A 110,303-nucleotide genomic window follows, 5' to 3' on the forward strand; every position below is an offset into this window, starting at 1 on the left:
ATATATTTGGATAAATCTTTAACACAGTAATGAGTTGGTGACGTTGTTTAGAAAAATTTTCTTCTTTGTCGCAAAGGCAGAGAAAATAAGGTACATCTCTCAGAAAATTTTTCTTGTAAGGGTAGGGGATGTACAGGACTTATATTATCATTCCAAAATAAAAGCAACTCATATTCATTTAATTTTTAAATATCTTAAAACAAACATTGCCTGTTGTTGTAAATAACTAGGTGACACAAATTTCCCAATATAATGCACTTGTTTCAAGATCACCTTAGTCAGCTATTTTGATATAATTATTTCATTAGGTCGAATCGTGTCAACAATCATAATAAACAATTGGGATTGATTATAGATACGTAACAAGTAAAGAAAGAGATCATTCATTATTCAGCATTCATTATTTAACCATCAAGGTAGTTATAATATAGACTTTCGTCCACCAACTTGTAACTGATAATAATTAGTAGTGTTCAATAAATAAATTATGAACAAATAGCGTATTCCTAACAACCAACCCTCTTCTCAGAGTAACTACCCCATTACGAAACGTATTCTATTATAAAGCGATCATCAACTCCTGGTATTGAACGTTCGACTTCGTTTTAAAGTCCCCAAAAGAAGACCCCAGAGAAAAGTCATGACTCTAAATTCATCAGAAATCAATGACTTCCAACAAAACCTAGAAGAAGCTCTTTCTTTAGACCAAGTAGATAGTGACCCTGAGAGCACTTGGATCTATCTCAAAGATAAGGTAATCAAGGCTGCAGAAGACTGTGAGGCAGCGGTTTCCACTGGCCGTAAGCCATGGATATCCGATAATATGTGGACTGTGATTCAACGCAGAAAAGAACATAAAACTAGAAACGGAACAAACGATGAATACAGAGCGTTATCGAAAGAAATCAGAAAACAGTGCCGCAAAGATAAAGCTGATTACATATCTCAAATATGCAGAGAGATAGAGGAACATGGCTGTCGAAATGAACCGAGGGACTTATTCCAGAAGATAAAACTCCTTACCAGAGAATTTAAACTTCAAACGTGGTCTGTAATAGATAAGGAAGGTAATTTAAAGACCGATACTGATGAAATATTGGAAACATGGCGAAACTACTGTGGCGAGCTATATAAAAATAACGAGGTATCAGCAGAAAATCAGTGGCCTTCTGACTACCCTAGAGAACCTACTGTCTTACTAGCTGAAGTCAAAGATGCAATTAAATCACTAAAGAGAAATAAATCTCCAGGCATTGATTCAATACCATGTGAAATACTACAGTTACTAGGTGACAAAGGATTACATATCATCCATTCCATCTGCGTCGCTGTTTGGAATTCAGGAAAATGGCCATCTGATTGGTGTACCTCAATTTATATCCCACTACACAAAAAAGGAACTACTACCAGATGTGAAAACTACCGCACACTGTCACTAATAACACATGCTAGTAAAATATTGTTGCATATCATCAAAAACAGATTAAAAACCTATCTACATTACCAAATACCTCAGGAACAAGCGGGGTTTGTAAAGGGTAAAGGTACAAGGGAACAAATCCTGAACCTGAGACAACTCATTGAAAAGTCTAGAGAATTTCAAGTACCTATGATTATATGCTTCGTTGACTACCAAAAGGCACTTGATTGTGTAAGCTGGGTAAATCTGTGGTCAATTTTAATAGAAATGGGCGCACCAATGCACCTGGTGACACTTATTAAAAATCTGTACCAGTCTAATATAGCGACAGTACGACTAGATCAGAAGTTCTCAAACCAATTCAAGACCGATGAGAGAGGTGTTAGACAAGGATGCGTGTTGTCACCTGATATTTAACATTTATGGTGAACATGTCATGAGGATGGTTTTAGAAGGATGGGCCGGTGGAGTAACAGTAGCTGGTAGGAAAATCTCCAATTTAAGATTTGCTGATGACACTACACTTATAGCAGCAAATGAGCAAGAAATGTTTGATCTTCTGCGAAGAGTTGAGTACGAAAGCAATAAAGTTGGTCTGAAAATCAATAAAGCTAAGACAAAAATAATGGTGGTCGACAGATTCGACACTATTCAACTGACTAACATGTTACAGGAATACCAGATAGTAAACACCTTTGTCTATCTCGGGTTTACTATAACTAACGATGGTAACTGTGAAGCAGAAGTTCGAAGACGTATTGGGATGGCCAAAAAATGCGATGAGTCGCCTAACTAAAGTTTGGAAAGACAGATCTATCTCTCAAAATATCAAGATGAGACTGGTGAATGCCCTTGTATTCTCAATATTTCTATACGTAGCAGAGACTTGGACTCTTCGCGCATGCGAGCGCCAAAAAATTGATGCTTTTGAGATGTGGTGCTGGAGAAGAATGCTGCGCATACCTTGGACAGCTCATAGGACAAACGTTTCCATTCTAAACCAAATCAATATTAAAAAAAGGCTGTCCACAATATGTCTGCAACGAATTCTGCAATTCTTTGGTCACGTGGTTCGCAGAGGCGACGACAGTTTGGAGAGATTAATTGTTTCTGGAAACGTTCCGGGGAGAAGATCAAGAGGACGATCACCAACTAGATGTTCTGACCAAATAAAGCATTCAGCTGGAAACTCATTCTGCGAAGCTCTTAGAGCAGCTGAAGATAGAGACCAATGGAGAAACATTGTTAGGAATATTGGAAGAAATCACGATCCTCAGTAATGGGGAAACGACAAGAGAGAGACAGATGGCCTTAGGGCAACATACGACTCCCACACGTGGTACGTGGGTTGCTAGGTAATAAATAATTAGGTCATTATGTTAAAAGAGGTGACAGACAACTAGGTTAGTTGGTTTGGACAACAATCCATCTTTTGGATTTAATTATGTATACACTTTTATAAGACATTTAGTCTATTTGTAAAAGGTTTTAACCTTAGTATTTTTGGGTGGCTCACCATGTTCTTGTAACACTGATGATGCTCTTGTTTCAAAGCGAGAACGTTTTGTTTTTTTATTTGTAGCCCTTTAAGGGGCTTTTTAAATTAATATACCTTTTACCAAGACGAATTTTTCATTAAATTTATTTTTTGTTAGCGTCCATGTTTCGCTAGTCGTATTATGGTCTTATACAGTGCTAGTCAAAAGTCCGTATCCCCCTCGTATCTTTTGAACGGTTATACCTATAATAGTGAAATTTGGAGGGAGGCAATAAACGGACGTAAGCTTCTTAACTAGTCATGACAGGTGACGTAATAGTGACAGATGACGTTACAGAGCCACTGTGACCGATAATTTTAAATGGGAACTTATGGCAAGTGATACCTCGTTTGAAAGGTATTCAAAATACCTATTCAGTCATTTCAGTCACTAATTTTTTTTGGGTTTAAGTTCATTTTGATTTTGGTGAATAAATGAAAAAAATATAATATTGTAGTTTCTCATTTAATTAATAAAAATTCAAATGTCCGCCTATGGCTTTTTTGTCAAAAAAGTTGACATTTATCAATTCTCTAGTAGTTTTTACGTCAACGTCAACCTTTTTGACAAGTAATCATAGGCGGAATTTTGAATTTTCATTAATTAAATGCGAAACTACAATTTTATATTTACTTCATTTATTCATCAAAATTAGCTTAAACTCAAACAAAATTAGTATGACTGAATAGTTATTTTCAATACTTTTCAAACGAGGTATCACTTGCCATAAGGTCCCATTTAAAATTATCTGTCACAGTGGCGCTGTAAAGTCATCTGTCACTATTACCTGTCATGACTAGTTAAGAAGCTTACGTCCGTTTATTTCCTCCCTCCAAATTTCACTATTATAGGTATAATCGTTCAAAAGATACGAGGGGGTACGGACTTTTGACTAGCACTGTATATCTGGATTTTTGTACCTCATGAAAGACGTTTTGACTTCATTAGATGTTGCATTGCAAAGAAAGATCTGTTTCCTGCCATTATTCATGTTTCAACTTCTCGCTCTATTTTGTTGTGATTTGTGATTGTTGCTCCTAGATATTTAAATTCTTTAACCACTTCGAAGTTATGATCGTTTATAGTAACGTTTTGCCTTATTCGTCGTAGTTCTTGTTTTGAGACGACCATGTATTTTGTTTTGTCTTCATTTATTTTTAGACCGATATCTAATGCAGCTTCTTCAAAGCTCGAAAAAATATCCTTAACTTCTAATGTTAATTGTGCCACTGCATCTACGTCAGCGGCAAAAGCGAGTATGATTTTTGCTCCCCGAGCAGTTATGTCTGGTTTGGATAGATTTTTCGCATGACATATTCTAAGGCCAGGTTAAACAACAATGGGGACAACGGATAACTTTTTTTAATTCGTCGTGATAATACTTTTTATCGACTATTTTTCATTGAAAAAAACGTTCTGCGCTTATTAATTATAGTATTTTTTTGCCACACAGATACTGTGTCATATCAATTTACTATTTTAGTTGGGAATAAGCCACAAAATTGGCTTATTTTGCACACTATAATAGATAGGGATAGGTAGACCGCATATAACCTCACATAACAATATACATTATGATTATACTCATTATAGAGATTATCTACCGATGTGTGCCGTGGCTGAACTAGTTTTTTTAAGTTAGTGTGCTAATGCTGTGCAAGCTAAAAAAGGTTGGGAACCGCTGCTCTAGAGAGTATACAAAAATAACATGTGTCTTTACTTAATAACATGCGGTAGCTGGTTTGTCATTAATTTCATGCGTGGAAGACAATGATGCTAGATAAAAAGTATGTGTTTTATCTCGTCAGGTATTAATGACGCACGGGTAAAGAACCCTGGACCCAACTGTACAACATACATATTTCACACTTATGAAGATTTTTCTCATGAGTGAACTTTGTGCGAAGTGTGAACTTTGGTATGAACATCTAAGGATTTTTTACAACGAAACTGCTTAGAACAAATTTCACACTTGTACGGTTTTTCTCCAGTGTGTATTTTTCTATGTATTTTGAAATGACCTGACTGAGAAAATTGCTTTAAACAAATTTCACACTGGTAAGGTTTTTCTCCTGTGTGTAATCTCAAATGAGACTTTAAGTTACTTGCTGTAATATACTGTTTCATACACATTTTGCACTTGTATGGTTTTTCTGCAGTGTGCAATCTCAAATGTGTTTTTAAACTGCTTGATTGACTAAACTTCTTAAAACAAATATCGCACTTGTGAGGTTTTTGTCCAGTATGAATTCCCGTATGTGCATCCAAAAAACTTTTCCGTGAAAAATTATTAAAACAAATTTCACACTTGTAAGGTTTTTCCCCAGTGTGCACTCTTTTTTTGACCTTTACCTAGACCTTTTACCTTTAAATGAATTTGTTGCAATACATATAGCTCCCTGGTTATCTATATATAATATACTACCAGTTATTTTCTCGTTCAATAATTCTTCTGCTAAGTTTTTTGTGAACAATAACTCACAACATGTAACAGTTGATGAAATATATTCGGCCTCAGTACTGCTCAATGAAACAGTGCTCTGTTTCCTTGAATACCATGAAACTGGATTGTCTAGAAAATATACTATACCTCCTGACATGCTTTTTCTATCATTTACATTTGCTGCCCAATCTGAGTCTGAATATGCAAATATTAAAGGTTTTCTTTTTATATTTTTACTGTATATAAGACAGAAATTAATTGTATTTTTTAAATATCTAATAATACGTTTAGCAGCTTTCCATAATATATCATCAGGACAATCGAGAAATTGACTCAAATAAGAGATTGAAAACATTATGTCAGGGCGACTACCCAATGCAATATACATTAAGCTTCCAATTAATTGCCTATAAGGCACATTGACAGAGATTTGATTATTAGCATTAGTTTTGTCAACCTGAAAACCTGTTTCCATTGGTGTTTTGCTAACATTGCAATTCGTCATATTAAATTTCTCAATTATCTTATTGATTAAGGGTTTTTGAGAAATATACATTTTTACATCATTTTTATTTACAGAATATTCAAAATCAATACCCAAAAAGTTGTTTACACAACCAAGATTTTTTGCGTTAAACTCACTTTTTAAACTTTCAATAATTTTTTGAATCGAATCGCTATCTTCACCGCACAATAGGATATCATCGACCCATATACACATACACACATTTTTCTTTGTATAAACGCAACAGTCACTTTCCGCACTTTTAAAACCAATTTTGATTGCCCATTTGTTGAATCGTTGGTTCCAGCATTTGGGTGATTCTTTTAGTCCATATAAAGCCTTTTGTAGTTTGAGAACTTTGCTTTGTCGTTTATAACCCTTAGGACAATGAATATAAACATCATGTTGTAGCACTCCGTTGATGAACGCTGAAGGAATGTCTAATTGGTATACCTTCCAGTTGTTATTGAGAGCCAGTGATAATAAAATTCTTACACTTGCCATCTTAGCTACCGGTGAATATATATCTAAAAACACTTCTTCTTCATAACCCTTGGCGACTAAGCGAGCTTTTTTCGTGCCATCACTTTTTGTTTTAAATACCCATTTTGTATTTATGATTTGTTGATCATGAGGTATTTTTGTGGCTTCACTCCACGTGTTCATTTTTTCAAGACATTCTAGTTCTGTTTCTATTGCCTGCTTCCATTCATCCTCCTCTACTGCTTCTTCATAAGTTACTGGTGTTGATGTAACTAAGCAATATGCATAATAAAGTTCATAGTCTTTGAACTTCGAAGGTTGTTTTATTTCTCTATTGGAGGAAGTAATTTTGGTATTTTGTAAATTTACTGGTTCTTCATCTTGTGAATTAATTTCAGTAGTGTTTCTTAATGTTTGGACTGTACTTTCTTCATAATTTGTTTCAAATGTTTCCAATTCATTTTGGCTTGGTAAAATTTCCTCAACATTTTGATTATTCGACGATATTTCTGGAGAATATTTATACTGTGTTTCATCGAAAACAACATCTCTTGAAATTTTGATTTGCTTGGTCAGTGGATTCCAAATTCTATAACCAGCACCACTGTATCCAACCATTACACCTTTACTTGCTCTTGGTTCTAATTTACTTTGCTTTGGTAGGTTGTAGTACCATACTTTTGAACCAAAAATTCTAAGTTTAGACAAGTCAAGTCTGCCTAAGTATATTTCTGCTGGTACTTGTAATTCAATTGCTCGTGATGGAGTTCGATTAAGCTGATAAACAGCTGTTCTAACTGCTTCTCCCCACAAACTCTTTGGAAGATTTGTTTCTACAAACATTGCTCTTACTTTGTCTAAAATAGTACGATTAAGTCGTTCGGCTATACTATTCTGCTGAGGTGTGTACCCTGCAGTAAATTCTTGTACTATACCATGTTGTATACAATAGTTTTTAAAATATTTAGAAGACATCTCTCCACCTTTATCCATTCTTATTCTAGATACTCTCCTGCCTTCTGCAGCTAATTTTTCAATATGATTAATAAGATGTGATTCACTTTCGCTTTTTCTTGTCATTAAATATACAACACTAAAATGTGAGAAATCATCAATAATTGATAAGTAATACTTTTCACCAGAAAATGTGGGATCTTTGGATGGTCCCCAAGTATCAACATGTAAAAGTTCCCCAACTCTAGAGGATTTTTTGTATATAACTTCTTTAAAAGGTTGCCTTGTGGCTTTTCCTTGTTGACACGAGTCACATAGTTTATCTGAATAGGGAAGTCCCAACAATTGTAGTCCCCTTCTATTTACGTGTCCTAAACGTAAATGCCATAAGTCTTTATCGCTATGCTTTGCTACTAAACTAGATTGAAAATTATTTAATTGAAAATTTGCAGCAAATAAGTTACTCTTATGTTTATAGCAAATAAGTTTAAAGTTCTTTTTTCTTATTTCAGCCTTATTTTCTTTAAATACTACTGTGAAACCTAAACTGTTTAGTTTACTGACTGATAATAAATTATATTCTAGTTCATTTAAAATGAGAACATCAATGTTAATAGGAGTTTCATTGTAATAAACTTTTAATTTACCTTTTGTACGAGCCGTCATCACTCTTCCATCTGCTATTTTAATGCCAACAGGCTCAATTTCAATAATATTACTTATAAATTGTTTATATTTATTGCTGCACATATTCTGTGATGCTCCAGAATCTATTATAAACGAAATTTGGCTGTCATCATTCTTGAGATTTTCAGCTGGTAGGGCTGTGCTAAAACTTACTTCGTCTTCGGCTACATGTATATTCTGTTTACCTTGTGTATCATTATTGGCTCTTCTGCCACGGGAATAGTTATTTCCTCGAAAAAATCTACCTCGATTATTGTTTTTTCTGAAACAATTGGACACTAGATGGCCTTCAAGTCCACAAAATGAGCATCGGGGTTTTTTATTGTATTGCTTCGTATAAAAAGAGGATTCTTCACTTTCTTGTACATTATTTTTCAGCTTCAATTCTGCATCTAATAATTTTGCTTTAACGAAATCAACAGATAGTTTATCATTTGAAGTTTCTAGGACAGTAATAACGGTGTCAAACGTATCTGTCATTGTCAACAAAAGGTGACATACCTTGTCATCTTCTTCGATTGTAGTTCCAGTCGATTCAAGCTCTCGGATTAAAGAATCGAATTCAACGAAAAATTTTTGTAAATCGATACCTTGTTTATATTTCAACGTTAACAACTTTTTCCGCACATATAAACGAGAAAGAATACTTTTTCTTTCAAACACTTTTTCTAAACTTTTTATCATTTCGAATGCTGAGTCACAGTCACGAATATATTCTAAATGTTCATCTGTAATGCATGTGACAATGATCGATCTTGCTGTTGCATCATGCTTTTTATGTTGATTTTGCTCGTCTCTTGATAATTGTGTGAATTGCGTTGCAGTTACTTCAGTGGTAATAAAATCTTTAACACCTTTGGCATCTAGAAGATTGCCTAATCTAAATTTCCATGACGAAAAGTTCGTAGATGTTAATTGCGGATACAAACTCACGGTTGAATTCGCGCCATTTAAACCTTGGACTGCCATTTTTTTGCGGTCACTCACAACACTGCCGGTCGGTATAAACAGCAACACTAAAAAACTTTACTTCTTATTGAATGTACTCTTGGCATGTAAAACTGGGCCCATAACCTCTTGGAGAAGGAAGCTTGCCGAGTACTTATTAATTAGGTATATTTACTGGGAGACATAATTCATATGCAACGCTTCGTGACGACCATTTTATTAGACTACTTCAACTGTCAATATTGCCAACCTGATTTACATATACTTGGGGATCAGGATAGCTAACATTTCAATAATGTGTATTCAAATTACTTGTTTGGCTAAACTGCTTAGCACAAATTTCGCACTTATGAGGTTTTTGTCCAGTATGAATTCCCGTATGTTTATCCAAACAACTTTTCCGAGAAAACTTCTTAAAACAAATTTCACACTTGTAAGGTTTTTCCCCAGTGTGCGCACTCTCATATGTGTTCTCAAAGAACTTGTTTGGGTAAATTGCTTAAAACAAATTTCGCACTTGAGAGGTGTTTCTCGAGTGTGAACTTTCATATGTATATCCAAAGAATTTTTATAATTAAACTGTTTAAAACATTATTCACATTTTAATGTTTTTTCTTCAACAGGCCGGCTTAAGGAACATAGAACTGTTCTTTTCATAGGTTCCGATATGCTCTCCTCTTCATTGCAATCTAAAATAAAAAGTAGAATACATATTCTTTAATAATTTAGGAAAAAGATTAATGAAACAGAAACAGAACAAATCATTTTAAAAACTCAGAAGTAGTATACTAAATTTTGTACAATCAAAATTTCGTAATTTCCAAAATATCGATTGTAATGAAATTAATGTTAGTAAAAATTAGTAGATATTTATTGTAACGAAAAAGGTAATTTCGGACGTACCCCGTATTGGCTCCGTGCGTCTCCCCTCTACTTACAGTCACGTGACACGCTGTCAGATTTTGTAAGGACGTTTTAACATTGAGTCTCACGGGGTTATTTTGTTAAACTTGAATATTTTATTTTGTAGTGATAATAACCAAATACAATTGTTAGAATTCATTAGTTATTAATTTATACTGTAATTTATAGTGCAACAAAAATATTTTCTTTTTCGTTAATAAAGATTTATTAACATAAACTGCGATAGTGAGGTTATGTATACAAAATCAAACTGATAATCAATATTAGAAAGTGAAGAATTTATATCAGATTAAGTGCGTTTTTATTTTCTGTTTATATTAATATATTAATATCACTAGCGTGACATGGCATTTTTTTTAAATGTCTCATTTAAACATACACAAAGCGTCCTTATAAAATTTCAAAAAACCGTCACCATGTGCAGGTCGGTCGATTTTGCTTTGACACTTTGTTAACGCTCGGAGCAAATAACGGTTCGAACTCGACAAAATGAAGATGCACTGGAGTATTGTCGATAGTTAAGGGGTTCTCGAATACCAATAATCGATGAGTATTCGATTCCTGCCAGTTCTCGAGAAGCCTCGATAATTTAAACAGAAGATTCATATACTACGAGACGAAGCGGTCACTATTTTATTAACGTTCTTGGTCTCGGTGCTTGTATTTCAGCAGCTATTTTTATAAGCGCGGTTGCCGCGTCTTAATATAAGCGGGCAAGTTAGTTTTATAAACAAATATTTTTAGAGGTCAAACATAATAAACTAACGTAATGAAAATTTCGGATACAAAAAACGTCAATCCGACTGCACAACCGATGTAACATAGTTCCTTCACCCTTAACATTGAACAGAAATCTTACGAAATAAATAATTATATAGTTTATACTTGACATTAGATGTGTACGTATGATTGACATTGAACTCGCGTTGCCAGTTAAGTATGTATGTATATAGATAAAGAAGCAACAAACAAACGGGGTTCATTATATTAGAATGACCATAAGTTGATAGTATTGTTATTAGACGTGAATATGTTGAAATAGTGTGATAGATCAGTACTCATTGTTAATTGTTAATAGTTGTTGCTCTCCCCGTATTTAGTATAAGCATATGTTGTTAAACTGCAGATGGATTATTATGTATTTAATTGACTAATGATCAAAAGTCAGATTAAATACCATCCCTTCTGCCCCATCGACTCATGGCAATTCTGCTAAAAAGAAAAGAAGAACAAGAAGAAAAATAGTCATTATAAACTAGAAATGGGAATCAACATATCCAGTGGTGTAAAAGAGAGCCAAACCAAAGCCGACACTGATGAAAAACTTTAAGAGGGACATCAAAAGGAACATGGTCAGCGAAATAGGACAACCCAAGGTAGCTTTCCAGGTGTAACACGACAAAGTAAGAGTTTATCCTATTTTTATACTTCCTTTATCGAGACTGCCTACCGATTTTAACCACTTTGATTTAGGTCAAATGTTGGGAAAGATGCATCAGCTTACGGAGGCTAGTGGAATTAAAAGAATAAAAAAATATACTTCGAATGACATTATTTTCAAAAAGTGCACAATCAAAGAATTTATAGATAGAGGAAGGAAATAAAGTATTAAAAAATATAAAAATATGCATTTCCGAAGTACCTAAAACAATAACAGAGAAAGAAGAAAAGCAGCAACTAACAGAAACATATCATAACCACCCGATGTTCGGGGATTACGTAGGGAATAATAGACTAATAAAGAAATTAAAAGAAAATTTTAAATGGAAAACGAGGTAAGACTGTATATCAAGAATTGCCACAAATGCCAAGTAAACAAGCCAAGGAAAGGTCATAACAGAGGAATTCGAGAAACCATGGGGCATAGTGTATATTGACACGATAGGCCCATTCCCACGGAGCAAAGAAGGGAATCGGTACTGCAGTAACAATGCTTTGATCATTATGCAATGATCAAAGTATGGAGTAAGTATCCCGGTGCAGGACAAGGAGGCACATACAATAGCCCGGGGGATCTTCGAAAACGTCATACCTACTTACGACCTAATGAAACAAATAAGGACAGACCAGAATACAAAAACGAAATAATGTTTAACGAAAACCATGTATATAGATTTTTCTAAAGTTAAATCTACAGGTTCTATATATTTTTTATTTATAACGCACGAGTCACCCAGTTGACTAAATTTAACTTAACTTTTTAATATGTTGATCAAATTAAATTTTACAAATTGGAAGTGAAAGAAGAATATTAAAGCTATTTTATAGTTATATTATAAAGAAAAAATAATATGTGCAAAGTACAGAGTGGGCAGAAAGTGGGACTTCTATGAATTTTTTAAAATTATTTAAATATTTTTTTTACTAATACACCTTACTACTACTGTTACTTATTTTTTACCTATAAAAATCTTAACACAAATTACATGGTAAACATCGTACTAAACGATGTTTCTTTCAAAATAAATCTCAAAAGATTATTCAGATGATACGACGTCTCAAAAAAGGGCTATATTTAAGCTTAAGATGTAATATTTAAAATGCACTATTTTTTTAATCGAAATGCTACTTTAAAATTAAATAAACAAGTATATATGTACTTTTTGAAAGAATTAAGCAATTAAAAAAATGTAATGCAAAAACTAAAATATCGATTTAAAAAAATGTTTATAAACCGTCCTATTTTTTTTTTCGAACAACTTACCTAAAATACCAATAACAAACTTAAAAAATAATAAATGTTAAAGAAAAATAATTTTTTTCGGCCCTTATACAGTATGTCTGCGTAACTGAGAACCTTATGGGAAACCTTTTTGTTACCAATTTTATAAAAAAAAAGTTATCCTTCATAAAATGTTCTGCATAGTCTAAAATCTAAGATGCAACCATCAGATATCAAATCTTATAAATTTTATACGGGTTATGTAAAAAATATTAATTTCGCTGGATACATCGTTTTTATGTAATTATTCTAAACAAGTTTTCAAAATAAGAACTTTCAGTATTGTGCAAAAAATAAAGGTACTTTATTCTTGAGAGGAAATTCATGTTTTTTGACATACCTTGTAAAAAATTGAAAAAATTTGATATTTGATGGTTACATCCTAAGTTTAAGGGCCGGTTGTTCGAACGCTAATCAACAATGATCATTATCAAATATTTAATTACTGTCACCAACTGTCAATGTCAACTTTGTTTGGGTTGCTGAAAACATAATTGATTACAATTATGAAATTACTTAATCAATTATGTTAATAATTGTTATGTTAATTGATTAACTAATCTCATAATTATAATCAATTATGTTTTCAGCAACCCAATAAAAGTTTTGTTTGACATTGACAGTTTTGGTGACAGTAATTAAATATTTGATAGTGATCATTGTTGATTAGCGTTCGAACAACCGGCCCTAAGGGTCGGTTGTTCGAACGCTAATCAAAAATAATTATTATCAAATATTTAATTACTGTCACCAACTGTCAATGTCAACTTTGATTGGGTTGCTGAAAACATAATTCATTACAATTATGAAATTAGTTAATCAATTATGTTAATAATTGTTACGTAAATTGATTAACTAATCTCATAATTTTAATTAATTATGTTTTCAGCAACCCAATCAAAGTTGACATTGACAGTTGGTGACAGTAATTAAATATTTGATAATGATCATTTTTGATTAGCGTTCGAACAACTGGCCCTAGACTATGCAGAGATTTTTATGAAGAATACCTTTTTTTGTAAAATTAATAATAAAAGAATAATCATAATTTTTTTCGGTATCAATATTATCGTTTAAACAATTAGCGGCTAAATCTGCGGTAGTACTTTTTGCGTTCACTGAAGAAAGTTTAAAAAAATATAAGCTTGTTTGATTTTTTCTGAAACAATGATTATTTTCGATCTACATTGACTCCACTAATATTATCAACTATTTTCAATGGTAAATAAACCACAAGTTTACCAAAAAATGATTTTATTAACGTTTCGAAGCCCAAATCGGGTTTCGTTGTCAAAATACAAAATACTACTAAAATAAACAAAAATGTTGTTGCTAAGTAAAAAAAATTCTTCTAATAATTTATTTAATCTGACTTATTTATATTGGCAATTTAGACGTATATTATACATTTTAAAGTAGAAGACTTTATAATGATATCGCCAATATTTATGAGTTGCGTTCCTGGGAGGACTTTACTAAAAGATAGTTCATTCGATTACATGAAATCAATCCCAACTCAAGAATATCCGTCACAAAAAAATCATAGCATGTGATCTGTCTTTAAAAAGACAACCAAATGCAACGATGACAGTAAAATTCTCGCGTTAGAGATTCCATATTAAATCACGAGGGAAAACCAGGAAAAAACCTCGTGATACTATCTCGACATCGTAAGTATTTGGTGTTACATTTAATTTACTTTCAAAAAACTAATACCAAATTCTGACTTTATTATGTTTAAATTATAAATAATATTAATAATACATGGGTATACAATAAGTAATACTAAAATATAAAATTTGTACTAACTCGATATGTTATTGACTTACTAATCGTGGTATTTTCTTTCTATTGACTTCCTATTTCAGTATGGGTAACCACATCCTACTGCATTCTAACGAGGAATTTGCGACACAATTGGTTTCATTTAGCATAATTAGAGCCGCTTCTTTCAGGACTATACTTGAATCTCTCCACTGAACTCTATGTTCATTATCCCATGCGTGTTGACATATTTGAGATCTATCAAATTCTCTATTTTTAATATAAGACTGATGTTCACTTATTCTAACGTTTAATGGTCTTGATGTTTCACCTGATTTTATTTTATTAACGATAAAACGAAGAAAACTCGAGTATTTGGGTCACCTGATGAGAGGTCATAAATACGCATTACTTCAAAATATAATGCAAGGAAAAATAGAAGGAAAACGGAATCCAGGCCGTAGAAGAATGTCGTGGATGCGGAATTTGAGAGAGTGGTTTGGCTGCACCACTAATGAACTTTTTAGGTCAGCTGTAAACAAAGTCAGGGTAGCCTTAATGATTTCCAATCTCCGATAGGAGTGGCACAAGAAGAAGATGTTTCACCTAAATAAAATTGTTCGCATTCACAAGGTATTTTATAAATGCAATTCTTTGTTCTTTCTTGTTCATTGTTAGGTTTAGTTTTAGTTAGAATAGATCTCAACCCTAATAACACAAAACATTCCATGAATGTTCCTAGAATGTACACACAGGACATTGAAAACATTCCTGGAATGTCCCCAAATGCACACGAATGTCCCTGGAAAGTACCAGGAAAGTGCTGTGTCAGCATTTTAAATATTCTTAGAATGTTCTGTTGGAACATTCCATGAATGTCTACGAATGTTCTTTGGACATTCACAGTCTATTTTTTAGACTGAATGTCTTGTTGGAACATTCCATGAATGTTCTTTGGACATTCACAGTATCTTTTTAGACTGAATGTCTTGTTAGAACATTCCATGAATGTCTACGAACGTTCTTTGAACATTCACAGTATATTTTTTAGACATTCACTGAAATATATCGTCAGTAATGTGACAATACCTCCTATATGTTTTTTCATGAGGTTTGCAGGAGACGAAAAACATTTTTTAAGGTCACTTTCTGGTTTCGTACGTATTCTGACTTTTTTGTAGTAAATAGATAGTTGAATTTACTGCAAAACAAGTCAAAAAATATATGAAAACAGGAGGTGGCCGAAACAAGTTTTTAGTCTATCTTACAAATCTCTTGAAAAAAACAGATAGGAGGTACTGTCACATCACTGACGATATATGGCCATACCAAATAATACATCCTTGATAAATATAAACATTTTTATTGCAAAAAATCTTTACATACATTTTTTAATGTAATTTGCTGACATTCCTAAATATTATAAAAAAAGTGTCACATTTGCTTTGTAAACCTTTCTTTTGCTTTTCGTAGCCACATATTCCGTTTCCTTTCTGGTTTTTTGTAGACCACTTCTCTCAGCTGATTCTAAAAGAAAATAAAATAAAAGGTAATTTTTCTATCCTTTACAATTAACAATCAGAAGAAATATTATTTACAGGTAATAATATGCATAAATAATAATAATAAAAAAATAAATATTAAATAATATTTAAATAAATAATAAATAATATTTAATAAATAAAATAATAATAATGAACATTTTGTATTTTGACAACGACATCCGATGTGGAAGTAGAAACCTTAATAAAATTATTTTTTCAAGTAAATTGTGGCTTATTTCCCCATTAGAATAATTAATTACAAAAAAGCCACAAAGAAATAGATTTTTCACAAACAAATAAGTATTTAGTATTCATTATATTTATTGTTTTTATTATTTACTTTAATGTCCTACTGGTACATTATTTAACAAATAATGGCATTTCGAAGTCTGTTAAGTACGATATAACGCCCTTGGGCATTAAATTTAAATAACGACTTAGATACTGTCAAGTTGACAAATATCAACCTAAGTAAAACTATGGTTACCACAATTACGTTACTACTGTTACTGGTAAATGTACTTATTTAAAAACTAATCAATTCAAAATTCATTCAAATTTTTCGCATATAAAGAATAATTTAGTCGGGCATTAAACGTTGAAGGCACCACAGGTATTATAATAATAACGCTTTCGGTCAACGTATATCCCTATAATACCCTTGGTACCTTAATAACTGTAACATAAGATTATACGTTAATTCTTGTTTTCGATTTCTGATGTTTTTATTTATTTACATTGAATATTAATCTGTTTTGTTGTATAATCTACTTCGCAATAATTATGTGATATATTTGACTTAAAATGAATTCAAAAATTTTTTGTAGTTGGGCAACAATGTCAACTTAGATCTCCGATGTAGATAATGAATTACAACAGTATCTATATTGTACGGACTGTATTATTAATTAGGTTATGCATATACCTGTGTGACATAAGCTATTGGAACAGCACAGTCTCTCAAACGAACAGATGAAAGTGAAGTTCTGTCAATATCTTTTTCTAAAAAGTGTTTTGAACATACTCCTCTATTAACAAATCTGATCTATACTTCATGTCTTCTTCGCAGGATCTTCTGGAAAGCTAAAAATACAAAATATATGCATTACTAAGCATTATTAACAAATTTTGGTTTTAAATAAAAAATATGATTAATGAACTCACAAAATTATTATAAAACAGCTTAGAAATTGTTTATTAGTATAGTCGGTTCCCCAAACTCAGACACAACTGGCTAGTGATTTTAGTAGGTAATTTTTTTTGTTTTTGGCCAATTTTGCCAAAATTACAGTAATTAGTACTGAGACTGAGTTTAGCAAATCGACTATAATATTCTGTGTATTCATTAGTTGGTACTGCATATTATAGTGTGTGGTCTACCATCCTATTTATAAACGCATACACTAGCAAAAACGCAAAAAGAATTATTTTAGTTTTACAAATCCTTTTGTTATTACCTATCTCTATTTACTATTTTAGTTAGGAATAAGCGAAGTTTGTGGCTTATTCACAATTATTATTAAAATAATAAATGGATATGACCAATTATTAACTTATAAAATAAAATAATAATTCTTCTGATTTATGCCTTTTATTCACTTTGTTATATCTACGTTACTTAAAAGATTTTTTATGAATAGTATTATTAGGGTATTAATAGTATTAATTTATTTTCTGAAATACAGGGCATGCTTTCGTTTACATATTTGCATACTAACCTTTTAATAGGGCTTTTCATTCACAGTCATTTGTTTTGAGCTTCTGTCATAATTGAAACGTTATTCCTGCAGATTTTTTTATCTACATTTGTTTCTGCTACTCCAACTGCGTTAAAAACAGGACACCATTTTATGCACTATGTTAATAATACTATTAAAGCTATTATAAAAGTATCCGAATTAAAAAAATATTCTTAAAAAGCACAAATAATACAAACAACTAAAAACAATCCACGGCAATGCAAGGTCGCCAAGATGAAGATGCCAAGATGGCCGAAGCGAGGTCGTTGGTTGGTCGTTTTTAGTCACGTGATGCCCTCTCAAGCGCCATGCACAAAAATATATGCACGGCGAATTTGAAAATGAACGCAAAAGAAATAAATATAAATGCCTCTCTTGGGTTTTGCATAAGTTATAAGTATTTTTTTTATTAACAAAATCGCATTCCAAATTGAATATTCGCGAACAATAATTTTTATTACATTTGTATGTTTATAATCTTGGGAAACTCTTTAAATTTGACATATTATTGCACTGTAGGCCTAAAATGTCACTTAGTTTGTCTGGTATGTTATAAGTAATGTTGTATCTCTTACACGTATGTATTATTTCGCAACTTAAAATATAGGAACATTGGTAGTATGTTCACAGAATGTCTTATGGTAACATTCCAGGAATAATTTAAACAGATGTTCACCGAATGTTCCCTAAATGTCCAGGACATTCAAATATTGATAGAACTTTGGTAGTACATTCCTGGAATGTTGTGTGTTGTTAGGGAATGTGTTTGTTGTTTTGAATATTGTTGAAATGTTGAATTTATTTCCTATTGTTTTAAGTTTCTCGGATAGTCCTTTTATATATGGTATTGATATTTTCCTCGTATTATTTCTTGTGAATGTTGTAGGATCCCGTTCTAAGTTGTTCTGTTCCATTCGATCCAATCTTGACAATTCCTTATTTATAAACGATAAAGGATAATCATCTTTTAATAAAACAGATGTTAACAATTGTTTTTCTTCTAAAAATGAATTTTTGTTAGAACAAGTAATTTTGGCTCTATCATATAAGGATTGAATTATTCCCTTTTTAACGTTGATGTTTTAATTTGATTTGTAATTGAGATATCTGTTGGTGTGTGTTGGTTTTCTATACACTTGAGGCTCATATCCAGTATCCTTCTTTGAGACTAAAACATCGAGGAAAGGCACAGTGTTATTGTATTCCTTTTCCATTGTAAATTTTATTCTCTTCTTGATCGTTTATAATATTCAGGAATGTATCCAACAATTCTGATCTATGAGGCCATATTGAAAGCACATCATCTACATATCTCCACTATACTGTGGGTTTTAAATTTTGCTTAGAAATAATATTAGTTTCGAAATCCTCCATAAATATATTAGCCAATAATGGAGATAAAGAAGAGCCCTTTGGGTCAATCCACATGAAATCAACCACAAAAAAGGTGATTTCTGTTTTGACCATCTCCGATTTTGATGATTTTTTGGTACATTTATTCTGCTTACCCAAAAACTAAAAAATCTAAAATTTGAGAATTTTTTGACTACTGGTTTTGGTTTTATGAATTTTTGAAAATGACAAAATAATTTTGGTTATGAGGAGTTCTAACAAAAAGCTTAATATTTTAAAAACTATTACAGCTACCGATATGAGCGATACCTTGTTTTAAAGGTCTTTTAAATACCTTTAAAACGATGTGCCGCAAACTTCATTTTTTTGAAAAAAAAATTCGAGATTTACGAAGAAAAAATTTTTTTTCAAAAATCTCAAAATACCCTATTTTTGATTTTTTTTCAAAAAATTATATATTTTTCTTTATTGTTTTCTTAACATATTTGCCAAATTTTAGGATGGAGAAATGATGGGTTCTTGTTTAAAAAAATTATCAAAAATACCTATCTCAATTAAATTTAAATTGTTTAAAAGGCCTTTTAAAACCTAATAAATTACGGGTCACATAACACCTACACTTTTTTAGTTTGGATTTTATTTAAATGTTTTAGAATATAGTAATAAAAATATTATATAAAAAAACACGTTTTTTCTTGTTTAGATTCTTAAATCCTTCCTTTAAAACATATTTTCCAAATGAGCTTGTTTGTTCCTGAAATCTTAAAATCACGCCCCTTTTACTTCTGATTGGTTCTCCCAATTCCCACTCAAGATTTCGAACAGGAAAATTCTTGTTTAAACAGGAAAATTTAGAGTAAGCGAAAAGGAAGGACAGGGCTTTGGTATTTATATTTTGTCATTTCTTTCTAAAACTGCGAAAATGGCAGACCATACGCAAAAGTGGAAAATTTCGGCGTTTTGTTGCAACCCTTTAAATCAAAATAAACATTCGGGAAAGCTAAGAAACGTAACAAAGTGGATGTGTTCGTTTAAAGGTGTAAAAAGTGGCATGAAAATATGTGATAATTGCAGGATAAAAATCTCAAAAGAACATTCACAAGAGCAGGCATCCCCAGAACCAGGGTAAGTAATAATAAAATAATATTTTTTTATTAATTATTTTTTTATTTAATTTCTAATTTGAAATGTCAAAATTTCGTACTGAAATATGAATTTTTACAAAGATATGAAAAATGTGATTTGTATTAACCATATACATTAAATCAAAGAGTAAGGATTTAAAAGAGAGAACAGCCGGCGGAATTCTTTTGAAGGTTTGACGAGTGTTTCTATGACCTCATCCCTTTAAATTGGGGTACGCGTTGCCAGTTGTACTTTTTTTTTCATAGCAAGTAGTATTGCCATTTAAGAAAAATCCAATAAAAAAAGCTATTATTTTGAAAAAAAAAATAACCGTTAATTTGCCTTTTGTAATTATTAAATTAAAAAAATTAACATTTAAAAATAATTTTAAATTAATCGTTTTTGTTACAGACCCTCTGGTTTGGGATGTGCCGATTCTGACTATAAAATGGAAGAAGATAAGTCCTTGGAACTTTTAAATCAGTCTCTCCAATTTATGGGGGAATCACCCATAAAACGAAAACGTCTGTCCAAAGAAAAGGCTGAGAAGGTGAAAATTGCATTAGACAAGAGATTGATGGAAGAAAGTATCGCTACAGTGAAGAATGACAAAGAAAACAGTGCAATGGATGAATGTGAAGTAATTAGACAATTAAAGGAAAAATTTTTAAAAGTAACAAAAAGAACTGAAAAAATACTCATTTTATCTTGTCTTCCCATTAGTTGGACCAGGGAAAAAATTTGCACAGAATTTGGTGTTTCACAATACATGGCCAGAATGGTGAAAAAAATTGTGAAAGAAAAAGGAATACTGTCAACACCCAATCCAAAGTCCGGCAAAACTCTTGACGAAAACGTGGCTCAAATTATTTCTTCATTTTATTTAAGGGACGATATTAGTAGGGCGATGCCTGGAAAAAAAGATTTTGTTGTAATTAGGAAAAAAGGTGGAGCCAAGGAATACTTGCAAAAAAGATTGGTTTTAGCTAATGTAAAAGAAATTTATTTGCATTTTAAACAAGAGCACCCTAATATAAAAATCGGATTATCCAAATTTTGTGAATTGCGACCTAAAAATTGCATATTAGCCGGAAAAAGCGGAACACACACAGTGTGTGTTTGCACAACTCACCAGAACATAAAGCTGATGATAAATGGGGCCAAAATTAACAAATTAATTACCGATAACCAAGGAAAGCCTATTTTTCCTGATTACAATTCCTTATTAGGCAAAATGATTTGTAATCCACCAGGTGTTGACTGTTATCTGGACACATGTGAAATGTGCCCTGGAATTGAAAATTTAAAAACTATTTTAGAAGATAAATTTGAGGAAGAGCTGATTGACACTGTGACCTATAAAAAGTGGATTACAGTAGACAGGTGTAATATGGAGACAATAATCAAATCCACAAGTGATTTTATTGATGAATTTACCGAAGACTTACTTAAACTAAAATCTCACTCTTTTTTTGCAAACATGCAAAAAGAATATTATAATGAAGTTAAAAATGCTCTAAGTATAGGAGAAGCCCTTATAACTTGTGATTTTGCTGAAAATTTTTCATTTGTATTACAAGACGAAGTTCAGTCCTATCATTGGACAAATACCCAGGCCACATTGCCTCCTTTTGTCATTTATTTTAAGAATGAGTATAACGAGATCCAACATTTAAATTATGTTTTTATTTCCGACTGTTTAGTTCATAATACAGTTGCGTTCCATTTATTTTTATCCCAACTGATTCCAGATTTGCAGGAAAAAATTACAAATTTATCCAAAATATTTTATTTTTCCGATGGGTGCGCTGCACAATATAAAAATAAAAAAAACTTTCTTAACATTTGTCACCATTTTAAGGAATTTGGAATTAAAGCAGAATGGCATTTTTTTGCTACTTCCCACGGAAAAAGTGCCTGTGATGGCTTAGGGGGCACTGTAAAAAGGTTGGTTGCCAAGGCAAGTCTTCAAAGACCACATGAAGAGCAAATTATGACCCCAGAACATCTTTTTGCATTTGCAGAAAAAAATATTCCCGGTATTGTTTTTAAATTTTGTACGACGGATGACTACCAAAACCACGAAAAATATCTTGAGAAAAGATTCGTTGATTCCCAAACAATACCAGGAACACAAAAATTACATGCTGTAATCCCCATATCAGAATTCAAAATTTTAGTTAAACCTTTTTCTTTGAGTTATAAGGAACACATTCATGGACTAGTTTCAGCTGCTGGTTTGGCAACAACAGAAATTGAGAAAATTGATTCTGGATTTGTCACAATTCAATATGACAATTTCTAGTGGCTGGGCTGTATAATTGGGAAAAACATAGAAAGTGGAGAGTTTAAAATTACTTTCCTACATCCACATGGACCTGCGCCATCGTTCTTTTATCCAAAACCTGCCGATATTTTGGTAATTGATCAAACCTCAATATTAAAAAAAGTTCATCCCAATACGACCACTGGGCGAACATATAATATTTCAAAAAGAGAAATGGAAGATTCCTGTGCTATCTTACAAAAAAAGCTAAATAAAAAACTGTATTAATTATTATTGATATCCGTTATTATGTACATGGTTTTGTTTTACAAAATATTTTAATGTTTATTAAAAAAAATACATATACATATATATATATATATATATATATATATATATATATATATATATATATATATATATGAATTAAAACGCCATAATACATAGCATTGGAGCACAAATTCGTCAAAACTTCCGTGATTCAACTGGTACCAATAGACTGATATATCGATATTTCAAGGTCTCCCTCTCATCAGTCAGTCGAGCTGGTACTACAAATTAAATCACGGAAGTTTCTCTGAACGTCTCCAAAAATTTCGCCACTCTAGTGGCAGCTTACAGAGGCGCCATCTCTTTTGATGGCAGGGAACGAAGACGATTTAATAATACCGTCTCCTATCCTCTGAGCTATCGGAATGTGCAAAAAGAATAAAGCTTCTAGCAAAGCTTGCTATTGCTTTTATGAATTAAAACGCCATAATACATAGCATTGGAGCACAAATTCGTCAAAACTTCCGTGATTCAACTGGTACCAATAGACTGATATATCGATATTTCAAGGTCTCCCTCTCATCAGTCAGTCGAGCTGGTACTACAAATTAAATCACGGAAGTTTCTCTGAACGTCTCCAAAAATTTCGCCACTCTAGTGGCAGCTTACAGAGGCGCCATCTCTTTTGATGGCAGGGAACGAAGACGATTTAATAATACCGTCTCCTATCCTCTGAGCTATCGGAATGTGCAAAAAGAATAAAGCTTCTAGCAAAGCTTGCTATTGCTTTTATGAATTAAAACGCCATAATACATAGCATTGGAGCACAAATTCGTCAAAACTTCCGTGATTCAACTGGTACCAATAGACTGATATATCGATATTTCAAGGTCTCCCTCTCATCAGTCAGTCGAGCTGGTACTACAAATTAAATCACGGAAGTTTCTCTGAACGTCTCCAAAAATTTCGCCACTCTAGTGGCAGCTTACAGAGGCGCCATCTCTTTTGATGGCAGGGAACGAAGACGATTTAATAATACCGTCTCCTATCCTCTGAGCTATCGGAATGTGCAAAAAGAATAAAGCTTCTAGCAAAGCTTGCTATTGCTTTTATGAATTAAAACGCCATAATACATAGCATTGGAGCACAAATTCGTCAAAACTTCCGTGATTCAACTGGTACCAATAGACTGATATATCGATATTTCAAGGTCTCCCTCTCATCAGTCAGTCGAGCTGGTACTACAAATTAAATCACGGAAGTTTCTCTGAACGTCTCCAAAAATTTCGCCACTCTAGTGGCAGCTTACAGAGGCGCCATCTCTTTTGATGGCAGGGAACGAAGACGATTTAATTTGTAGTACCAGCTCGACTGACTGATGAGAGGGAGACCTTGAAATATCGATATATCAGTCTATTGGTACCAGTTGAATCACGGAAGTTTTGACGAATTTGTGCTCCAATGCCATGTATTATGGCGTTTTAATTCATAAAAGCAATAGCAAGCTTTGCTAGAAGCTTTATTCTTTTTGCACATTCCGATAGCTCAGAGGATAGGAGACGGTATTATTAAATCGTCTTCGTTCCCTGCCATCAAAAGAGATGGCGCCTCTGTAAGCTGCCACTAGAGTGGCGAAATTTTTGGAGACGTTCAGAGAAACTTCCGTGATTTAATTTGTAGTACCAGCTCGACTGACTGATGAGAGGGAGACCTTGAAATATCGATATATCAGTCTATTGGTACCAGTTGAATCACGGAAGTTTTGACGAATTTGTGCTCCAATGCTATGTATTATGGCGTTTTAATTCATAAAAGCAATAGCAAGCTTTGCTAGAAGCTTTATTCTTTTTGCACATTCCGATAGCTCAGAGGATAGGAGACGGTATTATTAAATCGTCTTCGTTCCCTGCCATCAAAAGAGATGGCGCCTCTGTAAGCTGCCACTAGAGTGGCGAAATTTTTGGAGACGTTCAGAGAAACTTCCGTGATTTAATTTGTAGTACCAGCTCGACTGACTGATGAGAGGGAGACCTTGAAATATCGATATATCAGTCTATTGGTACCAGTTGAATCACGGAAGTTTTGACGAATTTGTGCTCCAATGCTATGTATTATGGCGTTTTAATTCATAAAAGCAATAGCAAGCTTTGCTAGAAGCTTTATTCTTTTTGCACATTCCGATAGCTCAGAGGATAGGAGACGGTATTATTAAATCGTCTTCGTTCCCTGCCATCAAAAGAGATGGCGCCTCTGTAAGCTGCCACTAGAGTGGCGAAATTTTTGGAGACGTTCAGAGAAACTTCCGTGATTTAATTTGTAGTACCAGCTCGACTGACTGATGAGAGGGAGACCTTGAAATATCGATATATCAGTCTATTGGTACCAGTTGAATCACGGAAGTTTTGACGAATTTGTGCTCCAATGCTATGTATTATGGCGTTTTAATTCATAAAAGCAATAGCAAGCTTTGCTAGAAGCTTTATTCTTTTTGCACATTCCGATAGCTCAGAGGATAGGAGACGGTATTATTAAATCGTCTTCGTTCCCTGCCATCAAAAGAGATGGCGCCTCTGTAAGCTGCCACTAGAGTGGCGAAATTTTTGGAGACGTTCAGAGAAACTTCCGTGATTTAATTTGTAGTACCAGCTCGACTGACTGATGAGAGGGAGACCTTGAAATATCGATATATCAGTCTATTGGTACCAGTTGAATCACGGAAGTTTTGACGAATTTGTGCTCCAATGCTATGTATTATGGCGTTTTAATTCATAAAAGCAATAGCAAGCTTTGCTAGAAGCTTTATTCTTTTTGCACATTCCGATAGCTCAGAGGATAGGAGACGGTATTATTAAATCGTCTTCGTTCCCTGCCATCAAAAGAGATGGCGCCTCTGTAAGCTGCCACTAGAGTGGCGAAAAAAAATTTTTGGAGACGTTCAGAGAAACTTCCGTGATTTAATTTGTAGTACCAGCTCGACTGACTGATGAGAGGGAGACCTTGAAATATCGATATATCAGTCTATTGGTACCAGTTGAATCACGGAAGTTTTGACGAATTTGTGCTCCAATGCTATGTATTATGGCGTTTTAATTCATAAAAGCAATAGCAAGCTTTGCTAGAAGCTTTATTCTTTTTGCACATTCCGATAGCTCAGAGGATAGGAGACGGTATTATTAAATCGTCTTCGTTCCCTGCCATCAAAAGAGATGGCGCCTCTGTAAGCTGCCACTAGAGTGGCGAAATTTTTGGAGACGTTCAGAGAAACTTCCGTGATTTAATTTGTAGTACCAGCTCGACTGACTGATGAGAGGGAGACCTTGAAATATCGATATATCAGTCTATTGGTACCAGTTGAATCACGGAAGTTTTGACGAATTTGTGCTCCAATGCTATGTATTATGGCGTTTTAATTCATAAAAGCAATAGCAAGCTTTGCTAGAAGCTTTATTCTTTTTGCATATATATATATATATACACAGTAGAACCCCGAAAATCCGAATTAATTGGGGGGACAGCCTGTTCGGATTCCGAAAAGTTCGGATTATCCGAAAGTTAGCCTAACTAGTAATTCAAAGCTTTCATTGTCGTTGATTTTGAGTCGCAAAACGTTCTTTTAAGATTGTGGACAATATTTTTGAACTCAAGTTGACTACGAGAGAATCGAAGTAAGTTTATGTTTAACCTATATAAGTAAGTCTGGCTAATTGGTTTGTGCCAAAGCCAATTATAAATAAAAAAACCCTTATAAGTACTACATATTGTAGTCTTCATTTTTAACAAATTTTAAATGCCAAAGTTCTATTAATCCTACATTGTTCAATTTTCTGGTTTTACTTTGTATAATAAACGTGTTTTTAAGTTTTTGTCTTGAATTTTTTAATTTTTTTCACTTTCCGTTGGTTCGGTTTTGCCGAACGTTCGGATTAGCGGGGTTCGGATTTGCAGGGTTATATATATATATATATATATATATATATATATATATATATATATATATATATATATATATATATACATCCCGCTATCATTATGTCATCTTTTCATGTTGCAGTCATTTGGCATCACTAAGAAATACTATAATTTTCGAATTTTAATTCGTGTATGTTTGTTGAGCGCATTTTTTAATGCCCTGTATCGTTCTCAGTTTTCTAAAATGTTGATTTTAAAAATTTAAATTATATACAAAAATTTTTACACTTCACAGCCATTTTGACTTCCACCACATAAAAATGTGTATTTGCGGTGTATTTGCCGTCAATCGATGTTGCCACGAGTTAAAAATATCAATCGTTTGAGGCCAGGTAGAAAAGGTATATTATAAACCATATAAAAGGTGGGTTCTTTACCTGTTCGGCTAGTTCGGCTGGTAAGGGTCCAAATATTTTACGAGTTGAATTGTGTTTATTTTATTTCATCTGCTAAATTATAATTTTCTCATAACGACTTAAAATATTTGTTTGAAAAATTAATTTTGGGTCATTCCATTTCAAATCACTCAATTTTGGAGCAAAAAAAAATGTGGACCTCTGATTTGTCTGAAAATTGGTATATAGCTTCTGCGGGACGTAAAAATAAGATATTTAAGGTCAAAAAATCTTCTTCTTCTTTTTTTCTCAAAATGTTATTTTATTCGATTTTACAGTGATTTGGTGTTTATTTATACAAATTTCCATTTTCTCTCGTAAAGTATCAATGGAAAACATAATATTTTAATAGAAGGGACTCAAAAATGTCATTATATGGCATTATAACAAGTTACTTTGATTCAAAACAAGCTTTTGATCAAATTTTATAGTATAGAAAACGTTAAAATACCGTTTTTTTTTACATTTTTCTCCATTCCCAAAATGCATCATAATCGATTTGGCTGAAAATTTGCCCACAGATAGACAAAACATAGGACTTTAAGTGGTCATAAGGATTTGAATTATATTACAATACCCAAAAAGTTACATGCAATATTATAGTCAAAAATATAGGCGTCTACTGTAAGTAAAATTAACTCGAAAATATCGACCTCACGACAAAAATTGTTAAAAAGAAATTGTAATAATTGTAAATACGATTTATTTGGAACAATTTCAGTTCCTTCCATTTTTGTCGAAAAGTTAAAAATGGCGGAGATATTGAGCAAAACAGGTTCTCCTTTAAAATCAAGATGGCCGCTAACGTAACGGAGGAATTCATTCGCGATTTTAAATTTAGGCTACTATTGACTCCCCTAAAGATCAGAAAAATAATTTTTTGTGCAGCTTGGCATTCAAGGTCAAATGCTATTCCGACTGGACTAATATATACTTTTGAGTATGATATTACTGCATGTAACTTTTTTGGTATTATAATATATTTCAAATCCTTCTAACCACTTAAAGTCCTATCTTTTAGCTATCTGCGGGCAAATTTTTAGCCAAATCGATGATGATGTATTTTGGGAATGGAGGAAAATGTAAAAAACGGTATATTAACGTTTTTTACACTATATAATTTGATCAAAAACTTGTTTTGATTCAAAATAACTTGTTATAATGCCATATAATGACATTTTTGAGTCATTTCTATTAAAATATTATGTTTTTCATTGATACTTTACGACAGAAAATGCAAATTTGTTTAAATAAACACCAAATCACTGTAAAATCGCATAAAATAACATTTTGAGAAAAAAGAAGAAGAAGACCTTAAATATCTTCTTTTTACGTCCCGCAGAAGCTATATACCAATTTTCAGACAAATAGGAGATCCAAATTTTTTCGCCTAAGTGATTTGACATGGAATGTACCTTTTACATTTTCGTTTAATTTACTTACGGTTTTTGTTCAGAATTTTGAAGAAACGCTTGGTTTGACATAAAATTTGGGACACGCATAGCTAATATGTTAAAGAAAAAAAGTGATATTGTGCCGATATGTGCTTTTGATCTGGAGGTGAGTTTCGTACGTTATCGGGGATGAAAACAAATACGTTCAAATAAGTCCGGAATTGGATAAACTGACTAATTCTAAACAACTTCTATTTTATAGAGTTTTTTCACTAAGTCAATAATTTTAGAGATATTTGCGAGTGAATATGTTCATTTTTCAACAAAAAAAAAACACGTTTTTAGACGGTTTTTCGCAAATAACTCAAAAAGTAGGTACCTACTTTATTGAAAAAAAATTAGCAAATAGCAAATATAGCTTATAGAAAAGTGTAAAAATGGTATATGTGTCAGGTCTGTAGACCCAGTAGAAGCAGAGTTATTGCTAAGCTTTGTTTTAAAACCAAGAGGAGTAGGTAAACTAAAAAGACAGATTCACACCCAAGAAAGTAACTAGAAATATCTTCAGATACATCTTCTTTTTTGGTTGATCATATCGGCCTTTGACGGTAATATTGACTAAAAATCTAAAACTAGAAGGAATAACGCAGAAAATACAAAAATCGCTGATAAAATAAATAAACTAACCTATGAAATGCCAATAGTGTTAAAATTTTATAAATGTCATTATTGTCAAAATTTGATATGAGTAAAATTGCCTGAGGTTGTACCAATTACAAACAAGGTTTACGGCGCGGGAAATTTGAATTACTCTTAGTTTAAAAACAGACTATAATTAAAAATAACCTCTTATATGTCAAATTCCAAATCGAATATTTTAACGTGAAATAAAAAAAATTAAACACTTTTCTAGGAAAACTTATTACAACTTTTTTGAAGTGTTTAAGAAAACGTTTATTTTTATTTTTTTAAAAAGATTCTAGCAGCAAGAGTAAGCAAGTTACGCTCAACATACAGTTGTTTCTTTTTTTTTTGGTTAAAAATATCGTAAAAATCTCCCTCTAATTAACAGCCCAAATGGAATTAATCGTTACCACTTCACAAGTAACTTTATGTATTGTTTGTGTTTGTAAGTTTCATCAGTTCAAAGTGCTTATTTGTGAAAAAATTTGGTTTTAAAGTAAATTTTAAATCTTTAATTTTGAAAAAAAAGACTTTTTTCAAAATAACTTAAAAATTATTAGTGATACCAAATATCTTAAAGAGTAAAAAATGTAGGTTTTGCTTTTTTAAATATTTGGGATTTTTTGATTTTCTGGAAGACAAAAATTGGTTAAGATATGGCTGTTTAAAATTTGCATATACATACTCGTGACTAGTGATTCGTTCGAGCCCTTTCAACAAACCCCCTTTCAAAAATAAGCATTTTTAACCAATGCAACTTACAGATCATATACAGGGTGTCCCCGAAAATAGTGCGTTCCTTAAAGGTATAGATAGAAAGCACAATGTAGAGCAAAAAATTCTTATAACATTTTCAGCCGTTTAAAACTTTTATAGAACAAAATTTGCTTAGAATTAGAATTAGTTAGTTTATCCACTCCCGGACTTATTTTGAACGTATGTTTTTTCACCCCCAAGAAGGGGTGAAATTCACATCCAGGACAAGAGAACATATCGGCATAATCTCACTTTTTTCTTTGGCATTTTAGCTACGTGTGTGCCAAATTTCATGTCAATCCAAGCGGTTCTTTAAAATCTGGAGGTTTTGCGATATTTTACCGTGAGTGAATGGAATAATTGCCGTTGTCACTTTTAGATAAGAAGTCATTATCACAATGACATAGTCAGGTTAACTGAATTATATAATTATTGTTTTTATCATTAAATGTGAAAACCTAGAATTATCCATGTCTGTGCGTCAATAAACACAACTCCTCTGTTAGTAGGACAGAAAGAATGACAAATAAGGTGTCAAATGAGAGCCTATAACCAAAATATTTTATTACATGTGAGAAGTTTGACCTCGGACTGCCTGTTCCAGAGTTGCAACCGAAAGTACTGTTTTAAATTCGTCGAAATAGTACAAACTATTATTCAACGCGACTAAGAAAGACCAGAACAAATACATACTTCCGGTTTCATGCCTGTCTGTTCGTCCATGTCTGTCGGTGAACAAAATTCATCCGTCATATCAACTGACAAAAAGTTACACGAAGAGTTCAAATATCGACTGCCGGTTCAACTTCCGGTCACTTTGGGTGAAAAATTAGAACTTACGATTGCTTGTTACAATTTTTTTATAAGTGTTCTACTCTATCTATTCTGACTTTTTCTATAACTTACTTAGATCACATATAATTTAATACAGTTGTGATGTCAGGGTCTTCAAAATTTATGTGGTGAGTTCCAGTATGTGATGAATGAAAAACGACTCCATAAGCAGAAGAAAAAAGTGTTCTTTAAAGTGTTCTCAAAACCTAAGACAATACATCGACTCACAAGAGCGTTGTGACAGTAGCAGAAATTCGTGTTGGGGTTCGAATTACTTTCTCATACGGCTTACTCTCCTGACTTGGCCCCCTCCGATTATTAAGTGTTCCCAAATCTGAAGAAATGACTCGTAAATAAAAAAATCAGCTGAGATAATTGAAGAAAAAAATAACTATTTTTCAGAGCTTCCAGAATCGTATTATGCGCACGGCATCGACATAAAAAATTTGTAAAACCGTTAAAATCGCTGTATTGAACATATTGAATAAAATTAAGGAATTTTCATGAAAACATGTTTTTCATGAAAATATGTCTACTTTTATAGGACGCACTTCAGCAGTTCATAAAAAAAGCTTACAGACTTTCTAATATTGTTTGCTAAATAGCAAAAATAACAAAAATTTTATTACTCATGAAGAAGATCAAGCAGCTAAATTTAAAGTAAAATCATTAGATGGCATATAAATAGATATGGAACAGAAGTTGATATCCACTTCTGAACCCACCTCAGAAGAAGTGGACGAAATAGAGTAATTGGGAGTCCTTCAAAGGTCACCTGAGCACTCAGAACCTAGTACCAGTACATGCAGCTGCGATAATATTAAAGAGAAATTCGACAAAAGAATTGAGAGGGAACTCTGGACCAAATATCAAAAACCAGTGTAACCTAACACTTCCAGCTTCATATTAATAATAGAAAATCACCGAAAGACAAATATGTAATGTAAAGAATTAATATCTCAATATTCCGGTCTACTAAACAATAACGACTGGCAAAACATTTAAAGTCTTTATTCAAGTCGTATATTCAAAAAATAAGATAAGTAGAGTAATAAATGTATAATTAAAAATTGCGAGAAACACTGCAAGACCCGAAGACAAAAAAAAAACAAAAATTAATGTGCTAAATAAAAGTATTGATTCGTTACTGCAGAACTAGAACTGTTATATGGAGCTATACTAGTCTGGATCGGTGTAAATTAAATGAGAAAGAAAATAATATAATAAACACACTTTAAGAGCAGATAGAGAAAATATATGGATTATCAGAAGGTTCAAACGGCAGAATTATCAACGATAAACAAGAAAAAGTCAACGAGATAATGATTCTTTACCAACTGTTTTATTATAATTAGGGGTACGGAATAGATGCGAATTTCGGCGAAATTATTAACAAAAATGAGATAAATGTGAAATATGGAGTTTTTGTTTATTTCCGCGAAGTACCTGCAGGTGCTCAACTCGTCCGTAAATAAGTAGGTACTTAGTCACGTAGTAAATAAGGAATGGAAAGATTTTACGGAAGTCGGAAATTTTTCTATTGTACATAATTTTTAAAAGGTGTTTATTTTTCTAACACGTGTTGAAACAGAAGGAACTTTCATTGTTCATCATTAAATAGATAAAGATAAGATAAGGAATTGATATTTGTCAATGTTGATTCTTTGAGAAATATAAATAATCCGACTGTTGTTATCTGCATTTCGGTCTTTTGTATTGGTAAAAATCTAAGTAGGAATAAAAGTCGGCTAATTCTTATTTTCTAAACATATAAATTAGTCAAACAGGACAATCAGTGCTCATTCATCATGACAGATAAGGCAAGGACCAAATTCGCGGAACTGGAGCACCACCCAAATTACATACTGCGAGAGACGCTAAGGTATGATGAGTTCCACCGATGGAAGCACAGACGTCCGAAGCAACAAATAGTGGGATAAGAGTATAAAAGTGATAAGTGATAGTAGTGAGTTCGTAGCTCGAAAACAAGTGCCGAAGACAGCGTTACATACGAAGATAAAATACCACGATCGCCTCTAAGGTAAGTGAATTTTAGAAAATTACAGAAGGGCATAAGCCCCCAAAAAAATATAAATAAAATAAAAAAATGGCGAAATCCCCCAAAAAAATTATAAAAAACCATAAAACACATACAAACTCGAGCAACGAGTCATCGGGCGGAGCCCACTAGGGCTCAGCACGATGACTCGGGGCCCAAGCAAGCAATTTTTAGTTCCGCGGATAAGTAAGAAAGAAGATAAAGGCATAGAGCGCATCACGCTGGCCTAGTTTTTTGCATTCGATTAGGGTACCACAATGGAATCTTATTACCCAGGATTCCATTGTGAAGAGCATTTAGCTACGATAGTTGTGCCCCCATCGCGCATCAGCGTGCTATGGGGGGGAAAGGGATGGCCTGGGGCATTGGAGCGAGGGGGGGTGATCCCTGTATATACTCGGGTCAAAACACCTCGCCCCAAAGAATTGTTACACCCGAATGTACTCTTTCGAGAGGGTGGACATTCCCACAGGTCGGGTTAAATCAAATTGCTTGCTTGCTCAGTGCTCATTCCGTCAATTTTTACTAAGAACATGGTCTATCAAAAAAGTTTTCATAGTAACATAAAGTTACTTAAAGTATCCCCTAAAATGGGACGCCCTAAAACAATTTTGAGTGATCGAGTCAAAGAATTTTCAACAGATGACCTATATCTGTGTGACACAAGACATAATTGCTACACAGTGCAGTTTTTCGTCATTTGCTAAAGCAGCATTAAAAAGCATTTGGAGTCCAACGAACAGCGTAGACGCAGAACGATTCTTCAGCACATATAATATTGTAGTGACAGTGACAGATCGAAGAACAGCTCTTAAAGAGTCGAATGTCGAAATTACAACGATGTTAGCTTTTAATTAATGTTTTCTGTTGTTTTACTCGTAGTTAAAAATAAATGCGAAATTTTGTAATTATAAAAAAAGTAAATGCGAAATTCATGTTTTTTATTTGCGAAAATTCCGTACCCCTAATTATAATTAGTTATAAAATAGCTTAAATGGGGAAAAGCTGTAAGCTTAGACCAAACACCAGTAGGGGACATCCAATTAATTGAGTGAAAAAAATTAAATGTATAACAATATTCACTTCATTTACTGAAAAGGCATTGTCCCGCAAGAATGGTTGAAATCACAATTAATAGCCCTACAAAAAGACAAGCGCTTAAAAGTGATAAGACCATTGAAAAATAAGCCTGTAAGCTACCTTTTAAACACATGCTCAAAAATAATCCATAACGCAAGGATTGTTAGGAAATTCTTTTATAGACTTCAGGCAACAAATTCTCCTGATCATGTTTAAAAAACGTACGGAATGTACTAAATAAAAAAATATATTTATCATTTAAAAATATGTACCCTTATACTATAACATAATTCTAACGTTGAATATATAATGCTTTCCTGTGGAGTATACAAAGGATGATCCTCTTTTTCCCGCACGCTGCCTTGTTTAGTCTTCTTTGTCGTTTAATTCGTTAAATTCTATCCTCTTATGTCACGGCTTCAGGAAGAAGTGGATATATGCAGTGAACGGGAGGCCTATGTCGAACAGTGAACGAAGGGGGCCTTTTCGCGTTTATCATGTAGAGAAGTCACCTGTCAAAAACTGGACGTATGTAATCGTATTCACTTTGTTAAATACTGTCACATAATATGTCATACACCTCTGTGCGTTAATCCATTTTATTTCTACAATTTTAAGGTGCTATTACATGCCGCCCATTTTATTTGTCTACAGTCGCATTCTGCCCGTTAAATCCCATCGTTTGAGGCGCTGTACGTCACGACTGGATCAATTGTAGCGAAGCTACATGACTAAGGCCCTTTTAACATGTTGCTGTATTTGATTTTTCTGTGCCATTTTATATTATTTGTCAAATACTATTATTTGAGGTGCTGTACATCACGATTGGACCAATAGGACCGTAGATACAAGACTAAGGCCCTTTTGACATGCTGCTGTACTTGATTTTTCTATGTCATTGTATTCTATTTGACAAATCCAGTTATTTGAGGTGCTGTACTCCACGATTGGACCAATAGGAGCGAAGATACGTAAATAAGGCCCTTTTTTCATGTTGCTGTATTTGATTATTCTGTCATTATATTCTGTTCGTTAAACCCTATCATTTGAGGTGCTGTATGTCACGATTGGACCAATAGGACCGAAGATACATAACAAAGGCCCTTTTGACTTGTTGCTTGCTGTATTTGATTTGTTTGTGTCAAATTTGATTCTATTGGTCAAGTCCTATTACTTAAGATGCTGCACGTCACGATTGGACTAATAGGACCGAAGATACGCTACTAAGGCCCTTTTTATATGCTGTTGTATTTGATTTTTCTATGTCATTGTATTCTGTTTGTCAAATCCTATCATTTGAGGTGCTATATATCACGTTTGGTCTAACAGGACCGAAGATACATAACTAAGGCCCTTTTGACATGCTGCTGTGTTTGATTTTTCTGTGTCATTGTCTTCTATGATGCCTAAGGCATGTCTATGATATGCCTTATTTTTAAATAAAACAAGTAATTGGACTTCGTAAGTCCTAGGTTTTCACCCAAAGTAATCGAAAGTAGAACTGGAAGACAATATTTGAATTTTACGTGTAACTTTGCGTGGGTTGATATACGAATTTACTAATTTTGAGTCATTTTTACTAAACTTTCACATTTGTCACCTCATTTGTAATTCTACCCGGTATAATGGCGGAGGAGTTATATTGGCGGTCGTACGGACCGAGAGAAAGATTGCCTAGGACAAATATCTCACCTTTAGTACCATCCTTGGATTATCAGCTTTCATTTGACACCTCATTTGTCATTCTACCTGGTATAGTGACGGAGAAGTTATATTCGCAGTCGTACGGACCGACGGAAAGACAGTAGGTCAAATATCTCACCTTTAGTACCATCCTTGGATCATAAGCTTTCATTTGACACCTCATTTATCATTCAAGCTGTTATAATAATGGAGGAGTTATATTCGCGATCGTACGGACCGACGAAAAGACAGCCTAGGTCAAATATCTCACCTTTAGTACCATCCTTGGATTATAAGCTTTCATTTGACCTCATTTGTCATTCTACCTGGTATAATGATGGAGGAGTTATATTCGCGGTCGGACAGACCAACGGACAGACCGCCAAGGTCAAAGATCTCACATTTAGTACCATCCTTGGATTTTTATCTTTCATTGGACACCTCATTTGTCATTCTACCTGGTATAATGACAGAGAAGTTATATTCGCGGTCGTACGGACCGACGGAAAGACAGCCTAGGTCAAATATCTCACCTTTAGTACCATCCTTGGATCATAAGCTTTCATTTGACACCTCATTTATCATTCAAGCTGGTATAATGATGGAGGAGTTATATTCGCGGTCGTACGGACCGACGGAAAGACAGCCTAGGTCAAATATCTCACCTTTAGTACCATCCTTGGATTATAAGCTTTCATTTGACACCTCATTTGTCATTCTACCTGGTATAAAGACGTAGAAGTTATATTCGCGGTCGACGGAAAGACAGCCTAGGTCAAATATCTCACTTTTAGTACCATCCTTGGATCATAAGCTTTCATTTGACGCCTCATTTATCATTCTAGCTGGTATAATGATGGAGGAGTTATATTCGCGGTCGGACGGACCGACGGACAGACCGCCTAGGTCAAATATCTCACCTTTACTACCATCCTTGGATTATCAGCTTTCATTTGACACCTCCTTTGTCATTCTACCTGGTATAATGACAGAGAAGTTATATTCGCGGTCGTACGGACCGACCGAATGACAGCCTAGGTCAAATATCTCACCTTTAGTACCATCCTTGGATCATAAGCTTTCATTTGACACCTCATTTATCATTCAAGCTGGTATAATGATGGAGGAGTTATATTCGCGGTCGTACGGACCGACGGAAAGACAGCCTAGGTCAAATATCTAATTTTTAGTACCATCCTTTGATTATAATCTTTCATTTGACACCTCATATGTCATTCTACCTGGTATAATGACGGAGAAGTTATATTCGCGGTCGTACGGACCGACGGAAAGACAGCCTAGGTCAAAGATCTCACCTTTAGTACCATCCTTGAATCATAAGCTTTCATTTGACACCTCATTTGTCATTCTACCTGGTATAATGACGGAGAAGTTATATTCGCGGTCGTACGGACCGACGCGACGAAAAGACAGCCTAGGTCAAATATCTCACCTTTAGTACCATCCTTGGATCATAAGCTTTCATTTGACGCCTCATTTATTATTCTAGCTGGTATAATGATGGAGGAGTTATATTCGCGGTCGGACGGACCGACGGAAAGACAGCCTAGGTCAAATATCTCATCTTCAGTACCATCCTTGGATTATAAGCTTTCATTTGACACCTCATTTGTCATTCTACCTGGTATAATGACGGAGGAGTTATATTCGCGGTCGTACGGACCGACGGAAAGACAGCCTAGGTCAAATATCTCACCTTTAGTACCATCCTTGGATTATAAGCTTTCATTTGACACCTCATTTGTCATTCTACCTGGTATAATGACGGAGAAGTTATATTCGCGGTCGTACGGACCGACGCGACGGAAAGACAGCCTAGGTCAAATATCTCACCTTCAGTACCATTCTTGGATTATCAGCTTTCATTTGACACCTCATTTGTCATTCTACCTGGTATAATGACGGAGAAGTAATATTCGCGGTCGTACGGACCGACGGAAAAACAACCTAGGTCAAAGATCTCACCTTTAGTACCATCCTTGAATCATAAGCTTTCATTTGACACCTCATTTGTCATTCTACCTGGTATAATGACGGAGAAGTTATACTCGCGGTCGTACGGACCGACGGAAAGACAGCCTAGGTCAAATATCTCACCTTTAGTACCATCCTTGGATCATAAGCTTTCATTTGACGCCTCATTTATTATTCTAGCTGGTATAATGATGGAGGAGTTATATTCGCGGTCGGACGGACCGACGGAAAGACAGCCTAGGTCAAATATCTCACCTTCAGTACCATCCTTGGATTAGAAGCTTTCATTTGACACCTCATTTGTCATTCTACCTGGTATAATGACGGAGGAGTTATATTCGCGGTCGTACGGACCGACGGAAAGACAGCCTAGGTCAAATATCTCACCTTTAGTACCATCCTTGGATTATAAGCTTTCATTTGACACCTCATTTGTCATTCTACCTGGTATAATGATGGAGGAGGTATATTCGCGGTCGGACAGACCGACGGACAGACCGCCAAGGTCAAATAGCTCACCTTTAGTACCATCCTTGTAATATCAGCTTTCCGTTGACACCTCATTTGTCATTCTAGCTGGTATATTGACGGAGGAGTTGTGATTACAGACAGACGGACGGACAGACGGACGTGGATAATACAAAGTTTTCACATTTTTTCAAAATTGGGTGAAAACAACATGATGCCAGAATGATTTGTTGATGAAAATAATATATACATTCTCAAATTGCCTATTTTTCGGTGTGGATAATATTGTATTCAACAGTGATGCCAAATTTCTGATGCCAAAATGATTGATAATGAAAGTGGGATATACGTTTTCATGTATATAGCGGCAGCGACAAAACGGTAAAACACTGAACTAAATGTATATAATATTTTCACTGTACCATCATTTTGGACTCAAACATTTTATGGAATAAACTTATATAACTTAGTAAGGGATAAACAAAGAAAGCTGATATATTAAAGTAACATCAAGAAATCAAATCTCTAACTACCGAGTTGATTAGACTTCTGGTAACAAGTGCAGGAAAAAAGTTATTAAGGTAGTGTAAAGTGGCATCGATATACAGATGCCACTTTGCAAGACGATGCCAAATCGATGGTAAATGCATAATGTATCGATGCCAAATTGATAGTAGGATGTATATATATATATATATATATATATATATATATATATATATATATAAGATGGTGGTATTCTTGACTGTAGATTTATATATCAAGTAGTGACTCTTGAGGATGCAGTCAGTTTATTTGGCCCACAAGACAAAGAAAACTCTTTGACTTACTGTCAAGCTTTCGAATTATATTTAATTCTTTTTCAAGACATCTACAAAATTTATAAATGTAAGAATTAAGTAATTACAATGTATATTTTGTTTACTTACTAGTCGTTGAGATTGATTGAAAAAGTTGAAACTTTACTAAAAGGACAATCACACACATATTAAAATATTTAAATAATTTTAGCCAATCTATTACATTATGTTGTGTCCATGGTTCGTTGTTCAACATGTATGAAGTGTATACCATTTCTTTAGAAGGAAAGCAAAACCAGTAACCATAGTTTTTTTATAATTACAGTTATTAATTTGATTGATGTAAAGTAAATTAGTCCAGTCAATGTGTCTACCAGCATAAAATGAATTTTTAATGGTGGAATGTACGATAGAAAATCAGATTATGATGTTGTGTCAAATGTTTGTTGATATGCTAATATGTAACAATAAATGTTACTTAATTTGTCTATATCTGACTTTCTATTTATACATTTTCTATTTTTCTGGATGTGTGTCATTTCTACAAATAACCTTTTCTGTTCATTTTTCACCCTCTCTAAGATTGACGCTTGTGAAAAATTAAATGTATGATTTAGATTAATTGAGTGATCTGCTAATGCACAAGCTTGCGATTTTTTTTGTATTAATATCACTTCTGTGGGAAATTATTCTGCTGTGTAATGTCCGAGATGTTTCTCCTATATAAACCTTATCGCAGTCTGAGCAAGGTATTTGATACACAACTTTTGAACTTTCCTTAGTCGTAAGTGGATCTTTAGTTTTGGTGTATAAATGTGCTATAGTTTTAACGTTTCTGGTAGCAATTTTTATGTTTTCGAGTCCTTTAAATAATTTGAGAAGTTTTGGTGTTAAGAATGGAATATAAGGTAAAGATCCAAATGTTTGTGGTGTTGTTGGTACTAAGGTGTCGATTGTTGGGCTAGTGTTTCTTTCTTGGCTTGCCATATTCACTGTGGGTTGTTTTTTATTATTGGTATTGTCAATCAATGTGATGGAAGCTGGAGAGGTAGCAGTACTAAAAATTAATTTATTAAGTAGTCCTACTGGATAAGAGTTTTCCATTAATATGTTTTTTAGTCTCTTCAAACTCTTTTCTCTATATGTTGGATGAGATATTTTTATTACTCGACTTTTTAGTCCCAAAATTAAGTTTATTTTCATTCTTGTAGGATGTTCAGAATAGTAATTTATGAATCTATTGCTAGAAATCGGTTTTCGATACCATTCTGTTATGAGACTATTATCTTGAGTGCGATGGACTAGCATATCCAGAAAAGGGAGACTGTTGACGTAATAGACGGCAAAAAATAAAATATAATATCCATTATAATTGCATAAAATGCCAAAATATAAATAAATTCCAAAAATTAAAAATTGACAATTTTGCCATGGTTAAATTTCAAGAGAAATGGTTTCATAACTTAACTAATGTAGAATTTCCATTTAACATTAAAAAGTTTTTAGCCTTAGGACCGAAATTTTGTCTTTTTCCTAATCTTAGAGATTTTAAATTATCTGACTTGTTGTCTGATATAGAACAACTAATTGCAAAATTTGACATTAATAACAAAGATACAGTCGGAAAAATGAAAGAATACCCATGAACGAACATATAAAACACGCTGTATTTTCCTGTCACCGTGTCACAAAGAAAATTGTCCAGTGCAAGTACATGTAACAATAATTATTACATGTACTTGCGCTGCCCATTTTTTTTTGTGACACGGTGACTGGAAAATACAGCGTGTTTTATATGTTGGTTCATGGGTATTCTTTCATTTTTCCTACTGTATGTTTCGGTCAAAAAGCACAAACATTATAACAAACTATTTGCATAAAACAAACAATAGTAATCATTTCTTTAATGACTTGTTCTGTGAAGCAAAAAGGTTTTTAATTATGAATCCAGAATTATACATTCTCCGCAGTGATAAAGGTAACATAACTGTTGCAATGTACAGGGACGATTATACAAATAAAAGTCAATCTTTGCTAAATGATGTTAAGTATTATAAGCAACTCACAAATGATCCAACATGTACATTGCAACAAAAATCAAACAAGCTTGTATCTAAATTAGCAAATAATGGCAACATCTCTGCTAGTGAATCAAAATCATTAAAAATTTACAATTCAGTAGCTCCACGTTTCTACGCATTGCCAAAAGTACATAAACCCACTCTTTCAATGAGACCAATAATCTCTTCAATAGATTCCCCCAATAGTAAGTTAGCGAATTTTATTACAACAATTTTAACAAATGCATACAATTTCAACAACGATATAGTAATTAAAGATTCTTTTGTTTTTAGTAACTTCATAAATAATAAAAAAATCCCAGAAACATACATTTTAGTAAGTTTTGATGTGGTATCTTTATATACCAATATTCCGTCTTATTTAATTCTAAACAGCATAGAAAAACACTGGAATGAGATCCAGGCACATTGCACATTAAATTTAAATTCATTAAAAGAAATATTATATTTCATATTTGATACCAACATCTGTAAATTTAATAACAGTTATTACAAACAAACAGCAGGCACTCCTATGGGAAGCTCATTATCGCCAATCATGTGTAATTATGCTCTTCATGATCTCATTGAAGAATGTTTAAAAATAATACCTTTTCATATTCCATTTGTCAAACGTTTTGTAGATGATTTGATCCTAGCAGTACCCAATGATAAAATAAATGAGGTTTTAAATATTTTCAACAACCAATGTAGCCAACTACAGTTTACTGCAGAAAGAGAACAAAACAACAGTCTCCCTTTTCTGGATATGCTAGTCCATCGCACTCAAGATAATAGTCTCATAACAGAATGGTATCGAAAACCGATTTCTAGCAATAGATTCATAAATTACTATTCTGAACATCCTACAAGAATGAAAATAAACTTAATTTTGGGACTAAAAAGTCGAGTAATAAAAATATCTCATCCAACATATAGAGAAAAGAGTTTGAAGAGACTAAAAAACATATTAATGGAAAACTCTTATCCAGTAGGACTACTTAATAAATTAATTTTTAGTACTGCTACCTCTCCAGCTTCCATCACATTGATTGACAATACCAATAATAAAAAACAACCCACAGTGAATATGGCAAGCCAAGAAAGAAACACTAGCCCAACAATCGACACCTTAGTACCAACAACACCACAAACATTTGGATCTTTACCTTATATTCCATTCTTAACACCAAAACTTCTCAAATTATTTAAAGGACTCGAAAACATAAAAATTGCTACCAGAAACGTTAAAACTATAGCACATTTATACACCAAAACTAAAGATCCACTTACGACTAAGGAAAGTTCAAAAGTTGTGTATCAAATACCTTGCTCAGACTGCGATAAGGTTTATATAGGAGAAACATCTCGGACATTACACAGCAGAATAATTTCCCACAGAAGTGATATTAATACAAAAAAATCGCAAGCTTGTGCATTAGCAGATCACTCAATTAATCTAAATCATACATTTAATTTTTCACAAGCGTCAATCTTAGAGAGGGTAAAAAATGAACAGAAAAGGTTAATTGTAGAAATGACACACATCCAGAAAAATAGAAAATGTATAAATAGAAAGTCAGATATAGACAAATTAAGTAACATTTATTGTTACATATTAGCATATCAACAAACATTTGACACAACATCATAATCTGATTTTCTATCGTACATTCCACCATTAAAAATTCATTTTATGCTGGTAGACACATTGACTGGACTAATTTACTTTACATCAATCAAATTAATAACTGTAATTATAAAAAAACTATGGTTACTGGTTTTGCTTTCCTTCTAAAGAAATGGTATACACTTCATACATGTTGAACAACGAACCATGGACACAACATAATGTAATAGATTGGCTAAAATTATTTAAATATTTTAATATGTGTGTGATTGTCCTTTTAGTAAAGTTTCAACTTTTTCAATCAATCTCAACGACTAGTAAGTAAACAAAATATACATTGTAATTACTTAATTCTTACATTTATAAATTTTGTAGATGTCTTGAAAAAGAATTAAATATAATTCGAAAGCTTGACAGTAAGTCAAAGAGTTTTCTTTGTCTTGTGGGCCAAATAAACTGACTGCATCCTCAAGAGTCACTACTTGATATATATATATATATATATATATATATATATATATATATATATATATATATATATATACATATATATATATATATATATATATATATATATATATATATATATATATATATATATATATATATATATATATATGTTACACTTGAAGTTTCCGCGGGAGCTATATGTGCTTTCTGTTGTTTTCCGGGTTTGACTCCGCGTTGAATAATTTTGGTTTTGATAAAAACCATTATTTTGACGACGTTTCGGCAAGATCTCACTTGCCATTGTCAAGTCAGGTAGTTCCGCTTCTCGCTGCTGCTTGAAGTAAACTTTGAAGTAAACGCTGCTGCTTGAAGTTTACTTCAAGCAGCAGCGAGAAGCGGAACTACCTGACTTGACAATGGCAAGTGAGATCTTGCCGAAACGTCGTCAAAATAATGGTTTTTATCAAAACCAAAATTATTCAACGCGGAGTCAAACCCGGAAAACAACAGAAAGCATATATATATATATATATATATATATATATATATATATATATATATATATATATATATATATATATATATATATATATATATATATATATAAATATATATATATATATATATATATATATATATATATATATATATATATATATATATACAGGGTGCGCCAAACCTCTGGTCTTCTTTGATTACGGCTAAACTATGAGATATACAAAAAAATGTCTATAACAAAACTAATGTGTATCAAAGGGGTCTATAATTTAAAATTATTTTCAATTATACAGGGTGAGTCAGAACGACGGTATGAACCAAAGTTTTATTTTTCTAAATGGAACACCCTGTATATTAAATCATTTTTGAATATATTATTTAAAAATATGAAAAATTTGTGTAAGGTCTTATAGGCCTAAAGTTAATAATTTTCGAAATATTTACATTTTTATTGAGAAAAATGGTAATATTTATAGGGTTGTGGATTATGTTTCCAAGGAAATAAAAATTTAGGTGATAGGTCAAAGTTTTTAAAATATAGTGTTATTTTTAAATAATTTAATATTTTTTACTTTTAGCCATAAAATATACAGTGTGATCACTATTCGCAAAAACAAAATTTTCTCATTTTTTTTTAAATAGGACACCCTGTATATTAGTTTTGCGTTTTGTAGTAAATATTACAACCTTTCTTTTGGTATAAGGTTGTATGTACCTAGCATGTTTCGTTTTGTAGATATTTAAAAAAACTATAGAATTTACGTTTTTGCGGATTTTTTATTTAAAAATTTTTTTGCAAATAAAATAATTATAATCTGGTTTTAGAAACATACACTAAAATATAAAATATGAAAATAAAAACGTAATTAAAGATTAAAATAAATCGTATGCTAGTACAATTCAATTGACCTTAATAACTTTAAATTATTTTACAAAAAATATTTTACCACATTAATGAATACATAAATTAGTTACTAAATTAAATAAACAACCAAATTTTAAATCAATCGTAGTAATTCTTCTACCGCAGCAACTTTCCTGTACCAAATTAATTGTTAGTTATATTGTATTTACGAGTAATTTATCAATTAATAACTTTTTAATTTACAAAGTACATATACCTCGTCCAATTTACTTACCGTTGCACGTCATCCGCGCCATAGCCTGTGGCACGATACCAACACAAAATATCTAGGCGGTAGGTGTGTTCCCCTTTAGAATCATTTTGATTCTAAAAAAGAACACACCCACCGCCTAAATATTTCGTGTTGGTATCGTGTCACAGGCTATGGCGCGGATGACGTGCAACGGTAAGTAAATTGGACGAGGTATACATCTTGAGAACGTATAAAGTATGCTTTGAAACAAATAAACGTTATGGAAGTATATTAAGAAGTAAATAGTATCTATGTACCTACTCGTGTCACAAAAGCTGGTAATAATTTCTAATGGTTTCGCCCAAAACAAGTGTCATATCCAAAAATTTTTCGGTTAAAAAATTAAAATTTAAAATATAAAAAATTGTTACACAAATTTCAACTACAAAAGTATTACCAGCTTTTGTGACACCAGTAAATACTATTTATATTAATAAATAATTTGGCTGATACATTTAACATTCATTTGTTTCAAAGCATACTTTATAATAATTTTTATATTCTCAAGATGTATGTAAGTAAATTTAAAAGGTAAATTAAAAGTTTAACTAAATACAATTTAACTAACAATTAATTTGGTACAGGAAAGTTGCTGTAGTAGAAAAATTACTACGGTTGATTTAAAATTTGGTTGTTTATTTAATTTAGTAACTAATTTATGCATTCATTAATATGGTAAAATATTTTTTGTAAAATAATTTAAAGTTATTAAATTCAATTGAATTGTACTAGCATACGATTTATTTTAATCTTTAATTACGTTTTTATTTTCATATTTTATATTTTAGTGTATGTTTATAAAACCAGATTATAATTATTTTTTTTGCAAAAAAGTTTTTAAATAAAAAATCCACAAAAACGAAAAATCTAGAGTTTTTTTAAAATATCTACAAAACGAAACATGCTAGGTACATACAACCTTATACCAAAAGAAAGGTTGTAATATTTACTACAAAACGCAAAATTAATATACAGGGTGTCCCATTTAAAAAAAATGAGACAATTTTGTATTTGCAAATAGTGATCACACTGTATATTTTATGGCTAAAAGTAAAAAATATTAAATTATTTAAAAATAACACTATATTTTAAAAACTTTGACCTATCACCTAAATTTTTATTTCCTTGGAAACATAATCCACAACCCTATAAATATTACCATTTTTCTCAATAAAAATGTAAATATTTCGAAAATTATTAACTTTAAGCCTATAAGACCTTATACAAATTTTTCATATTTTTAAATAATATATTCAAAAATGATTTAATATACAGGGTGTTCCATTTAAAAAAATAAAACTTTGGTTCATACCGCCGTTATGACTCACCCTGTATAATTGAAAATAATTTTAAATTATAGACCTCTTTGATACACATTAGTTTTGTTATAAACATTTTTTTGTATATCTCATAGTTTAGCCGTAATCAAAGAAGACCAGAGGTTTGGCGCACCCTGTATATATATACATATATAATCTATGTTTAAAAACATGAGATGTAGATCCTTGAAACACACTCAGTGATCAAAAGATCCAAGGTTAATGGTTTGACGACCACTCGTACGAAATCAAACAGATGAAATAGAGAATGTGGAAAAATCCCCTTACGAACAATTCACACATCCACCATTTCGGGTTGGGAAAAATTTTTCGAATAGAATCAAAGATCCAAACACCAGTTCTTAGAAATGTGTTTCGCCCTCTTCAACCTCTCTGGGCTTATCAATAAAGATGAGAGGTTGAATATCTTTAGACACATTCCAATCAAAAAACAACATTCGAGACCTAGACATAGAAGGTGCGTAAATCTACGGCAAGTCCGACAATGACAGTCTCAAGTTTTAATTCCCTAATTACTTAAAGTAAGTAAAATCTATGTTTAAAAACATGAGATGTAGATCCTTGAAACACACTCAGTGATCAAAAGATCCAAGGTTAATGGTTTGACGACCACTCGTACGAAATCAAACAGATGAAATAGAGAATGTGGAAAAATCCCCTTACGAACAATTCACACATCCACCATTTCGGGTTGGGAAAAATTTTTCGAATAGAATCAAAGATCCAAACACCAGTTCTTAGAAATGTGTTTCGCCCTCTTCAACCTCTCTGGGCTTATCAATAAAGATGAGAGGTTGAATATCTTTAGACACATTCCAATCAAAAAACAACATTCGAGACCTAGACATAGAAGGTGCGTAAATCTACGGCAAGTCCGACAATGACAGTCTCAAGTTTTAATTCCCTAATTACTTAAAGTAAGTAAAATCTATGTTTAAAAACATGAGATGTAGATCCTTGAAACACACTCAGTGATCAAAAGATCCAAGGTTAATGGTTTGACGACCACTCGTACGAAATCAAACAGATGAAATAGAGAATGTGGAAAAATCCCCTTACGAACAATTCACACATCCACCATTTCGGGTTGGGAAAAATTTTTCGAATAGAATCAAAGATCCAAACACCAGTTCTTAGAAATGTGTTTCGCCCTCTTCAACCTCTCTGGGCTTATCAATAAAGATGAGAGGTTGAATATCTCTAGACACATTCCAATCAAAAAACAACATTCGAGACCTAGACATAGAAGGTGCGTAAATCTACGGCAAGTCCGACAATGACAGTCTCAAGTTTTAATTCCCTAATTACTTAAGGTAAGTAAAATCTATGTTTAAAAATATATAGCTGGTTGCATTAGCTATACACGTTTTTAAAATATTGCCTTTTTTTGTGAGTACCAATAGGAAATTTAATTTGATTGGAATGTGTCTAAAGATATTCAACCTCTCATCTTTATTGATAAGCCCAGAGAGGTTGAAGAGGGCGAAACACATTTCTAAGAACTGGTGTTTGGATCTTTGATTCTATTCGAAAAATTTTTCCCAACCCGAAATGGTGGATGTGTGAATTGTTCGTAAGGGGATTTTTCCACATTCTCTATTTCATCTGTTTGATTTCGTACGAGTGGTCGTCAAACCATTAACCTTGGATCTTTTGATCACTGAGTGTGTTTCAAGGATCTACATCTCATGTTTTTAAACATAGATTTTACTTACTTTAAGTAATTAGGGAATTAAAACTTGAGACTGTCATTGTCGGACTTGCCGTAGATTTACGCACCTTCTATGTCTAGGTCTCGAATGTTGTTTTTTGATTGGAATGTGTCTAAATATATTCAACCTCTCATCTTTATTGATAAGCCCAGAGAGGTTGAAGAGGGCGAAACACATTTCTAAGAACTGGTGTTTGGATCTTTGATTCTATTCGAAAAATTTTTCCCAACCCGAAATGGTGGATGTGTGAATTGTTCGTAAGGGGATTTTTCCACATTCTCTATTTCATCTGTTTGATTTCGTACGAGTGGTCGTCAAACCATTAACCTTGGATCTTTTGATCACTGAGTGTGTTTCAAGGATCTACATCTCATGTTTTTAAACATAGATTTTACTTACTTTAAGTAATTAGGGAATTAAAACTTGAGACTGTCATTGTCGGACTTGCCGTAGATTTACGCACCTTCTATGTCTAGGTCTCGAATGTTGTTTTTTGATTGGAATGTGTCTAAAGATATTCAACCTCTCATCTTTATTGATAAGCCCAGAGAGGTTGAAGAGGGCGAAACACATTTCTAAGAACTGGTGTTTGGATCTTTGATTCTATTCGAAAAATTTTTCCCAACCCGAAATGGTGGATGTGTGAATTGTTCGTAAGGGGATTTTTCCACATTCTCTATTTCATCTGTTTGATATACATATATATATATATATATATATATATATATATATATATATATATATATATATATATATACATATATATATATATATATATATATATATATATATATATATATATATATATATATTTAGTTTACAAATTGATGTTTGTACCGTCCATCGGTGTTATGTCAAAATTATGTTGTTTCTCTTTAATAAACAAGGTTTAAAAAAAATATTTGTTGTTTTAAGTTAGTAGATATAGGTAATATTATTAAAAAATTAATAATAATAAAATAATATTTGAGTAAAATTTATCACAGGATACATCGTTTAATGAGTTTTAAAGATTCCTTTAAAACAAGATATAGCTGGTTGCATTAGCTATACACGTTTTTAAAATATTGCCTTTTTTTGTGAGTACCAATAGGAAATTTAATTGAGATAGGTATTTTTGATAATTTTTTTGGACAAGAACCCATCATTTCTCCATCCTAAAATTTGGCAAATATGTTCAGAAAACAATAAAGAAAAATATATAATTTTTTGAAAAAAATCAAAAATAGGGTATTTTGAGATTTTTGAAAAAAAAATTTTTCTTCGTAAATCTCGAATTTTTTTTTCAAAAAAAAAATGAAGCTTGCGGCACATCGTTTTAAAGGTATTTAGAAGACCTTTAAAACAAGGTATCGCTCATATCGGTAGCTGTAATAGTTTTCAAAATATTAAGCTTTTTATTAGAACCCCTCATGAACAAAATTGACAAATTTGTTATTTTCAAAAATTCATAAAACCAAAACCAGTAGTCAAAAAATTCTAAAATTTTAAATTTTTCAGTTTTTTGGTAAGCAGAATAAATGTGCCAAAAATAATCAAAATCGGAGATGGTCGAAACAATCGCCTGGTCGATTTGATATGGATTGACCCCTTTGCTAGACCAAAATTTTGTTTATAGAATTCATTATTTAGTTAAAAATAGGTATTATTAGTAATGTCAATGACTGATACATTTAGTCTTGTCCTAGTTGTCAATGTATTATAATCCACTAATATAACAGAAACAAAAAGAAAAATAGGACTTTAAAACATCAACCTCTTGAATGCATTGATAAGTATAACAATAAAAAAAAATATACACTCATCGGCACAAAATTCCGCCACCCAAAATTTTTGATTAAGTTTGACAATTTATATCTTTATTATTTGTATTTCGATTTTCAAGATTCTTGCATCAGTTTATAGGTACATGTTTTGGTGTCGTTTGTTATTATTTCGGTAACAAAATTTTTTTGCTTAGATGGCATTATACGGGGGTGGATGGAAGTGTTGTATTTTCTCCTAACTTTAAAAAATTATGTGGAAAAATTGGAGGGCAGATTTTTGTTACATACTCCTTTTCTATTATCCTGGAGATATTCGTAAGATTTTGCTTTTTGAATTTTCCGAATATCTCTTTTCTTGTAAGAGCTGTACAATTTTTTGTAAATAAATTAAAAACACTGATTGACTCATAAACATAAATATCTTAAATAGAGGTTGGATTGATAAGATTGGAATGGTCCGCATGCAGCCCAGGTCTCAATCCTGTTGAGCATTTATGGAATGAATCAAAAATAGCTATTCGCCGTCTTCTAGGCCTCAGATAGAATAATATCGGGCTATTCCCCAGGTAAGGATAACACATCTTTATTATATGCCAAACAGATCGCGAGGAGTGGTTGCTGCGAGGTGGACATACCCGTTATTCAATTATTTTGTTTTATAATCAAGTATATTCAAATGGGAAATAAGCCACAATTTTACCTAAAAATGATTTTATTAACGTTTCGACGCCCAAGTCGGGTGTCGTTGTCAAAATACAAAATAATACTAAATAAACAAAAATGTTGTTGCTTAGTAAAAAATTCTTCTAATTTATTTAATCTGACTCATTTATATCGGCAATTCAGACACGTATTATACATTTTAAAGTAGACGACTTTAGACTTTAAAATGATATTGCCAATATTGATGAGTTGCGTTCCTGGGACGACTTTACTAAAAGATAGTTCATTCGATTACATGAAATCAATCCCAACTCAAGAATATCCGCCACAAAAAATCATAGCATGTGATCTGTCTTTAAAAAGACAACCAAATGCAACGGTGGCACTGAAATTCTCGCGTTAGAGATTCCATAGTAAATTGTTTTTTTGTTTTGTTGTTATTTTTGTTTTGTGTTGTTAATTTTAGTGCGTTTGAGATTTTTAATTAATTAAGCCTTTAAATAAGTGTTTTTATTTAGAACTTTTAAAAGAAAAGAGATATTCAGATAAATCAAAAAACAAAATCTTAGGGATACCTCCAGGATAATACAAAAGGAGTATGTAACAAAATCAGCCCTCCAACTTTTCCACAGAATTCTTTAAAGTTAGGAGAAAATACAACGCCCAACGTCCATTCACCCCCGTATAATGCCATCTAAGCAAAAAAAAATTATTACCGGAATAATAACAAACGACATGAAAACATGTACCTACAAACTGATGCAAGAATCTTGAAAATCAGAGTACAAATATGTAATTAAGTTATAAATTGTCACACTTACAAAAATTTTGGGTGGCGGAATTTTGTGCCGGTGAAAGTATAAAAATAAGTTAACCCTACATATTTTATTATTTATCTCACCCGAGGTATACTCATTTTTAAAGTCTCCCAGATCAACTGATGTAGACAGCTGACTCTCTAGATCTCCTGGATCAACTTCAAAAATATCTTCCTTAATTTCAGCTTTTACTCTCCTATCTGTAATAAAAAAATAATTACATCACATTTTTTTATTACTAATTATTATAGGAATGTTATGAATAATGAAATTATAACATTAGCAGAAGAAGAACAAGGTTTTAGGTTGGGAAGACCATGCACCGACGCTATATTTATAAGGTTTGTTCCAATACAACGAGAAACCATCCATGTAACGATCACCGTCCTGCGCAGTACCATGGAAAGTATTAATTCGTTCCCATGGAACGTTACTTTTATAGTTTCGTGATCGTTACATGACGGTTCTTCGTTGTGTTGGAACAAACCTATAATGAGGCAGGTTCAAGAGAAATCGTTAGAATACAACAAACCGGCATATTTATGATTCGTGGATCTTAAGAAAACATTTGACCGGGTCAAATTAAAGGATGTGATCCATTTGCTATACTCAAAGAGAGGTACCTCTAGGAATAATACTAGACTAATATGTTAACATCATATTATGTTATGCGATGGTTTTTCGTTGTGTTGGAACACACCCATTTTTAATTCAAAGTTATAAAATATTATTTACATGTAGGTAATAAAAAAAATTTAAAGCACTCATGGGAGTGCCGACAGAAATGAAAACTTCTTATAGTATCTAAATTACGGGTTCAATGCTTTTTCCCCACCCAAAAAGAAGTGTTATACCTATAATATATACGCGTTGCGTACATTCTATGCTATTTATGTATACATATACATATAGTTCGGCAAATTGATGACGGTCGCAAACAGATTACTTTTTCCCTATCTAAAAAGTGCAAAACGTCCCTAAAAAAGTTTTCACTTCACAAATTTATTTCGTCGAAGCAATGACGTTCGCTAATTCAATACTTTTTCTCCATCTAAAAAGAGCACGACGTCTCTAAAGAAGTTTTCCCTTCAAAAATTGATTTCGTTAAAGCAATGACGGTCGCTAATTTAACGCTTTTTCCCCATCGAAAAAGTGCAAAACGTCCCTAAAGCAGTTTTCACTTCAAAAATTAGTTTGTCGAAGCAATGACGTTCGCTAATTCAATACTTTTTCTCCATCTAAAAAGAGCACGACGTCCCTAAAGAAGTTTCAAAAATTTATTTCGTCGAAGCAATGATGGTCGCGAGGACGGTCACTAATTCAATACTTTTTCTCCATCTAAAAACAGCACGACGTCTCTAAAGAAGTTTTCACTTCAAAAATTTATTTCGTTAAAGCAATGACGGTCGCTAATTTAACGTTTTTTCCCCATCGAAAAAGTGCAAAACGTCCCTAAAGCAGTTTTCACTTCAAAAATTAGTTCGTCGAAGCAATGACGGTCGCTAATTCAATACTTTTCTCCCCATCTAAAAAGGGCACAACGTCCCTAAAGAAGTTTTCACTTCAAAAATTTATTTTGTCGAAGCAATGACAGTCGCGAGGACGGTCGCTAATTGAATATTTTTTCTCCATCTAAAAACAGCACGACGTCTCTAAAGAAGTTTTCACTTCAAAAATTTATTTCGTTAAAGCAATGACGGTCGCTAATTTAATACTTTTTCCCCATCGAAAAAGTGCAAAACGTCTCTAAAGCAGTTTTCACTTCAAAAATTAGTTCGTCGAAGCAATGACGGTCGCTAATTCAATACTTTTTCCCCATCTAAAAAGGGCACAACGTCCCTAAAGAAGTTTTCACTTCAAAAATTTATTTCTCCGAAGTGATGACGGTCGCAAATTTAATACTTTTTCCCCATCTAAAAAGTGCACAACGTTTCTACAGAAGTTTTTACTGCAAAAATTTATTTCGCCGAAGCGATGCCTGTCGCTAATTCAACACTTTTTCCCATTTAAAAGGGCAAAACGTCCCTAAGAAAGTTTTCACTTCAAAAATTTATTTCGTCGAAGCAATGACGGTCGCTAATTCAATACTTTTTCCCCATCTAAAAAGTGCACAACGTACCTAAAGAAGTTTTCACTTCTATAATATTACTATTATTATACGTAGCTTATAATAATATACGTACAAAATTTATTTCGTCGAAACGATGACGGTAGCGATGATATGACGGTCGCGAAATCAATCCTTTTTCCCCATCCCAAAATAGATTGTACATTTATTTTAAATTAAATACTTCTACACAATTTATCTACAGAGAGGGGCTAAATTATGGAATAAATTAATTTTATCTAAAATGGACGAGTTTGGAGAAAAATCGCGAAACAGGTCGATTTTTATTTTTAAATTACAATTTTTTGGCATATATTTCATACTAGTGACGTCATCCATCTGGGCGTGATGACGTAATCAATGATTTTTTTAAATGGGAATAGGGGTCGTGTGGCACCTCATTTGAAACGGTGTTCAATTCTCTATTCAGTAATATAAATAATAATATCATTATTTATACAGGGTGACCAAAAAAATAATTTTTGAATTAAATTAATTGACGCAAAAAGAAGAATGTATGTAATTTATTTGACTAAAAATACATTGTATTGCTGTCAGTAAATAGAAAAAAATGCTTATTTCACAAATAAACATTTCTTTTCGCTTAAATTAAATCACAAACAGCCTCCCACCTACCACTTGGCAGTTTGAACATTTAATTTAAGCGAAGAGCAATGTTTATTTGCCAAATAAACATTATTTCCTATTTTCTGACAGTGATAGAATGTATTTTGAGTTAAATAAATTGCATACATTCTTCTTTTTTCGTCAATTAATTTAATTCAAAAATTTGTTTTTTGGCCACCCTGTATAAATAATGATATTAATGTTTATATTATTGAATAGAGAATTGAACACCCTTTCAAATGAGGTGCCACACGGCACCTATTCTCATTTAAAAAAATCATCGATTACGTCATCACGCCCAGATGAATGACGTCACTATTATGAAATATATGCCAAAAGATTGTAATTTAAAAATCAAAATCGACCTGTTTCGGGATTTTTCTCCAAAGTCGTCCATTTTAGAGAAAATTAATTTATTCCATAATTTAGCCCTTCTCGTATACATACACATAAAAATTATACATACAAAATTTATTTCGCCGAAGAGATGACGGTCGCGAAATAAATCCTTGTTCCCCATCCTAAAATAGTTTTTACATTTATTTTAAATTTAAATACTTCTATACAATTTATATAGGTAAACCTACACATAATATGTACAAAATTTATTTCGCGATGACGGTCGCGATGATGGATGGTCGCGAAATCAATCCTTTTTTCCCATCCTAAAATAGGTTTTACATTTATTTCAAATTTAAATACCTCTACACAATTTATATATATATATATATATATATATATATATATATATATATATATATATATATATATATATATATAAAACAAGGTTGAAATATTGGGGTAGCAGCAATCTCAAAGAAAACTCTTTATAATAATTCCAAGCTTTCGATAATGTTTATTATCATCTTCAGGAAACTACAAATATAAATATACAGTATTTAACAATTAGTCTAACTAAAATCAATAAAAATTGTTATCTTTGTGCCATCAAAAATCCAAAACACCATAGTTTTCTCTCACTAAACTAGGTGTCTAGGATCCCCAGAAACACAAAAATAACAAAATATTGCTCTGAGAAATGCAGAGCTAATACTCTCACTATAAACACCGCATATCACAGAACAACCTTACTAAAAAATTATTTATATGTTTTGGTACTTACATTATTTGAGGATGTAGAGCCTAGTTGTTAAATACTGACATAACAATGAAATTTTGTCTTGGTAAATAGTAAATAATATAAATTAAAGTAAAAAGATCAGAGCAATATTTTGTTATTTTTGTGTTTCTGGGGATCCTAGACACCTAGTTTAGTGAGAGAAAACTATGGTGTTTTGGATTTTTGATGGCACAAAGATAATAATTTTTATTGATTTTAGTTAGACTAATTGTTAAATACTGTATATTTATATTTGTAGTTTCCTGAAGATGATAATAAACATTATCGAAAGCTTGGAATTATTATAAAGAGTTTTCTTTGAGATTGCTGCTACCCCAATATTTCAACCTTGTTTCCTAACTGTTCAGCAAAGATTATATACCTGTTATACATATATATATATATATTGTTGTGATCTTATTTATTTATATGTGATGATATTCTTATATGTAATTTAATTTAATTAATGCATTAATGATAATCTAATTAATCAACCAGATCACATACCAATATGTTTTCAATCTCAGGGCGAATTATAAAATTACTTACTTACTTTCGTGACTTCTAAGTATTTCTCAGTGGTTCCTAATCGGGATAGGAAAAAAATAAAATAATAGGTACACACATATGGATTACAATTATAAATCAAAATTTTGTTTATTTTATATAAATGGTAATTACTGCTTAATATTTGTTAGATCCTATATTTATTTAATACAAACATTTAAAAATGGGAATCTTGTTTCCTTTTGGTTTCCAATTTAGAATTTTTATTAATAATGAACTATTAGGATTTATTAGCAACAAATTGATTTAAGTTTGATGAAAATCTTCTGATATTAGCGATTATGTTCTACAATTTTTAATGTGGTATTTAATACAAAACCCATACATTCATGTCCTGACAAATGAGACTGACCTTTATCTGGTGAACTGCGAATGTCCTCACACAAAACCCGTTTCCTCCTACCCTTGGTTGCGATGAAAAACTCGTCCTGGCCTCCAGTAATGTTCTCCTTTGAAAACTACCTCGTATAGCTCTCGTTCATGCTTTTCTCGTGATGCCGTGTTCTACCTTTTTCGAGCCACTTCAGTCAGCTACCGGGACACTCTTTGCTCAAGGAGATTCTTTTCTCTCGACTCGGCCTACCTCTCGTTCCCCTTGGGTACTCAACACTCACGGAACTACCGGCTTTTTCACTCTTCGTACACTACCGTCTACCACTGGACTTCACCTCTCGACAGCTCAAAACATTCTGATCTCTCCACCTCATTCATTTCCCTACTTTCTAAATATCCCTTCCAGATTCAAAAATCAACATTCCACCACAAATTTTAATTCGTTGTATTCCTCAATACCAACTTTTAATCTTTCTAAATATGTTTAATGGATTTCAAGAAAAAATAATCATTTCCCAATTTAAACTTACTTTCTACTTTTTACAAAACTTAATGACCTATTATCTATTTCACTGAGTCTTATTTAGCGTAGGCTAATGATCGAATCTTCCGCGAAACACTATAATGGTCCGCGTCACTCAACTTGTTTATCTTAGGCGCATTGTTACCGAGTTTCGTACACTTCTTCGAATCACTTTCTTAAAAACTAAATATAATAATTTGTTGTATACAGGTTGTTCTAAATTTACATGCCCGTGGCTGAGAAAATTGAAGATCTTTTATATTAATTTGAATTTTGCTTATAATTATAAATTTTAATTCTCCTATCAAATAGGAATATAACAAATCCCCGCCTTGTATTCGATAAAATTTATCTGCATTTTTAAATAAATTTTCTCGAGGCAAAACCAACTCCCTATCTATTTCCTTACTTTAATCTACGTCTTATACCCTAACTTACTATCTACTTTATGTAATTCTGTCTTTTATTCGTGATATTTGTATACATCGTGAATATTATAAATTCCTCGGATCTTTTCCGAGTTCCTATGCCTCAACTCATAACTATTTATCCCATTTTCATTATTCACGATGTACGGGCCTTCGAAAACAGGCATCAACTTTGCGCAAATGCCCCCAGGAAGATTTGATACTCGTAATGCCCTCACGAGTACTTTTTCACCCTTTTGGAAAGTCACTGGTCTTCTTTTTCTATTGTTTTCCTGTCTTTGAATATACTTTTTGTTGCTTCGCCGTAATCTTCTCTGTACTGTTTCAATCACCTGTTGATATTCCTTTGGCTCTGGGTCTTCCCATGGCCCTATCAGCAGTACACCCTTCATGATGTATTCTGGGGTCTCTTTTGTTACTGTGCTCGGAATTGTATTTAGATACACTTCTATTTCCGCCATTTTCCTGTCCCAGTGGCGATGTTGACCATCTGTTGCAATGCGAAGAAATTTCGTCACTTCCTGTATGAATCGTTCCGAAGGATTACTCTGTGGATGCCTGATGCTGACAAAATTTGTCTCTATTCCGCGTTCTCGAAGTTGTCCCTTGAAACGATCATTTCGGAAATACGTTGCATTCTCCAGTAGAATCTTTTTTGGTGTTCCTACTGTGGCTATAAAATTGTCGATTTTTCTTAATATTTCTTCCCCCTTTGTGGTGCGGCAACTATATAATTTTACGTATTTTGAAAACACATCCACCATCACTAGAATATGTTTGTTCCTTTTAGTGGTCATAATTAGATCGCTTAACATATCTATTGCTACAATGTCTAGTTTGTATCGGGCTTCAATATTTTTGGCAATATTTTCGTTTTTGAAATTTCTACTCTTATATTTTTGACATACATCGCACTTCTGGGTAATTTCCTTTGCAATGCGGTAATCCTGTCGGCTGATGTAATTTTCCCTAAAAACGAGCCAAACCTTTCTGCTACCAATATGCCCATTGTCCTCATGTAATTTCTTTATTATCTTTTCTGCCAATGTCTGTGTCACTAAATATAGTTCCTTTCCGTCTATTTTCTTAAAATATATGTTATTTTCTACCTCCGCTCTTCTTTTCTCTCTTTCCTCTAGGTCTTCCTGGTTTGTCCTTATCTCATTTAACGAATATATCCCTTCCCTTCTTCTTGTATTAATCTATTTAGTCCCACCTGTAGAGTAATTGTTTCCTTTTTTCCGGTGTCCTCATCCCGTGTTAGAGCGTCGGCTATTATGTTGTCTTTTCCTTTTATATATCGGAACTCAAAATCATACTCCTGTAATAATAGAATGCCTCTATGTATTCTATTATTTACTAATCTATTCTTCATGATATGTACTAAAGCTGCATGGTCTGTTTCGATTGTGAATTTTGCTCCCAATAAGTAAAACCTCAATTTGTTTACGCAATATAGTACACTGGCAAACTCCAATTCTGTAACACTATATTTTCTCTCATGTGTTTTAGTCACTCGAGATATAAAGCATATCGGCACTTCTTGGTCGTTTTTTATTTGAGACAGAACTCCTGCAAATTTTTGTATGGACGCATCAGTTCGGAGTATAAAAGGTAACTTGTAAATGGGGTGGTATATTTTCGTTCCTTTTGCGAATTCTCGTTTTAATGTTTTGAAAGCTTCCTCCTGTTCTTCTTTCCAATTCCATTTTATTCCCTTTTTTAGCAATTTTATCAGAGGAATTTCCTTTTGGCTCAAATCGGGAATCAGCTTTTTAAAATAATTAATCGTGCCAAGAAAACCTCTCAATGTTTTCAAATTCGTTGGTCTTGGGTATTCATCTATGAGCTTGACTCTGTCTTCGGCTAATCTGACTGTTTTGGTGTCCAATTGAAAACCCAAATAAATTACTTCTTTTTGAAAAAATTGACATTTTTCAATGTTTAATTTCAATCCCGCTGTGTCCAATTCTTCCAGAATTATTTTTATGTGTTCCAGATGACTCTGAGTATCTTGTGAAAAAATTAATAAATCATCGATATAATGAACTATGAAATCTTCATGGCGATTTAAAATAGTATGTAGAGCTCGGACGAGTGCAGCACAAGCACTCTGCAATCCAAATGGCACTACCTTAAACCGGTAGACAATACCATCAATTGAGAAAGCGGTGTAGTTTCTACACTTTTCAGCCAAAGGTATCAACCAAAAACTGTGTTTTAAGTCAATTTTAGAAAATATGTGTGATCCCGTAATTCTTCCAAAAATGGCCTCGATGTTTAGAGGTGATTCATATTGTGATACAGTGTGCTGGTTGATGTTCCTGGCATCTAAACATAATCTCAATTCTCCATTGCTTTTCTTTACTATCACAATCGGGTTAACATACGGTGAATCACATCTTTCGATGATTTGATCTTCCAACATTTTATTAATTTCTTCTTTCACCTCTTGTCGATACTTGTATGGAATCGGGTAAGTCTTTGATCGAAAATTTCCCAAGTTTTTCACCTCAAATGAATGTTCGTACTTTTTCGCCACTCTGTTTTCCTCATTGATCAAATTTTCGTAGTTTCTTAACATCAACCGCAATTCTTTTTCTTTTCCTTCTCCACATATCAATTTTTTGTCTTTTTCCTCAGACTCTTCACATATGTTTACCGTGCATTCTGCATCCTCGTTTGCATATACCTCCTCTTCAAATACCACTGTTTCAATCATATTCTTTTCACTTTCATTTGTTAGCTTTATTTCTTCTTCTCCTGAGCTCGTCTCTTCTTTTGAGGAATCCCAGGTTTCTTTTGCTTTTGATACTCTCAATTTTTCTTCTTCTGGGCTCAACTCTTCTTTTGAGGAGCCACAGGTTTCATTTTCTTTTATCTTTTTCTGACTTTTTCTCCTTTTTCTTCTTTGTCCTTGCTTCGTTGCCAAATTCATTTCCATTGTTTGTTCTTTCCCTGATTCGTCCGTATTTTGTTTCTCATGTTCCTTGTCCTGTTCTTCTTCTTTTTCTTCTGTTAGTTTCATCGTATTATTTTTAAAATCTATCACTACATGTTTTTCTGCCAATTCGTCAACTCCTACTATCATGTCATGTGACATGTTTGGCATTATTACACATTGTAGTGCATACATCTTCTTACCCAGTCGTACCCTTACTCGTATGCCTTCATTTATAGTTGCCAATGTCCGTTTGTTTGCGCCCACTAAATTTACCCTAGGTATTTTGTAAATTAAATTTGTTAAATTAACTTCTTCTATTAGTTTTCTGTTGACCAATGTTATTTCAGATCCAGTATCTATCATAATTTTAATTGGTTTCTCGTTGATAAATCCATCCACAAATTTTAAATTAACTCCATTTTTCTTTTCGTTGTTTCCTGCCAATTTAATAAACTCCTTGGGGTGACAAAAGATTCCTGTTTGATTTTTTGTTTTTAGTGAGCGCCGTCGTGAAAAGACGCCGGTTGCTCCTCGTTGTTTATATTTTCGTCATAATTTCTCTCTCCGTCATATTCTTCTGTCTGGGTATTATTTACCTCTCTTCTATTTTCTCTTGGTCTGTCAGATCTGTTTCGGTTTTCTCGATATCCCTGTTCATTTTGTCTACCATTATTTCTGTTTTCTTGATTTGAGCGTGTGATGTTTCTACTCTGGTCTTCTCGATTTCTGTCCTCATTCCATTGCCTATTTCTTTGTTCATAATTTCCTCTTCCGTTGTCTCTGTTTTCGTTTTCCCTTCTGGGATTAAAATCTCGTCTTGTATAGTCCCTCCTATTTTGATTTCTCTCTCTGTAATCCTGTGTCTCTCGGGGCCTGTAATTTTCTCGCGACCTTCTTGATTTTCTTTCTCTTAAACGTGATTCTCTTATTTGTAAGAATTGGCATAGACTATCTATGTCTTTGTAGTTTTGCAATGTAATATGGTCTTCCAGCGTTTCTTCGAAATGTCTTGCAATCAGTTCGACTAATTGTTCCGATGAGTAATTATATTGTAAATGTTTTGCATTATTGTAAATTTGTAAAGCATATGTCCTTTCTGATACCCCCATCCTATCATTGTATTTCCCATTTTGCAATTCCTTGTTAATTTCCAATTGTTGGACTTTTCCCCAGAAATAATTCAAAAATTTTTGTTCAAATTGTTGCCAATTGCCGAATTCTTCTTCTTTACTATCGAACCATAGGCTTGCTTCATATTTGAGATGGTTTCTCATAGTTTCTTTTGCTGTTTCGAAATTTCCGATGTGCTGTATTTTCTTTTTCAAGCTATTTATGAACGGCACTGGGTGTAATCTTCTTACATCCCCGCCAAACCTTATCTTCACGTCATCTATGCTATGTATAACCATTTCTCTTCTTTCTCCGACATTCTGTTGCGTCCTGTTTTCGGTGACTTGTTTTTCTATTTCTGTGATTCTTTTTTCCACTTCTTCTCTGTCTACTTGAATAGCATTTTCCAACTTATTTTCCAAATTTTCTAGTTCCTTTTTCTGGCCATTCGTTAACTCCTCCATTTTGTTTTGAATTTTCATTTCTTGTTCTTTCATGTGATCTTTAATTTTCATTTCTTGCTGTTCTATCTCGTTTTTCATTGTTGTCAAACATCGTTTTATTTCCTTTTCATACTTTTCTATGCGTTCCTCTATTTTCTTATTGTTCTCTTCTATTGCTTGTTTTGTTTCCTGTTGATTGTCATCCATTTTTTTCTGTGTTTCATCCATTTTTTGATCCAATTTTTGTTGTGTTTCATCTATTTTTTGTTGTGTTTCATCCATTTTTTGATCCAATTTTTGTTGTGTTTCATCCATTTTTTGATCCATTTTTTGTTGTGATTCATCCATTTTCTTTGATGTTTCTTCCTGATTTTTATCCATTGTCCTTTTTGCTTCATCCATTTTTTTTGACTGGAGTTGCATAAGTTGTAATATCTTTTCTAATTCTGACAATTCTTTTTTTCCTGTTTCCATGATTGTTGTGTCTAAAATATCTTCTTGGTCTGAATTATCCTCTTGATTTGAATGTTCTTTTTGTTTTTTGTTGTCTTTGCTTTGGCTTCTTGTCACAGACATTTGTTTTCAAGAAGTACTATCCCCGCCAAATATGAAATTTTACTAGTATGTTACCAAAACGACTTTTTCTCACCCAAATATTATAAATTGTTCATAAATATATCAAATGTAAATATCGTAAAAATAAAGTATTAAATCAGTTATGTAAAATTTGTACCTAAAGAGATCTAAATTTTTATGTTATCAACTGTAAGTATCTCATTTTTTACCACAGGCATATAAATTTCCAACCACCGGCTTTTCTCTTTCTATCCTTCAAATTTGCCACTAGAAATACTTTTCAATGCTTACCACGTTGGACGACATTTTTGTTGTGATCTTATTTATTTATATGTGATGATATTCTTATATGTAATTTAATTTAATTAATGCATTAATGATAATCTAATTAATCAACCAGATCACATACCAATATGTTTTCAATCTCAGGGCGAATTATAAAATTACTTACTTACTTTCGTGACTTCTAAGTATTTCTCAGTGGTTCCTAATCGGGATAGGAAAAAAATAAAATAATAGGTACACACATATGGATTACAATTATAAATCAAAATTTTGTTTATTTTATATAAATGGTAATTACTGCTTAATATTTGTTAGATCCTATATTTATTTAATACAAACATTTAAAAATGGGAATCTTGTTTCCTTTTGGTTTCCAATTTAGAATTTTTATTAATAATGAACTATTAGGATTTATTAGCAACAAATTGATTTAAGTTTGATGAAAATCTTCTGATATTAGCGATTATGTTCTACAATTTTTAATGTGGTATTTAATACAAAACCCATACATTCATGTCCTGACAAATGAGACTGACCTTTATCTGGTGAACTGCGAATGTCCTCACACAAAACCCGTTTCCTCCTACCCTTGGTTGCGATGAAAAACTCGTCCTGGCCTCCAGTAATGTTCTCCTTTGAAAACTACCTCGTATAGCTCTCGTTCATGCTTTTCTCGTGATGCCGTGTTCTACCTTTTTCGAGCCACTTCAGTCAGCTACCGGGACACTCTTTGCTCAAGGAGATTCTTTTCTCTCGACTCGGCCTACCTCTCGTTCCCCTTGGGTACTCAACACTCACGGAACTACCGGCTTTTTCACTCTTCGTACACTACCGTCTACCACTGGACTTCACCTCTCGACAGCTCAAAACATTCTGATCTCTCCACCTCATTCATTTCCCTACTTTCTAAATATCCCTTCCAGATTCAAAAATCAACATTCCACCACAAATTTTAATTCGTTGTATTCCTCAATACCAACTTTTAATCTTTCTAAATATGTTTAATGGATTTCAAGAAAAAATAATCATTTCCCAATTTAAACTTACTTTCTACTTTTTACAAAACTTAATGACCTATTATCTATTTCACTGAGTCTTATTTAGCGTAGGCTAATGATCGAATCTTCCGCGAAACACTATAATGGTCCGCGTCACTCAACTTGTTTATCTTAGGCGCATTGTTACCGAGTTTCGTACACTTCTTCGAATCACTTTCTTAAAAACTAAATATAATAATTTGTTGTATACAGGTTGTTCTAAATTTACATGCCCGTGGCTGAGAAAATTGAAGATCTTTTATATTAATTTGAATTTTGCTTATAATTATAAATTTTAATTCTCCTATCAAATAGGAATATAACAATATATATATATAATGTTCCTTGGTGCATCAAAACAAAAGTTGATTGTCTAAAAATAGAGTTTATTACTAATTACAAAATTATATGCTAACAAATTATACAAACCTAAAAATAGAGAATCAACAATTAAAAGTTTATGCTTCCAAAAATCTAACAAATTATTTTATCTATCTGACAATAGCAAAATTAAAACAGAGTGACAAATATCAAATTCATTGAATAAGTGCGTCACTTGGAAACAAGCTGCTGGCTGCGTTCCGTACCTAATGTAATACCAAACATTCACAAAGCTTACATCTTCCCTCCACAAGATATAATTTTCACTATGTAGTGCAAATTACGGTATATCCCTAGACATAGGAATGAGCTTTGTGATGTGATACAAACCAATCGATCTCTTTCCATGTCCTGTGTTGATTTTATAAACTGAATCAGACACTTTCTCCATTATTTCAAATGGACCAATTCGGACTTCATCCATTTTTTTTCTGTTTACCATTGGCTACATAAACTACATCTCCTTCTTTGAATTCATATTGTATTATCTTCTTATCAAATACAGATTTGTTATACTGATGATACCTTGTTGATCTCTGTGCTGCTATTTTTCGATCTTGTTCTAAATTTTTGATTTCTTCGCTTTTCTCTTTTAACTCAGGTGGTAACAAGTCAGTAGATTCACCACTTAAAAGATATTTTGGTGAAAATCCTGTAACTGTGTGATTTGTCTCGTTATATTTATCTGTACATTCTTGTGCTATTTTAGACCATGCCATTTTTTTCTCTTCATTTAATTTACATCGTATTTTATTTACTAATGTCTGGTTCAATCTTTCGTTTAAACCATTTGAGAATGGTGCATCTACTGCTGTAAAAATCAGTTGAATGTTCCTCTGTTCAAATATTTTTTAAAATCATTCGAATTTTGAGCTGGGTATTGATCTGTAAGTATTGTCTCTATTTCATTTTCTGCAGAAACCTTTTCTATCAGCTTTATGAGTTCTTGAGCAGTTTGACCTTTTGAACAGAGGATAAATGCAAATCTTGTAAAGTGATCTACTAATAGGTGTAGTAGGTATTTCTTTGTCGATCTGCAGCCACCAAAACCACCAATCGTATCCAAAGACATTATTTGAAACGGTTTCTCAGCAGGACCTAGTTGTGACATTAAACCATATTTCTTGTTTAATCTCGTTTTATTTTTTATGCAAACTTCACAGTTTTTACATATAACCTTTATATTTTTAGTATCATTTGGTGCAATATAAAAAGGTTTAAAACATTGTTTTCATTTGATTTATTCCTATGTGACAATAAGTTTCATGAATTTTCTTTAAAACAAGTTTACTGTATTGTTCACTTAATACTATCTTTTTTCTTTTTCTTTTATCATTCTTGTAGTAAATATCGTTTTCCATAATAAAATTATTTTTTTCTTTTATTTGTCGGTTTTGTGCTTGATCACTTTTTATACATTTTAGACTAATAAGATTGACTGTCTTTAGGATATCTTCATTATTTTCATGATCCTCAAAAACTGGATTTCTACTCAGGCAATCTGCTTCTGTATTTGTTTTTCCTGGTTTGTACTCTATTTTAAAATTATATTGGGATAAATAGTGAATCATATCTCCTAATTCATCATCTGTTCTGTTTTTAATGTTGAGCTTTTCCAGTGGTTTATGATCTGTGTATACAGTGAAGAAGTTTCCAAGCAACCAATGTTGCCAAAATTTTATACTTTCTTTTATAGCCAAAGTTTCTAAAAAAATAGCTTTTCTCTTTTTTTGATATTGGTTTAATTTCTTTGAAAAGTATGCTACAGGTTTTTGATCTCCATTTAATTGTGTTTGTTTTAGAACAGCTCCTAAACCATTTATACTTGCATCAGTATAAATAAATATGGGTAATTTTGGATTAAAAATTGCAAGAATTGGCCTTGAACATAAGAGATTCTTTATTATGTCAAAGGTTATTTGGCACTCATTGGACCAATCAAATTTTGTATCTTTACGCAATAAGTTATGCAGAGGTTCAAGCACTATTGTAGAATTTGGGATATATTTACCGTGAAAATTGACTTTTCCTAAAAATTGTCTTATATGTTTTCTATTTTGTGGAGTGGGAAATTCACTTATTGCTTTCAAGTTATCCTTAAGAGGTGTAATTGTATTATCTTCTATTAAATGACCCAAATATCTAACCGACTTAGATGCAAATCTACACTTCGTAAATTTCAGTCTAAGTCCTTCTTTTTGTATAGCATCCAGCAATTTTCTAATGTGTGTTATACGTTCAGTAAATGTTTTTGAAAAAATTAATATGTCGTCAATATAATTTACTGCATTTCCAGATAAATCATATTTCTTAATAATATTTCCTAGGATCCTTTGAAACATTGCTGGCGAAGTCTTAAGGCCAAATGGGAGACATGTCCATTGATAATGACCTTCTTGAGTTACGAATCCTGTTTTTGGTCTATCTTGAATTCTTAGAGGTATGGACCAAAAAGCAGAGTTTACATCTAGAGTTGTAAAATATTTGCAATCTATAGTCTTAATCATTAAGTCTTCTATTAAAGGAAAAGGTTGACATTGAGGAACTACTATCTTATTAAGGTCTCTAAAGTCGATAGGTACATAGTCGATTTCTTTTTCCTTCATCTCTTTTTAATGCCAAAGTGACTGGTGCTGCAAAAGGACTGTATGATTCTTCAATCAAATTATGCTTTAATAATTCTGCAATCTGTTTTTCTATCTCCGTTCTATCTTCTATTGAACATCTGTATGGCCTTTTATAGCAATATTTTTCTGTTTGTAGCTCAATGAAGGCTTCATAATTCTTTACTTTGCCTACATCAAATTTGTTCTTAGCAAATATTTGTTCATATTCATTCACTAGGGCATTTATTATTTCTTTTTGACCTGATTCTAAGTGTTCTGTATTAATTGTAAATTGATTAGTGTCTATTCCTTCATTGAAATTCACTTCTTAATCTTGAGATGGTTTGCCTATGTCTTCTTGTATTTCTGCGATATCTTTTATTTTTTGTATGTTTAAATTCCCATCATGGGTCAATCTAAATTTTTTTATTGTATCTAATCCCAATATGAGATCATTATCAAATTCCTTACTTTCTAAAATAAATGCATTTATATTATTTTCTGCATCTAAAATTTTTGCTTTTAATGTTACTAAGCCATTAGTTTTTCCCCTACCATTAATCGACTTTAATGTACCGCTTTGTTTATCTTTTTCTTGATTTTTTACTTGTAATAGTTTGGAGTTTATTACTGTAACATTTGATCCAGGATCATAAATTCCTGTAACATTCAGTTTGTTATTCAGCAATACATCAATTTTGATTAATGGTGGGAAACTTAGTTTTTTTGATCTTCTGTGTTTAATTTAACTTCTAAAATTGAATTTGTAGACATATTTTTATTTGTTTCTGATTTGTACCAGCATATATTTTCTGGGTGATAGCGGTTACTCTTACCTTTTTCTTCACAAATTTTGCATGGGGTTTTAAAATTTTTTTTGGTTACTGGTTTTGTAGTTTTTTTAACATCATTTATCTCCTCTATAAAATTCTTATTGAGTATTTTTTCGTATCTTCGTAATTCATTAAATAAGTCTTGTGTATTGTTTAAATTTTGTCTATCTATTTTCTCTCTTACAAATTTTGGTAATCCTACTGCAATGAGATTTATTAAAGTTATGGTATCTATATTTTTGTTAGTTTCTAGTAGTAGACATTCTTTCTTTAAGGCATAGTCTAAGAGTGAACCATTCAAAAATTTGTAATTTATAGCATGTGTCACTGGATACCATCCTTTATCTGCAAAGGTTTTTAAGAAATTTTCTCTCCAAATTCTCCATTGTGAATCTAATGTATTTTTTATCAGCATTGAGGTATACCAGTCTTTAGCAGTATTTTCTAAAAACAATCTTAAAATTTCAATTTTTTCAACATCTTTTGTAATATTAAATCGGTTACATTCACTCTCATATGTTGATAGCCACTGATTTACATTAACATTATTACCATTAAATCTATCTACTATGAACTTTTCGGAAATTTTATTTATGTTTCGATTTGTTTGTATTTGATTTTCTTCTTTATTTTTGGATAATTTTTCCAAAATCTGTATTAAATCTTCATGAGAAGTGTGTGAAGATGTGTATTGTTGAACTTCTTCTAAAAGATAATCTTCTATTGCCATATTTCCACTCTCATCTTTGTAAATGTTTAAAGTACTTTGATTTAAATTAAACCATACATTTCGTGTTTGACCACGTTTTTTTAGTGTTGTTGAAACTCTTTTATATTCAGGTAGATTGGCAAGTTGTGTGTGATATTTTTGGCCATAGGTGATTTGGAATGTAAAATTTTTCTTTTTGTTCATTTGTTATTGATTTAACTGCTACTATATTGGAATTTTGATCTTCTGCTGCAACAACCTCAAACTCAAATCTTAGTCTCTCCATAGCAATTAATAATTAACTAATAAACGGATTTATTCTTCAGTTATATTTAAATATTGATTGTATACTCACGTATTTCTTGCACAAACGTGACAATTGTTGATTTATAATGTTCCTTGGTGCATAAAAACAAAAGTTGATTGTCTAAAAATAGAGTTTATTACTAATTACAAAATTATATGCTAACAAATTATACAAACCTAAAAATAGAGAATCAACAATTAAAAGTTTATGCTTCCAAAAATCTAACAAATTATTTTATCTATCTGACAATAGCTAAATTAAAACAGAGTGACAAATATCAAATTCATTGATTAAGTGCGTCACTTGGAAACAAGCTGCTGGCTGCGTTCCGTATCTAATGTAATACCAAACATTCACAAAGCTTACATATATGTTACAGTTCAAGTTGATTATCCAGTTGGAGTTGACTTTTACTAGTTCGAGTCAACTCTAACGGCTGGTTTCAGTAAAAGTTGATTATAAATATAAAATGAAGATTTATATTTAACATTTACTAGTAAAACTAGACTCAAACTAGGAAAAGTATACTCTTCCCAATGCCATTTAGTAAAAGTTGATTCTGATTCACACAAACAGCCGATTCTAGGAATTAAATGTTACTGAATATGCTCAAATTAGTCTAGGCTGTATCGTCGCCCCCGTTAGGTAAATTACTCCGATTCGAATTTTTTGCACAAACTTACTCAAAAAGAGGTCCTTATAACAAATCTTCTGGGTGCCAGGCAGTACCTTGATCGATAAATTGTTTAAACAATTTTTTTAAGGCAAATTCACAAAAATAATTTTTTCACTTCGAACAATTTTTTTAGATCATTTGGGTTATTCTGAGCAAAAAAAAAGGTATTTTGTGATTTTTCTCTAAAATTGATTGTTGTCGAGTTATACGCGATTTAAAATTTGAAAAATGCGAAAATAGCAATTTTCAAGGCTTAATAACTCGGTTAAAATCCATTATTATGTAAGTCAGAAAGTGACCAAATCCAAGTTTATAGCCCGCTCTACAAGATCCAGCAGACATTTTTGTCACTATTTTATTACTAAGCTTTATCTTTAATTATTAACAACGAGCGCTAAGTGCGTATTAGGCGGCCGTCAATGGTGAGTGCTAAAGAGATGCACCATTCCGGCCGTCCAATGGTGAATCTCACTCGCACTCACATTGACGGCCGCCTCAATACACGCTTAGCGCTCATTGTTGATAATTAAAAATAATATCTTATTAATGAAATGACAAAAATTTCTTTACGATCGTATAGAGGTAGCTTTAATCTTTGATTTTTTTTAGTTTCTGACTTTCATAATATATAATATCGTATGGCATTTTTGCCTTTCGGACAGTTCCGGCGCCAATTACACCTTTAACCCTGTTTCAAGTAACTAGTGTCGATGTACACTAGTCCAGGGGGACCGACGGCTTAACGTGCTCTCCGAGCCACGGTGAGACGGCCCGTGTCATTATTGGAAATGAAAATGATTTGTCTTTGGCAGGGCTCGAACCCACGTGCACTGGCGTATGAGGCCAGCGATTATGCCGTTACTCCACGGCCGCTCGCTCGACTTTCACAATAATTATCTTTAGCCGAGTTATTAAACCTTGAAAATGGTTATTTTGGCGATTTTCAAATTTTAAGTCGCTAATAACTCGACAACAGTCAATTTTAGAGAGAAAAAAGGCCCAAAGGATCTAAAAAAAAATTGTACGAAGTGAAAAAATTATTTTTGCGAATTTGTTTAAAATCATTGTTTATCGCCAAACGTCACTAAAATCATTCATTATTGTACTCATTTGCCCTCATTTTCGGCAGTAAAGTATCACTTTGTTGTATTGAAAGAAGAATGTTACTTTACCTGCCGCGATTATTAATCAAATTAACCGAGATTGAATGTAAGTGGTCAATGGCAGCAATCGATTATTTGCTTAAGTGAAATTAAAATTTATTTACTTTAATTATTAAAAATATTGTACAAAATTTATCTTATCATTAATAAAATTTATGTCAAAAAGTAAAATTCTGTAGTGTTTCGCAATTATATTCGTACAAAATAAATCAAAACTTTACAGATTTAGTAATTAGGTAGGTATACAATATTGATAACTATCGATTAAACATCAAAACCGGCCATCATGCAAAAGTCATCTGTCATTACTGTCATACGAATTTTTTATTTCGTCTAAAATTAAGAAAAATTCCTCAATGTTGTAAGTAAGAATGTTTTTTATGATTGACGATACAATTTTTAAGGAACACCTCAATACTCTTTATGGAACGCGTCTGTTCCTCTGCTCGTAATATCAGACTCGTTCGATAAAGAGTCACTTTACTGACTTGGTACATAAATAACTATTAAACAATCTTTCGACCATGGTGCTGCCTGGTACCATCTGTCCAACAGCGAGTATAACTTCTCGTTAATTATAACAGGTAGAATGAGGACAAATGAGGTGTCAAATGAAAGATTAATATCCAAGGATGGTACTAAAGGTGACACATTTAACCTAGGCTGTCTATCCGTCCGTCCGTGAATATAACTTCTCCGTTTATGAAAAAACAAAAGATGTAGATCTTTGAAACACACTCAGTGTTCAAAAGATCCACAGGTAGCAAAACATTTTGCATTAATAGACCAATATGCCTCTTGCAATCACTAAATAAATAAACTATTATTTTTTAAATTTATATATTAAACGTGTATTGCTACAACATAATCAATTCAATTATCATTAAATATATTTTTTGTGTTTTATTGGTCTAAATTTATTTTACCCTTCAATAGCGTTAATTCCAATGCAGTTAAAATTATATCAATAAAAAATCGGGAGTATACAGAGATTTTATACAGGGGGAAATTTAAAAAAACAAGAAGTTGCTATTTGTATAAAAGCATATAAATATCTAAATACATAGCGGTAAAATTTTTTCTACATTTTTTCTTCTTCTAATTTTACATCTATACCTTTTTTTATTGCCAAGACTGTGTTGTCATTGTAAAATGATATTTATTTATCTATTAACTTGCAGTAGGAACCATTGACAATTCGTAAATTGAATTTTTTGAATTGTTAAAAATCTGTTGTTATTCGAAGCGTTATTGTACTAAATAGCGGTACATAGATACCTTTTTTATGGCTCAGCCAATGTTAAGACATTGTAAAATAAGATTTATTTTTTAATAACTTGCAGTCTCAACCACTGACAATCGATATGAATTGAATTTTGTAGAATTTTCAGTATTTTGTTTTTATACAAAGCGTTAGGGTATTTGAAGCCGTCTGAAGTGAATCGTGTTTTTTTTTTTATTCTTAGAACTATTTTATGCCTTATATGTAGAGATTTTATATAGATTATTTGTATTTTTCAATTTAATTATAAATAAACACAACATTTTCACTTTAAAAAAATTCGATCATTTTTTGACCGAAACTTCAAAATTAATGTGTACATTAAGGGGTACAAAAATGTTATTCTGGTCAAACGCTTCGTTTAGCATAACCAGACCAAAGACGCTTATACAGTACGTCCATAAAGTAACGCATAAATTCATTATTTCGTAAACCGGCGACTTTAAAGAAAAATCCCGAAACAGGTCGATTTTTATTTTTAAATTCCGATTTTTTGGCATATATATCATACTAGTGACGTCATCCATCTGGGCATGATGACATAATCGATGATTTTTTTTAATGAGAATAGGGGTCATGTGATAGCTCATTTGAAAGGGTATTCAATTCTCTATTCACTAATATAAACATTAACATATTTTTTTATACAAGGTGTTCAAAAAAACATTTTTTTAATTAAAATAATTGAGACAAAAAGAAGAATGTATGTAATTTATTTAATTCAAAATACGTTTTACTGTTTGGAAAACAGGAAAAAAAATGTTTATTTGACAAATAAATATTGTTTTTCGCTTAAATTCAATGTTAAAGCTGCCACCCACCTGTCTCTTGGCAGTTTGAACATTTCGTTTAGACGAAAATCAATGTTTATTTGTCAAATAAAATTTTTTTCTCTTTAGTGACAGTAGTAAAATGCATTTTGATTTAAAATAAATTACATATATTCTTCTTTTTGTCTCACTTATTTTAATTAAAAAAATGTTTTTTGAACACCCTGTATAAATAATTATGTTAATGTTTTTACTATTGGATAGAGAATTAAATGCCCTTTCAAATGAGCTATCACATGACCCTTGTTCCCATTTAAAAAAATCATCGATTACCTCATCACGCCCAGATGCATGACGTAACGAGGATGATATATATGCCAAAAAATCATAATTTAAAAATGAAAATCGACCTGTTTCGGGAATTTTCCTTAAAGTCGCCGGTTTATGAAATAACGAATTTATGCGTTACTTTATGGACGCACTGTAGTATTTTTACTACCAAAGCGATATTATGTAGGTAAAAATTTTTGACGTAAGAGAACTGTCAAAACACTAGAATGTGACTTTTCATTATTGCCATGTTTATAATAAACATTCATAAGTCACATTCTAATGTTTTGACAGTTCTCTTACGTCAAAAATTTTGATCTACATAATATCGCTTTTGTAGTAAAAATACTATTGGCTCCGTGCGTCTCCCCTCTACGTACAGTCACGTGATACGCTGTCAGATTTTGTAAGGACGTTTTAACATTGAGTCTTATGGGATTATTTTGTTAAACTTGAATATTTTATTTTGTAGTGATAATAACCGAATACAATTGTTAGAATTCATTAGTTATTAATTTATACTGTAATTTATAGTGCAACAAAATATTTTCTTTTTCGTTAATAAATATTTATTGACATAAACTGCGATAGTGAGGTTATGCATACAAAATCAAACTGATAATCAATATTGGAAAGTGAAGAATTTATAGTGCGTTTTTATTTTCTGTTTATATTAATACATAATATCACTAGCGTGACACGGCATTTTTTTAAATGTCTCATTTAAACATACACAAAGCGTCCTTATAAAATTTCAAAAAACCGCCACCATGAGCAGGTCGGTCGATTTTGCTTTGACACTTTGTTAACACTCGGAACGAATAGTCTACTATTGCGAAACTAAGAATGGCCTTTATGGATATAGTCTTGTTATGCAAAACTAAAAACCCTTAATAGACAGAATGTCGCTTGGTTTAATTTTGTTTTTCTTAGTAACCGTTAATGTGACAATAACAGGGATTTTTTCCAAGATCGAGATAATATAATTAAAAGTGCGAATAATAGTACAGAGCGTAGAAATAGGGGTCGCTTTGCCGAACTTGCACGGTCCCAATTGACAAATTCACAAAAGTAGCATATGTTGGATGGAGGTAGCACAATTAAAATGAGCTCACTGTCATGACAACCATCCCGTAACATGTTCCATCTGGATATCCGTCTGGAAATTTCCGTCAAAGTTCTGGAACTGCTCCGTCACTTTTTCGTCTCCTGAATGCAACAAATATTATCTCTTACCTGAATTATACTCATCTGGTTCATTCTTCAAGTATGTCAGATCAGAGGAGGTGGATACATGAGTATCTATACAATATCCCTAACAACACACAACATTCCAGGAATGTACTACCAAAGTTCTATCAATATTTGAATGTCCTGGACATTTAGGGAACATTCGGTGAACATCTGTTTAAATTATTCCTGGAATGTTACCATAAGACATTCTGTGAACATACTACCAATGTTCCTATATTTTAAGTTTCGAAATAATACATACGTGTAAGAGATACAACATTACTTATAACATACCAGACAAACTAAGTGACATTTTAGGCCTACAGTGCAATAATATGTCAAATTTAAAGAGTTTCCCAAGATTATAAACATACAAATGTAATAAAAATTATTGTTCGCGAATATTCAATTTGGAATGCGATTTTGTTAATAAAAAAAATACTTATAACTTATGCAAAACCCAAGAGAGGCATTTATATTTATTTCTTTTGCGTTCATTTTCAAATTCGCCGTGCATATATTTTTGTGCATGGCGCTTGAGAGGGCATCACGTGACTAAAAACGACCAACCAACGACCTCGCTTCGGCCATCTTGGCATCTTCATCTTGGCGACCTTGCCTTGCCGTGGATTGTTTTTAGTTGTTTGTATTATTTGTGCTTTTTAAGAATATTTTTTTAATTCGGATACTTTTATAATAGCTTTAATAGTATTATTAACATAGTGCATAAAATGGTGTCCTGTTTTTAACGCAGTTGGAGTAGCAGAAACAAATGTAGATAAAAAAATCTGCAGGAATAACGTTTCAATTATGACAGAAGCTCAAAACAAATGACTGTGAATGAAAAGCCCTATTAAAAGGTTAGTATGCAAATATGTAAACGAAAGCATGCCCTGTATTTCAGAAAATAAATTAATACTATTAATACCCTAATAATACTATTCATAAAAAATCTTTTAAGTAACGTAGATATAACAAAGTGAATAAAAGGCATAAATCAGAAGAATTATTATTTTATTTTATAAGTTAATAATTGGTCATATCCATTTATTATTTTAATAATAATTGTGAATAAGCCACAAACTTCGCTTATTCCTAACTAAAATAGTAAATAGAGATAGGTAATAACAAAAGGATTTGTAAAACTAAAATAATTCTTTTTGCGTTTTTGCTAGTGTATGCGTTTATAAATAGGATGGTAGACCACACACTATAATATGCAGTACCAACTAATGAATACACAGAATATTATAGTCGATTTGCTAAACTCAGTCTCAGTACTAATTACTGTAATTTTGGCAAAATTGGCCAAAAACAAAAAAAAATACCTACTAAAATCACTAGCCAGTTGTGTCTGAGTTTGGGGAACCGACTATACTAATAAACAATTTCTAAGCTGTTTTATAATAATTTTGTGAGTTCATTAATCATATTTTTTATTTAAAACTAAAATTTGTTAATAATGCTTAGTAATGCATATATTTTGTATTTTTAGCTTTCCAGAAGATCCTGCGAAGAAGACATGAAGTATAGATCAGATTTGTTAATAGAGGAGTATGTTCAAAACACTTTTTAGAAAAAGATATTGACAGAACTTCACTTTCATCTGTTCGTTTGAGAGACTGTGCTGTTCCAATAGCTTATGTCACACAGGTATATGCATAACCTAATTAATAATACAGTCCGTACAATATAGATACTGTTGTAATTCATTATCTACATCGGAGATCTAAGTTGACATTGTTGCCCAACTACAAAAATTTTTTGAATTCATTTTAAGTCAAATATATCACATAATTATTGCGAAGTAGATTATACAACAAAACAGATTAATATTCAATGTAAATAAATAAAAACATCAGAAATCGAAAACAAGAATTAAGGTATAATCTTATGTTACAGTTATTAAGGTACCAAGGGTATTATAGGGATATACGTTGACCGAAAGCGTTATTATTATAATACCTGTGGTGCCTTCAACGTTTAATGCCCGACTAAATTATTCTTTATATGCGAAAAATTTGAATGAATTTTGAATTGATTAGTTTTTAAATAAGTACATTTACCAGTAACAGTAGTAACGTAATTGTGGTAACCATAGTTTTACTTAGGTTGATATTTGTCAACTTGACAGTATCTAAGTCGTTATTTAAATTTAATGCCCAAGGGCGTTATATCGTACTTAACAGACTTCGAAATGTCATTATTTGTCAAATAATGTACCAGTAGGACATTAAAGTAAATAATAAAAACAATAAATATAATGAATACTAAATACTTATTTGTTTGTGAAAAATCTATTTCTTTGTGGCTTTTTTGTAATTAATTATTCTAATGGGGAAATAAGCCACAATTTACTTGAAAAAATAATTTTATTAAGGTTTCTACTTCCACATCGGATGTTGTTGTCAAAATACAAAATGTTCATTATTATTATTTTATTTATTAAATATTATTTATTATTTATTTAAATATTATTTAATATTTATTTTTTTATTATTATTATTTATGCATATTATTACCTGTAAATAATATTTCTTCTGATTGTTAATTGTAAAGGATAGAAAAATTACCTTTTATTTTATTTTCTTTTAGAATCAGCTGAGAGAAGTGGTCTACAAAAAACCAGAAAGGAAACGGAATATGTGGCTACGAAAAGCAAAAGAAAGGTTTACAAAGCAAATGTGACACATTTTTTTATAATATTTAGGAATGTCAGCAAATTACATTAAAAAATGTATGTAAAGATTTTTTGCAATAAAAATGTTTATATTTATCAAGGATGTATTATTTGGTATGGCCATATATCGTCAGTGATGTGACAGTACCTCCTATCTGTTTTTTTCAAGAGATTTGTAAGATAGACTAAAAACTTGTTTCAGCCACCTCCTGTTTTCATATATTTTTTGACTTGTTTTGCAGTAAATTCAACTATCTATTTACTACAAAAAAAGTCAGAATACGTACGAAACCAGAAAGTGACCTTAAAAAATGTTTTTCGTCTCCTGCAAACCTCATGAAAAAACATATAGGAGGTATTGTCACATTACTGACGATATATTTCAGTGAATGTCTAAAAAATATACTGTGAATGTTCAAAGAACGTTCGTAGACATTCATGGAATGTTCTAACAAGACATTCAGTCTAAAAATATACTGTGAATGTCCAAAGAACATTCATGGAATGTTCCAACAAGACATTCAGTCTAAAAAATAGACTGTGAATGTCCAAAGAACATTCGTAGACATTCATGGAATGTTCCAACAGAACATTCTAAGAATATTTAAAATGCTGACACAGCACTTTCTTGGTACTTTCCAGGGACATTCGTGTGCATTTGGGGACATTCCAGGAATGTTTTCAATGTCCTGTGTGTACATTCTAGGAACATTCATGGAATGTTTTGTGTTATTAGGGATCTTGAATCATTTTCAACAAACTCTTTCTTAATTTCATCTTTTACTGTCCTAGCTACAAAAATAGTAATTATAGCACATTGTTTAGTGTATTGTTTGTCAAACTTAGGAAAGAGTTTGACAAACTGTAGTAATTTTTATTACCTATTCTATGTACATGTACCTGAGTTACCTTTTAGTTCATTCTTCAAGGCCCCAAAATCGGATGATGTGGCTATGGCTAGCTGATTCTCTGTGTGTCTTTGGTCACATTCAACAGACTCTTCTTTAATTTTGATGTTAGATTCCATAGCAGCTAACAAATAAACTGAATACAACTATTGTAAAAATACACTGGAAAATATATTCCTGTATTATATTACATTTACTGAGTGATAAAAACTGTAAACCAATTACACTACAACACCACCAATAATAACATATTATAGGCAACATATTATGTCCAACATATATAGTCCAACATATTATGTTGTCCAACATAGACAAGGCGAAAACGGCGAGTTCGTTGGAAAAAACATTCCCATGAGATTTTTTTGCATAATTACATTCGTGAGACATCCCAGAATAAGGTTCAAGAAGTCGCCCACGTGAAAAGGGGGCCAAATTTTTTTTTAACAATTTTTTTTTTAATCAAATTGCAAAAATCATTATTTTTGGCCCGTACAATTTTTTTGTAAGTTTTTTGGACCATTCTGGATAAAAAAGGTCTCTTATAATTTTTCTCTAAAATTGATCGTTTTCGAGTTATAAGCAATTTAAAATTGAAAAAAATGAAAAATGGCGATTTTCAAGGCTTAATAACTTGGTTAAAAGTTATTATTATGAAAGTCAGAAAGTGACTAAATCAAATTTTAATGCCCCCCCTACAAGATCCCGAAGAAATTTTTGTCATTATTTTATTACTAAGCTGTTATTTTTAAGTAATAATATTGAGCGCCATGCATGCCGTAAATGTGAGTGCAAGTAAGATGCAGAATTGGACTGCCGGAGTGGCATCTCTCTCGCACTCAGCATTTACGAGCGGCTACCACGTGCATGGCGCTCAGGAGCGTCATTTGAAATTTTGATAGGGGGGGGGGCAAGCATTATATATACAATACATTTATATGCAAACATAATACAAAATTGATGTATTTTTTGTAAATTTCAGTAATTTTCAGGGTCAGGGGGGGCAAATGCCCCCCCTGCCCCCTATTAAATGACGCCCCTGATGGCGCTCAATATTATTACTTAATAATAACAGTTTAGTAATAAAATAATGACAAAAATTTCTTCGGGATCTTGTAGGTGGGGCATTAAACTTTGATTTAGTCACTTTCTGACTTTCATAATAATAACTTTTAACCGAGTTATTAAGTCTTGAAAATCGCCATTTTTCGTTTTTTTCAATTTTAAATTGCTTATATCTCGAAAACAATCAACTTCAGAGAAAAATTACAAGAGACCTTTTTTATCCAGAATGGTCCAAAAAATCTACAAAAAGAATTATCCGGTCCAAAAATTTTGATTTTTGCAATTTGATTAAAAAAAATTTAAAAAAAAAATTTGGCCCACTTTTCACGTGGGCGACTTCTTGAACCTTATTCTGGGATGTCTAACGAATGTAATTATGCAAAAAAATCTCATGGGAATATTTTTCCCAACGAACCCGCCGTTTTCGCCTTGTCTAATAAATATCACAACTATAGTCACAATTACAATAATTTAAAATTTAATTTTAATTTGTTTGTTCGATGCTTTGCATTTTACCTAAAAATTTCTTTGATTTTTGAATAATGAAACGTCAAACATGGCCGGGTGTGGGCAAAATCTAACCTTACATCGACATTAATTTGTAAAGAAAATCATGTTTGGTTGTTTTTTTATGTTAATTGTGTAGGGAAATCTGCGAAATTGTGATAACAAATTAAATATGAAGTGGTTTATCGCCTACAGAACTGAATTATCCCATATTAGTTACCAGTTTGTGTCAATAACTACTATGGGATAATTCAGTTATGTAGGCGATAAACTAGTTTATATTTATTTGCTATCACAATTTCGGTGCACAATTAACAATAAAAAATAAAACCAAACAGGATATTCTTTACAAAAACTGATGTAAACCCAAGGTTAATAGATTAGGGCGTAGGTTGTCTCATAACTGTAGACCAATCAAAGGCTGGCTTTTTAAAGGCGGGAATACGTCATCCGTACGACAATTTTAAAATTGTCATAAGAGTCAATGCTAATAAAAGGTTCAAAAACTTAGGTTTTGCAATATATTTTGAGATTTTCTTGGGTATAGGTATATTTAAGTGGTTCTTATATTGGTATTTATATCAATTTTTCCCTTAAAAATCAATAGTCTGCTAACAAAAAACTAGAATTCATTTAACACTTATTATGTGTGTTTTAAATGGAGAAAACAATTTAATTAGCACAAAAATCCAAAAAAATAGAAGAAAAAGTTTAAAATCAAAAATACTAATATGTAGGTACTTACTTATTATGTTTTTCGTGGAATGTGCAGCACTTTTATCATTTTTGGTGGTATGCAACAACAAAAGAACGAATAATATAAATAATTTATTATTAGGTTAAAATATAAAAAAGACGTAACATAATATTAACATATTCAGACACGAGGAAATGTTTGCTACCTATTTTCTTATGTTTAGAGGCCCATTTATCTTGTAACATTTTATTATCCATTATTGTTTGATAATTTAAGGTATTTGGGAAATGTCCAAAAACATTATTTTGTTTCCATCTGGTTCAGGAATTTTGGAGTTGCTTTTACATATAGCTATGCTACAAATGTTACCACCACTCATCTAAAAAATGTTTTATTATTATAACATACAAAACTACATATTATTATGTGTAATATTATAATTGTTAAACTAACCTTACACGGTTACGAAAACACACTTCACAAGTCATTACTGCCTTTGTATAGGACCCAAATAAGTAATTATAGTAATATAGTCCTTATATGCTTAAAAACTCAACAAATATTAAACAAATAAACGATATTATAAGAAAATTCCACAAAAATATGCGGAAATATAACCACATACAACTGTCAAACTTGACTTTGTCGTACGAGTGACGTAGGCATTCCCCTCCCTCTCGCTTCCGCCCACATAGTTATGAGATAACCTAACCCCTATCTATGAACCTTGATGTAAACCCTAGGTTTGTTCCAACACGACTGAGAACCGTACATGTAACGATCACCGTCCTGCGCAGTACCATGGAACATATTATTTCGGTCCCATGGAACCCATAGAACGTTAATTACCTAGTAACGAAACGGTAATCTGACGGTTCTTGGCCGTGTTGGAACAAACCTCCTATATTATTAAATTTTGCCCACTGCCGGCCATATTATATCACGTGATTTGGAATGGTCAATTGTTTATTGTTTTATGTCATACATATGTCATACCGGTGTCTATCATAGAAAAAAAGTGTTGTGTGATTTGTGGTGTCTATCACAGACTACAGTAAACCTAACATCGTGCCCGACCAATTACAGCAAACAAACGAATAGAACAGAAGAACCTAACATCATACCCGACCTATCACAGCAAACGGACGATAGTGACACAGAACAGAGAGTAGTAGAATCTCTACGTTTTGCATTTTGTGAGGTTATGAGTGTGTGTTGGGGTGTTTGGCGGTTTTTATCTGTTTTTAACTTTAGAACTAGAACTAAACAAATTTCTTTGTTTGGCGGTTGTTTTCCAAATAACACCAAACATATATTATGTACAAAATTTTATCTTTTTCATTTCCATTTGTTTAACTATTGTTTAAAAAACTGTTCATTAGAACACTATAATATTTAATTACCCAAAACTTTGTTTTAGCAAGAAATTATGAATTCATGTACTCAATCAATTTCAACAAACCCTGAAGAAGCTCTCTGCCATATTTGCAGCAAAATATTTATAACTCAGTCTTCACTAAATCGTCATATCAAAAAAATACATAAAATAGATGGGCCCACTAACAATATAAATCAAAATCACATTATTTGTCCCTTATGTGAGAAAGATACTAATTTTAATAGTCATGAGAAGTTACGAAAACATCTTCAGGACCTTCACCAGGTGAGTATTGAACTTGTAACATTTGAATTTTCTAGCAAACAAGAATATGAGACATGGAAAGATATGCAGAAAATTGAGACAAGTTATGTATCTCATAGAACAATTTGTAGAAAGGAACATAAGATAATGTACTATGATTGTAACAGAAGTGACCTACAAGGTAAGACCAATACTTTGTTACTTGCAATAATTAAAACTTATACCTGTCTGTCTTTAGGATATAAACCCAACTATAAAATAATGACAGAGAAAGCTGGTGGATCAATTAAAATTAAAGGAGTGTGCCCTTCCAGGCTGATTTGCAAACTGAGAGACCAAGGACAAGTTTCTGTCAGTTACTGGAAAACACATGCTGGACATAAAGAAGAATTAAGAACCATGCATCTGTCAAAAGCAGAAGAAAAAATGGTTGTAGAAAAATTAATGGCTGGGGTGCCACCCAGTAGAATTTTAAAAGATTCAAGAAAGTTGGAAACACCACAACTAGATAGACTTGCTGTAATAACAACTCAAGATCTCACAAATTTGTCCACAAAGTACAATATACACAAGAAAAGAGATCAAAATGATATGGTAGCAGCAGCCTTAAAGGTTCAGGAATGGAATGCTAACAACAAGAATTATACTTTCTTATTTAAGAAAGAAGGTAAACATCAATTTTTTTTGTTATGCAGTAGAACCTCGATTATCCGTCAGGGCACTGGACCAAGGGTATGACGGATAATCGAAAAGACGGTTAACAGAACATTAAAAAAAATAAAAATTCATAGTACAACTCTCAAATTTCATTTGTATGTTTTGTTTGACAATATAAGAGGGATTTGTATTTGTGTTCGTACAATCGAATCAATTTAAAATATTCTGAAATCTTTGTTTGTTTTACTGTTGCTTCACATTTTGCGACAACTGAATTTCTTAATCGGCATAAGATCATACAATCTACTTTATTGGCTTCTTCTTGTTGAGAATACCACTCGATGAGTTATTCCATGTGCGATGCAGCTTCTCTAGATTATTTACATAAACCTTTGTCAGTTACAATAGGTTCATCAACATATCTACAGTCAAATTCCAAGTCTGTGCCAGCTTCTGAATCTTTTTGGTCCGCCTTTGTTGCCATTTCAACGATTTCTTTATCTGTCAGCAATTGATAGCCATTTGTGTCCTCATCACAAATCAAATTAACTTTTTTTAAATTTTTTTACATTAAAATTTTTGCTTATGTAGTCAATACAACATGTGTATGTATGTACACTGACGGTTAACAGAGGTGACAGTTAATGGAGAGACAGATAATCGAGGTTCCACTCTACTTATAGCTAATACTGGGCTCTAACTCTGTTGTAGATGATGCTGCAAGGTGTTCGAGAGAAATGTTAACTATCAAATCAAGGCATGAGGAGGAAATTAATGAATTTGTCAGAGGGAAGCTAGAACAGACAAATGTGACCCAGGAAAAAACCAAACGAAGTCTTCAACAGGAATACCTCAATAATGTGTTGAACGGATTAGATGACCAAGGTTTTGCGGAATATATGAGGAAAACTCAAGGAATTCTGGAAGAAGTTAATAATAAGGGAAAGAAGATTACGAAGAAGCGAAAAATGGAGACTTGAGAGTATTTTCCTTAAAAAAAAAGAACTGATTAAACATTTTTATTAACAATTTTTGTAGCTCACATGCATTTTTGCCTTGTACCTGTATTTAATTTTCATTATAGTTTTATAGACTTATTTACAAGAACATTACTTAATTTAACATTATAAATTTTACTTAATTAGTAATAAATATAGTGAAATTTCTTATAAGATTATATAAATACAGTGTGTCCACAGATGGGGTGCCCAAGAGGAAAAACATTTTTATTTTCAATTTTAGCGAAAAATGTCATTCTTTTTTAAAAGTTTTGCTTCCCCATAAAACGAAATAAAATAATTTTTCAAAACCTGCTTAATTTTGTGTTATAATAAATAATTTTTATGTTATAAATAAATAATAAATAAATAAATTTTTGCACTAAGTTCGAAATCTTAACAATAATCTAGTGTTGCTAACCTACAATGTAGCTGAATAACTGTCAATTGCAATAAATAATTTGCGAATTGTCATTCTTTTTCGATGAGATAATGTTAACCATCCAACAGAGAATTTATAGATATTGTAAAGTGTTATGGAATTGGAGCTGTTTTGTACCGACATGCGATTGAAATGTTCAATGAAAAATATCGAGATGTACTTGTTACACGGAATGGATTGAAGAAACTGATAAAGAAATTCAATGAGACGGCATCTGTTGGAAACAGAAAAAGATCGAAAATAACATACAATGAGGATGATGACACAGCTACTGCCCTAGCTATGTAGTCAGCAAGGGAAATTCCAAAAAGTTTGCGAAAAGAGTCACAAAGAGTAACAAAAGTCACAGAAAATATTCGAGCAAAACAACATTCATTCCTTTAAACCAAAATTTATTCACACCTTACAATATTGTGATTATGACATGAGGCTTGACTTTTGTGCAATCATTGATGAAAAACTTATACCACTACCTGCTTCTTTCACTAAAATATTCTATTTTGCACGTTATATTGAAGTCTTTGTTGAACTCTTAACATTGTCGAAAAAAATGACAATTCACAAATTATTTACTGGAGTTGACAGTTACTATGCTACATAGTAGCTTAGCAACACTAGATTATTGTTACGATTTTGAACTTAGTGCCAAAATTTATAGGGATTTATATAAAATTGCCTACAAAATTAAGCAGGTTTTGAATTTTATTTCGTTTTATGGGGGTTTAGAACAAGCAAAACTTTTTATCAAGAATGATATTTTTGCTAAAGGGAGCGTTCAAGTATTACGTAACGCGATTTTTGAAGATTTTTAACCCCCCCCTCCCCCTACGTAACACAATCTTATGAGAGTTTAACTATTGCGTAACGCAATTTTTGAAGATTTTTGGAAATAAAATCTTTGATAAATTGAAAATAAAAGTTTGTTATCTTGGGCACCCCATCTGTGGACACACTGTATGTATGTTACTTAGGTTAGATCTGAATTTTAAATAGGCCGTTCCAAGATGCTGTCAAAATTAAATCAATATGGCTACCGGAAGGCAAACATTGAATATTATTCTATCAGGTTCTTATGGTTTTAGATCATTTTAGTTGTTGTACAAAGATTAATTTAACATTTTCTCTGGAAGTATTAATTTAGAAAGATAATATGCCTCATTGGTGTTGTGTTTTGAAGTGTGAAATGCAAAGTAATCGTGATAAAGTTAGCTTTTACCACTTACCATCAGTGCTACATTCTAAGCACAAAACTGAACCAATTTAACTAAATAAGTTATAGTTATCATCTGAGAGACAACAACAATGGTAAAATGCAATAAAATATAAAGATTTTACTAGCAAAATGGAAATTCCCCTGTAATCATCTTATATCTGGTAAGTTACAACATTTGAACATTAACGATTTTTGAAGATGTTAACAGTCTAATCTTGTAGGAAAACCAGCCGACTTAACTGATAATATCAATCCAGATTGGGTTCCTTCAATAAATATGGGGTATATAAACACAATGAAATGAGTTCCCCAAAATCTAAAATGGGAATTAAGGTACCAAAGGAGAATTAAAAGAAAAGGGTACCTACAAGAAAAAATTGCTTTTTTATTCCTCTTGAAATGATTTATAAGACACTGGACTGTCTTATATTCTACAAATACTAGGTAGGTCTATGATTTTACACATTTTTCATTAATGATACATTACTGTTACTTTAGTAGATTTAGAAACAGTGGATAGTTAGTGGTAGATAGCAGTTATTTGGTATAAAAGCTAGTTTAGTAGAAGACAAGATTTTGCCAAATAGTCAAACATATATTACAATGGAAAAAACATTACACAAAATTATAATTACATGTAATATGTGTAATTACATTACACATATTACACAAAACATTAACAAATACATTTTATGTCATTAACATTAACACGATATTACTGATCATGGAACTCGGATACCAAGATCCGGCAGAGAAGGACAATCACAAGACGGCAAGGCCTTCTCGGTCGCCAGCAGAAGAAATCCTTGCCAATATAGTGTAAAGATAAACCTCACGATCTGCACATGGAACGTTAAAACATTATACGAGGCAGGTAAGACTCATAATGCAATCAAGGAGATGGATAGACTATCAGTAGACATAATGGGAATAAGTGAAATGAGATGGACGAACTCTGGGCAATGTAAAATTAATGATCATCACATATATTATTCAGGTAACCCTAATGGAAGACACGAAAATGGGGTAGGTATAATCTTAAATCAAGAAACTGCCAGACATGTTAAAAATTTTGTACCTATATCGGAAAGAATACTCCTCCTTCAACTTAATACCTACCCAATTACAACTAACATTATCCAGGTATATGCCCCTACAGCTGACAAACCGGACGAGATAATTGAAGCATTTTATAATGAACTATCCAACACCTTAAAATGCCTCCCCAAAAAGGATTTAACTTTGATTATGGGTGATCTAAATGCTAAGATTGGTAGGGGACAATCAGGAGAATTCATAGGGCAATTTGGACTTGGAGAAAGAAATGAGCGAGGAGACCGACTGGGTGAATTTGTGGCAGAAGAAGAGTTTGTGATTACTAACACTTACTTCAAACTCCCTTACAGAAGATTATATACATGGAAATCACCTCAAGACACTCCAGGCCGCATAGTGAGAAATCAAATAGATTACATCATGATTAATAAAAGATTCCGTAACAGCATAACATCAGTCAAGACATACCCAGGAGCTGATATCAAGTCAGACCATAACCCACTGATTGGCAAAATTAAGCTCAGGCTAAAGAAGGTTAGACGTAGTGTCAATCCAAAATTCGACATAAGGCTATTAAAAGACCAAAACACAGAACAGAGTGTAAAACGGTATATACAGAACAACTTGAATACCGTTATTCAATCGGATGTAATGGACCAGGAGATAGAAAAGTTGCATACAGTTTCACAAGACATACGTGAGAAATTCCTCAAACCACCAAAAATAAAGAAGAAATCGTGGATGACAAACGAGATTTTAGATATGATGGAAGAGAGGCGAAAGTCCAAAGATCAGGACATGTCATTATACAAAAGAATAGATAAAGATATCAAAAAAGCAATTAGAATAGCTAAGGATACACGACTAAGAGAACAGTGTGCGGAAATCCAGCAATTGCAACATAAACACGATTCATTCAATATGCACAAAAAAGTTAAAGAAGCTGCAGGCTTATACAAACCTAGAAGAGTTGGGTGTTTGGCAGATAACCAAGGCAAACCACTGTTAAGTGTGGAAGAAAAACTAGACACGTGGAAGAAATATGTGGAAGTAACTTTTGCAGATGAAAGGCAGAATACCATTGAAGACATTGAATGCCAAACAGGACCCTCGATTACCATTGAAGAAGTCACGTCAGCTATTAAAACAACTAAAGATGGTAAAGCTGTAGGGCCTGACCAGTTTTATGTAGAATTCCTAAAACTTATGGATGAACAAGGAATAAAATGGATAACAACCGTATTCAACAAAATATACGTAACTGGAAAAATACCCCAAAGCTGGTTAAAGTCGACCTTCGTAACTTTACCCAAAAAAGTAAATGCCAAAACATGTGAAGACTACAGAACAATTAGCCTAATGAGCCACTTACTCAAAACGTTTCTGAAGGTGATACATGGCAGAATATATAAAAAATGCGAACAACAGATATCATGGACGCAGTTTGGATTCCGCGATGCCTTAGGCACCCGAGAGGCTCTATTCGCTGTCCAAGTGCTTATGCAAAGATGCAGGGATGTTGACTGTGAAGTGTATATTTGTTTTATCGACTACAAAAAGGCGTTTGATAGAGTAAAACATGATAAACTCATAAACATCTTGAAAGAAGCGGGAGTAGATGATAGAGACTTGAGAATCATATATAATTTGTATTACAACCAAACTGCCAATATTAAAGTGGAAGACCAATTAACAGAGGCAGTCTCCATAGATAGAGGAGTGAGGCAAGGATGCATCCTGTCCCCGGTGCTGTTTAATATATACTCTGAATGTATCTTCGAGCAAGCGCTGGGAGAACTACAGGAAGGCGTATTAGTCAACGGAGTGCGTCTGAACAACATTAGATATGCCGACGACGCTGTAGTTTTTGCAGACAGTCTAGATGGTTTGCAAAGAATAATGTCGCGCATATCAGATATAAGTAGAGAATACGGACTTGATCTCAATACGAAAAAAACAAAGTATATGGTAGTCAGTAAGCGCGAAATATTAAATACACAGCTTTTGGTTAACCAACAACTAATTGACAGGGTCGACAGCTACGCATACCTTGGTACCAACATAAACAGCCAGTGGGACCACTCAAGTGAAATAAAACAACGCATAGGAAAAGCGAGATCAGCGTTCATAATGATGAAGTCTCTTTTCAGAAGCCACGATTTACCTCTTGCTACCAAAATCTCTATCATCAGATGCTATGTATTTTCTACGTTATTATACGGAGTAGAGGCCTGGACACTTTCCGAGGCTTCTTTGAGAAAACTCGAGGCATTTGAGATGTGGTGTTACAGGCGCATTTTGAGAATTTCGTGGGTGGATCGTGTGACTAATATTGAGGTTCTACGTAGAATAGGCAAGGAATGCGAGATTATTAACATAATCAAAGAGCGCAAACTAGAATATCTTGGCCATGTTATGAGGAATGAACAGAGATATGGCTTGTTGCAACTCATTCTTCAAGGCAAGGTATTTGGAAAGAGAGGACCAGGGAGAAGAAGAATATCTTGGCTTCAAAACCTGAGAAAGTGGTTTAATACATCGACAACCGGACTATTCAGAATAGCAGCAAGCAAAGTTAGGATAGCCATGCTGATCGCCAACATCCGGAACGGATAGGCACCTTAAGAAGAAGAAACATTAACACAGGATTTTAAATATCAGCTTAAGAAATTAGCTTTATCTTGTGAAAGTATAGATAATGATGATGCCAAAACTAAAAATTATACTGGTTTAGCAAATTACAATGTTTTTAAAATAGCTTTAAAGTATATTACACCATTTATCAAATACCATCAAAATACTGTTTTGTCACCAAGTGATCAAGTATTGCTTATATACTTTAGCTAAACTAAGCTTAAACTTAGATTATAAAGATTTGGGATATAGGTTTAGTATTTCACCCTACCCGGTATCAACTTATTTCAAAAATACTTTGTATATAATGTGTCTTAGGTTAAAAAAATTTGTGTTCTGGCCTGATAGAGATATTTTAAAGAAAACTATGCAAAATTCACTTAAAGAATCTTTTCATGGAAATACTACAGGTATAATTGACTGTGGACGAATGTTGGTATGAAACGAATTATTTATTGTTCTGAAGCTAGTTATTTGAGGCATTTTTGTAATTAACTATTCTAATTGGGAAATAAGCCACAATTTAACTTAAAAAATAATTTTATTAATCTTTCGACTTCCAAATCAGGCGTCATTGTCAAAATACAAAATATTATTATTTATGCATATTATTACCTGTAAATATTTCTTCTGATTGTTAATTGTAAAGGATAGAAAAATTACCATTTATTTTATTTTTTTAGAATCAGCTGAGAGAAGTGGTCTACAAAAACCCAGGAAGGAAACGGAATATGTGGCTACGAAAGGCAAAAGAAAGGTTTACAAAGCAAATGTGACACATTTTTTTGAAATATTTAGGAATATCAGTAAATTGCATTAAAAAAATGTATGAAAAGATTTTGTTCAATAAAAATGTTTATATTTATCAAGGATGTATTAATTGGTATGGCCACATATCGTCAGTGATGTAATAATACATCCTATCTGTTTTTTCATGAGTTTCGTAAGAGAGACTAAAAACTTGTCTTAGGGTCACCTCCTGTTTTCATATGATATTTTTTGACTTGTTTTGTAGTAAATTAAACTATCTATGAACTACAAAACAAGTCAAAACTTACATGAACACAGGAGGTGACCTTAAAACATGTTTTTCCATCTCTCCTACAAAACTCATGAAAAAACAGATAGGAGGTATTGTCACATCAGCAAGGATGTACAGTGATGAGTGCCCTAATAACCGGCAAAATAGCACAAAAGACGGGCAACATATTTAGTTGTGAGATAAAAAGAAATGAAACTAGTCGAGCTGGGAAATTTAGCGAAATTAACCTTTAAATTTTATTTTATATTGATTGTTTCCCACCTTTACACATATCAGAGGAGTATGTCAACTAAAACTGTCACTGTGACAGTGGTAGTTTCCAAACTCGTCTGATATGTCTGAAGGTGGTACACAATCAATACAATCTAAATGTAATAAGTTAATATCGCTAAATTTCCCAGCTCGACTAGTTTCATTTCTTTTTATCTCACTACTTAATACGTTTTCCATCTTTTGTGCTATTTTGCAGGTTATTAGAGCGCTCATCACTGTATTTCTGGTATATCCAGGGAATGTCTACAAAATATATTTTGAATGTCCAAAGAACATTCATGGAATGTTCCAATAAGACATTCAGGTAATGTTTAAAATGGTGACACAGGATTTTCCTGGGATGATCAGGGAACGTGTTTTCGGGGATATTCCAGGAATTTTTCAATGTCTGTGTACCTTCTATGGACATATATGGAATATTTTGGTGTTATTAGCACCGCACTCCACTTGCGATTTGTAATCAGGAAGATTGAACACATTGTTTCAAATACAAGTCAATCCCCCAGATAACAATATAAACTTGTTTCAAACTTGCAACAAGTTTGATACATCAAACATGAAAGCTTGCTGCAGGTTTGCCATGGCAACTTTGCAAACTTGCAGCAAGGTTAAATCAAACTTGCTAGTTGGTATGTGACAAACTTGCATGAAGTTTGTTTTTTCAAACTTGATACAAACTTGATGTAACAAACTTTCTGAAGGTTTGTTTTTGTTTTGTTGCATGAAGTTTGTTTTTTCAAACTTATACAAACTTGCTTAAGGTTTGTTTTGAGATACTAGCCACAATTTGAATAAAACAATGTGAATAAAAAGTACAATACCATTTTATATAACTATTTATTAATCACTCGACTAAAATACAATCTATTGTATAAAATTATTCATTGGAACTTACATTAAACACCCTAGCTTCAGATTCCGATGCTTGGTTTTGTCTATATCAGCTCTGAAACAAATAGAAATTGTTAAAAACTCTTGCTGTGTGAACAGAATTAATCTATGTTATTAAAAGATGTAAAAATATGTTAAAGTAACAATTTTACAAAAAAACCTAAAATTTATTTATTATATCTACATATTTTGTAATATATAATTTATTTTAAATAGTATGTGAGTACAGTTAGAAGCTACAAAAAAAACATAAAAAGACTTACCTCTACCTCAATGCCACCAGAGTTGGCCAGAGCAAAATGAGTAGGTACTAATCTGTAATGCAGTAAGCATGCAGTTTGGTCTATTAACAATGAAGAAAATAGGCTTCAGCTTAGTAATAATAATTAAGGTAATAGCCTCGGAGAATTGTACGGAAAATTTAAGTTGTAAAAAACTGGATAACCACAACAACAAACTGTCACCGCATACGCGTAGCAGATTTTTTTCCCGTGTTGCCAGCCATCGAGTAAGCTTTTTCCCTCAACTTACCTTAAAAATTCTCACTTTTATGAAAAAATTCGTTCCTATTTACAAAATCTGCGAAAATATCTTGAATTATTTTCAAATCTTTTGATTTTTTTAAATATTGTGCAATTTGGACTGGAGGAAAAATTCCCTTTTGAGATAACTTTTTCAATTGTATGTTGAAAATTCTCGCAAACACAGAAATTTCCCTACGGGTGGCAACACTTTCGTTGTCGTGGGCGGGACATCAGTCGGGGCGCCGAACGAAAACCGAATCGAAGCGGGCTGTGCAAAGCTAAGCTTGAAGCAAAGTTGCTACAAACTTGAATAATCATCTTTGTCATAACAATATTGCAGCAAACTTATCACAAACTTGCCTCGTCATATTTTACGCAGCAATGAAAAATCAAAGAAGAATCAAACTTGCTACAAGTTTACATGCTATCTGGGCCATTTGTAACTAAATAATCATGGATTGACTTCTATTTGAAAGAATGTGTTCAATCTTCACGACTACAAATCGCAAGTGGAGTCCGGCGCTTAGAGCTACTTCCTCTTCGGTATTATGTATTATACTACAGAAATTAGGAACTTTCCTTCTAAATATATGTATGCATCTTGGCCATCAAACATTTTTTTAAGGGGTTACATAGGTCTTATGGGTAAAAAAAGTGACTTTTTAAAAAAATTATATCTCGAAAACTAAAATTTATTTTTATTTATAATTGGAACATGTAAAAGTATAGTACTTAAGGTAGTCTCAAAAAAAGTTTCAGCCAAAAATATTCATTTTTGTAGAGTTTAAGTTTTTTTGCGGTGGGCAGCATAACTAAGTCCAGTCTCATTTGAAATCAAAAAGTTTCTTGTAGTTTATACCTCTGGCTAGTAAATGAACGAAGGAATTAAAAAAAATGAAATTTGAAGATTTTACATAAGTTTAAACACATTTTTGACCCCAATTTTTCTCATTTTTAAAGTAGTTTTTTTTAATAAAACAAAAATGACCTCATCTAATAAAAAAATCTTTGTTCATTCACTAACCAGAGGTATAAACTACAAGAAATTTCAGATGAGACTGGACTTGTTATACTGCTCACCGCAAAAAAGGGCTGTTGTCGAAAAATTGCAGTCAACTCTACAAAAATGAATATATTTGGCTGAAATTTTTTTGAGTGTACTATACTTTTACATGTTCCAATTATAAATAAAAATAATTTTTAGTTTCCAAGATATAATTTTTTTAAAAAGTCACTTTTTTTACGCAAAACCTATGTAACCCCTTAATAACTGCCTTTCCATGCTGTAGCAAACTTAACAGCTTGTTGATTTCAAATTGTAACAGTTTTGCAAAGTATGCTGCAAAGTATTTTTACGCTGTATTTTGCAAAGTATGCTGCCCTCTTGTATCTTCTGTGTTATCTTCATCATACAATTACTTCATCTAAAAACTTTCTGCGATATATTCATTTTGTTGCTAAAATTATTTCCTGATCCATGGGTTGAATAAGCGATGTATTTTTTGGCAAAAACATACAACTAAAGTTGCCATGTTTTGATCATAGAATATTTTCAGAGGGATGAGCAGGAGCGTTGTCTAAAATCAAAAAACATTTCACCTCTTCCGGCAGATTCTCAGTTTCTTCTCTTGAAATTTTTTCACTGCAGGTACAGTCGGAGAAATGAAAGAGTACCCATGAACGATCACATATTATTAACATAATTAATCTATCTCTATCGTTTGTTATTTATAGAAAAAGAACAGCAAATACAAAATATGTGATTGTACCTGTTTGATGTGACCGTTCATGGGTATTCTTTCATTTTTCCGACTGTACAAATTCTTTAAAAGGTCAATTTTTTAAGATATCTGGGGTGAACCACTATGATGAAATTATTTATTTTTAAAGCTCCACAATTATATACAAATCCTACCTCAAAATATTTGTAAGAATTTAAACTCTTGAATGCCTTCATTTGTTGACCTGTGTAAAAACTATTACTAAGCTCCAAATACAAAAAAACTATGTCCATGTAAGTAACTATATTTGTCCATGTTGTCACCCTTGAAAAACTTTTTCTACTGTAGGTTAATTCATACCACTTGAGGGAGAATGGATCTATATACCAAAAGCTTTTGAAAATATTTACTTATGTTTATTTATTCACTGCTTACAACTAAATACAGTCGTTAAAGTACTTCTACAGCTAGAAGCTACAGAAGTCAACAGCAAAATGTTCGGAAAATACAACTATAAAAAACTATTATATAAAAACAATTATATAAACCACTATTTTATAACAACAATAACTATTTTATAAAAAAACTATTAAACGTAAAAAACTTACGAAACTCAATGCGGTACAAATATAAATAATTTCAATGTTTGCCTTCCAGCTTTCAATTAGTGTCATAAACGTCAAAGTCTTGAAATGGCCTATTGTATTGATGTTAAGTAATGATGTAATTTGATGACTTTTAATGTCAGAGAGACTTTTATAAAGACATTTATAAAGGTTTAGTGAGATCACATCTAGACTATGCTGTAATGTTATAATGTAACACGTGGTAGGGTTCCTAGGTTAACTTTGGAGGATAGGTTATAATGAAACAACTTGTATCTATCGTGTCTAGATTCAGAATGGTTTTATTTCCGTTTCACTGTCCTTGTCACTGTCACGTCACTCTTACAATATTACCAACTTGAGTGCGTTCCGAATACTACCTATTTACATACATCACATCCCCCTCTTTTTATAATGACAAAATAAACATAACTTTCTTTAACAAATCTTTAAATAAACATTTATAAATTTCCACAATTGTTTCATTCACCCTTTACCCCCTTTTATTTTATAATAAAATTACTTATAAATCTAGTCTATCAGGTTTTTTAACAATTCGACCTGAAGAGGTTTGTGGAGGTAAGTTTATTGGAGAGTGATGATCAGAATGGTTATCAGAGACACTTTCAAAATTTTGTGACTCACTAGTTTCAGATTCGTTATCTGAATGTTCATCGTCAGAAGTTGCAGGAATGCGAACTAAAAATTGTCTATTTCTTGCAATTTCTGACCCAGAATCTCTTAATTTAATCGAGTAGGTTTTATCTCTTAATTTATGTGTGATAAGACCTTCTCTCAATTTGTTTTTATCTTTAATATAAACTTTTTCATTATTTTTAAGCGGTTTTAAATTTATTGTCCCTCTATCATAATAAGCTTTTTGACTGTTTTGTCTTTTCTGAAAATCGCTGATTACTATTTTAGAATTACATAATTTTGGTTTTAGAATTTTGTCAGTGGTGGGAATCTGAGTTCTAAGTACTCGTGACATTAAAAGTTGAGATGATGATGGTAAATTTGAATCAATTGGTGTATTTCTAAGTTGTAGCAATGTTAAATATGTATCTTTACCATCTCTAAGAGATTTTCTTAGCGCTTTTTTGTAGGTTTGAATATATCTTTCACTTAGACCATTAGATCTATGATTTTCTGGGCTTGACTTTATGCTTTTAAATTCCCATTCTTGACAAAATTTAACAAATTCATTGGCTGTGTATTGTGGTCCACCATCAGAGTAAAATATTTTTGGTATTCCATGACGAGCAAATATCGATTTTAAATGTGTAATTATAGTTGAACTGGTTGTATCGTTCAACAGACAAATTTCTGGATATTTACTGTAATAATCTACCACCATTAAATAACTTTTTTGACCTATGTAAAATATATCAGAGCCAACTTCCTCCCAGGGGAGTTCTGGGATATTGTGTGGAGTCAAAGGTTCTCTCTTTGCATTTTCAAATTGTGGGCAAATTGGACAACCTTTAACTTCATTCTCAGTGTCAACTGTCATGGAAGGCCAATATAATGATTGTCTAGCTAACATTTTACATTTATTTATTCCTTGATGGCCATAGTGAATTCTTTTTAACATTTCTTTTCTCATTACATGAGGAATTATAATTTGACTATTCCTCATCAACAAACTATCAAAGAAGGTTATTTCATCTTTAATCTTAAAAAATGCTTTTAAATCTTTATGTACATTATTTAATTCTTTTGGCCAACCTTTTTTTATGAAAGTCTTTAGATCAATTAAAGTTTTGTCTTTGCTAGTCTCTTCTTTGATTTTTTGCAGTTGATTGTTTGAAACATTAATGTTTAATCTTACTAAACAAATTTGTGATTCTAGTTCAATATCTAAATCATTCTTTATTACAGGCAATTCCGAACAACATCTCGATAGCGTATCAGCTATATATAGTTCTTTACCTTTTTTATACATCAGATTATAGTCATACCTCTGCAATTTAAATAACATTCTTTGAAGTCGTGGTGGCGCATTCATTAAGGGTTTCTTTACTATGGATATCAATGGTTTGTGATCAGTTTCTATATCAAACTTGGAAGCATATATATAATTATGAAATTTCTCACATGCCACCAGAACTCCAAGAAGTTCTTTTTCAATTTGTGCATAATTTTGTTGTGTTAAAGTTAAAGCCTTTGACATGTAAGCTACTGGTTGACCTTTTTGTAAGAGTACAGCTCCTATTGAGTCTTTTGAACAGTCAACCGATATTAAACACTTTTCATTTATATCAAAATGTCTTAATACTGGGCTTTTTGAAATTATTTCCTTAATTTTACTAAAACATTCATCATGTTTATGTGACCAATGCCATTCTACATTTTCTTTAATTAATTCCCTAAGAGGTGCGGTTAAGTCTGACAAATTTTTTATGTGTTTAGACAAATACGTTATCAAACATTAAAAGGGTAAACCCTGTAGTTGGCTGTATACCTTTGTTAAGACAACGTAGAATGAAGTAAACACTTCTGTTGTATATAGGTATATTATAAATTTATTAAAAAATTTTTAAAATTCATCCACAAGGGAGTGGTTGTACAAAACGTTTTCGGTCAAACTGACCATCCTCAGTGTAAACGTCCAGTGTACAAGTAATTGAAACTAGCCACTTGAATAGGTGTAAAACCTCAAAATAACATTATTGCTACATTATGAGCTGTATAGTAATCGACAATAAGTCGATGTCTTAAGATTAAAAATGTATCACATGTGGATGTATGTCATCCTTGCTCGGAATTAGCACAAGGTTGTGATCAGGTGAGAGGTTAACAACCAACCCCTTGTTAACCTCTGACCTGATCACAACCTTGTGCTAATTCCGAGCAAGGATGACATACATCCACATGTGATACATTTTTAATCTTAAGACATCGACTTATTGTCGATTACTATACAGCTCATAATGTAGCAATAATGTTATTTTGAGGTTTTACACCTATTCAAGTGGCTAGTTTCAATTACTTGTACACTGGACGTTTACACTGAGGATGGTCAGTTTGACCGAAAACGTTTTGTACAACCACTCCCTTGTGGATGAATTTTAAAAATTTTTTAATAAATTTATAATATACCTATATACAACAGAAGTGTTTACTTCATTCTACGTTGAAATACGTTATCATTCCTAATAATCTCTGTATGTCTTTTTTATTTTCTGGCTTTTTCATATCTTGAATGGCTTTAATTTTATCACTATCAACACTTTGACCATCTTTATTGTAATTAAATCCTAAAAATTTTACATTTTTTACACCAAAACTACATTTTTCATAATTAAATTTGACATTATTTATCCTAGCTCTTTCTAAAACTTGATATAAACATTTATCATGTTGTTGTTTTGATGAGCCATAAACAATTAAATCATCAATATATGTTTCTACACCCTCCATATTAAATATTTTACTGAATCTTTTGTGAAACACTTCACTTGCTGAACTAATGCCATAAGGCAGTCTTAAAAATTTATATCTACCATAGCAAGTGTTAAAAGTACATAATTTACTACTTTCTTCATCAAGCTTTATGCTCCAAAATGCTTTTGAGGCATCAAGCTTGCTGAAATAAACGTTACCTTTTAAATTTGCAGCTATTTCATCAATCGTAGGGAGTTGAAAGTGCTCTCTTTTGATAGCTTTATTCAAGTCTCTAGGATCTGTACAAACTCTTATGGAATTACTTTTTGGTTTTCTTACCAAGACTATCGAGTTGACCCAATCTGTAGGTTCATCAACCTTCTCAATTATTCCATTTTTCTCCATTTCAGCTAATTTAAGTTTTAGTTTCTCCTTTAATTGTAGTGGAATCTTTCTTGGAGGATGTATAACTGGTTGTGCAGTTTCATTTAGCATGGTTTTGTATGGGTCATCCAAGCAGCCTATACCTGAAAAAACTTCTTTAAATATTTTTTTCACATCAGAGTAATCATTTTTAAATGTAACTTCTCTAGAATTCAAATTATTTTCAATTTTTTCTATAGTATTGATTCTTTTTAAAATATTTAAAGCTTTACATGTAGGAAGACCTAATACCGTTGGTGAATTAATTTCTACCACATAAAACATTATGTTGTACATGTTATCTTGATACTTGCATTCTAAACTACATTTTCCAATGACCCTAAGTGTTTCATCCGAAAATGTCGTTAACCTGCAGTTTGTTTTCTGTAGTTCAACATTAACTTCTAGAGAATTTAACTTATTTATTGATATTACGTTTGCCATTGCCCCTGTATCTAATCTACAGCTTAATTTACGCTTGTTAACTTCAAAATTTATCATGAAATCATCATCAAAACTGCTATTTTTAGTATTTACCAAGCCTATAAACAAATCATCTGATTCTGAATCATCTACATCTACATACTTAATTTGTTTTTGAAAACATTTTTTTGCATAATGCCCTATTTTATTACATAAATTACACTTAGCTTTATATGCTTTGCATGGTTGGCCTCTGTGCTCCATTCCGCACCTACTGCACCCTGAACTGCTTCCAGATTTACCATTGAACTGGCCGTCTTGGGACTTTGAATGAGTTGGATTCACTCTTCTGTCTTCCCACTGTTCTCTATTTACATATTTCTTATTGAAGTTTCTTTTCTTTATGTAGTGCACCTCCTCTGACTTCATTTTTTCAGACTGGATTTTCGAACTTTCTATACTTTTACACAGATTGATTGCTTTTTCCAAGCTCATCTCATCTTCTTCTAATAGTCTCTGTCTCATCGTTTCATCTGCTACCCCACAAGTTATGCAAGTCTTAATCAGACTGTCCTCCAAATTCTCTAGCTCACAATTTTTTGCCTTGTTTATAATATCTGTTATAAATTTGTCTACTGACTCACCTTCTTCTTGTTTTCTGGTGAACAGGCAATACCTTGCATTTGACACGTTGCTTTTTGGCTTGAAATGTGCTTCAAATTTTTTTATTAACAGTTCTAACTTGTCTTTTTCTTCTGTTGAGAACTTAAACGTGTTATATATTTTGAACCCTTCGTCCCCTATTAACTGTAATAGCTGTGCACACTGGGTTATTTCAGGTTTCTTTGTTAATTCTGTAGCTTGTAAATAGTTTTTGAATCTTTGTATGAAGAATTTCCAATTTTCATACAAGTTACCTGACATTTGCATCGAGTTTATAGCTGCCTTGAATTCCATTGCACTTATATCTTTTCTTAACGTATTCGATCTTGTTCGGCACCATGTAATGTTATAATGTAACACGTGGTAGGGTTCCTAGGTTAACTTTGGAGGATAGGTTATAATGAAACAACTTGTATCTATCGTGTCTAGATTCAGAATGGTTTTATTTCCGTTTCACTGTCCTTGTCACTGTCACGTCACTCTTACAATATTACCAACTTGAGTGCGTTCCGAATACTACCTATTTACATACATCACATATGCTGGTAGTATCTTAACACCTGGAAACAAAACGGTTTTAAAAAAATTGGATTCCATACAATTTCAAGCTTTAAGAATTGTTACTGGTTGTATGCGTTCAACTCCTACAAATGCATTATTATCTGAATGTGGTGAAATGTCTCTAGAATATAGAAGAAAAATTCTTTCTATGAAAATGTTACTTAAAATTAAAGAACTAAAGGGTAATCCATTAGAGGAAATAATTAATAATATTACAAATTATTGTAAATCAAATATTGGCTATTTGAAATATAGACAATATCCATATTTAATAGAAGCAAACATTAATTCCCAAAATGAAATTATAAATATTAAACAATCAGAAATAAATCCTATTTATGAAATAGAATTAAAATATCTTGTAGAACCAGTCAATATTATATCATCTAAAGTTACCAAAACAGAAATTTATAGTCAACAAAAGTTTTATAATGAATTTTGTGAAAAATATCATACATATACATGGATTTACACTGATGGTTCAGTGGATCCCATATTAAATACTTCAGGTATGGGTGTACATATCCCATCCTTAGAGTATAATTTTTCCGCCAAGTTATTTAGCCATATTCAAATTTGTAATGCTGAAATAATCGCAATAAATAAAGCAGTATCAATTTGCATAGAAAAAAATATTAACAAAGCTATCATTTTTACAGACTCTCAAAGTGCTATCCAGAAAATTAATAACAAAACTTTAAAGGTAGTAAATGGTTGTTCAGGAATGACAAAAAGACTTATATTAGAAGCAAAAAATATTAATTTAGATATTATCATTGCATGGATCCCAGGGCATTCCGGAGTATTAGGAAATATTAAAGCTGATTCACTTGCTAATGTAGGTCGTTGTCTCAATTGTCCAGTTGAAGCGTTTTACCTGTCTGCTCTAATGGGATCAAGGAAAGACTATCTATAGAGATACTGGGGAGTCGAAATGGGGCTAGCAGAAGGAACAGACACGCAAACCTTCATGCGAACGGCAGCTCATTTTTTGTGCGGTGGCAAGTCGTAGATTCGTTGGGAGGGGTAGGAGGGTTTAAAGAAGACTAAATACATAACCAAATAAGCAAAGGATACTTACACAGACTTGAGGACTTTCCTACTATTTAAACTAATTGGGACGCCGTTCGAAAAATCCTCAAATTCTCATATCGAGTACTTACTGGAAAGCAACTGGGGGACATTCATCGTAGATTCCTCGTTGGGGTTATAGTGGGCTACATTTATCTTTATTGGCTTCTATGCCATTATATTTTCTTCTGTTCTAAAACTTATTCACTTGTATTAGATATCTGTTAATAATTTTCTTAAAAAAGAGGTTACAGAAATAAAGATGTGTACATTTTATAATGTTTATTTAAACCTTAATACCTTTTTATTTTTATTGAGAATAGACACATTCTCAAACCAGAAATGAATAATAATAACAAAATACATGATTTTACAATTTTTAACCTTATTTTTAGCAGTGTACCAAAACAAAAATTTGACATGGCTGTCAAATGTCACTGCCATTAATTATTTACTTTACAATAAAATTTTTAGAGAATCCATGTTGAAAACAACATATTTAATTATGTAAAATCTTTACCAATAATATCCACTTGTGAATTATTTAAAATAAACATTATCATACCTTAAAACAAAAATCCATGTCACAACACTTGGAACTTCAAAATTTTCCATTCAGGATTGGAGGGAGGGAAGACATTCAAATCCAAATCATTACAAAACTGGATAAAATCGATACCAAATAATATCATCCGGGCATTTCTTACTGGAACATGAACAAATCCAAAACATCATAAAAATAGCAACAGCTACATAAAGGACAGGAACCAGGAACCACGCACTTCTTTTACCGGCAAATCAAACTGCATAACAATAGAACTGTTTCACAATAATATATCCATTAAAATGCCGTGAAACTATTGTCATTATATTCCTTGACATGTTAGAAATCCATTAGTTCTTTTACTATAAGAAGAAAACCATTTTGCCGGCAAAGTGCGACTTTCTACAAGTCTGTTGGTTGAGTTCTAACAAAAAGATGTTTACTGAAGTGATGTACTTTTAGAACTAGCTTTACATCGTCACGTCTCTCTCGCGTCCCAACGATGCATTTCTTCTCGATCGTTCGGCCAAAACTATTGACCAATCGTCAACTACAACTCAAGGATCTTTCAAAATGCAGACCAATAATAACATGGGATTTTTATCGCTCAAAACTTAAAGGAAAAACACTGAACCTTTTAGAGGATTCATTCTCGAATAATGGATGTTTTCAATAACAATCTACATAGTTGGTTATTGCTACACAAATAAATAGGAAATTTCCTAACCTTTACAATGCGAACAGGAGCGGCTTAGGAAATTTTAAAGATATATAAACTCGCAAAATATTAGAAAAATAGATATTTTTCTTGGGATAGGATATTAAATTAACGGATATTTTTTTATAAAACATTGTAGTAGAAATCCATCTGCTACACAGTAAACATAAAGGTGGAGAAAGATGACTATTTTCCCTTTTTTAAAAAAATGTACTGGGATGAATTTAAAAAAGAGTGGAAGGAATCTTTTAAATATAAAGGTATTTGGTATCAACAGCTACAACCAGTTTTCAAAAATGGTCCTTGGTATCTCAATGTTCCTTACATAGATAGAAGACATATAACAACTATTATCAGAATGTGTACAGGTCACTGCTTGGTTCCAAATCACCTATTTAAAATGGGGATAGTAGAACATCCTTATTGTGAATGTGGTCAATTAGCAGATTTACAACATGTGATTCTTGAATGCCCTATTAATACTGTGCAAAATTTTGATTTATATAATGAATTAGCTAAAAATGGGTGCCCAACACCCATATCCCTTACAACCCTTCTTTATAAACCGCAGTTGGTTCTTATTAAACTTTTAATACATTTTTTGAATATACACAAAATTAAGTTATGAGGAAAGTAAAATATTGAAAATAAATTAATAACATAAATGAATATATTATAAATAATTTGAAAAATATGTCAAAAGTACACGTGAAAATATAATTCGTATAACCGAATAATATAATCTTTTGTTTCTATATAAACATTCTGTAATCACCTGGGTCTTTCACTATACCTATCTGAGGCAACAACATGGGATTGTGTAATGGTCAGGTGTTGCCCTGTATAAGAGAAGTTTGTGCCTTTGTTGTATTTATTCCATGCCAACTCAAAATTGCCTGTAAATAAGATAGAGAAGAATAAGATTGTGTAATGGTCGGCAGTTTCCCAAGAGAGAAAAAAGTTTGTCTTGTTATATTTCCCATGCCATCTCAAAATTGCCAGTAAACTCAAAAAAAGTAGAAGAATAAGATTGTGTAATGGTCGGCAGTTGCCCCTGAGAGCAAAGTTTGTGTCTTTGTTGAATTTGTCCCATGCCAACTCAAAATTGCCAGAAACTAAAAAAGAAGTAGAAGAATAAGATTGTGTAGTAGTCGGCAGTTGCCCTCGAGAGAAAAAAGTTTAATGTCGTTGAAAAAAAGTTAAGTTTTTGTATTTGTCCCATGCCAACTCAAAATTTCTACTAAATCAAAGAAGAAAAGAAGATTGTGTATTGATAGACAGTTGCCCCCTTAGACAAGGAAAGAGAGGTTGCCCCTAGCGTGAAATTTTTTTTTTATCTTGTCATGTTTGTCCCACACCAACCAAAATTACTAGTTAACTAAAGAAGAAGAAGAAAAAGATGAAGAAGAAACAAATTGTACAATGTACTAACTCCAAATTGTAAGTGAATAAGGGATTTTTCCCTTGTTCCGAGACGATGAGCTGGCCAAATACCCAAGTAGGTGGAGGCCAATAAACTGAAGAAGAAGAAGACTTTTAATGTATATTTTACATTAAAAAGTTTTACATAATTCGAAACGTTAAACTAACTTAATTTTGAAGTAAAATTTTGGATAGTAAACTCTGTTAAGCACAAGAAAGTGACTTAAAAAATTAAATGCACAAAATGTATTAGCATTGTTTAAAAAAGGGTACCTAGTTCTTTAACAATGGTATTAGCTCTGCTATTAGTTAAATCAAACTAGTTTTTCTTGTTTGCACCACTTTATCCTAGAGATGATATATTTTTCTATCTATAGAATAAGTATTTAACATTTTTTAGAAGTTTCAGTTATGCTGTTTATGTAAATATAAAAATATATTTTAAATAAAAATGGCTTTTGTTTTTATATTAATATAATCTGTCACCTGTTATTTCTTTTTTTTGAGTTGTCAGCTGTCATTTTTTCTTATTTTTTTTTTTAGCTGTCATCTACCTTTTTTCTTCTTTTTTGGCCGTCAAGTGTCATTTTGTGAGCAAAAATTAGGGATTCCAATGAACTGTCAGTGGTGGCCGGTGGATGGCTAAACTGACATGGCCATAGACATAGTTAAGGGGGGTGGTCATGGCGTATCTAATGTTTACATTGAATATTGACAAATTTGTAAAGAATATCGTGTTTGGTTTTGTTTTTTTGTTAATTGTGTAGCGGAATTTGTGAAATTGTGATAGCAAATTAAATATGAAGTGGTTTAAACATTGGATACGCCCAAGGTTAATAGATTGGATGTTAATAGATTGGATGACCTCCTATCTATGAACCTTGGGATACGCCTATGGATGACAGTTTCGCCATCCAGCAGCCATATTATATCACGTGATTTGGAATGCCTAATTTCGCTGTGTCTAGGTGCACGCTAACGTGTACGCAAATAAAAAAGTTAGGTACACGCTTGAACGTCATCAAGTCAGTGACGTCATTATTTAGCGTGTACTATAACTGGGTTTTTTGGTACACGCTAATTTGAGCCGCGTGTATGCTGTGGTAAATAAGTATCTGTAAGTATCGCGAGTGTCAGAGTGTGGTAAGAATTTGTCTAATCACGTGATGTTTACACTTTAATATTGATTTGTAAAGAGTTTCCTTATTTCTTAAGGCTGTATGACACTATGCATTTTCTTGTATCATTTCTAATATCGTTTCTGATATCGTTTCTTGTATACATTTTCTTGTATCATTTCTTGTATGTACATTTGTGCCCTGTATGACACTATGCAAGTTCTTGTATCGAAAACTGTATGAAATTCGGCACGTGATTGGTCGAAATTTTGTTTGTCACCCTGTCACCTTACATTGGTATGGTAGTACTGCGTCTACAGCTGATTTTAAGGATTTTATAATATTTATAAACTTTTAAAAACAAATATTTTATTGTTATAATAACTAGAATTTTTACGTTGACTGTTGATTATTTGTGTTTTTTATTTTGTTTTGATATTTGTGCTAAAATATTTGCATTATAATTATCTTCAGTTTGATCCAAATTGGAACTATTGTATTTTCCTCTATTAAAAAATTATGCAATATGAAACCCAAAGTTATTCTAAATATGGTTATTAGTAGAACAGTAGTCCATACCAAACGGTATATTAAGTATCAATAAAATATTTATAAATAATACCTACAAAACACAAATAAATTTATCAAGACATAAATCATATGGGCCCTGATTCTAAATCAAATTTCGACCAAAAACAAGTCGCTTTCAATATGGCGACTGTCGAAATTATTTGACACGGAGATGAATGAATGGCCAAAAGCGAGGTTAGCTTTAGTTTAGATGTGTTTTGTTTATTTCTTGCAAGGAAAACTAAATCAAAAGGTATTATAATATAGCTGGGTTTAATTGAAATTTGCTTGTTTTGAGGAATTAGATAGAATAGTAAATTAGAAATATAATAATTGAGAATGTCCACAACATGAATCATCAACTCAATGAAAGATGTGAGGTAATAATCTGGGAAAATTAGTAAAAAACAAGGAAAATTAATTACCAGCTATTTTATTGCTGGACATGCTGAAATCAAATCTTAAGATTTCCTATATTAGTAATATAGCTGTGCAAAGTCCACAGAAAGTGTGCTATTTTGTTTATAAACAAATTAGCACTCCGAAATCTTTTTTTTTATTATTGCTCTATAACTCCGAAAATTTTAACTTTAAACCAAAACACTCACATAAAAATTGACAGTAATTTAATTCTGCACATTGATAATTTATTCCAATTTCCTTCGACGGAAATTTTCTTCGGAAAATTCGGGTTTTCCAAACAAAATCTTTAATTTTCAACTAAAATTTGAGGGAAGTAATTATTTATCAATAATTAAATAATTTGGTGACAGTGACATAAATCTTTTTTGTTATGAGTGTCTTGAAGATATGAAAATTTGTATGTACAAAGAGGACCGGAATTAAAAGGTATCTAATGGTTCAAAGATTAAAATCCTGTTGTTTATAACTCTGTCGCAAATGCCGGTCAAATTTGACCGGTTATACCTGGAATCACTCCTCGCAATTCAATTTGTTTTTCTTCGAAAAGGACACAGAAGCCGTGCTCTTTTCAACAGCGTTAACTTAATTTAATTTAATCTAATATTTTCTGAGGGGTTCTATTTGTTTATAAGCCAAAAAATTGTTTCTTTATAACATTCCTGAGACCGCTCAAATGGTCCAATTTCAATCCTGTAAGGTACGTTAAATAGGTATAGTGCTTTTTTATATGAAAATCATAGTTATTCTGGTGTATCATAATCTTTCTGGTTATTATTTCGACCGAAATTTTTTAATTAACATTTTAATTATTGCTAAACTATTGGTTAGATTGTCGCCGGTCTCCTGATATACAGAGAGGGGCTAAATTATGGAATAAATTCATTTTCTCTAAAATGGACGATTTTAGAGAAAAATCCCGAAACAGGTCGATTTTTATTTTTAAATTAAATTTCTTGGCATATATTTCAAACTAGTGACGTCATCCATCCGAGCGTGATGACGTAATTATTTTTTTAAATAGGAATATGGGTTCGTGTTGTAGCTCATTTACAAAGGCGTTCAATGCTCTATTCAGTATTATAAACAATAATATCATTATTTATACAGGGAGGCCAAAAAAAATTTTGAATTAAATTAATTGACGCAAGAAGAAGAATGCATGTAATTTATTTAACTCAAAATACATTCTATTGCTGTCAGAAAGTAGAAAAAAATGTTTATTTTGCAAATAAACATTGCTTTTAGCTTAAATTAAAAGTTCAAACTGCCAATAGGTAGGAGGGAGGCTGTTTGTGATTTAATTTAAGCGAAAAGAAATGTTTATTTGTGAAATAAACCTTTTTTTCTATTTTCTGACAGCAGTACAATGTATTTTGAGTTAAATAAATTACATACATTCTTCTTGTTGCGCCAATTAATTTAATTCAAAATTTTTTTTGGCAACCCTGTATAAATACCTAATGATATTAATGTTTATATTACTGAATAGAGAATTAAACGCCCTTTCAAATGACCTACCACACGACCCCTATTCCCATTAACAAAATTATCGATTACGTCATCACGCTCAGATGGATGACGTCACTAGTATGAAATATATGCCAAAAAATTGTAATTTAAAAATAAAAATCGACCTCTTTCGGGATTTTTCTCCAAAATCGTCCGTTTTAAAGAAATGAATTTATTCCATAATTTAGCCCCTCTGTATAATCTACTATAATAAATCTTTCATGTCTTCAATTATTTAATTATTGATAAATAATTAGGTACTTCCCTAAAATTTTAATTGAAAATGGCAGATTTTTTGGGAAAACTCGGATTTTCTGAGTAAAATTTTTGTTGAAGGAAATCAGAAAAAAAAATAACTTTGTGCAGAACTAAATTACGGTGAATTTTTATTTGAGTGTTTTTGGCTCAAAGGAAAAATTATAGGAGTTACAGACCACTAATTGAAAAAAAAAGAAGATTTAGGAGTGCTAATTTGTTTATAAATAAAATAACACACTTTCTGCGGACTTGTCATACCCCATATTACTAATATATGCAATCTTAAGATTCGATTTTAGCAATAAAATAGCTGGTAAATAATTTTTCCCAAAAATGGTATTTTTTCGATAATTTTCCCAGACTATCAACAAAATCCAAGAAATCGAAGCGCCAACCCAAATTCTGAGCAGTCTCAACATGATAAGGTTAATATCCCCAAGAATCGCTATACTCTCCGGCTGTCATGGCGGTGTCGAAATAAAATTGCGACTGTCGAAATGAATTAGAATCAGGCCCATGATCTCATTTTCAGCCGCCATTATGAGATTTAGAAGTTTTACCAGCAGGTTTTACGTTTTTGCTCTTTGCGCAGAAATTGGCGCAGTTATTGTACAAGAATCTGTGCCTGACACAAATTCTTGTATCGTTTCTGATATCGTTTCTTGTATCTGTGTATGACACTATACATTTTTTTGACATATCAGAAACGATATTAGAAATGATACAAGAAAATGCATAGTGTCATACAGCCTTTACTTGTTTAGCATTTTTTTTAATTAACTATGGAGTGTGGACAATTATTTAGTTCTTTTAAATGAGTTTAACAACATTCTAAAACAGTATGAAAAAGATAAGAGACAAAAATTCGTCATTAAGGTTAGCAGAAGCAATAAGATAAAATATACGGGGCGATTGATTAGTGTGATAAAGCTCAGTAGATCCGCTATAGTAATAGATAACAGCAAACTTTGAGCAATTAGTTACAATGTTAAAGGGCGTTCGATAATATAGTGGCAGACCAAACTTATGTTTTTTAAATGGAACACCCTATATTTTATTTTATGTTCGAAATCTTCTTAACTTGCATATCACAAAAATATAAAGGTTTATTATGTTATACAGGGTATTTACAAAGTTATAACCAATTTTCTATGAAAATCATAACAAGTTCAACTCCCTGTATAAATAAAAATAAACACCACAGCAAAAATAAACACCAATATAAACTGGTATCATTAACTTACGTATAAAAATTATTTTAGCAGTATTTTGTATATTATATTATGTTAATTAATATTTATTTTGCTAACCTGAATATATAATTTTATATATTTACATATTGTTTTATTACAATTAAGTTTGAAACATCTGAATAGTTTTTCTTCCCTTCCCCATCCCTTAATAAAAATATTTTCTATCAAACAAACAACAAACACTAAACATATCAAAATAGCGTGTACCAAAATATAAAGTCACTGCGCACGCTAAATAATGACGTCACTGGCTTGATGAAGTTTAATTCGCGTGTATCTAACTTTTTTATTTGCGTACACGTTAGCGTGTACCTAGACACAGCGGCCTAATTTAGTAGAATATTTAGTTGATTTTATCCTCAATCTAGTAGAATTTATCAGATTTTGTATATAAATCTAGTAGAAAAGAGAAAACAACGTTCGGTTCGGTCGTTGGCAACGGCATGGTACAAAGACGTCTTTGTACAATGGGCAACGGCCAAGGCAACGGCAACCCTGACTCCTTACCACAGGTCACTTAACTCTCTCTCTGTGGAGGTAGGTGTTAGGTGATCTGTGCTCCTGACTCCTGACTGAACCACACCACAGACACAGACCACAGTTTGGTCATAGCCACCTTTACTTTATAGTAAATGGTTTGGTTTAAGAGGATCGGTACGTATTTTCGGCTGCAATGCTATTCAAATGAGGATTCATTTTTTTCGAATCCTGAGAAAACTAATAAGTATTTTTAAAAAATTTAAACGCAGAATGAAAGATTACGTTATTAGCGAGGGCCAAAAGTCCCTGAGAACTTCTATAATGTTTATTTTAATAAGTTACAGGGGTGAAAAACTAAGAGAAAATTTAGTGTAATTTTTTATTTCAAATATGTCATTCAAAATAAACTTTTTATTTATTCTAAGGGACTTTCGGCCCTCGGTAATAATTTAGTCTTTCATTCTGCGTTTAAATTTTTCAAAAATATTTATTGGTTTTTTCAGGATTTGAAAAAAATGTACACAATGTTGTGGTAATATTTTCCAAATCTATCTTTGTCTTACAACGCACTCAGCGGAATATAATATTGTCAGCATATATTGTCAGTCAGACACTGACAATCAGTGACAATTTTAAATATTTGACATTGCATCGGGAATATGTTGAGTTATTGATTAAATATTATTGATATATAGTGTATTTGATAAATAATTGATTTAAGAAGTGAACTTATTAATAAAAAGTCATTTATTGTGTATTATTTGTGGAAGATCCAAGCAGAGAATACATCAGGATAATATATTCTGTGATCCAAGTATTTTGTTGTTAAAGATGTTCAAAATTGTAAGCGTTCCATAACAATATATTATTAAAAAATCACTTTAACACTTTTCCTCTTTTCTCGATTGAGTATTAGTCTTTGTTGTACAAATAAATTATTACAATCACTGAATACATAGTGAAAAAATTATTACGTTTATTAACTGAATTAATAATTTGCAATTATAAAAATAACAGTTATCCAAGAACATTCAAAACCCATCTCTTTAAATTAATGATGACATTTTCAAGTAGAATGACATTCTAGCAGTGTTGCCAATCGGCGCATAATTATGCGATTTGCGCATAATTTAAGGGCCGGCGCATAATTCTCGCATCCTGCGTAAAATCGCATAATTTCGCACAATCCAGCAAAGCAAAAGAAAAAACGAAAAAACCAATGACAAGCGTCAGTTTATAAGAAGAATCCTCGTCTTCTTTTTTCTTGTAAAACGTAAAAGAAAATACAGGATAATAGGGAGTTTTTGTGCACACAAATACGTAAACGTAACGCATCTTTTTGACATATACGCTTGCGCATTAATGGTTGAACTACCGTATCGAGATACGCATTACCTAAGGTTACGGGCTGGTACGTTAGGTTCATACGCATCCCTATCGAGCCGAAAGTCACCGAATGCACACGAGGATCTTGCCCGATTACCTACCAAATGAACATTTCATCAGCGTACTACCCGTTTATAAACATTTTAAGGTTATATTGGTTATTGGTTTAGTCTATTTGAGTAAAATTATTCTGTGTTTGTAATTGGAAATTGGAACTTCATAATAGATTTAAAATTTTATTGTTTTTAAGATGTCTATTAATAAAGCAAAACAAACAAATCTTGTATTAATTTAAGAAATACAGTGATCACCACAATTAATAACTATATAAACAAATGACCTAGTTTCAGTAAAATTTTCAAATAAATATTACCAAACTATTTACATTATACCTACTGGAATTCTGATGTAGGTATACAATAATTTACAACTAAAAAGTAGGTATAAACAAAAATAAAAAAAATTTAACCTAAGGAAAAATAATATTTTTATATTTAAATAGAAGCAATTAAAACCATACAATTTCATCATTCATTTATCTTTTTACATTTGTATATTAATTGTATATTGTGTGAACATTGTTTTATTTTTTTAAATGTCAACGGAATTTAAAAATGACTTTACGATTTGCTTTACGTTACGTTAAGGCAGTTACAAAAACTACCTATTTTAACATTCATCCTCTACGACACGTTAGTTGCTTTACATATACGGAGATGCGTACGTTACGTAGCAACAAAAACTCCCTAATATTTTGACGTAACGTATGTGACAAATTTGTCAAATGTGTCTAAATATGAATATGTCTAACTTCACTTATATTATTTATCACATTTTTAATTATGGATGGGATTATGATTATCTTTGATCATAGTTTTATCATGTTCTGTTTTAATTTTGTTTATTAAAAATAACTCGTAAATTAAAGTTGATTCTCTGATCAGCGGTTCTCAATCTTTTTTGGCGACGGAACCCTTTTGGAAGGCAAAATACTTGACGGAACCCTACAATAAAACAATAGTTTTTAAAAGTGTATTTTTTATTAATAAGCATAATCAAATTCCAATGTAACAGTAACTTATTACTTACTTACATATATGTAACAAGTATAATAATATAATATAATATTAAAATAAAAAAATCTAACTAATGGGAGGTATGAAACTGTTTTTGTTATTTTTCATCAATTGGTTGATATCAGGTTTAATAGATGACATTTAAAGTCTCATATTAGGTTCGGGTCCAGTTTATTGCGG

At 32.1% G+C, this 110,303-nt stretch overlaps 1 protein-coding gene and 3 long non-coding RNA genes across 7 annotated transcripts; 1 reads left to right on the plus strand and 3 right to left on the minus strand.

Annotated features, from left to right (window-relative positions):
• Positions 1 to 15,735: 15,735 nt before the first annotated feature.
• Positions 15,736 to 18,134, minus strand: LOC126886533 (uncharacterized). Its single transcript, XR_007698666.1, has 3 exons — positions 17,651 to 18,134; positions 16,858 to 17,015; positions 15,736 to 15,915 (listed from the first exon to the last, which is right to left on the minus strand). It is a non-coding gene; the product is annotated as an uncharacterized LOC126886533 (long non-coding RNA).
• Positions 18,135 to 32,466: 14,332 nt separating this feature from the next.
• On the plus strand, positions 32,467 to 88,647 carry LOC126886513 (uncharacterized). 4 transcript variants are annotated; one of them, XM_050653490.1, is made up of 4 exons: positions 32,467 to 32,758; positions 80,561 to 80,963; positions 81,021 to 81,449; positions 82,151 to 83,869. In XM_050653490.1, exons 2-4 carry the CDS (start codon positions 80,570 to 80,572, stop codon positions 82,417 to 82,419), a joined length of 1,092 nt encoding a protein of 363 aa, XP_050509447.1. In that variant the 5' UTR covers positions 32,467 to 32,758; positions 80,561 to 80,569; the 3' UTR covers positions 82,420 to 83,869. The 4 variants fall into 4 exon arrangements, 3 of the variants coding, with proteins under 3 accessions (XP_050509447.1, XP_050509448.1, XP_050509449.1); XM_050653491.1 differs by lacking the exon at positions 32,467 to 32,758 and adding an exon at positions 79,916 to 80,370 and having other exon boundaries at positions 80,839 to 80,963; XM_050653492.1 differs by lacking the exon at positions 32,467 to 32,758 and adding an exon at positions 80,395 to 80,459 and having other exon boundaries at positions 80,839 to 80,963.
• LOC126886530 (uncharacterized) lies at positions 79,259 to 79,865 on the minus strand. Its single transcript, XR_007698663.1, has 2 exons — positions 79,594 to 79,865; positions 79,259 to 79,519 (listed from the first exon to the last, which is right to left on the minus strand). It is a non-coding gene; the product is annotated as an uncharacterized LOC126886530 (long non-coding RNA).
• A 1,268-nt stretch (positions 88,648 to 89,915) lies between the features above and the next one.
• On the minus strand, positions 89,916 to 91,424 carry LOC114326159 (uncharacterized). Its single transcript, XR_003651802.2, has 2 exons — positions 90,252 to 91,424; positions 89,916 to 90,043 (listed from the first exon to the last, which is right to left on the minus strand). It is a non-coding gene; the product is annotated as an uncharacterized LOC114326159 (long non-coding RNA).
• Positions 91,425 to 110,303: the final 18,879 nt, after the last annotated feature.

Source organism: Diabrotica virgifera, chromosome 6 (genome assembly GCF_917563875.1).
Source record: "Diabrotica virgifera virgifera chromosome 6, PGI_DIABVI_V3a".
Taxonomy (NCBI): domain Eukaryota; kingdom Metazoa; phylum Arthropoda; class Insecta; order Coleoptera; family Chrysomelidae; genus Diabrotica; species Diabrotica virgifera.

What these genes read in the sequence shown, in the direction of transcription:
- LOC126886513 (XM_050653490.1), top strand. Translation starts at nt 80,570, where the DNA reads ATGAATTCATGTACTCAATCAATTTCAACAAACCCTGAAGAAGCTCTC. An exon ending in TAACAGAAGTGACCTACAAG is followed by an intron (nt 80,964 to 81,020) that starts GTAAGACCAATA and finishes GTCTGTCTTTAG; the next exon opens with GATATAAACCCAACTATAAA. An exon ending in TTTCTTATTTAAGAAAGAAG is followed by an intron (nt 81,450 to 82,150) that starts GTAAACATCAAT and finishes ACTCTGTTGTAG; the next exon opens with ATGATGCTGCAAGGTGTTCG.